Source organism: Semicossyphus pulcher, unplaced genomic scaffold (assembly GCF_022749685.1).
Source record: "Semicossyphus pulcher isolate SPU_LCO1_2020_fin unplaced genomic scaffold, fSemPul1.0.p SCAF_5, whole genome shotgun sequence".
NCBI lineage: Eukaryota > Metazoa > Chordata > Actinopteri > Labriformes > Labridae > Semicossyphus > Semicossyphus pulcher.
Genome location: NW_027211726.1, coordinates 2,392,649 through 2,515,270, shown reverse-complemented (window position 1 = coordinate 2,515,270; position 122,622 = coordinate 2,392,649). Strand labels below are relative to the sequence as shown.

The following is a 122,622-nucleotide window of genomic DNA, read 5'->3' as shown; positions in this document are numbered from 1 at the left end:
CGTGTGCATCTTCGTGTAAAAGATTAGGAACAGAGTCCTCTGCTACCTCCACGAGAATGTCTTCGGTGTTTTGCATGAACTGATATAGCTCCATGATCAGACTCTTTATCTCCAGATCAGATGCTTTTTAATATGCTGGAAGGTCCTCATGTTATGTGCTAATGAAGAGGCGTTCAGTGGCGACACAAGATTTGGAAACTGGAGTTGCTATTTTGGTTTTGGGCTTCGAACTGATGTTTTCTTTCCAAGGTCCTTCTGTATCTCTGTTTGCACCATCTTTTTCTTCTCTCTTCACTCCTTCCTCTCACAGACTCTTGACTCGGATCCAGCCGTCTGTGTAATTAGTTTTTTAGCTCGCTGGTTTCCTCAGACTTGAAGCTACAGATGGTTGGGATTTTCCACACGAGACCGTGAAACCCAAAAGCAGTTAGAACTTGGACATGTCAGCTCAGGAGTTCCAGTTATTTCTGGGACTGCCTCTCTTTCTGTTTGTCTTTATGTCTCTCTCTCTAAACTTCTCTCAAACACTCCAGCTGTACTGAAGCTGTTTTTGTAATCATCTCTTCCTCTCGTCCTCTTCTCCGGTGGAGCCTAAACTCACTCCCTTCCTTCTACTTATTGAAGTTCAAACTACAATCATTTTATCGCCAAACCTGTTAATTGTTTTTATGATTAATGTATCAATAGTTTCTATCCATCCATCCATTATCTATACCACCTATCTAACCACCACCTACTAACAGCCCAAAGATGTTTTCATTTGAATTATAAAAACTAGTAAATCTTCACATTTGAGGAGCTAAAACTGGAGATTTTTTGCTGCTGTTGGTTGAAAATTGAACGCTCGAGAGAACATTTCCATTTAGTTTTTTCCTGTAGCTTGACAAATGGACTGAACGTTCAAGGACTAGTCTGAATCCTCGGTGCAACACGAGCTCTAAAAAAATGCTCATAAAAATCAGGACAGGCCAAAAAGCAGTGGTGTCCATGATCTCTTCTTCCTGCTACAACGCTACTTCTCACTGCTCATCATACAGAAGAGAAGCACAAACTGTGACTGGCCTTTAAAAGCCTTAAAAACAATCTCAAGTCATGGCGGGTTTCCGACTTTTAATGTCTAGTTTCCCTTCTTCTCCTTTGCCCCTAAACACACCCAAAGCAGACTTCATCAGCCTTTCTACTACATCCCTTGTCTTCCTTGGCTGCACAGCCGGAGCAGTTCCTCTGAGCGTCCAAACCTGCTGCAGAAGGGTTGAGAAGTTAAAGCCTAGTAGACTTACGCAGGCGCTAAAGGGTACCATGTGCATCTGTAGGAGTTGCCGAGGGGCCGGACAGAGCATCTGTATTTGATGTGTAGGGAAAGATAACGTTGTGGGAGAGGAAGTTTAGCCTTTTATTACACTACCTAAACTTCTTTAAAGAATATTGTTACCTACAAGTTTAAGTTAATAAAACTAATAGTTGACTTTGTTGACAGTAAAAGTTCTCTACACATCGCTGTTGCTTAGAAGGAATATAAACGCACAAAACAAGCCTGTATCCTCTCCGCATCTCTGCAGCTGTTCTAATATCATGTCTAAATTTCATCTCAGTGCTTCTCTACATCAGTTAGGAACTATCAAGTGTCTGTTATAAAGGGAATAGTGAATGAGGGCGCCGCTGGCTGTCACATAACCCTGCTCTCCTTTAATCCTCCCAATTAGCGTCACACGACCGACGTTCTCGACACAAGTCTAAAACAGGTTATTATCCATGCCTAGAAAAAGTTTGAAAGTTGCCAAAACTTTAACGAAATATTGCGATAACGATCGGCCGAGCCGGTTTTAAACACTGCTGTTATTTATCAGACTCTTTAAAAGGGACGGGGACACAAATCCTGCAACATCCTGGAATCAAAAGGGATTAAGAGCTGCAGAAAAATAGGTTTCAGAGCGTCTGGTGACAGAAATGTTTCAGCAATATTTTAATGAGTGTTTGCACTCAGTTTTCATTGGATTAAGTGTAAAAGCCTGGAGGAATCGTTTTGTCTCATTAGTAGGAAGTTGAGGAGCAATATACCCTCTGTGTGTAATAAATTAAGTAATAATAGGATGTAATAATTGTTTTCTGAATACTGTTTGTTGCCATGAACGACTTCTACATGTATGTTTTTCATGTCGTGGGAGCAGATTTTATGTAGTTTTATTTCTCTCCACATTTGAACTCCACGTTTTTCATTCTCTAAAGCAAAAATGAGAAAAGGGACGAAATGTTTGAAAGCGTATGAACAAATGTAATCTCTCTGAACTGTCAGTTTAAGGAATGCTGTGTTGTGCTGCCCTCTAGCGGCAGCTGTCGTGCACTGATACATGTTTGTACTATAAACCAGTGATGTCAGAGGTTTGATTGTACAGTATGCATTTTGAAACATGTGCAATTAAAACAAAGATAATAATAATAAACTTGGGAGTGTTTACCTCTGGCTCCGCAGGTGATTCTACATCCTGAAGCTGTGTTTGTCGTCTCACTCACCGCTGACAGCAGAGGTGCCCTCGGACAAGGGAAAGGACCTCCGGTTGCTCTGAGTGAGGGAGGCGGAGGTTGTTCTGAGCAGATCTAAGGTCAGATTTTGACAGACGTACACACACTCTTCACTGAAGTAGAAGTACAGAGTTATGCGTATAAAACGACCTCTAAAAGTAGAACCAATTTAACTTCTTTGTAAAAAAAATAAAGGAATATAGGTTCTGAAATGTAAACGTGTATAAAAGTAAACATTTCCCTTAGAAGGACATTTATACCGGCTGCTTCTGTGCAACGCTAATGCACCACGTCATGTGTTGAGGACTATTCAAAGTATTGAAGAGATCGAAAAGTGGCCGATTCGATGCCACTTGATGTGACGGTAGTTCAGTGGCATGTGCCGTTACCCGACGCCATGCCACCAGGGCGCCAGCGGCATGTGCCGGTCCCTGGCACTCCCCCCAATACTCTCCGCTTCTGCAGACATACGCTACTCCAAATTCTTGTTGGATGAGGAGTGTGTTGTACTAGTGCTGCCACTGGGGAGCGCTGTTTTCATTCTATATTTAGTCCAGTCAAGGAGAAGAAGTCAGTGAGCAACAAACACGAAGTAAGTGATCATTTTTATTATTATTATTATTATTATTATTATTATTATTATTATTGTAATGCTGCAGTCGATGTTAAATTGGCCAGAGTACTGTGACCCACACGTGTCCATCTGACCTTGATCCACGTCAAAAGTTGTTGATCACAAATATCATTACACTGCCTGTCTTGCTCTTTTACACTTCATTTTCTCATGCTACTATTTATAGAGGGAATACAAGTCAAAACATACTCTCAAAATTATAGTCGATATCAACGGCTTTACACCACAATCGGATGCAGAGCTGTGGTCTTATACACACCTGCTACTGCACACAAGATCAGGTAAAACCACTTGGTGTAACAATAACGACAACAATAACTTCATTGATCCCCAGAGGGAAATATGGTAAAATAGGTCTGATCGTAGACTGTAAGAAAACACAACTCATCCTTGGTCATCAGATGCACATCGTATGCTACGATTTTATTATTTAGCCAAAACAGCTGTTGTACATAGAAAATAGGAGACAGTTAGTATTCAGGAAATGAACATTAAACAAAAGGTCCAGAATAATCACGAGGCGGAGGGAGAAAACAAGTCGGCATAGTAAATAAAAGAACAGGTTGCCTTTACTTAAATAGAGAGGTGTGATACCTTCTGGGTAATGAAGTTAAATGCTTCAATGAAGTGTAATCAGACCTGTTAATGGATAAAGTGATATCACATTAAAAGTTTTTCAGCAAGAGTTTAAATATGACTGAAATCAGACAGAAAGGTTTCTGTCCTCGTAGATGTAAATGTTGTGATGTGTTCGAGGCTGGTGGGAAATTTCATCGTCTGAAAATTTTACATTCATGTGCCGTTTTGATGATTAAGTTGAACAAAGAAAACTGAATCAGTGTATCAGCTTAAAATGACATAAAAGTCCCATAATCACTTATTTCCTGATAGAATTAGACGTGAATGTCACTATTTTAAAATGTGTCCATCATGCAGATAATTTATCCTCACTTATCATTACAACATGGGCATCACTAATTAGGAATCAATATATATTGTCAAAGAATATTTAACTGTATTTTTGACATGATCAGGAGCTACATTTTACATCTCTGGTCTTTTAATAAAGGTCCTACACAGGTCCAACAAAAAGCTAACTTGTCAGTGATTTCCTTGTGTCTGATTTAAATTTTCCAACGGGCCGCATGCATTAGAGGAAAAAATCTAAAGACGCCGTTACACTTTTCAGAAGTCCAATCTGAATGCTTAAGAGCATCGTGTGCACATTTTTTTGCTCCTCCGGGCATTAATACTGCTCTTCCTTTTGGTCTCAAATGATTCATCTTAATCCCTTCTGCCAACCGGGGCAAGTCAAGGCAGGTTATTGATTTTTGCTGACGCCAAATCCCTGTGGGGCTCTCGGGTTTCATTACTTTTCCCACAGCTGATCCAGGGCAAATATGATTACAACAGAAGGACTAAAAGCAGTAAGACAGTCCTGGATGGCTCTCTTTTGGTACCTGGACATTTCAGTCTATTATTAAGATATAAATCTGTTACAGGAAGGAAGTTGGCAAGAGGATTTGACTAGCTGATTGCTAGCTAAATATAATAACATGATTTAAGACCTTTATAAAACATTCCAAGTCATGTACTTTGTTCCTATGCACCATCTTATAAGTCAGCAAGATCATTTATGTCTGATTCAGTGTGTTTGTGTTTCAAAATACTTCCTGTGATTGAAATGTCCAAGTTTAACACCCAGGACCATGATACTGTATGAACGCCACCAGAATCATAACTACTTTAATTCCTCAACATCTAGAACGGAAAACATTTAAGAATTAAAATCAAGTGTCTTTAAAGTCTAGCTTTTAATTTGCATGAGAAAGTAGTTGCATCAAGGGACATGTTTCACTCGCACCGGTAATATCTACCTGTGAAATTTAAATTCTGACACAGCATCAGAATTACAACACCTTAGCGAAGTTCAATACAACAAACAGAAGAAATCCAGGGCGTTATTTAGCATATACTGTAGAAAATTTGGCAACTTGTCTTAAATAAAAGGCAAAATATGAAAAGGAAGGGACACACAGACATCTGCTGTTACTCACAGCTCAGAGACAAAACGGCCTCCACACACACTGAGGACTGGACAAGGGATTTTTATCTAACTTCTACTAATGACCATATATTAGCACATTTTCCGTTGCTAATGTGTTTCCTAATAATCACTTGTCTAACCCTCAGTGTGTGTTTTAGCGTCACTCAGATCTTGAAAACACAGTTATTGAGTCCTCACAGGCTCGAACATTCAGCTTCATACGCTTTTTATCACGTCAGCCACACGATTGTGTTCGTTGACCCGCACCGGAGAACGAAAAGGTACAAAACAGACAGGCTTCAGTCATCATACAGGGTGTCAAACTGCTGTCACACAAAATATGAAACATTAATAAAACAGATTAGATGACGAGCAGCATCTACAATGCATTCTGGTCCATTAGAGGCGGACCGAGCAAAAAAGTAGTTCCAGTAGAAAAAAGCGGACTATTAAATATTTCGTTCAACTAAAAAAAGACATGCATATTCAAATATGTTTAACATGTTTTAAATGCTCAACAGGACAGTTCGGGGGTTAAGAAGTGTGTAAAGTAACATATAAAATGGCTTAAAACACTTAAATGAATAAATACATAAATAATGCGACTCACAATGACACTCCATTAACAGTAAGTAGCAACAGGGGAGTTAAGTCTATTTTAGCTTGTTACGCTAATTTACCGCTATCACAAGTTCGATTTTTAGCTCATTATTCATTAGCTCGGGGTACTTGACATTCAGCAATTACAAGCTATTACATGTTTACATATTTGTCGCAATTGTACATTTATATCAGTGCACAGCAGGGTATACTTAGTTCTGTTGTAACTGTTTGTTTAACAGCAGCTAATGGAGGATTTTCAGTCAGGTCACAAATCTAAAATCTGGCAGCCAAATGGAGGTAACGTCAAACAAACCACGAAGTCTTACAAATGTTTTTTTATGCTTTAGGGATAACTTCTGCTAACTAGTATCATAATCCGACGAATGAATGATGAAAAATATAGATATTAGCTAATAATTAACTAGCTTAAAAATAAGTAGTCCTTTTGTCTACTTAGTGGGGACTTGTCTTCCAAAAAGCTAGCTTAAATAACTTCTAACAGGTCTTCAGTAACATTCTTTAAACTCGAGTCTGATAAATTATATTTATAAAATTTCTAAATTTCTAGCTTGTACTTAAAGCTGTACATTAGCTAGTTTCCAAATGATGAATAAGACTATTTAGCTAACAATAAGCTTGTTAACAAAAACATTTGTATATTTCTTTTTATGCTCCGATGCTAGCTTCTCTTTAACCTGTACATTAGCTAGTTTTCCAATCATGATATTTAGCTAAACATTGACAAGCCAACCAAACATGAATTCTCAAAAATGTACATTTCTTTGTCTACATGGAGACTTGACTTTTCAAAAGCTAGCTGAAATATCTTGTTGTATAGGGTCCGTAAAGCTGTTTAGTATCATTCTTAAACCATCTTAAAGGTGTTTTTCTGCTTCAGTGCTAGCTGCTCCTTAATCTGTTTATTAGCCGAATTGTGATATTTATTTGAAAACATCGAACTTGAAAATTAGATTAGATTAAATTAATAGATTAAATTTTGGCTCTTAAAAAGCTAGCTTATATATCTGTAGAACTTTTCAGTAGCATTAGCAAACTGAAAAGTCTTACATTTGACTTTGCTCTTGCACTCTTATGCTAACTTTCCCCTCAAGCTAGCTAAAATATCTTGCAATAAAGGTCTCAGAAAATGTCATAAAATACACTCTTGACAAACTGAAAAATCTGATATGTTAGATTCTGTTTTTGCTACAAAGCTAGCTTCTACTTAAACGTATACATTAGCTAGCATCCAAATTAGGAATTAAACCATATTGAAATTTAGCCGACAATTAGCTAACTAACAAAAATATATCCCATACTTTGAATTCTGAATGTTCTTTGAATTCTGTTGAGATAACCAAATTTTAACCACAAAGAATGTAATCCACTATAATCATGCTACAGAGCTAAAGACCTCCATCATGGCTGCCAGATTTAGTGTTAAACCACCTGAAAGACCCTCTAATAACTGGACAGTCGGTGTTTGATGGCTAGTTAGCACAGAGAGGTTAGGACTTAAGCAAGCTGGACTCAAGCCCAGTTTATATACTAGTTATCATTTGCAAAAATGTTACACTTTATAATGAGACGTCTGGGTCTTTTTCAGTTCTGTATTGGGACAGTGAACAAACAGTCTCTGGGTTTTTTATTTCTGTGAGTCTAATACTGACAAGAATTCTCATTATTGATTACGTTGCCATTTATTTTCTCAGTTGTGAGGTTTAGAAAATCAAAGGTTGCTCGTTTAGTTCACCAAACAGCCCGAAACACAAAGATATTTAGGAACCAGAGAATACTTAACAAACATTAAAGTCAAAGAGTTTTGGTAACTGTATCACACTGTCCCAATACTGAAGCTTTGACTCGTCCACAACCGTTTTACATGTGTGCTAGTACACTGGCTTTACGACAACAGATCAACACATTAACCCACATTACTTCAATTACTTTTGCTAAGAAGTAACACAGAACCTCTATTAGCACCACGGACTTGAAAGTGTATGCTAACACACTGTATAGTTGCTACGAAGTTGGTAGGTTAGCAACATGTTAAACTTTGAACACTCAGACTTGATCTATAGAGTCGTAGGCATTTGCTTTTCCTGTTCGGCTACTGTTTACACTGTAAATATCAAGTGCTTGGATATCATGGGTTTTAATATCTTTATAAATCTAATTTAAAAGCCAAATGATGTTTGTGCTGGGGCAAAATTTAAAATCATGCAGGTCAGTCTACTGTATGCTGTCTTAACAACTGTAACAACCAAACTCATTTTAGTGTTGAATAGTTGCACACCATTCTTCAATATGCTACCCTACATATACAAATACTCTTTCAGTTTGCGTAGAAGCTCCATTGAACACTCTATCTACTTTAATACAGAAAAATCATTTCAGTTTAATATTTAAGTTAAATTCAGCTTTCAACAGCTTTTGGCACCTTAAATGGAAATGGGGGACCACAGGGGGTGTAAAAGGAGCGTGTGACGAACAAAACATACAAACACATCAAAATATGTACATACAAATAATGATCTGATCCTTTGAAAATACTCCCAACAATCCTTCCAGCTCTTTTTATCTTTTTCCAGAATTTCTACGACCAACTCATTCCCAAAACTACACACAAACGTTTACTTAATGTTTCATTTAAGTATTTTCTGCTACAAGAATGACCACAACTTTCCCATGTTTGACGAGGACAGTCTTTTACATCTTTTCTCTTTATATACTGAAGTTGCCCAGGGGAAATTATTTTGGATCAGCAGCAGTGACCCCACTAGCGACCTCAACGGGAACTTAACTGGATTTAGTTAATTGCAATACCAATGGTTTGAAAAAGAAACCTGCAGCCTCTTGCAAGTTGTAAAGGGAGAAGTGCTTCAGCTACCTTCCAAAGCAAGAAAATGTGGCTCTGTTGGGAAATTCTTGGCCTCAAGATTTTGTAGCAGTTTAACTGCAACATGTCATTGGACCAAACCACAACTGGTAAGATTCTGACCGTCGTTCAACAAGAGACTTCTAACTTTACCCACATAGGTTTGATGGATTCCCTTGGTTACTACCAGGATTACAAACTATATACTTATAGGCTGCGTTACCCAAAACGCTGTGATCTACACCATTCTCCATGTCCAGCTTTGTTCGTCCCTGACATTTCAGAAATTTTTCTCAAAACCACTAAGGAATCTCTTATTTTACAAATTTATCTTTGGCCAAAAGGTGCGGAAGTCGTTAAACTTTTCAAAAGCTAAATTTGGCATTTATGTAGTGAACTCACGGCACCCTACACCTGCATCGAATATCCCTTCTAAGTTTTGTTGGGTGATTTCTAAACTGATCCTTGTTCAGAGTCTCTGGGCAACCTCCTTTTATCCATTACGTCCATTTAATGTCATCGCTCCCATTAGCGTTTATTCAGTTATACCCATTTTGCGTCCCTTCAAGGGCAGGGATGCAAAATGGCTCAAGTCAAACGCTTCCACTTTCAGTGAATAATTGGTGCTGATCGGTCATTCGTCGTCGCCTTCTTGAGCCTGACGCCTCGTCGGATAGCCACCAGAAAGTCCTCCACCTCGCTGTATTCTGTCTCCTCCAGGAGCTCCGGGAGATACCCACGGTCCCATTCTACTCGACCACTTGGTTGTGGTGGTGGCGTGGGAGGATCCGACCCCTCGGCCATGTCCTGGGTCTGCCATGGGCCGGACTTTGGAGACCCACTGCTGCCCGGGGAAAAAGGGGTGGTCGGGGGGCTGAGAGGGGTTCGCGCTGCGTTTCCATCCTCCGATGCTGACCTACTAGGGAAACCAGGATGTTCAGGCACAGTTGGGGTCTTTACTGGGATCATCGGGGGCTTGATGGGGATTGGGCCCAAGCTAAGGCCCCCAGAGGGCCGTCGCAGGTTGGGTTTGGAGGACGGTGTCCGTCGGATGGTGGCGACTCCTGGGGTGACAACAGCAGAGGGGTGAGAGGGCAGCCCAGCGGTGGAGGCGGGGCGTTTGGATTGGAACATGCGGCGGTAGGACTGACTGATGTCGCTGTTTCTGGGGATGGTGGAGGATTTATCAAAGTCTGATGAGTGCTGCTGCTCGCCATCCTGATCCACTCCCACAGAGTAGTAGTCGCAGTCTGATACTGTGGGGAACAAAAACTACTTTATCACAGTATTCATCAGCACATCAACACATCTGTGTAGGCCTGGAAATGCTCCAGTAGAATTTTTGTGACTTGATACGACAAGACCTGATCTAACGCTGCCTCGACTGTTTAGACACAGTAACACAAACCAGCTAACAAGTTGAGGTGGGGGTGGACCAGCACCTCCTGTCTATTGCAACGTATAATAACTGTGTGTGCACCTTGTGAGGGGATGGTGTCCTCTGAGCAGCAGGGCGTGTTGGTCTGGCTGCTGTAGCCGCTGGAGCCCTGCAGGGAGTCTCTGCTGGAGCCGTGGATGTCCAACCGGAGGCCTCGGGCCAACACTCTGGCCAACTCCTCATGGGCCTCCCTGTCCTCCTGCGATACATGCACATGTTTCGACATCAGTTTGTTTTTTATTTACTGATGACCAAAGCCCTGTCCAATCAGAAAGGCTTCCAGTTGGTCTGTCTGAGCTTAAATTAAATCACATTTTACAAAAACACCATCTGACCCTGTGTGATGTCACATTGTGGCTTCCTTTAACCCCGTGTGGTTCCTCTCCGGGTGTGGAGACATCAGCGCCCTGGTGGCTGCTGGGATCTGTAGTCTCTCTCCTGTCCTTGCTTCTCTTCAGGGTGTTGACCATTCCCTGTTCGTATGGACCGGGTTTGGCCCAGTCCTACAGACAGACATGAGTTAGTACTCAGTTACACGTCACTTAAAATTGAATCACTTTGTAAAATTCTGAAGCTAACAGTCTGACGAGGGAATTAGATGAAAAGAAATAGCCGACTGAGAAAATGTATCTGTGTAGTTTTCCTTCAAAGTCAGTAAAGACAGAAAGAAGAAAGACACGACAAGAACAAGATGAAAGGACATAAACAAGGCAACATAAAAGAAAGGAAGAAGAGTGGAAGATGAAAGAAGGATCAAAAGGAGCGAAGGAGGAGGACATCAGGGAGAATGAGGATCAAACCTTCCAGGTTGGGACTCTGGATGACGGTATTCCGAGCCCCGAGGGGCTGAGAGGCACAAACTCTCCTGATTGGCCGGAGCCTGAACGACACCACGGCCAGGTGGGAGACACAGACGAGTAGGAGGGCGAGGAGATGGGAGAGGTGGTGGAGGAGGAGGAGGAGTAGGTGAAGTATGGAGGGTGGAGGTGGCTGTCCTGGGCCTGCAGTACCACTCCGTGCAGACAGAGGGCAGCCTGATGGTCGAAACCATTCGACAACTGAAGGTGAGTGGATAATGGAGAGGCAGAAAACAAAACAAAACTTAAAGATGGCCGCCATGATATGAAAACATAATGCAGAAGAGGGAAGATGGAGGTGCTTCATGTAGCAGCAGGAGCACAGGGGAACTTTTAGTTCAATAAAAACTTTTCTGAAAAATGAAACACTGGTGATTAAATGCTCCATGTGGCACCTTCAAATATAAAACAATAACACCGAGTGAAAAACCTTTCAGATGTGTGTGTGTGTGCGTGTGTTTCCGCGTGTAGCTGTTCACCTGTTGCAGCCCAGAGTGGGGCTCGTTGTGTGAGGGTGAGGAGGAAGAGGAGGAAGAGGAAGACTCCTCAGTGACACACTCAGAAGGTAAAGGAGACACACACGACTGCAGCAGAGCCATGCAGAGCACACAGTTACACCAATAAGAGTGAGAACGTTTCAGGAAGAAGAGCAGAAAAACAAAGAGACAGAAAGAAGCAGAAGAAGCGTGACACAGGTTAGTAATAAAAACAGAATTGTGGAGTAAATAAGAGCAGCACAGTGTTGGAAAAGCAGCGAGTGTAAGCGTTACAGAGGCTACAAACGACAGAAGAAGCAGCTGTTGCATCACAAAGAAGAAGAAGAAGAAGCGATAAACGAAGCAGAAGCAGACTGAGAAGAAAAGATGAGTCTTTATGTATTTTGTGCCGTAACACCAACTCCATCTGTTGCTCCTAACGGTTGGGTTTTTATATTTAGACTTTAACAGCAGAAAAACACATTTGGAATATGATGTCTTCATTTCACTTCCATGATCCTCACACACCCTGAATATCCTTACTCCATCTTTAATCATGTTCTGGAGTGTGTTTGCCCAAATATCCTGAAAACAGTGAAAATCACTGGAATGAAGACCTGGTTTGTTACGTTGGTGTCACACGCTCCCAAAAACTATTTCAGTCTGATGTCTGTGTAACGTTTGTCCGCTCAGACTTTAAGGACAGGTCGAGTTCAAATCACATGAGCGGCTTTTAAATCTTTAGACACCTCAGAAGTGTTCGAACTCTCGAATGTCTTCCTGTATGAATGACATAGTTTGGTTTAGTTAACATAAGCAAACTAAACTTTCAGCCTGAGGAGACGCGGCTCGCAGAATCAGTGACATCCTTTAAATCTCTTCTTTGACTCGCTTTTATGTGATGTCGTCTTCTTAATGGCTTTTATCTTTTTAAAAATCTTATTCCACTTTATTTTTTCTTTTTCTTCTTTTTATTGCTTCTATTGCTTTCAAGTCTTTTATTGTTTTATAGCCCTTGCTGGTTTTTATTTATTTATTTATTTAGTTTCTTTTACAGCTTTTATTTATCTTTTTGCTTCATTTCCTCTCTTTTATCTTGTTTAGTTATTTTATTTCTATTTATTGTTCGGACTTCTTCTTGGTCTCGAGCCTGGCCCTGTTCTGCGGGTTCTCCTGTTGTTGGGTTCTGTGCTTCGCTTGTTCTTGTGATTTGCTTGTTTCCTGCTTTGCTTTGCTTCGTTGTCAAAACACTTTGTAAACTATTGTTTTTAAAGGTGCTATATGAAAAAATAAATAAATCAATAAAGATATTATTATTAATAAATATATTATTTAAAAAAAAAGCAAACCTAAGCTTGACTTTTAAACAACATCCTAATTCTCTTGCAACAGATAATCCCCTTTATTATTCATTGATTTAATCCTTTTCAATGGGAAACCTTTCTATTGATTTAGGTAAGAGCAACACTTAGCTGATTGGCAGTAAATGAATCAGCAAAGTATCTTAATAATTGATTGTTTCTTCATTCTGAGGCAAAAATACAAAATATTTTTCTGGTTCAATTTGAAGATTTTCTACTTTTCTTTGTTTTATATAATCCCCGCCATAACCTGTGTTTCTCTCCACTCTGCCCTTGAACCAAATTTAGGAAACCCTGTGGGTAATAAGCAAGTATGTGGCCTGTCTGCATGAGACCCCGTGGCCTTGAGGGTGACTCAGCACAGACACCAACACACACGTATATACTGCAGCTTCAGCTAATGAGCGCACAGCAGCACACAGCCGCCTGCAGGGTTTTACGCCCTCACTGGTGGAAGAAGAGTGGACCAGAATATAATGAGTGTGTTGACATTCTGATACCTGTATTTGACTTATTTTAAAGTTGGTCGCTCGTCTCCGTCGGCCAATAACTAAAAAAATATTCAACCACAGGTGTGCCAGTGTTTTGCCTCCTTTCAGTCTGTGCACGTGCTCCTTACCTGCGAGGTTTCCGGAGGCATAGGTGAGGGAGATTTGGACTGGAAGGCGTCCTGGGAGATGAAGCCGGAGTCGTGGGAGGAGACGGAGGAGAGGCGGGCCGGCGTCTGCTGCGGGAGCACCGAGGAGGAGGAGGAGGAGGAGGCACGGTACCGGAAATGGGAGGTGGGGGAGTGGCAGTGTGAGCCGCTGGAGCGAGAGTCGCTGCTGTTCACGCTGTTCAGGCTGCTGTGGGACGGAGACGGAAAAATCTCATCCTGTGGTCTAACATGTCACTCACTGTCAACCTTTGATTTATTATAATTACAAATTTAGTTCACTTCTCCCAGAGTGCAACAATCCTCCATCTCTAAAGAACCGAACACTGATCAGAAATGTCTATTAAACTAATCAGAAAGGAGTAATTCAGGGATTTTTCATGTGCAATTCCACCTCTGGACCACAGGGGGGCAGCAGAGTACAGACAGGATCACCATATCGCCTTGTTTTGGAGGTTTGTGAACCAACCTGCACATGCTTGACTTCCTGGATACGGTGGTGCTCGGAGACGAAGGCGGAGTCTGGTAGGACCAGGTGCAGTCGGAGCCCTTCAGGTCTACAATCACCTGGAGAGAGACAGAGGGAGGAGACTTCAGGGGTCAGGACAAAGTGATGTGACCAGTTTAGTGAAATCCCGGCTGATTGATTGGGATATGGATGTTCCCTGCAATTTATGTGCACTACGCAAATTCTCTGTGTACATGACGTAACTACACCAGAAAACGGACGGAGAGGGGAAGAAGTGACGGTGTACCTGCTCGCTGGAGGCCGGCAGCTTGTGCGGGTCCATCGTTAAAGTCTTCAGGTCGTCTGTCAGAGTCTGAAGGTGAGTGATCTCCCCCAGCATGGACATCTCCTCCTCCTGACACACAAACACAACAGATCTAAGCGACTACAGAGCTACGTCACTACAGCTACAACCAGTGGAGATTTAACAAGGTAGCACAGAAGTTCAGTGTTTGGATGTTCAGGCGTGACTGACCACGACCGGCCTCAGCATGGAGACGAAGCAGCAGAAGCGACTCCTCTCCTCCACCAGCGCCTTCCTCACCGCCTGCTTCTCCGTCTCCTCCAGCAGCAGGTATTTGTCGCTGACTTCCTGCATGGCGCTGTCCAGCTGGGGCTGCAGGTCCCCGCGGCCTGCACACACACACACACACACACACACACACAAATACACACATATGATTACAATAGAGAAAATGTTCTGCAACTCATCATAGAACATCTGCAGATTATTTTCTTCTGTACATTATCATCATTTTGTCCAAATAAAATTCTGAAACACATGAAAATTGTTCATCAAGATTTCCTACAACTGACGGAGACGTTTCCTAAAACTCAGAGATATTCACATTAAAAACATGTTCGGCAATAAAAATAAGCAAATCCTCACATTTCAATAAGCTAAAAAACAGTTTGGGTTTTTTTCCTTAAAAGAATTACAGAATTTTATTGTTCAGTCCTTAAATTTGCTTAAAGTTTTCTGCCGATCACCAACAGGAATTATCGACTAAATTTTAGCCCAACTAAGAAAAAATTCCCTCATTTCCAAGCCAATATTTTACAATGCAATGTTTCAAAAACCAAAAAGGTTGCAGGCTTTAGAGCAGGTGTTATTTCTTGTCTTGCTTCCAGTCCGTATGCTAAGCTAGGCTAACCCTGTCCTGTCTTATTCTCTAACAGTTTATTCGTAGCCTGCGTAGGAGCTCAGGTCGAACTGAAATGAGACACTACAGATGATTTCCTGTCTATGTCACAACGCGCAGCTCCTGTCGCCTAGCAACAGGTAGCTAGTCGGCTAGCAAACATCACATAACTTAACCTCTTTCTTTAAAAGTAATTTGAAATTTCAAGGCCCCTTTCGTTTAACATTTGTATCGCAGCTTTTCGACTGAGTTGAAACTTTTGCGTTTAAAGTGTTTTCATCGGCCGTTAAAGAGTCCGCCATCTTGTTCGAATTGCAATGAATCTTGGGAAGGATGCAACCGATGCATCCTTCCTGGCTCGGGAAAAGTAAGGACGTATTTGTCAGCCGCATCTGAAGGAGCCTAAGAAATGGGACAGCCTTCGGCGCCGCTGTGACGCAATCGGCCTTCAAATCCGTCATTTGAAGGCGATAAAAGTCTCTTAAAAATCACGTTTTTATTGCCCGTCAATGAACATACTTATAAAGGTGAATAAAAGGAGAACAAAAAAGAGTTAAGAAGTCCTGGTTAAAGTGCAAAGAGACACAAAAGGATCAGAAAGCAGTCTTTAAAGAGGCCAAAGAAAGTTCATGAGAGCCGGTCTGACACTCTGAGATGTTTCATATCTCCTCCGCTGACAGGGACGTCATCTTAAAAAGCTTAACGTGTAATTATGAAGAAATATAATCGAGCATACGCAGATCGTCATGATTCAGATGTCAGAGCTCCAGATAGAGAGAAAAAGAGGCGGCAGACGTGTAGCTGCAGGCAGACCACAGACTGATTATTAGCTGTGAAACTGAATCTGCACTAAACAGAGCTTCGGTCAGAGCGGGAACAGCCCGTTCTGATCGCTGCAAAACAATAGTCAGAGCCTCCCACAAGCCATTAAAACCCACATTAAAGAGTTACAAGAGTTCTCTCTCCAGAACCAGAGATCCGTCCCGCCTGGAAACGAACAGCCAGCCACATTATTAGTGCGGTTATTAATCATCAAGACGTTTCATTACAAAATACTCTGTTGAAATTACAGCGAGGATTAAAGGGGATTATGTTTTATTTTTGACGGATCAAATATTTTAATTCCATTTCTCATGGAAAGATTGATGCGTGATGTTGCATGAGTATCACATTATTTTTCTCTCTGGGCTTCCGTACGTTTGATTCACAATCATTTCTTTATCGTTCCCAAGACTTTCCCCACTTTAAGACGATCATTTGGTAATCTCATCGTCTGCGCTTCAGCACAGACATAAACATGCAATTAGAGTTCTTTATTACTCCAGTGAGATCCAAAGTCGGGTTCTGCGGTCGGGCTGACGGACGGGGGAGAACTCTCACTCTCTTTCTAGTTGAACTTTTCCAGCCCGAAGCTTCGCCGATAAAGAGAGGAGAGAGACGGCTCAGGGGTTCTTCAAGAGACGGGAATGTCGTTTCTGGTTTTTAAAAGTATTCGAGTAACAGGTTGCCAAATCCGTCTCACGTTCCCCGTGTTTGTGTTTTTCTTTTTCCCTTTATCTCTCCATCTCCCACTTCCTTCTTCCTCTGTGTCCAACTGTAGATCCAGTTCATTTCTCCGTGCTTCTCTCTTTCATTTCCTCTTCAGAGTCCTCTTTCTCTCCTGCGCTCAGTCAGTATGTTTACAGGCACAAAGGAAACCAGACCCATTTACATGCACAGTAATAGCACCGTGACATCCATGTAAACCTGAGCTGTTTGACTTGTTTGAACTAAAGCTGTGCCGACATCTGGTGTCTTTATTCATCTTTAATGTTCTGTTACGTCACATTTATCTTAAAAAACGATTGAATTTGGGGTTTTTTTCAGATAAAGTCAAAAAATTGTCTCCCTTTACAAAAAAACAGAACCAAACTCGTGTGCAACTCGACTGTAAACAGGAAGTAAGAAATGAAAAAAAAAAGGGAAATCTGGATGTGCAGATGGCCGGGAAGATGCAGCCAATATTGTCTCGCTGTGCAGCCTGAAAGTCTTTTAGTGGCAACAGAATGTACTCCTGCAATCACATTAAACAAGCTACAATTTAAGTCAACAATATTAAGAACAAAACAAGCTCAGTACAGCCTTCATTTGTGAATAATCGGATCATATCGCTGCAAGAGATTCATCCAGCCATTTCTTTCTGCTTATCTGGGGCCGGGTCGCAGCTCAGCAGGCCAGGTGGGATCTATAATCCTCTGGGTCCGCCCCGGGGTCTCCTTCCAGTTGGACGTGCCCAGAAAACCCCCACAGGGAGGCGCCCCGGAGGCATCCTGATCAGATGCCCGAATCACCACAACTGGCTCCTTTCGATGTGAAGGAGAAGCAGCTCTACTCCGAGTTCCTGTCAGAAGTCTGAGCTCCTTCCCCTGTCTCTAAGGCTGAGCCCAGACACCCTGCAGAGGAAACTCCTTGTATCCGCCATCTCATTCTTTAGGTCACTACCCAAAGCTCATGACCACAGGTGAGGGCTGGTACGTAGATCGACTGGTAAACAGAGCTTTCGCCGTACGAGTCAGCTCCTTCACCAGGACGGTCCGGTACAGCGCCCTCAATTGTGCTGATGCTGCATCAACTTGTCGGTCAATCTCATGACCCATTTTACCCTCACTCGTGAACAAGACCCCGAGACACTTGACCTCCTTCATTCCTCCTTTATTGCAAGACAGTGAACCAAACTTTCTGACACGCCAGATATCCCTCAACTCGTCTGAGGGCCAGACCGTTGATCATTCAGGTTGTCAAATAGCAACCGAGCCGGTGTTCAAATCCAGTTTGGTCCAGGTGCAGTGCCTCCCTGGCATCAGAGAGGCTACTTATTATCGGCTTTATGGCTTCAACTAATGATTATTTTAATTATCGATTAAACTGACAACTACCTTCCATTAGAGACATATACAACTCCCTCCGTTAGTAGCTTCTCTCTCCATCGTTTATACATTCAGAGTGATACAAAGGGAACCCTTGGATAGAAGTCAATTCCTTCATCTTTCTTCCATCTCTCTCCCCCGTGATATTCATTTTAACCCAGCAGATGTTTCCCTTCCCATCTCTCTTCCTCTCTCTCTCATTTCATTCCAACGGTAGCTCTTCCTCTTCCTATTTTCCTCTTCTGAATTCTCTCTCTTCTTCCCTCGTGATAGTCGCACCACTGCAGAGGGAGTTTTCTCTCCCGTTCAGTAATAACAGGGCTGGAAGTGCTCGACCACATCTGAGGTTCCTCTGGGGTCAATCCCGGGTCCTGTTTATTTAGTCTCAAAGGCTCAATGCAAAGCTGGAAGCCATCGAGTCCTTTGTCGGCAGGAACAACAAGCTCCTGTTTGCAGTCATAATAAGGCTCGTTTTAGAACAATGAATCAGACTGGAACTTCTTGTTCTAAAAGCAGACAGCTTGTTTTGGTGTTTTCTTGTGCTTCTTTGCAGCTCAGTGGGCGGAGCAAAGCACTGACTCATACTAACCCTTCATCTGCTTTCCAGGCTGTCTGACACACTGAATGTGACTGATTTCAGGTTTGTTCTGTCCTACCGTCTGTCGGGAAGACGGCAAGTCTAGTTGAATTTTGTCCACTGAATCTCTGCACATTTTAAGTTAAGTCGTTGCACACAAGGCAATGAAGCAGAAACTTTACAAACCAATCCTCCAAAGATTCTCCAGGGTTTTTGATTTTTTATATTTGCTGAGGTTTTCTGCTCCCAAAACAAGCGGGTCCGTAGAATAAAACCAATAAAAACACAGTTCGTGTCTCTCCAAGACAAACTCCTTGTATGCCTTCCATCCATCCATTATATATTCCACTTATTGGGGTCAGAATTGCGGGGGGCTGGAGCCTATCCCAGCTGTCATTGGCCGAGAGGCGGGGCTACAACTGGACTGATCGCCAGTCAATCACAGGGCTGACACATAGAGACAGACAAAAGCACATGCACACCCACGGGCAATTTAAGAGTCACCAATGAACCTAACAAGCATGTCTTTGGACTGTGGGAGGAAGCCAGAGTACCCGGAGGGAACCCGAGCATGCACGGGGAGAACATGCAGACTCCACACTGAAAGGCCCACTACGTCTGAACCGGGATTCGAACCAGGAACCTTCTAGCTGTGAGGCGAAGGCGCTAACTACAGCACCACCGACTAGGCCATAAACACTGATTCTGATAATGGTTGGTTGATACAGGCCTCCTATTCCTTAACATATTAGGCTGTCGTGTTAAACTTAAATTATTGGTTGATTAACTCGTTAGTTACCTGATGGACAGAAATGAGGTAACAGTTTTTATTATTTATAGAGCAACATTTATAATGTGGGGAACATGAATGTGTGTATCCTGTTTTAAGGCAATCCATCCAATAATTGTGGAGCCATTTCACTTAGATAATACAAGTGTAAACCTCATGGTGGCGCTAGAGGAAAAGTCAGAGGAACACCAAAGTCTGGTTGATTAACCCTCTGGGGACCATGAATGGGTGCACCAATTTTTATGCCAATCCATCCAATAGTTGTTGAGATATTTCAAGCGGTGGACCAAGCAACTGACTCTCAAATCCCCTTCCCTTAACAGAGGAAAAAGAATTCCCTCTAGGCCCTCTAGTGGACGAACTATGCAACAACACTGTTTCTAAATGACCGCACGTATTTCTGACATTTGCTGTGACTCATCGGTTTAATTACACAACACTGATTTTAAAGATAGCAACAGCTGCGTAATTTATTTGTCCTGCTGTTTTATTCCAAATCGCTGAGTGGTGCGTCAGTTTCCCTGCTGTGTTTTACTGTGGTTTGATCGTGTCACATAGTTCCATGTTGAAGCTTCACATGAAAAGCCGGGAGAGTCTGCTCTTTGAAAGTTCTCGTTTAGTGTCTCTCTGGTCTTTGTTGTGTTCATGTGAGTCACTCAAACATCTAAACGACGTGGGAACAAATTTCAGAGGGCTGGATGTGGTTTGGAAAAAGCAGATGTGTGATAAAGAACTGAAGGTGTCAGAGAAACAAAATGTTTACTGTTTAACATAGAGAATGGTCGCAGAAGTTTGTGTCCTGTTTAAACATCTACCATCTGCGTACTTTCACTTGTTACAAAATAAAACCAAATGGGACAAAAAATTGGAGGAATTATAACAAAGATCATTTAAGTGTAAAACAATAAACAATAAACAACATTTTTCAGGGTGTGTTTGATAACTCACCAAATACATCGGCTGGACGGAGCAGAGCATGATGGGACGTCACAGGAATGGAAGGAGGCAAATAGTTGGAAGAGGAAAAAATTACGATATTAACATTTTAATCTTCGCGTCTCTTCATACAGTCTTCATTATGTTGCATCACTTTAATACCACTTCATTATCCCATAAAAACCACTAATCATTTAATTATAAGCAGCTTTCCAACTCTTTCAAGGCAGAGTCTGTAATTACAAATGTCGATGCCTTTTCAAGAATTTCTTTATTATGTTGTTACGTAACCATGGCTGCGATGACACCACGGTAACTGTTGGTAATGTAAGTGACAGAAAGAGATGTGAAACCTTTCTTTGCTTTCTTCTGCAGCTTCAGAGTGTCTGAAGATCTCTTCTTGATCTCCTGACGGGCCTTCTTGTACTCTGCAGGGAAACATAGACCCACAACACACTTTAGGTTAGATTTCTGAACAGTTTACACACAGATAAAAAGAATGAAGCCAATACAGAACAACACGTACTCACCAACCCACACAGAAATATGACACGTGTACCTGCATGCCTACACTCACATACAAAGTCAAAACACAGCAACAAAACTGATCTTGATCCATCGACTTAGGCTACATTAGCTTTTGATACTATTCTATATTCACTGTCTCTCCATGTGATTTAAATGTATTTACATTATTAGCAGTGCTGGAGGTAACACATTACAAAGTAATCTGTTACGTAACACGTTAGTTCTGCGAGTCAAGAAAAGTAGTTATCTTACAGCATTTACTTCATAGAAAAAATACTGCCTGATATGCCTCTGCCCAGTTCACATAACAAAGAGCTGTAATAGTTATTTTGCGTCTGTCGTTCCTGCAGAGTTACAGATTATGGGCCGTAAACGAGGCTCTGCTCTTAGTTACTTTTTCATAAAAAGTAATCTGTTACTGTTTCTGTTTTTCTCCTCCTTGGCAGGAGGCTGCGTACCAGCAGAAGGTAAACACAGCTGTGTCAGTGCGCATGTGTAGCTAGCTAACTCAGCTAGCGAGCTGTCAGAGAGGACAGCGTTTACTTTGTGGAAATATTCACATGATTCTGAATGTTTGTGTGAAAGGGACGAGAACAACATGACGGTGAGATGTAAGCTGTGTCTGGAGGAGAAGTGCTCGTCAGCTGTGAAGAGCTCGACTTCAAATGTGAAGAAGCATCTGCAGCTAAACACAGCTCCACAACACTGGTGGGACTGAGAGCCTGTGTTGTATTGTTGTCATGGAGACAGCTGTGCCAAAAACTGTATGCCTCTGCCCAGTTCACTGTAAGACTGTTAGCATAATAAAGAGCTGTAAAGGTTATACTGCGTCTGTCATTCCTGTTATTAGGCTGCAGAGTTACAGATTATGGGCCGTAAATGAGGCGATGCAACGACGGTAGAGTCGATACATTCAAAGGTAGACGTACAGCAGGCTACACGCCGTCCTGACGATATGACACATGTGGAACGAGTCGCAAAGAGGGGTTCATTTTTGGTACAAAAAAGTGATCTAACGTGTTACTTTTCTCAGGAGGTAACGCAGTAACGTAACAAGGTACCTTTAAAAGTAGCGTCAGTAGTAAGAACATAACTGCAGCAACACTGAAGGCTAAGCTAAAGCTAATTTACCCACTTATTGAAAGGACTCCATTTTTATGCTCAAACCTCCAAGTAATCAGTTTATTAAGTGTATTAAAACACATAGTGTGGCTAAATCCTTATGCAGAGAGAAAAAACTGACACCTGACAAACTAATCCTGGTAAACGCTAAGTAGCCTAGCTTAACAGGGCAGCGGTAAAGGCTGTTTCTGCTGACTCTGGCTGTAGTGGATGATTCCATGTGGTTAAACTATCTGTAACACCTTCATATAATTAAATTAATCATTTAATCAATTGTGAATTCATTAAACTAACTAATGGCTTCAAAGAGACAAAAACGCTGAAGAAGAAACAAGGCCCTTTAAAATTGCAGAACCATTAAATGCAGTATCCTCGAATATTATTTATCTACAAAAAAACCCCATTATTTTCACAGTTTTCGTCCTCAGAAGGCTGTGTGTGTGTGTGTGTGTGTGTGTGTGTGTGTGTGTCTATCTCCATGTGTTGTCTTTGCTTCAGTGTGACTGTAAACCTTTGGCGTGGTCTTTGTCCAGCGTGTTGGCTACTCTCTTCCACTCCTCCATCTGCTCCTGGAGAGGGTTGATCAGACAGTCCAGGAACACCCTGCAAACACACAAACACACACTGTTACAGCTGTCTGTCTCTGGTACAGAAACAAAGTCACTCTCAGACACATTTCAGGGTTAAGACTCTGTGGAGCGCCTCAGGGAAGTGTGTGGTGAGCTTTGAGCTTTGAGCTTAAGCGTGTTGTGTTAACACATTTTTGTTGATGCAAACCGTCTGAAAAGTCATAATTTTGGGGCAAGCACATAAACGTTTGTGCGTTTGTGTTACATGGAGCTTAGCAGCCCCATTTTCATTCCCAACGTTCATATTTGTTGGGCTCGTTGTGGGAAAAAAGACGAGGATGTGTCTTTGGATCTGAAAAGTGAAACCAGTGTGCCTTAAATCCACGGGAAGATGCTCCTCCTCGTCTCCTGATTTATTCCCTCAGTAAACATTTTCCGAATGAGTTTATGGTCTCAATCTCTGGTTTCAAGTCTTCTTCAATACAGCATGATGTTCATTTAGTCACTGATGCTCCATTTAGTGTAAGATAGATGATAAAGCAGGGGATGCTTTAGGGCGTGGCTACATTGTGATTGACAAGTTGCTACCACGTCGACCTGTCAACCAGGGTAGATGCATAGAAATGAGTTTCCTCTTGTCCAAATATGGTCACTTCTGGCTCCAAAAAACAAGATGGCGACGACTAACATGCCAAACTGGAGGCCGTGGCTCCGTCCATTTCTTCATACACTCTATGTATCAGGCGGATTCTGAGTATTAGGACGAGGGAAACGGATATCTTGAGGGCAAACAGAGGGATTATATATCCCATTTATCCTGTGATTCCCAAAGGAGGAGCTGGAGGACATGAATGGGATGAGGGGACACATTAAACAAATGGATGTTTTTATGTGTAGATGCATCATATAACCAGGCTGACGCCTGTGTGTTTACATCGTCCATATGTACTCTGTTTACTGACTCAGCTGGAGGTCTCATCTTCTCATTTCAGGCTGAATGACTCTCTCCCCCCATACTGGGAGAGGTAATGGACTCATGCAGGGAAAGGAGATGAGGAGGAGGTGGAAGGAGTTGGGTAAGGAGTCTAGAAGGTGAAGGAGGAAGAGAGAGGAGGAGGAGGACAGGGTGAAGTTAAAGGAGGCTAAAAGGATGCTGGATGGAGAGCATGAAGAAGATTTTCAGGAGGAAACAAACGAGGCCGAATGGAAACAAATACATTAATAATAAAGTGGATTTTTAGCCACAATAATGTGATGATATGGAGCAAGATGGAGGAAGAGGAGGAGCAGGTTTACATGTAGAGCTGGGAGGAGATGCAACACCTGTTCAACACACACACACACACACACACACACACACACACACACACACACACACGCAGATCTACTCACATGGAGAACTGGCGGAGTTTGGCCTCGATGCTGCGGTGCCTCATGCACATCCTGGTGAGGGCCGAGCCGATGTCTCTGGTCCCTCCTGAAACAGACACAGAGAGGACAAGCTGTCAGTGAGATGGTCAAACTGAGGCTGCAGAAAACAGGCGTCGTTCAGAAACACTGAAAAACCTCAAAACTTAATTGATAAAACTCAAAAACGTCTCTTTAGATTTCTTAACTTCGATTAAAATCCATCAAACAAACTCAAATTCACTAATTAGGGTCAAAATTAAACAAGTAAAAACTTTAACATCAGCCAACCTGCAACTCCAACCAGCATTCTGTCATGTCTTTGTTAAACAAGTCCTTGAAGAACTTTCCATAAACGTCAAAACGAAACCGACAAGATTGGACCTGCCAACGTTTTTACTTCCCAATGAATCACATTTATGCGTCACATGTTCTGCTCTTGTTGTAATACAATTGTTGATTGATTATCAGTTTAAATGATCTGTAAACCAGGTAAAGAAACCACAAAAACAAACAAACAATGAGCTGTCTGATGACATGAGAGGGTAACAGAGGGAAAAACCACAGTAATCATCAGAACATCAGCCTGTCTGAGGGCCTGTGTCCACCAGCAGTGTCTCCGCGCTGGCAGCTCCTATGTTGTCCTCAGCGCAGAAACGCCCTCGGCGTCATCTCTTTTTTTACTCTCGGTGTTCTCAGTGGAAAATAGTTATTTTTTCTTCCAACTTTTGGAACATCGCCACCCTCATCAATATCGCCTCTCCATCACCGACCTAGGGCCGGGCGATATGGCCAAGATATAGGATATTGCATATATTGATAATGATATATATCAATATATCTATTTATATATTGTGTGAATTAAACACTTGACAAATAAAAAGTAGAGTTTCCATTTTCATTTGGGCTGAGTCCTTCTCTGCACGTTAATGTCCATGTTAGTAAACAGTGCCTCCCTCTACAGTTCGCTCCCACGCGCGAGGATTAGAACGTAAAGCGTCGTCAAAATGATGTAAAAATTGCCATAAAGCAGTTCAGCAGCAGTTTTTGTGACATCACGATAGAGACAATATAGAAAAACACATACGATAGACATATATATAATATAATATATATATTGTTTTAACAATATATATATCATATTGCCCAGCCCTACGCCAACCTATCAAAATCAAGAAGAGGCGGGTGTAACGATATCAACTTTGTCAACAATGGCGGAGGAGAAGCTAACCCTCGAGGGTACAGGTTTGTAAAATCTCCTTGAATAAAAGCAAATACTCAGCATACAGAGCGATTTAAAACAGACGTAACGGTCACGACGAAGGGAAGGAGAAGTGCTGCCAGACAACTTTGGTAACCTAGCAACAGTAAGCGCCGGTGAGGAGCACTCTGAAACTGAGGTCGTGGGCGCTGCCAGCCCACAAAAAAAAACGCTGTTAGTGGACACAGACCCTTAGTCACGTTTTTTTTCCCCTTTTTTTTGGTTTGTTTTTATTAGCAATGTGCTTTTATAAATCATGAGACTTTAATACTGTAATTTTTACCAAAGCTTTGGCATGATCAGCTTGGATGGTGTCTTTTTTTCTCCTCAATGATCTAAACAAACAGTGTGAAGTGAAGGTGAGCGTCACTCTCGCTCATTAATAAAGCCACTGTTATAATTATTCTGTCTACTGCAAAAAAGGTATGAAAATCCCAGAGATTAAAATATATATCTGCTTGAGAACAACAGCAAACTGAAATGCTGTATATCAATATCAAATCATGGATTTTTATTTTACAGCAAAAAAAGGAGCGACAATCTTTAACTTGATGTCAAAATATTTCAACTTGCTGCTAAAGTATTGATTCATGTTTTAAGATCTGTATTGTTACGTGCTCAACAAATACACGTAAATGCAGTTCTTAAATCTCAAGCTTCTGCAGACAATGCACAAGACAAATACGTAAAAACAATCCCTGAAATAAACGAGGAACCTGAGCTGGAAGAGGTTTCAGAGGCACTACAGAGGCCGACGTGTGAAGCCAAAAAGCCTCTGACTGGATGAACTCCAGAACTTTCCACTGAAGGAAAGAAGACCAGAGAATCAAACCAACATGAAAGTAAGAGGTCAGAGGTCGTCTCCAGAACAGCCGCTTTGTTGCTGACGGTGTCCCTTGCTCAAGGACACTCCAGCAGAGCGGAGACAAGCCTGTTTGAGAGCCGATTGTCGGTGCAGCAGAAGCTCCACAGGCACCTGAAGGGGCCAGATGGTCTTCCTCTCTCTCCCCCAGACAGAACACTCCCTCCTGGGGAAAGTTCAGCAGACCTCAGCCTGTCAGCCTGGAGATCCAACAACACGCCGACACACTCACACATGCTAACGATTGAAGATAAACACTTTGCATTTTTAAAGACATTTAACAGTTTGTTCTACATTTTGGATGTTTTATGCGACAGGTCCTCTTAAGGTGTATTATGCCAATGGTCCCCACATGGACAGTATACGGGCATGTGTGTGTGTGTCTGGGGTGGGGTAGTGAGCACTGCATTGCACCACTGACACCTCAGTCTCTCCTCTGCTCTTCCCTCTCTCTTCACATCTCCTCCTCCGTTCCTCCTCTCACACATTCTCCTCTCTTCAGTCCCTGCACACTTTAGAGTCGCCCTCCCTCGGCACTAAATGACTGTAATTTAAGAATGATTTAATATGATAATAACACGCCTGTGGCCCGGATGGATTGTTTACAGGCTTGTTGATGAAGGACTTAATTAGCAGCTGCAGAGATTTTTAAATCTTTCGAACCATTTCTGTGAGAGAACAAACACTTTCTGTGACAGAGAGACAAGAAGAAACACTGAGGGGGCGATAACATCTCCTCCATTACATTTCACTTACACAGACCTCTTATGGATCTCTGTTACTCGACTACATGTACGTGACAGGAACACCGTAGTTACAATTTACTTTTCAGATTTAGATTTTATGATTTTAAGATGTGAAACTGAAAAAATAAAACACATTATTCAAGAAAAAGTAGCATCCAAACTTTCACGCTTGAATCTAAAATGGCGTGATCTATTATTAGACAGAAAGTCCTTAAAGATACAACCTCGAAGAGTTCAATTTTTGTGCTCTTGAGCGCCTCCCACTGGCGATAATCAGTAAGTATGAGAGCACTCTTTCCAATTTAACCAGACGTGTTCGGCTGGTTTGCTTTGTTATGGTTGTAACTTTGTCGCTTTCCTTTTCAGACCGTTTGCTTCACCTGAGCGTCGAGTTTGTTTCTTTTTGTTGTTTCACATGTAGAAGCTTGCATGCATTGTTTTGTGAAATATAACTGCAGGCTGTGAAATTATTTGTCACATTATGTTGCGAGCTCAAAATCTTGTGTCTCAACTCGGGCAAAAGTCTCTTGATTTTATTCCAACACTGAAAATATTCTGCAACATTAAAGCAGCTGATATGTAGTTTGGTGTAAGCACAGCATCTCAGCAAGACTGGACGTTACTTTGCATCCATCACAGAGCCAGCTACACTCCATGACGTTCCTCTGACTTCCAGCTCTTGTAAGGCCACGTGAAACTGTTCGGTCGTGTGAAGTTGTTTGATTTCTCCCGGCAGATTCAAAGCGCCGTCTTTGCTTTCACTGGCGTCACACAGAGCAAAAGGTCCAAACTTTCTAAAGCTAAATACACATTATATTGTCAGATATTTCTTCAGGTTTTGGTGAAGACATTTGGAGGCTTTTTCGGAGACGTTTTCTGGAGCTCAGTCATCAGTACGCACTTCATCAAAACCTCTTCTCACTCCAAACACTCATCTCTTTACACCTTCACACATCTCTCTCTCCCTCTTCACACACCATCCTCTCCTCTCTCTCTTTTCCCCACCATGTTGAACACAGCCGATCCGCCTCTCTCCTACTTTTGCTTCACTCCCTCTCTGCTCCTCTTCCTAGCCTCTTCTCACCTCCAGACGAACCCGTTACCTCCTCTCTTCTCACCCCGTCTCCCTCTATCTGCTGCGCTCCCCAGAGGAACAACGTGTTACACTTCTGTGTCCGTCCAGACTTCCCATCAGCCAGCAGGGCAATGTAAAATGAATCATTTCAAGAGGCGCCGCAGAGCTTTGGTGCCCTGGTGTTGTTCAGAATAGATATGTTTCTGCTTGTAGCTGAAAAAGATGCTCTCAAGAGATATGCTGGAAGTTTTAAAGCAGACGTTCAAACAAGCTGGATTTCTATTCCAAAGACCGAAGACGAGCAAAATGCATGAAAAAGATGCCTTTCATTTTGCTACTGTAGCTTTGAAGAGCTCAATTAATTTCCCAGACCTGCATCATTCAAACACTTTGGCCCCATTGTTGCCTGGACACGTCCTTCACATGACCCTGTGCTACCACAGCAGCACAGAGAGTGTGAGCAGGATCCTATTTCTCTTATATTTCGGAGGTCAGTGTCGATGGTATTAAGTGTTACAACTCACATTTACTCCAAGAGTTTCAGTTAAAAATAGTTTTATGAGAACATTTCAGAGCGATCGAATGGGACAGCAGATAAATCACTTTGTTTCAGTGGTGGCCGCGGCTACATTCAGTGTCAGGAAGAAATGAAGCAGTTTATACTTTCTCTATTATTTCCATGTCCTCGAAACTTTAACTGACGTGAAAAGAGGAACTGCCGTCCCAACCACAATAAGAAACTAAGCTTCCTCCTGATCCCGCCTGATGACGGCACGAATGGACGCTGCCTCCACCTCCTCTTATTGTAAATAAGTGAAGCCTAAACCTCCCCGGAGCGGGCGCTGCCATCTTGCTCATCTGTATCCAGAGTGGAGCCGCAGTTTTGATGTCCCGCCCCTTCCTCTACGCAAAACACACCTTTACCTTGTGTCCTTGCTGTGTTAGTCAGTCTGCAGCAGAACTGCTTCTGAAAGTTTGATGTTCGAGCGCTGCTCGGACGGAGACGGGCAGAATTTGTAGCTGAGATGACGAGGAGTCGGAGTTACCAGCGGAGCAAAAGGGGGCGGAGATTAGCGTGTCGACACGGGTTTTGTGTTCCCATCGATGCCGATCGGAGCCATGGCAATAATTACCCTCTACTGCAGAGTCATTGGACCTGAGTCTGAATGCCGATTGTAACCTTTCCCACTCAGCAAAAAAGCCGGGTGTTAGCAGGTGTTTTTGGAGCAGTGGGAAAGCAGCTTTCGTCACGTCTCCTCTCGCCGTTCCTCCTCTTCTCTGCGACTCGGGGACAGAACGCTGCAGGAGCCCCATTTGTCCACAGAGCTGTCAATCATGGACATAAATCAGCATGATAAGAACTTTAATGACAGAAACGATGTTTGAGAAAAAAGTATTTTGATTTTATAGTTTGACGAGGGTGTGCACTACAACAGAAACACTTTTAGATCTTAAACAGTCCAGACGAGCTTCATTTAAAGATTACGATACAGATGTTATTATGCTCTGAGTGCATGCTGTGACTCCACTTGAGCTTTAAACTGAGGGAAGACGCAGAGAAGAACAAAGGGGAGATCAAAATTGCTGAGTTAAGTGTAATGGTGATGTGCTGTGATTCATCATGAGTGTATTATTCCTCCTCTGCCGCCAACAAGCTGCCTGAACACGTCTCAGAGGCTGTGTGAGCTGCTAACACGGAACGTGCAACAACAGGAGCACACTGCTTTATTATGATCACTGTGCAATGTAATATAATGTTCACTGGAACCAGGAAACGTTTAAAACATGCGCCGTCTTTAAAATAGGTTGTTGTTTTATGATCAGACGAGCTGAGTTCCTGCAGGGTCACGGTCAGTCAATCAGTTCCTGGTCAATTCAGCCGATTGACCCGCCTGTGGACTCCTCACGCTGGCTTTTGTGTGCATGTGTGTGTGTGTTTGTAATGACTGGCATTGAGACCCAGTTGACCCAATTCAGTGGGACAGAGCGGCGTCTCTGTCTGACCTGCAGCCGGTCCTCTGTGATCGGGCTGCAGCTGCAGACTGAACGGCCTCAAGGCTCCACAGCCGCTCATCTGCATGAGAGACAAACACGGCCCGCTTAAAGCTCACAGGAAGTCCTGACGATCGCGACACCGTGCAGGAAGTAACAAGTCAGAGACGAGACAGGAGAGGGGGTTAGAAAGACATTAAACTAAAGCCTGTTAATATTGGAGACTTCTGAAGATTAGAAAGAGTTGAGATATTAAAAGCTGGAACATAAAGATCTGTTTTTATCGAACATTAAGTTAAAATATGTGAAAGATTTCACAGGTTTTCAAAGTGTTGTTAAATTAAAAGGGACGCTTTGCTATATTTATGCAAATGTGACCATTGGAGTGATTATTGACGAGCCGTTTCAGGGGCGCGGTGTTTCGGTTTAACAAGTGACTTGTTTTCGTCCTGTTTTAGTGCAAGCAGTGTGCAAAACACGACGACATGACAGCTCCCTAAAAGTGAAGCCAAACCCTCTCTTTCGCCCCCTGCTGACTGGCTGCAGTGTAGCTCATAAAGCCCGCCTCCTCCATGTTAACAGATGGGACATGAGTCAAACTATCAAATCAGAATACACGTCAAATACATTTTTCTCAAACATGGTTCCTGTCATTATAGTTAGTTCTTATCATGCTGATTTATGTCCACGTGTTCATTTTTCTGACAAGTTTATTTTTAATTATTTATTTGATGCTGTCAAAATGATGATTGACAGCTCTGTTGACCAATACGGCTCCTGCAGCCAGTCTGTTCCGGATTAGCAGAGTGGAGGACGAACGGCGAGAGGAAACATAACAAAAACAATCACTTGAAGTTTCCATACCTGTGAACTTTAACCTCAGACCAACACAGAGAAGCTGTTCTGCTGTTAAACACGCCAGAGTGCGGGATCCTTGCTGTTTTTTCGGTAAGTTTAATGCGTGTTTTGGTTAGCGGAAGTGGCTAACGGCGCAGCTCTGGCTCCATATGACGTCATCATCGCTAGATGGCAGCGCCTATCACAGGGGCTATTTTGGCGTCACTTTCGTACAATGGGAGCAGATGGAGACGCGTCGTCCATCTCTATATACAGTCATTGATTTGCACAAACAACACTTCAAAGACGTAACAGATAAGTGTATTTTGAGCTTGTAATGAAAAACACAAAGGGGCTTTCACGAGGACAGCTACGCTGCCTGAACGCATCTCTCCTCTACTCTCTTGTAACTTGTGTCAGGAAGTGCGCGCTGAGTGAGCGGTCGAGGAAGTTAGAGAGAGAGAGCGGCAGAGTGGCGGTTAGTGCGAGCGGAGCAGAGAGAAAGGTTGGGAGTGAAGGTGTCAGTCCTGCAGTAGGCTTGAGTTTAACATCGAGGCTTCATTCAAATGTTCAATAAAAAGTTTCTCAAAATCTCAGCCTGTAATATTTATCAAAACCTTTAAGTCAGAAGCAACAAAAGTCTAAACGTAACCTTCATCCAGAACCCGCTCTGTTTCCTGGCCCATTTTTCCAGCACGATAACCTCGCTGTCTGCGGGGCGGATCTCTCAGCTCTGGTGGCGCTACAGCGAACAGTAGTGACCTGGAATCTGAGCCTGGAATTCAAGCCCGTCTCACTCCATCCGACTGGGATGTGAACTCAGCCGTCTCATCCCCGCAGGAGCTGCAGCACTGGGGGAACTGGGCTGAGGAACCGGAGCAGCTGAAGACACACTCGCACACACTGCCGCCCAGCAGGACAGGCTGTTAATCACCGTCCTGTAGCATGAGGCGATATTTCTTGCGTTGCTGCTGCAGGGAGGTTAGCTATTTTTGAGAAGTGGAGCATGAGGGAAGGAGAAGGAGGCACAGAGGAGGAAGGGATGAAGTCATAATAATAAAGAAGCAGAAGAAGACTTTTGCTTTTGTTTTGTCTCCATTTTTGCTGTTCAGTGGTCACTTTAAGGAAAATTCCAGCACATCTGATGCCCTATTTTTACATGGTTTAGTGTGTAGCTTCAAACTCTTTGAACTTGTCCTGCAGATTGCCTGAGCCGGCAGCCAGAACACGGCTGTAATGGCTGCAATATAATCCTTTGGGGCAATTACATGCGTGCAAAGTGCGTCCACTAAAAGTTCCACCGACAGGCTCAGAGTGTTTTTCTAAGTGTGTGACATCACAGAAAGGATCCATCAGAGATAGACCTTTTTGTGACTGTTTTAAGCCACAAACAGACGTTACATCGCTCTCTTAAAGCCACCAGACTCCATCGACAAACGAAGGATTTTTCACCACAGACTGCATAAAAAGTTGGACGACATGACAGCCCCCCAAAAGTGAAGCCAAAGCATCTCCATCGCCCCCTGCCCTCCCTCGTACCTGAAAACAAAGCAGCAGAGGACCCACAAAAAGAATGGGGAAAAAACATGTCAAAGATCCTCAAAAACATAAACTTAGGGAACACTCTGCTGCAGTCTGATTGGCTGAGCAGCTTTAGAAGTAACCAATCAGCTAATGGTCGATGTTAAAACAGCTGCAGAGTGTTGCCTGGTGATTGCATCAGTCAGCATCTCTCTCTCTCTCTCTCTGTGTGTGTGTGTGTGCATACAGCCAAGGTCACTTTACCACTTCGACACATCTCTCATGTCAACAAGCCGCAGAAGTGTCGCCGCACCGCCGCTGTCAATCTCTTTAATGCACGGGCACGAAATACCAAGTTAGAGCTGATTAGCAGCACGTTGGAAAGGTCACATGAAGCTCAGCTGGGTGCGAGGAGAGTCGGCGGAGCGTGAGAACATCAACGCTCACTTACATCTCACGCTGGAAACACAGAGACAACTTTCTAACTGCATCTGTGAGAGCCTGAGAGCACCCGTCTCTTCAAACCACATTCAAATCCAGATCAAATCTTTACTCGTGACCTCCTGCTGCTCACGTCGTCGCAAATCAAAACAACCTCCATTTAACAAAGTTTGAGCTGTTTTAACAGGAGTTTAACACCTTCAGAGAGAGTTCAGGAGGAGCGCCACGTTTTCTTATAACATAAACACAAACAGACTTGTGGGCGGCAGCTGTGTTACTTTAACGTTATGTCGTCAAACATGTTTAATGGTGTTCAAATGTTTAATCAGCGCGATCGGCGCGGTGATGGGAACTTTTAAACGAAAGCTCACGTCTCCTACTACACGTCCGCTCCGTGAACGGTACATTTATGTAGCCACAGCGTTAACCAGCACCGGGACTATGCCGCTGATAACACTCACTTAAAAGCCACGTAACGCAGCTCAGTGTCAGTGCGCTGTGTGCTCAGGTGAAGAGCTGCACTCACGTGATGTCAGACGGACTTCTCCTGCAGATTAGACATTGGAAACAAGAAACTGGCGAGTTTTCATTTTGCACCGAGCATCAATAAAGAAGCAGCTTGACGTTTCACTATATCGTGCAGCCCTAATATTTAGAATATGACATATTACTGTGGATCTTATTCCTTATGGTTTTTAAGTCTTTAATGCCTTTGTCTGCCATTTCTTGCCAAATAAAAGCTCTTTGAAATGCCGGCCTAAGCTGCTGCAAAAATCATAAAAGAAAGACAATTAGGAGGAAATATCGCACCTCTACACGACATCATGTAAGGATTTAAAAGTGGCACAATATATCGTAAAATGCGATTTATCAGGATCTTGCAGGAACAAAAAAAGCAGTTCCACGTCCTGCCCATGCTTTTAACATAAAAGGACGATATAACTGACCTCTTCTCGTCTCTGTGAACCAAACCTACCGCTGGCCTGTGGTGACAGGAGAATGATTGAGCTGCATTCAGCATCTTGATTGAGTTAAAAAAGAAATAAAGTTTACATTTCAGCATTTCTGAAACTCGACCAGAAGCCTGAGAGGTCGGCAGCATCAGCAGCGATCTTTAATCCCTCTCACATCGCACATTAAAGGGTCACTCCTCCAACTTTTAGCTTTAGAAATATTCTAACACTTGTTGGTATTCCTCCTTAAGTGGGTCACAGAGCGTGTGTGTGTGTGTGTGCGTGTGTGTGTGTGTGTGTGTGTGTGTGTGTCTGCAGTGGGAGGAGTAAACAGAATTCCTGGCAGCTCCTCTCAGGTTGACCGGGTCGTACGGTCCTGGAATACCACACACCGACCCGGGGAGGGCCGCAGTCCAGGGATGCCAGGCGGTGCAGGCTTAGGATGCCTTCTGTGTGTGTGTGTGTGTGTGTGTGTGTGTGTGTGTGAGGGAGGGGGGTTTACAGTAGAGTCTTAAGATTCTTTAAATATGCGTCCCAGGAATATCTCCCCTCTCTGATTACGGAGTTAGACTGAGGCGTCAGTTCGCTGCTGTTGGGATTTCACGTCTGACAGACAAACGCCTCTGACAGGACGCACCAGCGAGCAGGAACCTGTTTAAATCTATATGAAGTTAAATTTCATGAACAAAAGTTTGGTGTCCCAGTTTCTCAGGTGACTTCGATCGTTGACACTGAAAGAGATAAAGCAGAACATCAGGGGAGGCTCGTGCACATGCTGTCCACATATCTGGTGTCCTGCTGGGAGCAGAGGGGTCTCATGGACAGTGATAACTGTCAGTCATCAGCAGTGAGACAGCTGCAGGTCTGTCAGCTGCTTCGACCTCCGCTGCTGCAGGAACGCAGAGCGGGGCTGCAACCACTATCTTTATAGTCGACTCGTCATCGATTATTGGAGCGATTAATCGACTAATCGGATAATGAATCGCACAGTGACTTGAGGCTGAAATGATCCCAGACTTTACAAGCTTCAGGACGCGATGGTGTCGCATCGACTGCTGACATTTTGCTACGTTTTGTTCGCCTGTCACTTCCCGCTCACTGTTTTGCAGGAACAACTCTCAGCAGAGATAGTGAGGACGTGAGATGGCTCACTCCTCAGCAACTCCGGAAAACGATGTCCTGTCCACGCGCAGCATGAAAAACACGTGATGACATCGGCAATTCAATTAGTTGGCAACTAACTTTGTCATCGGTTAATCGTTGCACCACTAACACAGACAAGGAAACAAAGACACTCAGAGAAACAAAGATTTTATGTTTTTCTTTTGAGTGGATTTTAAACATTTTCCTTCGTGTAATCCTCAACAAGAGGAACGAAGAGGGATCTGACTTGTTGTGTCAATAGCTTCATAATCACATCACCCAAACGTCCTCAGCCTGAACAGGTGGAGGAATCTAATCTACAACTCATTTCCTCAAAGAATAAAAAGGTTGATTAGCCAGATTAGATCAAGGAAAATGTCTTCAAGTCACTTCAGCCAGTCGTCAGAACATGTCAGATGTTTAACTGACGACTAAACAAACCAGAGGAAAGATCAGAGGCTCAAAAGAACCTGCACCTGTTGTAGCTGTAACCTCCACACTGCTGCACTCGTACACAGCAGTACTGCTCGTCTCGCTCTCTCCCCCGTGATTCCTTGAACTTTCACACGCACGGCGGCAGATTTATCTTCCTCTGAGGAGCTCAGGAGGAAAATCTGCTCCGATATTCATAGAGTGAGACGACAGCTCGCATATTCCTCCGCCTCTGACAGCTGGGAAAACACGGCCGACGAGCGAGCGGCTCAGAGGACACGGACGCAGAGACACCTCCAGCAGCCAGGCCGTTCACACACTGTACTCTTACTCCCTCACACACACACACACACACACACACACACACACACACACACACACTTGGTGAACACTGACCACACACACAGGACGAGTGCAAACACGTTTGGATCTACAGAGAAACACAAGTGTGGCAACAAGATCCGGCTGATATCAGACGCTCTTTAATCTCAACACTTTCAAACAACGACACACTTTATCATCTGCAGCCTGACGGGTTCCAGCAAACACACACACACACAGACACACACACACAGACACACACACACACACACACACACACACACACACACACACACACTTTGAACTGACCGTATAACAAAGCAAAGGGAGCGTTTGGTTCGTTTGACCTGAGCTGCTGAAACCAGAGCTCCTATTTCACCGCTAATCTGGAGTCTGAACACGTTGGCAGGCTGACTGTGTGTGTGTGTGTGTGTGTGTGTGTGTGTTTGAGTTCAGAGAGGTGTAGCTGCATGCTAAAAGCTTGATTCACTTGAGAGATCGACCTCACCTGTACAGGTGCTGATGCTGCTTATATTGCTGTGAGAGACGTTAAGTTAGAAAAGAGTAAAAACCGACACATCAGTTTGCACCTGAACTAAACGAAGGTTTAATTACTTTTCTTTAAGCTTGTGCTTTTTGTCTTAGCAGTGACACCAGCAGTGATCACCGTATTTCTCTTTTCCTTTTGTCGGACAGAAACAGAAACTCCCAGAAGATCTGTTTCTGTCGCTGCGTACCTGCGAAAGGTAAACATAGCTGTGTCTGTGCGCATGTGTAGCTAGCTAACTCAGCTAGCGAGCTGTCAGAGAGGACAGCGTTTACTTTGTGGAAATCTATCCATTATCTACACCGCTTATCCTGCTCAGGTTCGTGCGGGGGATGTAGCCCATCCCAGCTGTCACTGGGCGAGAGGCGGGGTTACACCTGGACTGATCACCTGTCAATCACAGGGCCCTTTCCCACCTAAATTTAGCACGCTGACGCAGGTTTTTCAGACCTGGGAAGACTTGCTTACAGATGCAGTTCGTCTCTGTTCCCATTGCCAGTGAAGTATCCTCCTGTCGGTCTCTCTTCTGCTGCGTCACCGTCTGATGTCACAAACACGCCGCAGACAGGGTTAGTAACCAGTGAAGATGTTACGGTGGTTAGGTCGTTATTGTATCTATCACTCATTCAGTCTGTTTATCAAACTCGGCGGCAACAAATTTGGACCGATGTTCGAGCGCTGCTCGGACGCAGATGGGCGGAGTTTGTATTTTTGAGATGACAAGGAGTCGCAGAAGTTACCGACGGAGCAAAAGGGGCGGAGATTAGCGTGTGTTCCCATCGATGCCGATCAGAGCCGAGGCGATAATTACCCGGGTCTGAATGCCGACTGTAACGTTTCCCACTTAGCAAAAAAGCTGAGTGTTAGCAGGTTTTTGACCAGTGGGAAAGCTGCTTTAGAGACAGACGACCTCTCACGCTCACATTCACACCTACGGGCAGTTTAGAGTGTTTAGAGTGTAGAGAGTCAGTCACAACTTCAAACTACTTCAGGTGTCACAGATTAAAAGTCCAACTGTTTTTATCAGCAGCAGCGGAGAAACTAAACATGTTGACAGTAAACAGAAGCTACTAGAGCAGAAAATACAACTTCAGTGTGCAGAGAAGAAGAAGAGGTTTAAACAGAGATAACAACAGTGTGTGTGTGAGAGGAGGCGAAGTGTCTCTTTGCAGTTTTAACTCGTCTCCACACACACACGTGCTTGTGCTCGTCTGCTTTGTAATGCGCTGTAATCTATTCAAAAGAGTTTAACACACACACACACACACACACACACACACACACACACACAGTCCGCCCGTCTCTCCTCTTCTTCAGCAGTAAAAGTTCAACGAGCAGCTGTGAAACTAACTGCAGATTTCCTCTTTATTGACGCCTTTAAAGACGGCTGAAACAACATGTAACACACACGCACAGTTTTGGTCTGAAGCTGCACGTCATGTCACTGAGCTGGACTCAACAGTGTGGGAGGTCTGTGCTGACAGTACTGTTACAGCTAGTGTACCCAGGTGTGTGTGTGTGCGTGCGTGTTATCTAGGCATGTTGGGGCAGCTCTGTCTCGTCTGTGATTGGCTGTTGCTGTTAACCCAGACGCACTTTGATCCTCCCATCGCTCCCTGGAGATGGGAGACACACACCACCTCACACACACGCCTTTGCTTGCATGCCAGAGTGTAAGACGTTAATACTCGAACACGACTGACATCCACGGCTCGCTGAAAATGTTCAAATACAAAAAGAAACAATAGACTGTATAAATGACGGACGTGTGCGCAGCCAATGTTTCTCGACTGTTCGCCTCGAGTGGTTGGTTTTTCTGTCACATCACTTTCTCCGTTGTCTTTTCATCCGATGTAAACATAAAGAAGAGAGCAGGTAAAAAGGGTTAACGTGTCAGTTCAACACGACAGATCGAGCAGGAGGATTGGGCGGAGTACAGCAGGTACACAGAGTTCATCTCTGCAGCGTGACGGTGTTCAGCTGAATTATTTAACAGCTGTTCAACCTTTACAAACGGCCCTGACCTCCTGCTGCTCGCTGCCACCAACAACACAACCACAAACGCTCTCAGGAGGGACGGACGCTCGAGTCTCCTGCGGCTGGGTTTGAACTTCATCACTTCATGTGTGAAATATCAGAGAGTTTGTCTTTGCTGTTTCTTTTATTCCTTCTCAACTTAAAGAAGACTAAAGAGCGGTGGCTTTCTGGCTGATAAAACAGAACTCTACAGCCAGCAGCTGAAGGGAACCAGGTCCGTCTCCGTCCACAGAGACCAGCACACAGCCCGAGTCCGGGCCTGCACGCGGCCCCAGCCAGGGCCTGCACACAGCCTGGGCCCAGGCCTGCGGAGGGAGCGCTGAATTATTCCCTCCCATGCTCCCTCAGCCGGGTGGGGCCTCGTCACTAATTAGCAGCAGTTTGTGCAGGAGATGAAAAGAACACACAGCCTCACCCGCTGGGTGCTCCTGGTTAATAATTCAAACACACCCTCTGGCCGACTCACACACAGCGTACAGCAGGTAAATCCCAGTATGGGAAGAATATGGACCCCAATAAATAAAACATCATCTGAATTCAGTGTTCTGGTAGCTATACAGGATTATCATATTGAATTATTTCACTGTTGTGCTCTCCAGGTTAACATAGTAAAGGTGTCCTTGTGTCTTGTTTCATTCTGACGGTTGTATTTTGTTCCGTTCTGCCAAATTCAAACTCGTTGGACTCTTTTACAGCACGTTTATTTCATTTGCAGCGCGTTTCTGTTGTTGCATTTGCTTTGGACTCATGCATATGTTGTTGAATTTGCAGCCTGTTTATTCTGATAGAAACTAATTGAATGACTTCTCCTTCATATAAAATACTTATCGTACTTCATGTGAACAAAACGTCAAAGAAATGAACCTCTGATTGTCTTTTTGGACGGAGGATCCCCGAATCTGTCGAACCTCTGTACCAACATTCCTGCTAACAGTTAACCATTGTCAGATGGATGGAAATATAAGGTGTTTAAGCTCTGCTCCAAACCTTACATGTTTTTTACCTGACAGTAATGAAAAAAAGCCCCAGCTGTGCACGAGCAGGTGCAACACAGGTGGACGATCCTGTTACGTACAGTAAGTCTACATGGCTGTTTGCATTCACTACATGTGCTCTGAGACTCTGTGCGGTAATGTGCGTGTTACACATTCCCTGTGACGTCACAGCAGGCAGCTGCTGCTGTTGCCGTGGTGATGCCATCCCATAATGAGGCCCTTCACAGTGCTGCTGCTGCTGGGGCTCAGTTCAGCCCTGCTCTCTCATAAAACAGCTGACGTGACGACCCAGAGACTCAGGTATCAAACCGACCTGTGATCAGTGTCTTCAGATTGAAGTCCTGTTTGATTAACTCCCCCGACTCCACAAATAAAACATGAGCGAGGTGACGTGTGAATGTCTGTGTGCCGTTAATTATTGATCCTGACAGGTGTCCTTTCACCTTTGATCACCTTCTACTTATGAACATTTAAATAGAACTAAAAAGAACATTTGCAGGTCGCAGACACATCAACAGTGTGCTGCGACCTCTGACCCCTGAAGTCTTCATCATATTCTACTTCTGTTGACTGAAAAATAAACAATACTTTTACTAGATAAGGATTCAGAGTGGAGCTCAGAGGAAACGTGAGCCTCAGGCCCCGCCCCCTCCTCCTTGATGACACATCGTCGCGACCCAAACTTCACTCGGATGTATTTCATGAAAAACGTTTGGGCCTGAGGCGGAAAAAAACAGCGGAAAACGTTTGAAAGAAAAGAGCAGCAACTGACAGCGAAGCTCCGGTTTCCTACAGGACCCTGAAGTAACAGAGCATAGAGCAGCTGTGACAGGAGTAAGCAAGGGGGGAAGAAAGAAAGAAGAAAGAACAGAAGACAGAAAGAAAGAGAGGGGAAAAATAAAGAAATAAAGAGAGAAAGAAAGATAAAGAAGGAAGGAGAGAAAGATAGAAAGAACGAAAAAGAGAGAGAAAAGGAAAGAAAGAAATGAATGGAGAGAAAAGAGAGAAAGAAAGAAAGAGAGAGAAAGATAGAAAGAACGAGAGGAAGACAGAAAGAAAGAAATGAAGAGAAAAAAGACAGATAAAGAAGGAAGGAGAGAAAGAAAGAAAGAGAGAGAGAAAGAAAGATAAAGGAGGAAGGAGAGAAAGATAGAAAAAAGAAAACGAGAGAAAAGAAAGAAAGAAAGAAAGAAAGAAATGAGAAAAAAGAGATAAAGAAGGAAGGAGAGAAAGAAAGAAAGAGAGAGAGAGAAAGAAAGGGGGAAAAAGAAAGAAAGATAAAGAGCGAAAGACAAAAAATACAGAATGAAAAAAGGAAAGAGAGAGAGAGAGAAAGATAAAGAAGGAAGGAGAGAAAGATAGAAAGAACGAGAGGAAGACAAAGAAAGAGAGAGAGGAAGAAAGAAAGAAAGAAAGAAATGAAGAGAAAAAAGACAGATAAAGAAGGAAGGAGAGAAAGAAAGAAAGAGAGAGAGAAAGAAAGATAAAGGAGGAAGGAGAGAAAGATAGAAAAAAGAAAACGAGAGAAAAGAAAGAAAGAAAGAAAGAAAGAAATGAGAAAAAAGAGATAAAGAAGGAAGGAGAGAAAGAAAGAAAGAGAGAGAGAGAAAGAAAGGGGGAAAAAGAAAGAAAGATAAAGAGCGAAAGACAAAAAATACAGAATGAAAAAAGGAAAGAGAGAGAGAGAGAAAGATAAAGAAGGAAGGAGAGAAAGATAGAAAGAACGAGAGGAAGACAAAGAAAGAGAGAGAGGAAGAAAGAAAGAAAGAAAGAAATGAAGAGAAAAAAGACAGATAAAGAAGGAAGGAGAGAAAGAAAGAAAGACAGGGAGAAAAAAGAAAGAAAGACAAAGACAGTCAGAAAAAAGAAACTACAGAAGGAAAAACAAACTGAAAGCTTCTCTTCACTCCTCAAAGAAACGTGACGTACCTCATCCCAATGAATGAGCAGGAACTCAAACATGATTACTGTGCTGCTCATTCATCTTGACTGATACTAACTTTTGGAACACTTTAAGTTGAAATAACTGATCACAGTTATTGATCACAGTTACATTAACTCACTGAGTCTAAGAAGTGCACTAGCTGGCGGCTGCAGTGGCGATCATGACGGAGCATGTCCATTGAAAAAATAGAAAAACCAAATGTAATAAGGTGTGTCTTAGTGAGTGTTAACACCTGACATTGATTCGAGGACTCTAAGGTGATCGGTTTGCTCAGCTGAAATGAGTCGGCACAGGAGAGTTTTAAATGAAGATAAACTACTGAACTAAGTTCATCTCACTTCATTGATAAGTTCAAAACACTCAGAAACAAGGAAAAAAAAGACCCAAAGAGTAGAAGAAAAACAAAGAGACAGACTGAAAGAATGTTCACTCCCCCTCATATTTACATCCAATATTTATCTGCAGCTGCTGCATGTTTAGGAGGAGCTTTATCTCCCAGAATCCCTTGCTGGAGCCACGATGGAGGTCAGCAGCAGAATCAGATCTGACCAAGTTTTTCCACCAGTTTAGGAGACATAACGTCTTAATATCCTCCAACACAGGCGGACTAAACAAGAGGGTGAGAGGGACACAAACAGGAAGTAGTTTGTGTCTGACCTTCATGAACATCCTCAAAGCGCAGGTATGTTTGTGGACACTGCAGATATGACATCACTCACCTGACACTGAGATGACATCACTAAATGACGAGCTGCCAAAGGAGGCCATCTGTGAGCTGCTGAGGAGTCAACCCCACCAACACACACACACACACACACACACACACTGCGGATACTGACTGCAGCAGCATCTCCCTGTGGATGCTTCACATGTCTTAAATCCCAAACACACGTAAACAAACAAGCAGGACGAGCTCCATGTGCACCTCACAACTCCCTCACCTACACGTGCAAACAGGTAACAATGTTTTAATACACACTACTAAAAGTTAGGTGTCACTTTTACAACGTTTAAAGAAGTTCTGGTTGACACACGTTAGAGTCCGCTGTTGCAGTGATAAAAACTGGTGTGTTTGCAGAGAGCCGAACATCTTCAGCGGACCAGCGGGAGGTTTCATCCTGCAGCTCCCCATCAGCTCCACATGCTGCAGATCCTCTCTCTCAGTTTCACCTCCTCAACGTTTAAACCCTGAAAACAACATCTGGACTTTAAAGCCTTTTGTGGCTCACGAGCTGCTGCCGTTTTTACAGCCAGCAGTTAGGCTGTGGATGTGATACGAGGCTCTGATAGCACATGACTCAACTGGGAACATTAAGAGTCCGTCTCAGTTTACAGTGGATACAGACTCTGAGCAGAGGCAGGAGCTACAAGCTCATCTGGATGTCCTACAAGTTTTCCAGGACTTTTCAAGGTTTTACAAAGAACAAACATTCACAGGACTATGGCTGAAACTACCAACTGTTTCTGTCTTTTACACACACAAACGATGCTGCTGGAGTTGCTATTTTGATTATTCCTTAGGAGAAATATCCGTTACAGCTTCTCTGAAACATGCTCACATTGACGGCCAAACATATTGACAACATTAACATCTCCTCCTGTAGTAAAAGTCACAGGCATGGAGAGTACAGTAGGGCTCGCCGTCTCTCCGTGTCGGCTCATACGGTTGTTTTCGCTGTATGTTCATTATTTTCGGATGTAAATGAGATCGCTTTCTGTTAAGACCAACACACCAACCTTTAAAACAAAGACCACAAACTACCCCTGGATATGCGCGCTGCCGACATGGTGAGGACAGCAGACGAGCAGCGGAGGAGCAGCCCCGCCTCCTCCCCAATCAATCAATCTCACCGCTCATCTAACTATAGGCTTAAGTTGTGGGGGCCGTCAGGAGCCATGTGCATCAGCGTTGTCAACACCTGGAGGGTAGGTGGCAATGCTGCTTAGGTTGTGGTGACCACTAAGGGTCATGTGGTCAAGTATTGGGATGAGGGCACAGGTGGGGTTTCATGAAGTATCTTGTGTTTAATTCAAATTCAAATCCAGAAGTTAGAAAACGTTTCTTTAGAACAGAAGCCAACAAATGTCACACAATGTTTGTTTCAATTCTTGAGGAACTCAGGATTGTAATGCAAAAATGATCAATCCCTCAAATTATGAATCATATTGAAATCATGAAAAAGGACAAAGTAATCGCACTATGATTTCTAACTCTTCTTGCACAGCCTGAATCTACTCATGGACAAAATGTCCCCAAAACATTGATAGAAATCATCAGTCAAATCTCATGTTACAGTCAAATCGACCGCCATCTTTTTGCTGCAGAATGTACACAAAGCAACACAAGGAAAACAGACCAAGCCTTGTGTTAGAATTTAAACACATGTAAATGTAATGGAAATAAATATGTGAGATGGGAAAAGGGGGCAGAGAAGCGCAAAGCAGAGCGCTGAATCTTTAGATTTTCTTCTACATTTCTCTTCTTCTCTGTCGAAAAGGGAAAAGACAGGAGCCGGCAAACAACAAATTAAAAGTCAAATCAATGAAAGAAAATCAGAAAAACGTTGAAAGCATCAAACAAAACTACGAGTCAGAATATTCTGTTTTGCGTGCAGCTACATTTACATCATGAAAAAGCCGTTTCTTGCGTTATTGTGTCAGCTGACCCTCAAGACTCTGAATTTTCCTAGCAGCACCTGAAGGCATCATCAGAGAAATCATTTTCAAAATGGTACGGTCTGTGATGCTCTCCTCCTCTCCTCACCCTCTTATCTCCTCTCTCCTCCTCCTCCTCAGTCCGACCCAGTTACCAGGTGTTGACATATTGACGCGACCCCTGCCAAAGTGGCGGCGCTCACCGGCCCTTTAAGGACCAAATCCTTCATGGAAGCAGGTTGCTATAGTAACCATGGACCAATACACAGGCACACACAATTACAGGTAGAGAGAGGAGGACGCCTGCTGTGTCTGATCTCCATAGTGTTTGTGTCTGTGTGTTATGATAGGATGATCCTCCACTGTAGAGACATGTTTGCGTCCTCTCCAGCCGTCAGCGCTCACCCTCATTAACGTGCACGCTTCCTCTAAACACTGGTTTGGCTTTCCAAAGACGGAGAGAGCTTTGTGACAAGATAACTCCAGAGAAACAAAAGACCTCGCAGGTATTCAGACAGGTAAGGTGCCTGAGCCCTCACCGTCAGCAACGGCTGGTTGTTTGACAACAAAGACAACAACTCCCATGATCCTCAGCTTCCTCAAAACATCATTAAACAGTATCTTATATGTTCCGTTTAAAAAGGCAGGTGTTTGCTTGTAGAGGTGAATCGATCAATCAGTTTTTATTTGTATAGCGCCGAATCATGACGAGCGTTATCTCAGGACACTTTACATGACGAGCAGGTCCAGACACAAAGGGTGAGACTAAAGGAGGTTTTCTGTGACTTAAACATCTATTCTGACTTCAAAGACGGATAAAAAACTAAAAATACTTCTAATTATTTATAATTCGAACCATAACAATCCATCCATCCACCGCGTCCTGGAAAGGCCAGTTCAGATCAATGATTCACAACGAGACTGGATGCACCTGCCCAAAGAATGCCGACATAAACTGGGCCGTTCACATCAAAGCAACGCAACGCAACGCACACCGACACAGCTGACCGTCTCCATAGCAATGACGCATACCCCACTACTTCTGCATTAAGACTACAATGTTAGTTAATAGTATATATTGTTAGTATTAGGCCCAAGTTACATGAATTAACTAGCTGGATTTCTGTTATCGTTATAAATCAGTGATAGTGACGTGCTCACAGCGTTAGTTGTAACATCGATTAATAAACGTTGAAGACAGAGCGTTTGGAAGAGAGGATCTGGAGCCGTCCTTGGCTGCTGCAGCTCCAGAGACAGGGTGCCTACGCCACTTTATGCTGTGTCCTGATTGGAGATTTGACACGTCAAAACTTTTCTCAACTCCACGTAATGGCTTCAGACGCTCTGTAACTAACCATTTCACACGGCAGCAGTTTTGTTGTGTTGTGAATCATCGATCTGAAGTGGGCTTTAGGGGTCGCGGGGCGGTGGAGCCATTCAGCTCACCATTATAAGAAGTCTCAGATAAATGACTCAGTAATCATTGTAGAGCCTAAATCTAAACAAGACTCATTTTTATCTAAAGAAGGAGGAGCAAGTCAAAGCAACAAAATCAACGTCCACATGCGTATTTCCATTTGGATGCTAGGATCCATTTATTCAGCATTGTCTTTGAGTTACACCAAACAAGGTTGACCTTAATCAGCCCACAATATATAACTTAAAGTGACAATCCAGGTGCACGCAGACACGGCGACAGAGCATGCTTTATTCGCTCACCTGCTCGATCACCTGGAGCCTTGGCTTTATGCACAATAAGCAAGGCTCCACCCAGTGTGCCGCGTCTCATCTATGCTACAAAGTGTCTCATGCGAGAATAAAATAAACTCAAAGTAAAAAACATATTTTGGCTCCAACAGCAATAATTACTCAGGTGAAAAGGAGGCAAATAAACTGGGAATAAAAACGTTTCAGGAGCAGCAAATGAAACCAATCAAACCTGCATGCAGGCTTTTCACAGTAAAAGCCTCACCTGCCTTCCATTTGTTGGCATTCTTTTGATGTGATACATCCACAAGAGGTGTTGTGTTTCTGTCATAGTAGCTTAGCAATGATAGTGGAAGGTGGAGGAAACTGAGAAACTGTATGCACGAGTGTTTGGCATCACTCTGTCGGAAATGTACATCGTGCTGAATTTATCAAGACGACAGGTGAACATGGAGGAAACAGGGCGGCTCTTCCGGGTGCGTAAAGGACCTGAGGATTATTTTTCAGCTTAGATAAAATAAAGATAAAGATAAAGGATGCACATTTTCTTGCTCAGGCTGAATCCTGCAGTGATTTCCATCTTGTTGCCATGAGCACCAGCAGCAGCCGGCTGGACATGACAGCCAAAAGCGTCCCTCCCCCCTCCATCCCTCCATCCATCTTTTTCCATCCTCTCTCCGGTTCCCCATCACCATCTGCCCCCCTATCTTCCTCCTCTACTGCTCCTCCTCCTCCTCTCATATTTACCATCCGTTTCTCTCCTGCACGTCATCGTCTCTTTCTAACTCCTTCTAATCTGCCATTTTATCTGTTTGGGCCTAAATTTTTAAACTCTTTCCTCCACCACCAACACCACTTCTACCTGTGCCTCACGTCTCTCCCCTCCTCCTTCATCCCTCTAGTCATAAAATGCACTGGGATGATATTGAGCAGACTGCGTACACGGGGAGGAATGACCTCTTCCATTCAATAATTCAACACACGTGTGAGAGCTGACAGGCCGTCCACAGCTCCACCAGGATCAAAGGCACATGGAGACAATGTGCTTTATTTCTGTGTGTAATGTTTGTTATGATCTGAAATGTTCAGGTGTTCAAGTTGACTTTATTTAGGAACAGTAGCTGCCTTTTAAGGACTTCCACTCACAACCTGTTGTCCCAGGTGTCTGCGAGTCCTTTTCCGAAACCCGATGACGTGAAACTCGGCAGTATTTTCAAAATAAAAGCAGAGATTCGATGATGTCAAAATGAGGAAGCAGAAACAGATTTGTTCTTCTTTCTCTCTCTTATTACATCAGATCTTATCACAATGCCTCAAGGGTCTCGATCACAGCGCTCGACCCCACCTTTGACCTGCCTCCTGATTGATGAGCGAGCCTGACACACACACATTATTGAGCTGTTTGCACTTTCAATACTATAACAAAAGGATCGATCAGCGATCATGATACTTTTTCAACCCGATATCAATATTTACAGTGACGTTTAAAGTAATAATCTCAAAGATGTTCATGTAAATAAATGTCTGTTCAGTCTGTATCTGTCACTGAATGAGGTAACACACTGGTGACTGAGCTGATGGCCCCCTGATGAAAGCCTTTGCATTTGCAGTATATAGTATTATTACAGACTGGGTGTCTGTGGCGACATTCACGGAAGAAAATCTCAAGCGACGCCCAGTTAGTGACGCGTTCTCCATCAGCCAGCAGTGGTTGGTCTGCCAGAGAGGGTAGGCGGAGCTAAGCGGCTGCTTTTCCGCTCTCTGCAAGTGTTGCGAGTAAACAGTAATCTACTATGGCTGAACAAACAAAGAAAAGATGGATGACTACAGATACAACTTCAACAAGAAGTGAAAATCCAAAGAAGAAGAAACAAACTCGACGCTCAGATGAAGCAAACAGTCTGAAAAGGAAAGCGACCGTCAGCCAGGAAAATCAAGAGTTACAACCGGAGCCGACCGTGGACGTCACACATGCAGCACTGTCTGGTTACCTGGGAAGTGTGCGCCCGCAATTACTGATTATCACCATAGGTGGCGCCAAAGAGAACGAAACTGAGATTATAACTTTAATGAGACGTGAAAGCGTCTTCACAAGCGTCTTCATGTGTCGTCCTGTGAATGAGAGCAGCCCGCTGCGTCGTTGCTGTGTAAGAGCTGCAGGTGTGACGGAGGGCCGAGCAGACACACTCAGTCGACTGCGGCCTATTAAAACTAAACCCTGTCCCTTCCTGCAGGTTTCTCTGCTTCACTGCTTTATTTACATTAACGGCGCTCGCTCTCTCCACTTCCTGTCTGTGTCGCTCGACCACAGCTGCTCTCTCTCTTTTGCTTGTGGCAGCTTTAGGTTGAAAATCTGACTGGAGATCTGTTTGTTTTTAAAGCTTCAGGACCTTTTGGTGCTATCAACATAAAAATAACAGATTTTACCGTTTTAGACTCGTGGTATCGCAAAGTATTACAGTATCAAATGTTTTGACAACCTTACATCAAGGTAGAAATGATGTTTGTCGACACAAAGTAACAGGGAAGCAATAAGACCCTCCTACAGCACAGCTAACACTAACACAGAGCATGAGACAGAGCTGAAGGAGCTCAGAGAGGAGGAAGTCGGGCTGTTGAGGTGTGGCTCCGCAGACCTCTAATTGTCCCAACAGAGGCTGAAACAAAACCAATAATTCTACACACAACGCTCCAGGTGGGACAACAGCAATAGACACGCACACACACACACACACACACAGAGAAAGACAAACACACAGAGAAAGACAATAACAGAGTTGCTGTGACCCAGAGCCCGAGACTCGTCCCTGCGTTGACTGATTGTTTCCTCGGCCAAAGTTGTCATTGTGACAACGAGCTGCTTCGACAGGAGGCTGGCCTACATTGCACTGTGTACTCACTCACACACACACACACACACACACACACACACACACACACACACACACACACACACACACACACACACACACACACACACACACACACACACACACACACACAGTGAGAGAGACTGTCCTGCAGCAGCAACATGATGCCACAACCACCCCGAGCTGCCGCCAAGCCTTCCTGCTTCATCCAATCAATCCAGGAAGGGACCTCTATTGATGTTGCATTCAAGTGATGGAGGAGACGGCCACCTCTGATCATTAGTCAATAATGGAAAAGTACAAATCAATCGAGAAACGTGCAAACTGCCGTTTAATGATAACAACACGGAACAGTGAGAGCTGCTGCTCGAGGGTAAAGGAAACACTCGCTCGTTGTTCTGAGGCTTCACAAGCACAGCTCTGTGTTTGGATTAGCATCACTTCCTGTGGGCGTGGCCATCAGAGCTGACACAGCACCGCGTTTGCCAAATTATTTTTGTCTAACATGACATGTTCACACCTGCAGGAGTGAAACTGTGTCAGCCAGTAAACCAGCTTATTGATGTTAATATAGCACAAACAGATGAACAGGCGCTCCTCCTCCGGGGGACGGATGTGGGAATGATCTGAACACACAGTCGCTTCTCGAGCTGCTAACTGGAGAAGGATCCGTTTATCGTTGAACACTGGCTAAACCTCCACCGACACTCCCATCGGCTATTTCCGTCAGATTCAGAGATTGTGAACAATAACTAAACATTCCTGTGCTAAGGCTACAAGGTAAGGTATAACTACACAACCACAGGCGACACCAGTCTGGTCCAAGGGCTTCACATATTCATTCTGCTACATCAGACATTTTAATCTTCAGCATGTCAACCACGAACGAGAGGCTTCGGAAACGTTGCATCCACACTCGCACAGACACACATGCTTCAGCCTTACCTCTGCTGTTCGTCGCCAGGTCGGCCACCTTCTGAAAGGCATCCAGGAACGCTGCAACCGCCACAACCGTCGTCCTGGAAGACACAACAGAGGAATCAGGATGACTATTGAGTGTTTAAAACCTGTTTCTATACTTTCACACTCCTGAGTATTTCTAGGAAATCTCAAGACGGTCTGCCCCTGAGATTTTCCAGGGCTGTCGGGGAATGTTCCTGACTATCACCTGCTGCCTTCACACATCGACTTCTTGCGGATATTTTACTCGGAGGCTGCAGCGTGAAAAATTCAACCATTTGCGTTCACACATGCAGCCCACCTGGACGATGTCGGGAAGTTTCAGGAGTGGAAAGAAGAGCGCAGGTTTAAACGTGCAAAAACATTGCATTATGGCGAGGAAGAGGAGGGAGGATGCAGTCAGAGTGTTTGTAATCAGCTCCGACCTCTGGTGACCTCTGGCCCAGTGCAGAGTCTCTGGAGGCCGCTGCTGATCCATCTCACTGATAATGACTTTATGGTGGCATCATTAATCTCTGCCAGCCCCACAAGGTTAATTGAGTTGTGCACGTGTGTGTGTGTGTGTGTGTGTGTGTGTGTGTGTGTGTGTGTGTTGGTGTTTAATAAAGGTGTGAGTGTATATTTGTGTGTTTATGTGCAGAAAGTGAAGAAGAATCGTCCATGATGAATTAATGTTTAAGTGTATGTTTGCAGTTTGCATCTGGATGTGTCTCTACATGTTGCTGTGTGTGCATGACCTTCACTTTGGTGTGTGTGTGTGTGTGTGTGTGTGTGTGTGTGTGTGTGTGTGTGTGTGTGTGTGTGTGTGTGTGTGTGTGTGTGTGTGTGTGTGTGTGCGCGTGTGTGTGTGTGCGTGCGTGCGTGCGTGCATGCGCATGTGCGTGTAGACCCAGTGAACCAGAGTACCAGGGACGGGGCGACAGCGCAGGAGAAGTGAAGCTGACATTTAAACACCTAATGAAGCAGACTGATTGGATTTCCATGAGCTCAGGTGACACAGACCCTCAACATGTGTGCTCCACGCGTGCACACGTTTCCCTTTCAATGTTTTGTCCATCACGGCGGCCAGCAGCACAGCAAGTGGTACAGACATCAAAACGTGTCGGTTTTAACATGCTCTGCGGAGGGACCTGAATGCAGCATCTGAAACATCACCTGCAGGATCCTAAAGGATGGTTTTTAACACTACAATGAATAGTTTTATTAATCTTACTAGTTCCCCCTTGGTGCTAACACAAGCACATATGTCTGCTATGAGAGAGCTCTATTAATGAGTGCTCTCAGAATCGTGGTGAGCAGGATTTATTCAGGAAGGTAAATCTTGTGGAGGTAAACTGGACAGGCTTTTGACCGAGGAAACATTTTGTTGTCTTCAAATCAAAGCATGCCAGGAAGATTTTGCAACTCCAACTGAAGCTTCGGACGGGTAATCAAGTCATCAAACTAGGGCTGCAGGATTATGGACAAAATCTGACGTGGTGCTGGAGGACGGGGAGCAGCTCGTTCTTCCTCTCGGCCTTCACACATTCATCATGCTGCACTTTGTAACTCTGTAGTCGCGTTGCTTTGCGGCGCAGACGCAGGTTTCATGACCTCTCTGCTGATTATTGTTTCTTCTTCACGTCACTTAAACCTGAAACACCTCCAAACGAGCGCTGACGAGCCGTTTCAGGGGACCAGCTCTTCGTCTTCTGTTCAGACGTTCGACTTTAGTTTCTCCGACCGTCTCTGTTGTTACTCTTCCTCTCTAAACTGTCGCTGCGAGGTCGGCGCTCATCACATGACATGCCAGCTCCCCCAGAAGTGAAGCCCAAACCTCTCCATCGCCCCCTGGGGGAGGGGCTGTTAGTTTAGGGAGCGCTTGATTTGATACGCAGCAGAGTTGCACCGTCAGTCATGTTTATTTAATGTTATTTAATTTGTGTCACTAGCAGCCAAAGCAACAACGCATCAACCCCATGGAAATGGTTGCTACACTTTGATGATGGTCAGGATAAATAAAGCGTTTTTCAGACTGCTGATCAGATTTGTTTCTCAAATCAGAGAAATGATCCGTTATCTTTCCTTCCAAACAACTGCACAATCCAGACTTTCACAATTGATCTGGACCAAATCTGAATGTACCAAAAGCTGAATGGGCAGCTCAATATGTCGGTTGTGTTGTTTTGTTATTACTGAGGATATAGCGGACGCAGCAGCCTTTTACTAAAACAGTATTTACATGTCTCACAAACACCTGTTTTCGGTCTTTGCAGCAGGTGTAGTTATAGCCTGTTCCTGTGCTTTTACGTGTGTGTGTGTGTGTGTGTGTGTGTGTGTGTGTGTGTGTGTGTGTGTGTGTGTGTGTTACCTGAGCTGTGACTGCAGCTTGCTGGCCTTGCTGACGAAGTCGTCCCAGACAGGATAACTGCCCTGAAGAGAAAGAGAGACAACAATAATATCAGGGTACATCCTCCTGAAGCCTTTTATATCACAGCCACAGCTCGACTCACACTCAGAGCTGCTGTCAAAAGACAAATATGGAACAATAATCTTTGTACTGTAAAAGCCTCATAAAACTATACGGTCAGATCTGGCAAATACCCTTTAATAGTACCAGCGTGTCTCTGGGAGTTTGGAGCTTCACATGTTAAACATATTAGAAACAAACACATCACTGAAACTACGTTAAGCCTCATCTTCACCTCATGCTCGGCTCGTGGCTCGGCTCGCTAGTATGTTTCTCAGTTTTGTTTCCCGTTGCAGAAAGTCTCCCCTGAATGTAGCTGTGACTCTGAGCTGACTGTCAGAGCTTTGCTGGAGCTGCGTGAAGCTGCCTTGACGTCTTCATCTGTGCAACACCAACATGAAACTGGGAACCAAACACAAGGATTTCTCCACTTTGTCTGTTGTTGTTTTGCAGCAACATTGCGGTCACTGTTGATCGTTGCTGTTTTAAAATGGGGGCTTTGTGCAGGATGTGCAGCGCCGTGCAAGTGATGATCCTCTCTGACCAATCGGCGCTCTGCTGGGTTTTTAACCAGACGATATTGGATTTTTTGCCGATATCCGATATCCCGATATTTTCCAACCCTTTATGCCGATTGCCGTTTTCGATACCGATAAATTAGGCGCATGTTTTTTTCACCTAACTGCAGAGAACATCAAGTCTCCCTGTAGTGGAATTGATATCACACCTGCTCTTATTGTAGTGGCCAAAACCTGCCATACCGCAGACATCTTGTTCACGCTTGACGGAAGAGGCGTTGTACTTGTTTACTGCAGCTTCTACGGAGACATCAGTGATCGCCGACGGACTCTTTTTATCGTGTGTGCGTCCATGAATATGTGAGTTAGTTTTGCTTTGATGTTTACGTTACTCTCTGTTAGCGTCGGCTTTGGCCGCGAGCGTATTTTCGGCGTGTTTAATGTTGTTAAAGATCCTGGAAACTCGGCTTCAAACAGTAAAAATGCATATATGATATCAGAGTTGAGTGTGTCACAAAGCATCCACAAAAATCTGAGTGAAAATAAACGTTAAGAACCACTGGAAAATCTTATCAGCTCATTTGGCCATTTAGACCCTTTCTCAGGACTGTGTAAAACTAATTTCTAAAACGTTTTAGATGCTTCTTAGTATTTATATAAGACCTGAAATTACATAGTTAGAAGGATTTTGTGGATTTGGGTTTCAGGAGGCTTTAAGCCGGTAAAAGTGAGAGAATGTGAGCTAACTGTTAGCTTGTGAAGAGTTGTGAAAGTTGGTTAACTTCTCTTCATTGGCTCGAGTTTCTGCGCCGAGTTAATGTCGTAGCATTTAGTCCAACTTTTTTAGGGAATCATCGAGCATTTGGGCAGAATTAAAGCGTTTTATCTGCGGAAAATATCGACAGAAAAATGCGGTTATGTCATATTTAAGCCATAATCTGCAGATACCAATAACGTGCTGATAATATCCCTGATCATGTCTGTATGTCTCATGTCTCTTTCATACATGATTAGGATATTGAGTCTGTTTTACAAAGTGAATCAGCTCACTGATGGAAACCTGACTGAGGTACAAACCCAAAAAAGCTGAGCTGTACCGTTCTGAGGAAAAGAGCCATAAGACGATCAATGATCATCATGCCCTTTAAAACAATTCAACAGTACTTCTTCACTAAACAGCTCCTCCAACAGGCTCCCAGTTTCATTTAAATCATACTGAAAATGTGTAGAAAAAACTACAGAACATCTAAACTTCGCCGATGTACAGATTCCAGAGCTGAACCAGATTCAGCACAGACAACGAGGAGACGGATCAATACAGCAGATCCATACACCCCGCCCACCCCAGGCTAGAGGAAGCCAAACAAGCGCCCCCAGGCATGCAAATAGAGTTTGAGCGTCCAGCGACCGGCTTTACCATGACACACGTACAGAGAGGATTCAGACGCTGCAGTGCGGTGCTGCAGCAGGGAAACACACAGACAAGAGAAACTGGGGTACGCTTCTCATGTCAGCAGGAGTCCCCTGATGTTTTTGGGGATGGGTGGGGCTTTTCTGCTGCAGAGAAACATCTGAGGCGCGCGCACTCAAAGGGATTCTCTGGTGAAGACTCCACAACACGGAAGACGCCCAGAATTTAAATAGACTGTAGAAATCTGCATTAATGTCTTACTAATGCCCACATTTGTACAGACTTATTCTCAGATCGTACAGGGATGCATCACAGTTTAAAATACTGCAGTTTAGAAACAGTTTGAAATAAACACCATAGAAATATATCAGCATCTTCATTCCTCCTCAAGCATCTCTAACAGACCAGTGTCTAACGCTCCAAGTCACTTCAATCTTTATTTTCTGGTGTTACGGCTTCAATATTCAAGAGAGTCCATAACACAGACAAATATGAGTTTATCTTCTGCTGCAGTTTCCGAATAAAATCCTGAGACATGCTCCTGTCATCTGGTGTAAGCTGGTCCGAAAACTTAGTCTGAGCTTTCTTAAAGTGATTCGGATTTTTGGACTCTAAGTTGTACGAAATATTTACTAGTAGTGTCGTGGATGCAAAGCTGTTAGCTCACTCCCCGAGTCCCGTGGTCGGAGTTCTGTCCGGTTCCGAACGTAGAGTAAGTAGTTCCAGTGAGACGGCAGGGTCATGACACCAAAAAGTTTGACCCTACAAAAACAACATGCAGACAATCCATCCATTTCAGCACAACATCACCGTCCTACGATTTCATATACTGCGCCGTTCTTTTGTCGCCGAGGAAGATACATGTCTACATGGTGTGAGTTTGTGATTTTCCTGGCTGTAGTAATAAAAATCATTCATCATTTTCCTGACACGGATCGTGCCCTTAGAGGTCCTGTTGGATCCGTTGTTAAAGGTAAATCTTCCTCATCACTTTCATAGTCCGGTGTTTGCTTCAAGGATGATGCGAATCAGTCAGAATCAACGTGACACAGCTAAGTCAGCACACCTGAGAAACCGGCCTGCCGCAGGCGTAGTGATACTGGATTTGTCAAGAGAGAAAATTGTGCCAAAAGAACGGCGCAGTATATGAAATCGTAGGACGGTGATGTTGTGTTGAAATGGATGGATTGTCTGCGCGTTGTTTGAAGGGTAAAACGTTTTGGTGTCATGACCCTGCCGTCTCACCGGAACGACTTACTCTAGTTTCAGAACCGGACAGGACTCCGACCACGGGACTCGCTGAGTGAGCGAACAGCTTTGCATCCACGACACTACTAGCAAGTATTTCATACAACGTAGTGTCCAAAACTTTTAACTGTCCCTTTAAGCCAGTCTTGTTTTTAATCCTGACGTTTGTTAGCTGCCTTGTAGCTGGAAATGCTAACAATGCTATCAACAGGGCCACAGATTGTTATTGAGCGTCTCGATGCTGTTTTTAACCAGACAGCTGCTTTATTCCAACATTCAAAGCCACCAGAGTTCATGAACACTAGTTTTACCTTGCAGAACAACACGTGGTTCAACAAATACACAACATTAGATTATTGTGTTATGATAATCAATAAATACGGCCTCCTCTCCTGCTCTGCTCTCTGTGGGCGTCGCCATGTGTCAGCGTCACCATCAATCCTGTGTAACGGTGCAGCACAGCTGAGCGGAGCGGGGCGGGGTGTGTTCGGCAGCCCCGTTCAGTTTGTGAGTGTGATGCTCAGCGTCATCGCCTGGCTACCGTTGCTACGGTAACGCTGCAGCAGAGGGGGCTTCAGACGGAGAAGGATTTGTGGGGAGGGGAGGGTCACACGTGCATGCACCCTCACACAAACACACACAGGATCTGTTCTGTGGCACACATTTGCTTTCATTGTGTCTCTTTCATATTCAACACACATTTTCTCTCTTTCTTCACGCTCACACCGTTTCACCTTCCTGCTCCTTATTACCCATTCATCATTTCCTCGACATTACACTGTACATATACACCCACATCTCATTACATCCTCTCTCTCTCTCTCTCGTTCTCTCTCTCTCTGACACACACACACCGACTCGAGGGCAGGGCCGCTGCATCAATCAGTCACTGAGGACATAAATTGTCACCGTGGCAACGACCGGAGGCAGCAGCAGCAGCAGCAGGCTGGCGGTCCTTCAGGAATCGTCTGCTCTGTTTGTTCTGACTGCAGGAGCTGTAAAGCAGGAAATCTCTGTTTGTTTCTTCCTTACACCTGATCCTGTGAGATTATCACATAAATCTGAGTCCTTTATCTGCAGTATAACTGTTGTTTTCTGTGGTGGAAGAGCAAATAAAAAAGGAACGACAGCAACATCCACCTTCTGTGATAAGGTCCCCAGGTGGATGCAAACCGGGGATGCTGCGCCTACATGGACAGCGTCGTTATTATGTGTGTAAGAAAATGTGGATGCACGTTAGTGAGGATACTTTGTGGATTCTCAAACAAAGTATTAACATTTAAATCAATAATTTATTCATATTTAAAGGTTCTGTGTAAAAATGCAGACCTGATTTTGGTATCAGAAGGGTTCTGGTAGCAGTATTGGCCAATCACGTATCGGTGTTATTGTCGATAAAAAAATCAATCACAAAATTAGTTGGCAACAAATGTAATTGTTAATAATTAGTCGGTTACGTCATCACCCGTGATTTTCGGACATGACATCGTTTTCCGGAGTTGCTGAGGGGTGAGACATCTCACCTCCTCACTATCTCTGCTGAGAGTTGCTCATGCAAAACAGCAACTGGGAAGCGACAGGTAAACAAAATGTAGCAAAACGACGGCGACCGACGCGACACCATCGCGTCCTAAAGCTGGTAAAGTCTGAGTCAGGTAGAATAGACCTGGCTCATCACGGGAGCCCGTCGGTGATGAGCGAGCATTTGAAGAGACGACACGCTGGACTTATTATTTTTCATATCCGCACTTTGTTTGTCGTTGGTTTAAAACAGACAGAAACTTGTTGTTGGTCTTTTAATTTATGTTTTGTATCAGTGAAACCAAATCAAAATAATTTGTTAGTTGCAGCCATATTTGGTGTATGCAGGAAAAACAGGCGGAACACAATCTGCCATTATGACATCCCCGCTACCATCGGCGGTCATGTGAGGACGGTTTAGCTTCTTAATCTCTATAAACAGACATCTGCAGCGAGTTGAGCTAACTGCTCTTACACGTCGTATCTCCACCCTCAGGTTGCTCGTCGGACTGTAAACAATGCAGCGCATGGAAAAGGAATACCTTCTGCTTGCTCCACAGAAAGCCCTGAAGAGTTGGCCATCGCTCCCAGAGGACATATCAAAGTCAGATGGGTCCTGAGATCGATTCAAAGTTTACATGATGAGATTTGACGGCAGTGCGGCGCTTCATATTATTGTGTTAGAATAACGATGGAAGGACGATACGTTAAATAAACCTGAACACCAGAGCAGGAGAACACTGATGTCAGTGAGAGAAACAACGCCTATAAACACACACACACACACACACACACACACACACACACACACACACACAAAAACAACAAGTGACCCATTTGGCCGACGCAGCAGCAGCAGCTCCGTCCGTGAGGTTTCCATGAGGATCTGATACTGAGGCCCAAATAAAGAGACTGGGATTATTTTAGCTCAGAGGTGATTAGACCAACGACTCTGCTCAAGATAAACGGTGATTAGCATTCAGCAAACACTCTCAAAGGCATTACGCTAACACACACACACACACACACACACACACACACACAGAGTCACAGCAAAGCAATGAACTCAGGTTGTTTTGGCCGGGGATAAAATAGCTCATAAAGCCCGCCTCCTCCATGTTAACAGATGGGACATGAGTCAAACTATAAAATCAAAATACACGTCAAATACATTTTTCTCAAACATGGTTTCTGTCATCATAGTTAGTTCTTATCCTGCTGATTTATGTCCAAGTTTTCTCACAACTTTACTTTTAGTTATTTGATGCTGTAAAAAGGGGGTGTGGTTTCATGATTGACAGCTCTGTGGACAAATGGGGCTCCTGCAGCGTACTGTTCCCGAGTAGCAGAGTAGAGGAGGAACGGCGAGAGGAGACGTAACTAACACTAACACTACAGTCCAGTTTTAAATATTGTAAAGACGCTAATCTCTATTTACAGATTCTACATTGTAGTTCTGTTTGAATTACGTTTGTAGCCCAAGTAATATTGACCAATCACGTATCAGCAGGAAAAACAGTCCGTGAGGAGAGCAAAAGCAGGCGGAGCATAATCTGCCGTAACGACATCCCGGCTCCATCAGCGTCACGAGCTTTAGCTTCTTATTAATCTCTATAAACAGACGTCTGCATGCTAACAGCTAACAGCTAACAATCTGTTCGAGATCTGAAATTTTACTTGAGATGAATTCTCTTGACGCTGTGTCACGGAAGCCGTTCAGTGTTCAGATTTCCCGAATTCCTCGAATGCATCAGATCGATCGGACCTCGGTTCAACAAACGAGCATTTTAAAAGTTTTGCTGTCTTGACAGGAAGTCGTTTATCGCTTACCGCCCGGCACGTTCACCGGTGTCCCCGGATCGTCTCAGACTATAGCCGACGGGATCTGAGACTGTAAAGACGCTAATGTTGTCATGTTCCTGATCTTCAGCAGCAGCAGCAAACCTTCAGTTCAGTTTGTGTTCAACAAGAAGAAACACTATAAAGAATAAAAGCGGCTGTGAAGCTCAGAATAAAGCTGCTCCCAGTGTAAGAGGATCAGACAGTTTCTCCTCCAGGGATACACATGCAGATCGGTTCCACTTAAACGGATCAGTAATGCGTCTTCAATTTAACCAGCGGCACAAAGATGTGTGCGTGATGAGCGGCACGCAGCCAGACACACTCACATCCACGCGGTACATGACACAATAAAAGACCGGAGCTGGTGTCGAATGTCAGAACGCGGCAAACTGTTGGTTTTTTGACTTTTCATGGGATTTGCTGACAATAAGAAATATACAGACTGGGATGAAAGGATGAGACTAAAGGAGAGCCACCTGAAGAAGGGACAGAAGAAGGAGAGGAGGGTGAGGAAGGAGGAGCAGGAAGAGGGTGTGGCAGATTCCCCAGCCCTCTCTTTGTGAACAACTCCACCTGTTAGAAACCACCTGTCTGTTATTACGTCCCCATGGAAACAGGTGTGTGTGTGTGTGTCTACATGGTGCCCCTCCCCCTACACACTCTGCAGGCAAACCCCCAACCTGAACCACTCACCATAACCTGCACATAAAACAGACAAAGCCCCTTGGTTACAACAATGAAGCCCTTAAACCTGCACGCTGTCTAATGTCCAGCAGGGGGCGACTCCACCTACTGCAAAACACGTCCTATTTCTCTCCTGATTTATTCCCTCAGTAAACATGTTCCTAATGAGTTTATGGTCTCAATCTCTGGTTTCAAGTCTTCTTCAGCACAGCATGATGTTCATTTAGTCACTGATGCTCCCATTTAGAGTCACACAGACCAGAAAGCAGGGGAGGGTTTAGGGCGGGGCTACCTGGGTTTCCCAAAGCCAAAGATGACGTGTTTTGATATTCGATTAACTCCAATAGAAGAGGACAAGTACATAAAAATATTCCCATTAAAGGAGCTGGAAACAGAGTGGCTCTTAAATGTTCACTTTAGTCTCAAACCAGACAAAGAAAAGCAGAAAAATCTCACTTTCTGAAGCTGTGATGAGGTCGTCTCTGTCGGCTCTGCTGCACATTGTGGCAGCAGTATTTTGTATTGCACATAAATAGTCGGGCAGCACAATTAAACCACAATTTTCAATGTCGTTGCTGTATGAGCATGGGCAATAACGACGTTGCAAAAGACCAGCTGGCGGCAATAAATACAAAAAACTATGTATGTTCACTCGACTTGCATCAACATCAGCATGCTAACAGATGAAGCCCCAGCTAGCCATCCACATGTTGGTGTGTCTTCAGTGGCAACCAGGGCCGACCACAAAGTTGGGGGGCGGAGGTGTTTAAGCTTTCTGGGGCCCAGATGCTTGGTGGCGCCCTGGGGGAAAGCAATAACCTTGTTCATCGTAAATATGAGCAATGAAACAGAAACACTCGCCGTTATTTATAACGCCAAATCTACCATTTGATTTATTGTGGCTTTAGTGAAATGTTTCCTGAACGCCCTCTCCCGGAAAAGAAACAAGCCTTTTGCCAGAAAGTGAAAGAGAAGAAAGCTTTTCACCCGAGCAACAACGTGCTGAGCAACTGTTTCCTGTCAGCTCAGAAAGCTGCTCCGAGTCAGGGTGAGAGACGGAGGCCTCACTCATACGGCGGGTCACTGTTTGTATCTATTTTTAGAATTGGGACTCAGGTAAGACAAACAACAATAACAAAAGACGTCACATCTGTTGACATTCGTTTTCATCATTATTATCATATACTAATTCATCTGATGCAAAGTGATCCTCAGACAGCTTCCATGCCTCTTACTCCGGTAGAGTTGGCGCTATGCACCTAAGAAGTAATGGTGGCAACGCGCCATTAAACCAAAAGAAGAAGGAGACATTCATTTTCTGTAAAAACGGGACTTTGGATGTGCATAAACTTTTGAGCAAGTAAGCGACATCTCCATCAGAGACGGCAAAAAACAGACAAGAGCGGCAAAGGCATTCGTCTCTGCCTTATTGGCAACACTTCGGTATGAGCCTTCTCGTTTTGGACAGAGGCATCTCCCCAAACAGCTGCCATTTCGCCGTCTCTCCACTGCTGCGTGCCGTTCTCCTCCACGGGCCGGTTTGAGTGTTTAAATACAAGCCGCACGCAGGTCGCATGTTTTGGATCCAATTTAGTACCACAAGTAGCCCAGTTCTGAATTTAAAAACATGTGATATCGATTTTAAAAAATCTGATCTGTGTGGAGCTGGGACAATTAGCTGCAGTATGGATGCAGCCAAAATGTAGCCAGGAAGCTAACGTTACAGCTAACTTGACTGAGCAGGAGGTAGCTAGCGCCAGTGAAGGCACCACTGCTACCACATTGAGAAGGACGATGAAGTGGATCATTTCAATGAGAGCAAAGACATTAAACCCTGTGTAATTTAAAGCCACCGTGAACTTAGTGAATAATAATGATGCCTCTGCCTGTCGCCTTAGCAAGTCCCTCTCAGTGTAGATGTCTGTGCTCATACAGGAGAGTGCGTGTCGAGATAGCATTCGCATGCATTGATATGAAGATGAGTTCAGGGCTCGGTCACTGGACCTTTTCAGGGGCCCAGTCATGCATGTGGGCGGGCCTGGTGGCGGCTGCAAGGTTTGCTAACAAGATGGCTGAGGAAGGAGAGAAGAGCGAGGAAGTTGATGATGAGCTTGAAAAGAAGAGCACTTCTGCTACTTGAAGTATTTTGCATTCAGGAGAGAAGGTCGTGTGTGCAACATGCAGAACAACACAAAGACAAGGGACTGAAGCGTATAACATGCACACTGACATTTGTTTTTAGCATGCATATCATCAGAGCAATGTTTTAGTATACAGCAAGTTCTGAGGTAACCGTGCAGGCCGATTACAAAGTGCTTTTTGATTGATGATTGATTTAAAGCTTTTGTTCTGCTCCAGCCAAACATGTCATGTCTTCTACAACACAAACAAAGCATTCCTCTCTGTTACAGGTGCACCTGCATCACAAATCCTCTCATCCTCGCTCACTAACATCCCTCTGTGATTAAAAACCCTGTTAATGTGAGGAGTGAGGCACAGCGTGAGGCTCAGGGAGGACATGACTCTGACCATCCTGCACCTTTGTGTTTATCTCCTGTGATTTACCTGCACTCATCCTTCATCCACATGTCAGCAGCCTGTAGCTGTGCAGAGGGACGAAGCTGCTTTAACATGCTGTGGTCATTTAGGGGGGAAAGCTGCAGGCGGTCAGATGCAGAAAATGAAGGCAGCAGAGCCTGAACACACCCACTTTACTCCCCCTCCCTCCCCCCTGGATAATTAGCGAATTAATGATCTCCATTAAACGGACAGGGAGAATAAAATGTCTGCTTTCCCTTGTTGATGCAACAGGATGCACAGAGGAGTCTGTTCCTCAGGATATCTCATGAGTGTGACATTGATTTCAATCACAGATCAGATGGAATAATAGCGCCGCTTCATGTTACCTTCATGTCTCCGATGACAGTCTGGAAAAGCCCCCCCAGCGCGCTGCACTCCCTCTCCATCACTGTCTCCATCTTCAGCGGTGTGAACGGAAATTACAGACACTCACTCGGAGCTTTTGTAGTCCATAAATGACGCGGCAGGAAACAAATCAATTAAAGGCAAAAATCGTCTCGGCGTGGACAGAAACGCTCAGACTCGCGCGGCAGGGTTTCCCCGGCTGAAGGAGAGCAGGACGCGGGCAGAAGCAGCAGCAGAGCCGGCGGTTAGTTTCCTCTCGGAGCTGATAAATCCCATGTCCGCAGGAGGAGACGCATGTTGGGGCAGAGAGCAGCAGTGACAGCAGGAAACAGCACGACGCTGCCGGAGAGACTCAACTTTACACCGCGAACTGCTCCGCTGGCTCTGCTGAGAAGGCAGCCGGGAGCGCGCCGGAGGAGACGTGGACGCGCCTCCGCCTGGCCCCGCCCTCAGCTCAGGAAGCTTTTTGTTAATGGAAAGAAGCAGGGAATGACACTAAGCGAGTATTAGTGAAATAAAATGTCATTATGGGCCCTCACATAGCATGAATCTATAAGTTAAGTCTGACAAACAATTAAAAAAAAAACATACGTATCAACCCATTCAATCAAAAGGACTTTTGTCAAATGTATTGAAATGAATAGATTAATATAAAAATTAAATTAAATAATAGTTACATTAGGAATGTCACAAAATAAAAGCAGTACGAATGATTAATCCATCCAAATCAAAAATACTACTTGTCAAATGTCTGTAAATAAAATGTTAAAAATAAAAGAATAATAATTTATAAAAAAGTAAAAAAGTTGTTCAAAATAAATGAAAGGAAGGAAGCAAACCAGGGATTTCCGACAAGAAACCCAATATTATCAAATGAATAAAAGAAAACTACAATAACCCTATACATGTGTAAACTGTACCATGTAAGGACCAAATTTATAATGTAACATGAATACAATAACATAAATGAAAAAATACATAAATACACAAGCGATTTATTTAAAAAAACAAACACGAAACAAGTATTAAAAAATAGAAAAGAAAAAAAGTAATGCTATCTAAAAGGTATCTGACCACATGTAGGACTACATCGCCCCCTGGTGAGAACTCTACTGAACTGTTTGTAAAGATAAAAGAGTTGAGGACAAATCAGGAGACGTGGACGATACACGAGACTACTTTTACTTTAAAAAAAGCAGTGACAGAGCTACGAGAGGAACAAAAACTGCATTACGAGTAAAGTCTGACACATACTCTACATTCTTAATACTGATGCATTCTGTGTTGTATTTTGAAGCTGGTGAAGCTGAATTTTTTATACAGCTTTAATCGGGTTGTTCAGAACCTATAGAGGTCAGACAGAGAGTCACAAGAGAAATCCTCATTCGTATTCGAAAGTTGTTAGGAGACATTTCAAGACTTACTTACTCCTCTTCATCCCCTGTGGGCTCACACCAGTGCACTCGGCCCCTGGCAGCATGTTGGGCCTCTCCCCATGACAGGTGTCAAAGTTCCGTGCCAGGTGGATTTGGGCCTTCCGGGTTTTCTTTTGCCTGGTGGTGTCCATCTTAAGGCAACTCTCGGGATGCGCTCCTGCTCCATGCTCAGCGCAGGGCCGAGCCATCTCAGACGTCTGTGTGTGATTTCCTTGGTGATGCTCCAGCCTACCTGTTTTCTTGTACAGTTGTTCGTTGGAGATTTTGTTTGGCCTAAAGATCTGGCTGGATATTCGTCTGAGGCATCCGTTGTGAAAAACTTCCACTCTCCTCATATCAGTTTTGACCACTCGCCAACTCAAATTCAAATAGCTTTATTGGCATGAACAAAAACATGTTGTTGCCAAAGCGGTTTACAGAAGATTCATGGATTCATATTAACATACATATTAGATACAGAAACTCGCCAACTCTCTGAACTATAAGGCAGAACAGATTTGACATTGTTGTTATACAAGAGCGGCTTTGACATTTCAAGAAGAAATGTCCAAATGTACACACATTTTTTTTTGGGGATCACAAGACGGAAAGGCTTTGTTTAATCTCTAATATTGCAACATATATTTAATATTTAATTAAATGTGTATTTGTGTAAGTTCAAGGTCTAAACAAGTCTTTAAAAAGAACGACATTTCCCTCTGAAAAGTGTTGGTGTAGAAGCATTTAGTGGAGAGTAATGGAAATACTCTCAACAATGCACAAACTTTAGAGCTGAACACGAGCACGCATGCCGAATACTCGTCGTGTTTTGAATTTCAGTGCAGCACATGTAGATGTGTGTGCCGTCTACATTCACAGAGACCCTACAAACTAATGAAAAAAGACTCTTTTTGCAAGAAGTGTGCAAGCTGTCAACGTAATCCTCAACTGATTAAGTGGGAAGTCTGATATCAGATCTGACTATGGACTGATAGTAAAAAAATCTGTTCTATAATTAGCCCATCACCTTCTGAGTTTACTGTGAATTTCATTGACTCACAGCACGCAGGTTGGAGGACACCTAGTGGTAAAACAAGTCAGTGACGCTTCAGTTGTGTGCTGAAGGAAACATTGCGTCTTTGGGTAATCTTTATTGGGACTTCATCAAAAGCAATGGTCTATTTAATTTTTTATGATGTTTATTTTATTTTGAAATGTGTGAGTAAATGAGCATCAGAGCAAACAAGAGACATTTAGAGGTCAAACTTAATTAAATTAATCATCTTACTGAAACTACACTCATCGGTACGGTCAAACCCAAAGAAGCTCTCTTTGCCTATTGATTTGTTTAAATTGAATGTTGACGCATTTCTCTCCACAGCAGGTCTCTCTTTCTGCAGCATATTACTCCTTCCACTGGCCAGAGTGCCCGGAGCTTTGCAGTTTTTGCATCACATTAAAGACACAAGGAGCTCTTAAAATTGAGTCCCACTGCAATTGGTGAACGAGAGTGTGCAAGAGAGTTTGCACCACAGCAGCTGAGAGGGACAACCTGCAGACTTTGGCCCCTAAACTGAAGCTTTGAGGCCGGACTGAAGACGAACGGTTTGCTGGAAGAAGATCTGGGATCAGATGGTGAAGCTGGCAGAGCTTGAAAAAAAAACCAAAGCGGTGTCATTTTAACCACAGACTCACTGCTTAATGACAGGGGGCAACAACACACACACACACACTGATGCACAAAAAAACAGCTCTGTGTCATTATCTTCCCCAAAAAGGAGAAGTCTAAACTAATAACAGCAATCAGAGAGAAGGGGGAGAGGGGGAAGTGAAGTGGGAGGGGAGAGAAAAGACGAGGAGCTGTAGACTTGTGATTCTCAGCATGTTAAACCGAAGGTCCTTTATGAGTCTCATGAGGATTGACTCCGCTTTACCTGCGTCATGCTTTTTATCCATTAGCAGTTTCTTCATTCTCTGTAAAGTATCAGCGGTTCAAACTCAGCACAAAAGTCTTTAGGCTCATAAAAAGCTCCTGATCGGGAGGCTGCTGATGCTGCCAAACTAAATCTGCTCTGACCACTGTTGGGATTGTGGCTGTTTGAGCCGATTTATTTAATGAGCCACAGAAGAATTCAAAAGCCCAACCCTGTCAATGTTGGTACCAACTCGAAGGCTTACACTAAACAGGAGAAACCATTAGAAAAATTCTCATTTGTAAACAGAAAGCATTTGAGCTGAATCTTTGCCACTGGCAGAGTTTCAGCAGACTCAGTCTTGACTCTTGATGCCCGTCCTCAGTAATTTTCCTGAGATCAACCACCTGCTTGGCAAACTGCCTCCAGTTTTATTCCCCAAATTGACTAATTTTTCTGCTGCAGCTGCAGAAATTGCTTTTAAGTTATTGCTTGCACATTAAACTTTATGACAAGAGATGAAGTACAATACAGCAGATTTAATGTTGTACGTCAGCCCCTTATCAAAGGACTCGTTTGATCCCATTTTCTGCTTATACCAAGTACTGTGAGTCACTTTACTTTATTCTTGTCCTTAGGAAAAAACTAGAGTAATCGTAACATTAGGTTTGAACTGAGTATGTCCAAATACTAATTACTTTAAATTTTGAAATGATATTTCACAGACTGAGGTAATAGTTCAAAGTACTTTATTGAAATTCAGAAAATTGCCAGAACAGACAGCTTCGAGAAGAGGTCAGGAACCTGAAAACAGAAACACCATTTAGCAATTGTTGAAAAATAAGACCATAACCTTATTGAAATGCCTTGTTGACAATTTAAAGACAACAAAATCCTTACACTCAGTTTATAGACAAAGTGTCTACATTAAGGGTTGACCTTGAAAATAGTTCCAACATTTTACCTTTCATGTAAGACATGCCTAAGGTTGACGATGTCTATTCAACACAGGTACCAGGGGCCTCTTCCACCTTGGATGGTCCAGGGATGCCATTGGAATTGGTCTGGAACTTCTTGGAGAACCATCTTCTGGGGAAAAAGCCAAATCCCACATGCCAGCTTTGCTTTGGTAAGCGGGCTGCTGGGGCTTGGACGGGTAGGCGGGCTGCTGGGGCTTGGACGGGTAAGCGGGCTGCTGGGGCTTGGACGGGTAGGCGGGCTGCTGGGGCTTGGACGGGTAAGCGGGCTGCTGGGGCTTGGACGGGTAGGCCGGCTGCTGGGGCTTGGACGGGTAGGCGGGCTGCTGGGGCTTGGACGGGTAGGCGGGCTGCTGGGGCTTGGACGGGTAAGCGGGCTGCTGGGGCTTGGACGGGTAGGCCGGCTGCTGGGGCTTGGACGGGTAGGCGGGCTGCTGGGGCTTGGACGGGTAAGCGGGCTGCTGGGGCTTGGACGGGTAGACGGGCTGCTGGGGCTTGGAAGGGTAGGCGGGCTGCTGGGGCTGGGACGGGTAGGCGGGCTGCTGGGGCTTGGACGGGTAGGCGGGCTGCTGGGGCTTGGAAGGGTAGGCGGGCTGCTGGGGCTGGGACGGGTAGGCCGGCTGCTGGGGCTTGGACGGGTAAGCCGGCTGCTGGGGCTTGGAAGGGTAAGCCGGCTGCTGGGGCTGGGACAGGTGGGCCGGCTGCTGGGGCTTGGACGGGTAGGCCGGCTGCTGGGGCTTGGACGGGTAGGCCGGCTGCTGGGGTTTGGACGGGTAGGCCGGCTGCTGGGGCTTGGACGGGTAGGCGGGCTGCTGGGGCTTGGAAGGGTAGGCGGGCTGCTGGGGCTTGGACGGGTAGGCTTGGGGTTCAGATTGACCAGAATACATCTCAATTCCATAACTTGAAGCGATAGTTGGCTCAAACCTATTTTCATTCTGTGGTAAAGCAAAATTCCACATGCCTTCTTTGGTCTGGTGGACATTTGCATTGGAGTTAGTTTGATAATGAGGCTGCTGCTGGTTTTGTCTGGGTTTTTGCTGAATTAGTGGATGAGGCCTGTAAGTAGAAACACTTCCCTCTGGACTGTAACCATCTACTTGCCTACCATAAGATTCACTGTGAGGTGCAGCAGCAGGCTTCAGGTTCTGAGATGAACCTCTGTCAGCGTAACTGGGTCCATAACTCAGAGCAGTTTCATGTGGTGCAGAACTCTCAAAACTGGAAGACACAGGTTTGTAGCCTCTCTGGAAATCCTCAGGCAGTTGAAAGTAAGGTTTAATGCCACTGGAGCTGCTGCTTCTGTAGCTAGTGCTAAGTGCTAGTGAGAAAAAACATTTTTAAATGTCAGTAAGTTACTTAACGAAACCGAAGAAAATGTAGTTTGTGTAGCATGAATGCTTACCATTTGCATTCCATCCAAAGGCCAACAGTGAGAGCAAGACCACCCTGAAGAACAGACGATAACATTAGCAAAACAACCAGGTTAGAAGAAAAGCTTACACTGAAGAAATGAATCCTACCTCACACCAAATCCAGGAGACATTTTGTTCTGAGAATACTGAAGCCAAACAGCGTGAACAACTTGTGCTGCTAACAGGCAAACAACAAAATCAGAAACCACTGTTCCAGCTTCATGAATTCTGCAAACACACTGGTCTTTTTACGTGGTACCTGAGTCAACCAATCACGTCTAATTGGAATCAGGTTGGAGGTTCCAGCTGCCGCCTCTCTGGCAACCTGAGCAGGTGTTTGCAATTTAGCTAATTGGGTACATTTCTCCTCTTTTGCAGCAGTTTTTAGCTCTGCCTCAGGTCAGCTGATTTAAATAACAAAATGATTTCCTCACCTTCCTTTTGTGGTCTGTCTCCATCCATGCGAGTTTGTGTGTATGTTTGAACAGAAATATAACGACGTTCATATTTACTGTATTTGTTGCAAGAAGAAAGTAGTTCCATACTGGGTTATGGATGTCAACTTAAAAGTGCGAAGTATTAATAGAGAAGAGCTGTACATTTCATATCCGTAGTATAATATATAATAAAGACACAGCAGCAGTGTGTCCTTTATATTTTGTGCTTTTTCACTGATAATCAAACGTGTGATGGGACTTTTTACTAAACAGTGACTTTTACATTTGCTTTAAAACAAATAAGACTTTAAAGATTTGTGTGTTTAAGCCCATTAAAAACCATATTTCTCTCATGATTTTCTTACTGATATAAGCAGTCCAGCACGCTGTGGCTCCTACTATGTTGTTTTGCAATTAATCAAACACAATTAAAGTTGAAACAACATTTTATTACCATCATACACAGGTTTACAATGATGTCATCATGCAAACATTGTTTTATTCTTTGTCGCATTATAAAGATGCAATCATGAGAGCACAAACTGGATATCTCTCTAAGTTATATACAATCATGCTGGGAATAAAATCCACTTTTAAGACACATTAATTGGACTGATAGAAACCTGATTACTGAAATATATATAAAATAATGGAAAAGTGGTGTACTCAGATTAACAAGCATAACACATGTCAATATATCAGCATTTAAACACCAACTGTGAGCCATTAAATGAGGACATATATCCAGAATTTAATATAAAGATGGAATGAGCCAGGCGGGAGGAAAAGTAAAGTGGAAATTTACATTGAAAGGAGATGTTTAAAGACGAATAAAAAGATGGAAGAGAGGAGGTTAAAAGTGACAGAGGAAGAAGAGACACTCCTGTGAGGGTCTGTTAGCTGTGTTTGAGGCCGAGGCAGAGAGCCAGCTCGTTCTTCTGGATCTTTCCGTCTCCGTTGATGTCACAGTGACGCATCAGGGCGCTCCTGAACTTGTCCAGGTCTGTGCCGATGATGCTGGGCTGCAGGGGAAGGGTCGGGTGTAAAGATCAACCACCTGCTTGGCAAACTGCCTCCAGTTTTATTCCCCAAATTGACTAATTTTTCTGCTGCAGCTGCAGAAATTGCTTTTAAGTTATTGCTTGCACATTAAACTTTATGACAAGTGATGAAGCACAATACAGCAGATTTAATGTTGTACGTCAGCCCCTTATCAAAGGACTCGTTTGATCCCATTTTCTGCTTATACCAAGTACTGCGAGTCACTTTACATTATTCTTGTCCTTAGGAAAAAACTAGAGTAATCGTAACATTAGGTTTGAACTGAGTATGTCCAAATACTAATTACTTTAAATTTTGAAATGATATTTCACAGACTGAGGTAATAGTTCAAAGTACTTTATTGAAATTCAGAAAATTGCCAGAACAGACAGCTTCGAGAAGAGGTCAGGAACCTGAAAACAGAAACACCATTTAGCAATTGTTGAAAAATAAAAGACCATAACCTTATTGAAATGCCTTGTTGACAATTTAAAGACAACAAAATCCTTACACTCAGTTTATAGACAAAGTGTCTACATTAAGGGTTGACCTTGAAAATAGTTCCAACATTTTACCTTTCATGTAAGACATGCCTAAGGTTGACGATGTCTATTCAACACAGGTACCAGGGGCCTCTTCCACCTTGGATGGTCCAGGGATGCCATTGGAATTGGTCTGGAACTTCTTGGAGAACCATCTTCTGGGGAAAAAGCCAAATCCCACATGCCAGCTTTGCTTTGGTAAGCGGGCTGCTGGGGCTTGGACGGGTAAGCGGGCTGCTGGGGCTTGGACGGGTAGGCCGGCTGCTGGGGCTTGGACGGGTAGGCCGGCTGCTGGGGCTTGGACGGGTAGGCCGGCTGCTGGGGCTTGGACGGGTAGGCCGGCTGCTGGGGCTTGGACGGGTAAGCGGGCTGCTGGGGCTTGGACGGGTAGGCCGGCTGCTGGGGCTTGGACGGGTAGGCCGGCTGCTGGGGCTTGGACGGGTAGGCCGGCTGCTGGGGCTTGGACGGGTAGGCCGGCTGCTGGGGCTTGGACGGGTAGGCCGGCTGCTGGGGCGTGGACGGGTAAGCCGGCTGCTGGGGCTTGGACGGGTAGGCCGGCTGCTGGGGCTTGGACGGGTAGGCCGGCTGCTGGGGCTTGGACGGGTAAGCGGGCTGCTGGGGCTGGGACGGGTAAGCGGGCTGCTGGGGCTGGGACGGGTAAGCGGGCTGCTGGGGCTGGGACGGGTAGGCCGGCTGCTGGGGCTTGGAAGGGTAGGCCGGCTGCTGGGGTTTGGACGGGTAGGCCGGCTGCTGGGGTTTGGACGGGTAGGCCGGCTGCTGGGGTTTGGACGGGTAGGCGGGCTGCTGGGGCTTGGAAGGGTAGGCGGGCTGCTGGGGCTTGGACGGGTAGGCGTGCTGCTGGGGCTTGGACGGGTAGGCGTGCTGCTGGGGCTTGGACGGGTAGGCCGGCTGCTGGGGCTTGGACGGGTAGGCGGGCTGCTGGGGTTTGGACGGGTAGGCCGGCTGCTGGGGTTTGGACGGGTAGGCGGGCTGCTGGGGTTTGGACGGGTAGGCCGGCTGCTGGGGCTTGGACGGGTAGGCGGGCTGCTGGGGCTTGGAAGGGTAGGCGGGCTGCTGGGGCTTGGACGGGTAGGCGGGCTGCTGGGGCTTGGAAGGGTAGGCGGGCTGCTGGGGCTTGGACGGGTAAGCGGGCTGCTGGGGCTTGGACGGGTAGGCGGGCTGCTGGGGCTTGGAAGGGTAGGCGGGCTGCTGGGGCTTGGACGGGTAGGCGGGCTGCTGGGGCTTGGACGGGTAGGCCGGCTGCTGGGGCTTGGAAGGGTAGGCCGGCTGCTGGGGCTTGGACGGGTAGGCGGGCTGCTGGGGCTTGGAAGGGTAGGCGGGCTGCTGGGGCTTGGACGGGTAGGCTTGGGGTTCAGATTGACCAGAATACATCTCAATTCCATAACTTGAAGCGATAGTTGGCTCAAACCTATTTTCATTCTGTGGTAAAGCAAAATTCCACATGCCTTCTTTGGTCTGGTGGACATTTGCATTGGAGTTAGTTTGATAATGAGGCTGCTGCTGGTTTTGTCTGGGTTTTTGCTGAATCAGTGGATGAGGCCTGTAAGTAGAAACACTTCCCTCTGGACTGTAACCATCTACTTGCCTACCATAAGATTCACTGTGAGGTGCAGCAGCAGGCTTCAGGTTCTGAGATGAACCTCTGTCAGCGTAACTGGGTCCATAACTCAGAGCAGTTTCATGTGGTGCAGAACTCTCAAAACTGGAAGACACAGGTTTGTAGCCTCTCTGGAAATCCTCAGGCAGTTGAAAGTAAGGTTTAATGCCACTGGAGCTGCTGCTTCTGTAGCTAGTGCTAAGTGCTAGTGAGAAAAAACATTTTTAAATGTCAGTAAGTTACTTAACGAAACCGAAGAAAATGTAGTTTGTGTAGCATGAATGCTTACCATTTGCATTCCATCCAAAGGCCAACAGTGAGAGCAAGACCACCCTGAAGAACAGACGATAACATTAGCAAAACAACCAGGTTAGAAGAAAAGCTTACACTGAAGAAATGAATCCTACCTCGCACCAAATCCAGGAGACATTTTGTTCTGAAAATACTGAAGCCAAACAGCGTGAACAACTTGTGCTGCTAACAGGCAAACAACAAAATCAGAAACCACTGTTCCAGCTTCATGAATGCTGCAAACACACTGGTCTTTTTAAGTGGTACCTGAGTCAACCAATCACGTCTAATTGGAATCAGGTTGGAGGTTCCAGCTGCCGCCTCTCTGGCAACCTGAGCAGGTGTTTGCAATTTAGCTAATTGGGTACATTTCTCCTCTTTTGCAGCAGTTTTTAGCTCTGCCTCAGGTCAGCTGATTTAAATAACAATGATCTTCTCACCTTCCTTTTGTGGTCTGTCTCCATCCATGCGAGTTTGTGTGTATGTTTGAACAGAAATATAACGACGTTCATATTTACTGTATTTGTTGCAATAAGAAAGTAGTTCCATACTGGGTTATGGATGTCAACTTAAAAGTGCGAAGTATTAATAGAGAAGAGCTGTACATTTCATATCCGTAGTATAATATATAATAAAGACACAGCAGCAGTGTGTCCTTTATATTTTGTGCTTTTTCACTGATAATCAAACGTGTGATGGGACTTTTTACTAAACAGTGACTTTTACATTTGCTTTAAAACAAATAAGACTTTAAAGATTTGTGTGTTTAAGCCCATTAAAAACCATATTTCTCTTATGATTTTCTCACTGATATAAGCAGTCCAGCACGCTGTGGCTCCTACTATGTTGTTTTGCAATTAATCAAACACAATTAAAGTTGAAACAACATTTTATTACCATCATACACAGGTTTACAATGATGTCATCATGCAAACATTGTTTTATTCTTTGTCACATTATAAAGATGCAATCATGAGAGCACAAACTGGATATCTCTCTAAGTTATATACAATCATGCTGGGAATAAAATCCACTTTTAAGACACATTAATTGGACTGATAGAAACCCGATTACTGAAATATATATAAAATAATGGAAAAGTGGTGTACTCAGATTAACAAGCATAACACATGTCAATATATCAGCATTTAAACACCAACTGTGAGCCATTAAATGAGGACATATATCCAGAATTTAATATAAAGATGGAATGAGCCAGGCGGGAGGAAAAGTAAAGTGGAAATTTACATTGAAAGGAGATGTTTAAAGACGAATAAAAAGATGGAAGAGAGGAGGTTAAAAGTGACGGAGGAAGAAGAGACACTCCTGTGAGGGTCTGTTAGCTGTGTTTGAGGCCGAGGCAGAGAGCCAGCTCGTTCTTCTGGATCTTTCCGTCTCCGTTGATGTCACAGTGACGCATCAGGGCGCTCCTGAACTTGTCCAGGTCTGTGCCGATGATGCTGGGCTGCAGGGGAAGGGTCGGGTGTAAAGAGTTAACAGAGAGGTCAGAGGTCAGTGTAATGATAAGCCAAAACGACAAACTCTTGGTTCTCTTTTTAGCCTTTTAATATCACTAATGTTCCTACTTTTTTTAATGTGACGCTGATATCTAACAGCTCTGTTAATCAGGTGAAGTACATAACACTAGTGGCATCATGATGGGAAAAAAGTTTTACCTTCACCAGCTCCATCATGTCCTTGACAAATCCATCCACCTCAGGGCCCTCCAGCTCACCAGTCTTACTCTACACACAAACACAGAAAGAAGATAATCTTTGTGGTATTTTATAAATGTATGTTTGCATGAGCGGGACTATCAAACTTACAACGTCATAGTGAGCGAATATCTTCTCAAAGTCTCTCTTCCTGTCCTCTTGACTGCAGGCCTGACGACAAATATAGCAGTTAAAATAATGCAACTGTAAGAATGTGGCTCTAAATCTTTACACAAGACATTAGGATGGTTTAATTGACATGTAACTGTAAATGAGGGTTTATATCTGTTCTAGACAAGCAGACAAACAACTCTATAAACTCTTTTAACTCACGTCCATCTTGAACTTGAGTAAGAAGTTCTCTTTCAGGGCCAAGATTCTTCAGACAACAAGAAAAACATTTTATTCATTGTGGTTTTTAATCAAACATGTCACAAGAGAAGTCACAGTGATTATAATGAGATCGGAGCTTCACAGAATCAGGTATTCTTCAAAAATTCTGGTCACATGATCAACAGTACCTGGCCAGGTCATTCAAGTCCAGTCGGCCATCTTTATTTTTGTCAAACATCTTCATCTACAAGAGGAAGAACAGCAGAATTACCGGTGAACAACAAGAAAGTGTAACGGAGTATGTGACCTGTTTTTTTTTTACCATGGCGACAGCGTACTCCTCGAGTTTGTCAGGGGTGACAGACTTCCTGTGTTGGACAAAGAGGTCCTGAAGGAAGCCCTGAAGGGACAAAAAGACACGACATGGAGACCCAACCGAAAAGCTCAAACGTCGCTGGTGGTGCTGCATTCACGTGGTATCAGAATAATTGGAAAAAGTAGTTCCAAAATGGAATTAAAGTAGTTTATTTAATTTAACCTTTAATTTATTTGATGCTTAAAACATTACCACTTACTGAAGTCTTACTCTGAGGAAATTATAAAACCTGCAAACACTTTTGTGAACTCAAAGTTTGAGTAAAGAGCAGGAGAAGCCCAAAGTCCAGATGCTTAACCACAAAGAGAGTAAGAATAGTTCAGCTACAGCGCAGGTCTAAACTCAACATTACCTTGAGCTCATTGGCCGAGATGTAGCCGCTGCTGTCTGTGTCGTAGTTTCTCCAGATCTACTCAAACAAGACAGGAATGAAAACACTGAAAAATAAATATGACATTGAAGATTGAGACTGGCCACTGCACTGTTCATTACTGTATATCATAAACATAGTAAGGGATTTCTACTTTTCTTTTACCTTAACATGTCATGTTTGTGCTGAAGGGTGTGTTTGAAGACAAACAGTTTGGAACAGTTTGCCTATAAGATCATTATATTTGTGTTGTACAAGTAAAAGTTTAGGCCTGGTGGAGGCCCTAGAGGTCAGGTAAGGTCATGTAAGGTCGGAGGGTCACCAAAAACGTTAGTAATCTTTCTCTGGAGACAAAAATTTAAAGCGAATTTTAGGAGAATCAAACCGACTAAATTACCATTTGTCTTTGCAAATGCACGAAGTTTATAATTAATAAGCAAACTGGTGATCAAAATGGAAAGGGAGGTGAGTGCTAACCCTTCAATTTATTGTGTTTTATATTCCTTGAAAGTCCACTGAGGTCCTCAGTTAACCTTTGACCCTCACCCTCATGAACTCCACGCTGTTGTCCAGTGGCTTCTCTCTGCGGAACAGGAGCAGGAAGTTCTCCTCCTCTGGCAGCATCATGGTGGCCAGCTGTAAAGTCATTATAGCATCCACTTATCGGAGACGTCATCATCATTTAAAAAATCTTTTTTAATACATTTTATTTGCGTTCAATTTGTCATCAACTCTGTAAAATGGAACTACGGAGTTTTAAAGTCTTGTACATAATAAATACGATGAACTATAACCTGAATGTTTAATTACAAAATAAAACCTGAGCAGTCAGAATAAACCGAAGAGCTCGGAGGAGGAGGTGATTGTACCTCTTGGATCTGCAGACGTCCGTCAGCTGTGGAGTCGTGTGAAGACATGAATCTTTGTCTCAGTCGCCTGATTTTGTCCTCAGTTATCTCCTCCCTCTGAAAACAACACACACTTCAGCTGACAATTTTATTTAACCATCATTTTCAATGGATGTGTTACTGTGTTTCGATATTCACTACTTTGGTGCACACTTGAAATATTCATTTAAAGCAACTCATTTTGACATTTTCTGACTCTGCTGCCCCCAGGTGGCAGCAGCATTAAATCACTTTAGAGAGACGTTGAAAGATTCACTGATCACATAAAAACTTCATAATTTTTATCACTGAGTGTGTTAGACGGCAATAAGATCAAATTCAGCCACATGTTTTTATCCCTTTACCTTCATCCCAGATTTTCCCAGCATGCTTTGAAAGAAGGTGTCCAGCTGATTTTCTTCGATGTAGCCGTTATCTAAACACAACGAGGCAAATGTCAGTTTCAAGAAGTCACAGGTTTGGATTCACAGACGACCTCTAATCTAATAAATCAGGAGTTTGACATTTTAACTATATTCTTCAAATTAACAAAATGTTCCTCTTCTGATTTTTTTATTTTACATGTCACTTATACTGAATGTTCGACCTTAGTCCTGACGTCTTGACTTTATTCTCCAAAACGCAAAAAAAAATCCTCCTTCTTTTTTACTTTTTATTAAACCTTCACTTTTTTGACAATTTGACAAAAAAAAATATGCAAAAAACAGTAAATAAAACAAACGTCCTGTTTTTCCCCCCGAACCTTGCGTACAGAAAATTTTACAATTTTTTGAAATTTTGAAAAAAAAATTTTTTTCAGACATGGGGCCGTCATACTCTTCTGTAGGTGTCATTTGTCGTGTACTGTAAAATCCTGCATTTTAATGGATGATATAACAGCTTACTACTGATAATATGACTTATATTCACGTTGCTATATCCTCTCTGAATTCATCGTTTTTAATCTGTGGCGTATTAATAGCGTTATTAAATCTAAATATTTACTCTTTTTTATATTAGTCTAACTCCTCATTGCACTCACCACACTAGCATAGAGTTATTAACACTCTGGTTTTCTTACCATCTGCATCAAAATGTTGCCAGATCTGTAAGAAACCTGCAGCGTCCAGACTCTCGAAGGCGCTGTCCATGGTGCTGAAGTACAGTCCAGAGGTCGAGCTGGGGACAACGAAGCAGGAAGGAAACAACAAAGGGAAACACTTCTGCCAGCGATGAATGGTTTAGTCTCAGCAGCAGAGATGATCTGTTACCCACTGAAATAAAACTTCCAGCTTCAGGCGTCTCCTGAATCCACAACAATGAGGCTAAACGATTCAACAGCTGGTTTATGAGGGAGGGCAGGAGGAGGAGAGAGAGTGTGAGTGAGGAGGAGAGAGAGAGTCTGAACAGTAAACAGGATTTATTGGTATAAACATACAAATACAGAAATATCTGACAGGCTCCACTTATCAACAATAAAACAAATATTTTAACTGAATTTTAAAAAACTGATTTCGTTTTTTTAAAAATAATAAAAATATTTCCCAATAAAATCAGAACCACCACCTTTTATCTTTAAAGGAAGTCTTTGCAGCTTTTTTCAAGCTCATAAAATAATATTCAGCTGATATAATAAACCCCATTTATTTTATAAACAGATCCGCAGGGACGTTAGTACATATTTACATATTTACAATCGTACTTAATACATCGGTAAGTGCAGCAGTCCGTCAGTGTGTCATACGCTGTGTGTAATGCTGAGGAGACAGCAGCAGTGTGAAGCTGAGTTACAGGTTACGTGTGAACATTTTAAATCTCACAGTGGATATTTGGATTTGTGATGGCAGAAAATAAAAGTGTTAAAAAGTCCAAATGTTACCGTGCGAGCAAAACGACATTGGTTTACTTTAACCCACCGTGGGTGGAGCCTGACTTTGACTCCGCCCACTGAGGTTTCTGCCATGTTCACTTCATGTCAACTGGATCAACATACTCACTCCCAACTAGTCCAATGCATCAGCTTGGTTGTACTGATTGATAGTAAACAGGAAGAAGAGGAAAAGCTCAACTCAACAAGCTGATGATGTTTGAGTTAAGATTTACAGTGTAAGAAATGTAACGTTCAGTAGATTTTAAACTACAACCTTTGATTAATCGTGAAAGTTTATTCTGTATTTCTGAAACAGTAGTTTGACAAAATAATCTGAACTCAAAGCCAACTAACTTTTCAACCACGTCTTCACCTGCAGATGGAGTCAGGTCAGTTGTCATCACTTCAGGTGGTTCTATCTGTGTTTACCACAGACTGTATAAAAAGATGGCCGACATGACAGCTCCCTGAAAGTGAAGCCAAACCCTCTCTATCGCCCCCTGCTGACTGGCTGCAGTATAGCTCATAAAGCCCGCCTCCTCCATGTTAACAGATGGGACATGAGTCAAACTATAAAATCAAAATACATTTTTCTCCAACATGGTTTCTGTCATAATAGTTAGTTCTTATCATGCTGATTTATGTCCAAGTGTTCATTTTTTCTCACAAGTTTACTTTTAATTAGTTATTTGAGGCTATAAAAAGGGGGCGTGGCCTCATGATTGACAGCTCTGTTGACAAATGGGGCTCCTGCAGCGTTCTGTTCCCGAGTAGCAGAGTAGAGGAGGAACGGCGAGAGGAGACGTAACTAACACTAACACTACAGTCATTGAACTTTCCAGAAGCGTGAATATCTGCTTCAGACCGACACAAGAAGCTGCTGGGGGTTTTTTTGGTTAGCGATCTCTACTGCGCAGCTCTGGCTCAACATGACGTCACCAGCACAACATGGCAGCGCCTGTCACGGGGGGTATTTTCACTTTTGTACAATGGGAGTAGATGTAGACACGTCGTCCATCTTTATATACAGTCATTACTCGGTATATGAACTGAGCAAACTGCATCTGCTCATAAAGACTTTCAGGTGTAGTTAAAACCTGCAGAAAAAGCTCAAAGGCAACAAGACACAAAGAATGTGCCAAACCCTGCAAAACCCTGACTGGCCATATCAACGTCATAATATTTGCATTATCTTTAACAACATTAAATGTATGGCTTATTATAATAGACATTATATTTCTTCTTTTGCACACAGCTAATCAGAATGCGTTCTTAAGGTAACATGTTTCTCCCATCATCTTGTACTGTTTAAAGCTTCAGCAGTTAAAAGGCAGTTTGTGGTGAATATATATTATTGTAACTTTGGAAGGTGAAAGCATGAACTCACTTTGGTTTTAAACACTTTTCTTGCTCCTTTAAAGAGTTGAACGTTTCTCTGCAAACAGCTGCACTTAAATCGTGGCATCCTCAAATGTGTGGACCTTTTACTGTTTAAAGAGTGAATGCTTACAGGATAAAAAGCATGTTTTATGGTTGTTAATGTTTCCACAGGCTCACTGACTTCCCGGCTTTAGTTTACCTGCAGAGCAGATTGACAGTAAGAAGCATCTGCTTCAGTGTGGACCTTCTTAGAAAGTCTGAATAACTGAGCTGAACACAGATTGTCTCTGCAGCAGATAAAAACCATCTGCTCTCTTTTTAAGGTCTCGTTAAAGCTGTTCACAGGGACGGACAAAGAGGTGTTTCGCCGTCGGACAGATCCGACTGATCCAAGGTCAGGAAACTCCTGAACGCTTCTCTGGTGTTTACTGGACAGTCGGTCGGAGTGTAAACATCTGTTTGGTCTTAGACTGACGGCGTTTCGTCAGACTCGTCCTCGGATTTATCGTCAGACTTGAGATCAGCGGTCGGAGATGTTGTTTCCTCCTCAGCTGGACTGAGATCTGTGTCGGCCAGAGATGGAGGCCTCACTGAAAGAGAGAGAGAGAGAGAGAGAGAGAGAGACAGAGAGAGAATGAGGGAAACACCAAACCAATCAGATGTTTATTTGTCTGGGACATTAAAGGGTAACGCCGCTCATTTTAAAGCCTGAGATCAAGATAATTCAAGTCGATGTTCTCATGCTTGTCGAGTGTTAGATGAGTTTCTTTCTTTGACTCTGACACATGAAGCACTATACACTTGTTTAAAGGCATTTGACACAGTGACAAATATACACAGAAGGATGAAAATCAAAGCAACTTTCCAGACAAGGTTCAAACAGTTCAATCGATCCTGTCAGCAAGAGGAGAATGACCTGTTGCCTTTAAACTTCATGAACAGGAATCACATAAACACAGGAAGTAAACAGAGCAGACATTCTGACAGTAAGGATATTTATTAGACTGTGATTATACAAACCGTAGGCGGGGAGAGACTTGGTTCGCTCTCGGTCGTCCTCCCTCTCAGCAGGAGGACTGGCTGACCTCTTCAGAGAGGACCACTGTCTTTCACCAATGTTCGATTCACCTGCAGGATCTGGGGGCTCGAACGCATCACCATCCACCAGAGACTCAACTGCAGGCACAGAAGAAATCGATATGAGAGTTTTACAGACTTCTTCCTTCTATTTCAGCAGCAATTAAATACTAAACTTCTTATTTCGATGCACTCTTAAGCTTAATTTTTTTTTAATCTTAGTTTGTGCATGTTTCCTTTTTGCAGATGATGTTGTCCTGTTGGCTTCATCAAGCTAGGACGTCCAGGAGGCAGTGGGGCGGTTTGCAGCCGAGTGTGAAGCTGTTGGGATGAGGTTTGGGTTGTGACCGAAAGAATGAGATCGCAGATACAAGAGGCCGAAATGAGTTCCCTCTGCAGGGCGTCTGGGCTCAGCCTTAGAGAGAGGGTCAGGAGCTCGGACATCCTCAGGGAGCTCGGAGTAGAGGTGCTACCTCTTTGCATTGAAAGGAATCTGGTTAGGACGCCTCCTGGGCACCTCCCTGTGGAGGTTTTCCGGGCATGTCCAACTGGGAGGCGGGATTATATATCCCACCTGTCCTGGGAACGCCTCAGAATCCCCCAGGAGGAGCTGGAAAACGTTGCTAGGGAGAGGGACGCCTGGGTCACCTTGCTTAGCGACCCGAACACTGATAAGAGCAAGAAAATGGATGGACGGACGTCCCTCTTTTTTTATTCTTGTGTTATGTGAATGCTTATTTAATCAATTTTAGAGAACAAAATAATGAAGTAGGATTATACTCTAAATGAAGCTCTCTGTTCAGTCACTGAAAAGAAGATTTAACAGTCTGCTGACGGGGTCCACTTTCTCAGAGTTTGTCAGCGTCTAATTAACTCCTCTAAAAATGTGTAAGTGACCTTTTCTCTGCGTCTCCTCGATTTTAAAAACACGTCTTTCTGCACGACGACGGCAGACAACGTGGCTTTTTGATTACACAGAGGAAACTCTGCTTTAAGGAAAAATACCGAGTTCATGTGAGAGTTAATTACACAGGTCGAGTGTTAAACTACAAAATCACACACACACTGACACTTGGACACGTCAAGTACAGGCTACAGGACCTTTGCCTCAGATGTACTCTGTGTGTGTGTGCGCAGTGTGTGGAGGCGTCAAAATATGGCCTTGGAAGCGCTCATTAAACCAGTTGTCACCTGTTAAATTAAGTGTTATATTTTCAGCAATGCTCCGAATCACACAGTCCAATGAGTCACGCAACATTCAAGATTAATGCAAGATTAAAAAGGAAGGAAACATCTGTGAAACCAAAGCCAGCATTACCGTCTTCTCTCATCCTCTCACTGCTTCTAGATTCTCTGCAGATGCATCTTTCCACTATTGTTTTGGGGACTCTAATTGTACATAAAACATGTTAAATAATTTCAATGCTAAGCTAAATGTGGCTACAGTGGAGCTTTAAAACAAGAAATAATCAGCATGAGTGTTTATCATTATTAGAAACATTAAAGATGACGGACAGAGAGCCTGTTTCTTGTTCTGCGTTCCTACATCGAGACGAGAATCAGTCAGCTGTGATTGGCTGCTGCAGCCAAGATAAAGAGGACTGTAGGATTTGTCGACCTCCAACAAAGTCAAACTGAGAAAGTCGTGGATATACTATTTGAAACGAGGCCACCAGGACAAATAAAACTGCGACTTATTTCCAGAAAATAGCACCGATTTTAAACTGTATTTACTATTTCTGCCTTAAACGGATTAAACAGAGATACCCACCGTCCAGTGGAGTCAGGGGTCCTGCAGGGTTGCTGCTGATGCTCTCTCTCTCCTGCTCTGACGGCGCCCTCTTGAGCCGAGGAGCAGGAAGTGGACCTTTGGGAGACGGGCTGTTTGCTGGAGACTCAGACGAGTCCTCTGAGAAACATCAATGAACAGACAAACAGATATTCAGGAATGAAAGTACTCATGTCTGTCTGATGCTTCACAGTTGATAGCAAAGATCTGAGGGATACTACCGATGACGGTGCTGCTCGGTGTGGGACTGGTTGGACTGGCAGGTCTCAGGGGCCCTGATGTCCGGGGCCCCAGTGGAGGTTTGAGGGCCTGGGGTGGGGGCGGTTTGGGGGTAATGCTTGGTGGCTTTGACCTGGGAGCCGGCTCTGGTTTGAGCTCATCAGCGTCCTCCGTGAGGTTGACGTCTGACTTGGCTACAGGTAAATGACAGAGACAGTTTAAGATGATGCGCGCCATCACGCTCTTATTTTGAAAGACAAGATACTCATGATGTAACATTCAAAGTCTGCAGGTCACATGATATCAAAGAAGCTCACCTTCGTCACCGTCTGCTTTGTCCTGCAAGCAGAGCGACTCAGACTGAAAACAGAGACACATTTAGTTTAATGAAGGAAGTGTCACTAAACTAATACTTGTATTCAGGACAAGACACTGGCTTGACATGTTTAATGCCATCATGAATGTTGACCCGCTCACCTTCTTTGCAGCCATTCTCTCCTGTCTGGCCTTCATCTCAGCCATCAGGTCCATTCCCATCACAGGAACCCCAATATGGCGGGGAATGTGGGGGTTCTCCATATTCTCCTTCTTCTCCTGGTTCTCGTTCTCCGCATTCTCCTCTTTCTCTTCCTCGGCAGGTTCAGCCGCATTTAAAGAAGCCTCCATCTCGGAATCCTGCTGGTCCGAGGATGGAGCCCTGTGGAGCTCCTGACGAGGCTCCACCACTGTGCCAGGAGAGGGGGATGTCGGCGACGTCTCCTCACTCACCGTGGTAATAGAGGAAGAAGGTGGAGTAGAGGTGGGGGATGTGGGGTGAGGTGGAGTGATGGAGGTGGCTCCGTGGCTCTTCTCTGAGCGGGATGTCCGGGTTTTAAGGAGGTTAAAGAAACCGCTTTTCCGGGATTCCCGCTTCTTGTCTGCTCCTTCCTGAGGGCCGGAGGTCAGACCTCTCACACTGGGAAGTCTACGGAAGATTTACAGAACAGAGAATTTATTTTATTTGGCCTTTAAAGCCAAATTTAAACGTTTTTCTATTGTGCTAAAACATCTGGTTACATTTTATGCTGATGACACGCAACTGCACTTAAACTGTTTTTGGTTTATTGTACAGAGTTGTGACATCAAAGGATGGTAGAAAACTGATACTGAACTGTAAAGAAATGTGTTGTTTCGCAGCATGAGTCTTACTTGAAGCTGAGTTTAGTGACTTTCTTGGAGAAGAAGTCATCCAGGCCCTCGTCCAACTTTCCCATGATGCTGTTCTGCTCTGCCTCCTGCGGCGCCGAGCTGCCGGTGGCGGCCTTTCGCTAAAAGAACAACAGCAGGAGTGAAGACCCAACACGGAGGCAGAGCCAGCATTTTCAGACTATATAACATTTTAGGCACTGCAGCAGAAAAGGCTGCACCATCTTTATCCTTAAATTTCAAAGTCTTTCAAAAGTCTTGGGGTCAAAGGTCACAGATGCAGAAAATAATTGGAAAAACCCAAAATTTGCCTTCTGATCCATTACCAATCAACACCAAGAGCAAGATGACCAGTACTGATGCAGATATTATTCACATTATTATAGGTCTATACTGTCAATATAAAAAAACAAAGGATGAATCTGTGTGGACCAAAAGGATCAGTATCACTGATAATGTGGGGATGACTCCCTGATTGGGACCTACATGTGGTCGGCTCGGTTTTGTCCTCTTCTTGGGTTTGGGCCGGAGTTTGGTGCGGTGCTCCAGCGTCTTGTGCTCGACAGGCGGCAGCTCGCCCAAACAGACGGTTGAGGTATCCACTGGAGTAGGGGGCGGCGGGAGGTCTCCATAGTACGATGACATTCTTTCTGTTGGCTTTGAAGATGCAGGAGGAGGAGGAGGAGGGGGGTCCTCCACATGGATGGGAACCTCCTCCAGAGCTTTGTCCAGGTCAAACTCCATCTCTGCTGGGCGAACACAGGGCAAAGCCAGGTGGGTGAGTTGACAGGAAATAATATTTAGTACAGGCAGTGACTGGCTGGAGACGTACCAACACAAAGTAAACTTCTCACTCGTTTGCAATCAAGGACAGAACCTTAAAGTTCGGAGGAACTCAAACTCCATGCAAATTTTATTTCCTGGATTTTACTCTTCAATGCTTCCCCAGTTGCGTCTGTACACACCAATGGCAGCCATTCACAGCATTTTCCCCTCCAGCGTGGGAGACGCCACCGCTGCCCTCTTTCTCCTCTGTTATTCAGCCACAGAACCTCAAGCCATCCGGCTCTCGAGTCATGGCAAGTTTGAAGGTATTGCACGGCACGGCCTAGCTCACAAGCTATCTCTTTATGCAGACGATCTTCTTTTATACATTTCCAATCCTCTTTCTTCTCTTCCCACAGTACTATGTTTTTGTAAATCAATTGTCAAAAAAAGGATCGTGTCTTTATTTGAACAGTAGTTTGTAACACATGGATATTTTCTATGTGACTCACCAAACGCCACAGAGACGGGCCGCAGCATCCTGACCAGAATGCTCTTCCTCTTGGATTTCGGAGTCATCTAAAGAACAGAAAACAGGATTTCATCCCACATTTTTGAGGCGTACAAACTCTGGAAGGCAGAAGGAGACGTGTTGGTTTTACCGCTAACTATTCAATGTATTGTTCTGCTAATTCAACACGTGCTTGAATCTGCAAAGCTGCAGAGAAACTGATGATTGAACATTTTTTAAATGGCACAAAAAGTTGGACAAATGTTTCAGTGCATGTTCCTCTCCTGTGCACGTCTCATAAAACAGATGCCCAGTGTTTTCAAATACCACTTTACCTCCATGTATTCAGACTTTTCCTAAACCTTTCTGCACATGCTTATATGCAGCGGCTGGTGTGAAAGTGTTTTAAGTCTTCTAACCGTGCAGATGTCCTCCAGCCCGTGCTTCTTATCCCGGCTGTGGCTTTGCTTCTCCTGTTTGTGGTTCTCTGGCTGCAGAACCTCCTCATCCAGGACCTCCGCCTCCATCTGAGGCTCCTGACGCAGCAGCGGCTGAGCCTTCCTGGACAGGTGATCGGTCTGAAGACAAAAGAAGAACAGAGGGAGGGATGAGCTGATAGGAAAACAGACGAAAAGAAAGACAGAAAGGCGGAGAGGACACTGACCAGGGTGTGTTGTGATCTGGACAGAGACTCCAGGATCTCGTCCACGATGCGATCAGAGAGGAATGACGCCATGCTCAGCTTCACTTCACTAAAAAAACAGAGCAAACGTAAGTAAAAGCTAGAAAAGATCAGAAAATCCTATTTAGCATCAAAATCCCCGTCTGACCCAGATTACACGCGACAACACTGTCAGAAAAACAGGTCCAAGAATGATTCAGTTGTTCGATCATGTGGTGCTTCCCTCAGACACATTCGGACTTTACTGTTTGGATCCATCTGTGAGACAGTCATCAGAGAGTTCCTGTCCTTACCTCAACATCTTAAGACCAGTTACAGACCTCTGGTGTATAAGAACCCACGCTAAATCTGCCAAAGTTCCTACTAGATTTTTTACATTTCCTTCGTGTATGTGAATCGTGTACAGGTCAGTCTTTCAGCTTGTCTTGTATCTTCCTCTTCAGCTCTCTTGCCTACAGTTAGTCTGTGCAATAACAATCAGCAGAGTGTAGCACCAAAGAAAACCAGTTTGTCATGGAAGCACGATATCTGCAGAAATCACATTAGTTTCAGCAACTCTGCAAAATACTAGAATTGCGTTTCTGGGACTACCAGTCATGGACTTCTTTTCTGATAGCGGTAACATACAGACAAGACCTGACAGAAGACACACGCAGCAGATCACACCTGATCTTGTTGATGATGTCCACCCCGGACTGCTCCAGCAGCGTGGTGGTGATGAAGCTGCGAGGGACGGTCATCCTCCCCCCTCCGGCCTTCAGCAGCTCCTGCCGCAGGCTGCTCCTCTTCATCACGTGAGGACACAGGCCCTCGGCGGCGTCCACCATGGACACCAGCATCGTCTGCGGAGGATGACGTTCAGGTTAAATCACGTTCTATTTAGAAAATCGATAAGTTTAACAAATGTTCGTGCTGTACCTGCAGCTGCTCATCCATCACCCGGGCCACCTCTCCAGCCATCGACTCCAGTTTGTCCTGAATGGCTCCCACACACGCTCCCCTGGACCCCCCGCTCTTCAGGTGGTACAGGTTGGGGAGCAGCTGGAGGGAGGAGAGCGGGACAGAGGGAGAAAGAGGAAGACAGGCTTAATGACATCAGCATGCTTTTGACTGGAGCGTCCTGCGTGCCGGGCAGGTGAGTCACGTCTTCTTACCGTCTTGGAGTTTCGTGCATCTTTCATCAGGTTCTCGGCCACCTTCATGTCCTCCTGCACCGAGTTGGTCTCTGTGAACCGCAGAGAGTTCAGGTGGTCCTGAACCTTCACACACATCATGTCCATCATCTGCAGCACAGAGGGGTCAGAGGTCAGTCAATGAACAGGCGTAACAGTTGTAATAGTGGTTGTCCTGCAGGGGGAGCTCTACACACATGCATCTCAAAAAGTGACAGGGAAGAAGCATGGGAAAAAACAAGCACCTTCAAACACAATTATTCATTATTAAATATTTAATGTAGAGCAGGGAGCTAAAGTGTTGATGCAGGTGTGTTTTTTTACAGTTTCAGAGGAAATAACTGCAGTTTACTTTTTCTCAAAGGGTTCTAAAGGGATAATTAATCCTCAGTCTTTCTCACTACATCTTCTTACCCTCAGGTGTGCATGAACAGAGCCTCTTTTTACCAAAGATCTGCAGATCCATGGTGTGTGTGTGTGTGTGTTGCATGCCTGTTGTGTGGTGGTGGTGACGATTCCCTGCTGCAGCCTGTACGCCTGCTCCTGCAGGTATTTTCGCGTCTCATGGTTCCTCAGCAGGTACTGCTCCATCTGCATCGAAACATATCATTAAATCCTGACAATAACTTTCAGAATGATGATATCTGCTAACTTTTTATACTTTTAACAGAATACAGTGGAGAAAAATCAGCCTGACGACCTTCAGTAAGGCGTCCTCCGTCTTCTCTGGGCTCGCCTTCAGAGCCTGAGCAGCGTCCATGATGGGGACAGGCATGAAGCGAATGGTGTAGTTCCTGAATATCGTATTAACACAGTTTATTACTGCTATAAAAGGGCACAGCATGCACCGTCTTTGTTAGGTAAGACATGCAACAGACTGCTTTATACTTACTTCTCCAGAGCAGCAGCGACGTCCTGCAGACCCTGAGGGCTGATGTTGTTTCTGTCCCACACTATCGTCCTGCAGATAAACACACACGCAAAGGAGGAGATTAATAAACACAAAAACAGTCGATCAGTTGACGTACCTTTCTCGTATCGTAATCTATGAGAAACTTTAAAGGGTCTCTTTTTTTAAAACCCAGAAGCGGCTGTTGCATCACTTTTTTAAGCCACCAGACTCCATTGACAAAAGCAGTCATTTTACCTCGCATAAGATGTAAGTTGCTGGGCTACCGCTGCCTCGATCGGTCAGTTTGTTGGCATTGTTTTGTGACTTTAGTGTGTTAAAGTGTTAGCTCAGATCCAACACCGCTAAATTACACAAACCAGTCGAGGCGGCGGCAGACCAGAATCTCCCGGGTTCTGCAAAGTAAACTTACTGCTTTGGTCAATGGAGTCTGGTGGATTGGAGAAAGCAATGCAGCTATTGTTGTGTTCCTGCCCTCATCTTAAATATCTGACTGCTTTATCCAGAGGGCTCAATCGTTTTCCACACATTCTTCTTCTCTTGTTTGAGATCCAAACGGACATACCTCTTGGAGTCACCTTACAGCAGCTCACAGACTTTAATTTAACGATGTGTTCGAGATGATCCTGTTTCCTTCCTCACCTGAGCTTGGTGTTGATCTGCAGGGCTTTGGCCAGCATCTTGGCCCCCATGTCTCCCATAGAATTCCCACTGATGTCCAGCTTGGTCAGAGACGTGTTGCTGCCCAGAGCATTGAGGACGATGGAGAGGTCGGCCTTCAGCTTGGAATCAGCCAGGGACAGAGAGGTCAGCGGCTGCAGGGGAAGAGATTTTAAGGCAGGTTGTTTGTTTTGATCCTTTTATCTTCAGCTTCAAATTAAATGCTTCAATATGTTGATGTTGGAAAGTTTCACTCACTGAATCCTCTTCCTGAATCATGTGGACCAAGTTGTCCAGGACCGGAGCAACATTTCTGGTGGAAAATGATGTAACAATTAAAACCAATGTACGGAGTCATTCGACTACACGACACCGAACACCGGCATTATTAGGACACATTTTTTCACCCACTTGGACTTGATGTTGTTGAAGTTCTTGCCCAGTGAAAGGTGCCGGATGGAGCGGTTCTTGGCCAGCCAGACCAGCAGCGTGATCAGATCCATGTCCAGACCTGAGCACAGCAGCACACACACATGAACACGACTCCATCAAAGTCTCTACAGCTGCACCATAAATGTTCTGAATCTGAAACGTCCTCACCGTTGTCAGAGATGTCCAGGCTGGTGATGTTGGGAATCTCAGCGATGCAGCCCTCCAGGATCTGCGAGCCTCCTGAACGCAGCTGAGAGAAAAAGGGATGTTTGGATCGTCTGCACGTTTACTAAATGCTTCTTCATTTTCCATCTATGTCAGTTTAAACACACTGCTATGCTGTTTAAGCACAGTGTGTGGGAGTGTGTGTCAGTTTTACCTCACAGCAGCTGAGATCCAGAGACACGTCGCTGAGGCTTGGGTTGCAACCGAGTCCCAACAACAATCCTCTGCAGGGAGAACGTTCAGAGAGTCAGTTTGAAAACAGAAGGAAGTGTTTGCTGGAAGCTTGATATTTGTTCTGTTTAGATACTAAAGGAAGATTCTGTTTTAGACTGCAGGATACAGAAACCCTGAGATGCAAGTGAGAGTCTGATCTAATTTGTTTCTCTTCTGTCCTTACGGCTCAACAAGAGGTGAAAAAACAATGTTTTCCCAGAGTCAGCTGTTGGTTTTCTTATTTTCTGAAGGATGAAAAAGACAATTAAAAAGTTTTGCCAGATGGGAATAAAAACGTTTCATCATGTGTGAAAATAAAAAGGTCAAAAAGGAAAAGTTTTAGCAGGTCATTTTTCTTTCTGTCATTTTTTTCTTGGTGTGTGTCGTTGTAATACCAACTGTCGCCACAAGAGGCTGAAGCTAAAAAGGTCTCACTGAGTTACAATTTCTCCATGGTATAAATACATTTATGGCCAACAGAAAGACGTGACAGTAAGGCTTTATAACCTGCTAACAAACTATATACAGTATATAGTTACTGTGTATTTAAAGCATGTTAAAAGATGTTGCGGAAAAGCTTTGATCTCCACTGTAAAACTACATTTCAACTGTTTCTTTCACCTTTTCTGAAGTCCCGAACACAGAAGACAAACACGTAAGATCAGACTTAAAAAGCAGACGCTCCTCTCAGAGCTCCGATAACAGGAAGTGAACTTGTGTCAGTGCTGAGCTTCTCGGTAAAATCAGGTCTCAGGGTAAACGTTCTTACTTCAGAGCCTCCAGAGGCAGCCGGGTTCCCGACAGGCTGACCGAGCTCAGAGCCTGAGCGCTGCTGAAGAACTGCTTAAAGGTCGGAGGGATTTCTTTACACTTCCTGTGTGAACGTGAAGAGAGCGGGAAGACATTCAGACTCACACTCAGTTATCTTATACATTCTAAGTATATACACTTCTTTGTGTTGTGGTGCGAAGTAACCTGCCTTTGCAATTCAGAACACAGATATCGTAATAATTAGATACACTGAAACTTACAGTCAAATGTCAGGTATAATGTATACTGTATTATATGTGTATTAAGTTATGTTCATGAGGCGTGTGCTGTAAGAAGGACGGGTGTTTGATCTGTGACCTGTGAGAGAAGACGCTCTTTGACATGTTGAGGACGGAGAGATGCTTCACAGATCCTCTGAGCAGCGACGCACACACCTGAGACACACAAAGCTCGAGTTTAGCAAAAGAGGCTGAAAGTGCACAAAACTAAAACTCAATACTCAGAACTTTGACAACGTGTCGACCACTACTGTAAGGAAGAGCTACAGGAAGTCAGCTTCCTGGACACAGACTGACGTTGTGTCATCCTTGGGAAATGTTCGATTTGATCTTATTGAGCCTAATTTCACGTGTGTGTGTGTCTGCACGGCTTTACCGGCTCCAGCGAGCAGTCACTGTTGGACAGATCCAGAGTCTCCAGGACGTTTGAGTGACTCAGGAAGCTGTGCAGGTTCTGTGCAGGACAACAAACATTCACATTAACACAGACTGAACTGCAGCTTGAGCGCAGCTATTTTCATGTCTTCTGAGAAGCTTGAAAAGAAGAAGCACCGGCAGGTCGTCTCCTCTCAGCGAGTTCCCTGACAAGTCGAGGTGAGTGAGGGCGGAGGCGACGGCCGGGTTGTTACAGAGAGCCTGACACAGGCTGTTCACACCTTCAGATCAATAAACACACAGCTTTAAAAAACAAATCAGGACAATGTTGACGCATAAATACATCTTTGTATTTCTGCATGTTCACCTTTAGGAGACATGGAGGTCCTGGAGAGGTTCAGGTGCTTTAGACCCATGGGCAGTTTGGCGAGTTGAGCGCTCAGAGCAGAAACACCTGCAGAGAGCAACACAAAAACACGTCCTCAGTTATTAATGCTGAGGAGCTGAGGGACTGGGACATGGCCACCAGGGGGCGCATGACTGCACCTGAAAACTCTTAGCAAGTGGAGGGGAAACAACAAAAATATAAACAGCCTTTATTTAAATAATCAAGATTATCTCATTTGTTCTGTTACGACTTTTAAGCACTCACAGATTATCCATATTCAAACCTGTCAGCACAGTAAAAACAGCGTGCAGAATGTGTGTGTGTGTGTGTGTGTGTGTGTGTGTGTGTGTGTGTGTGTGGGCACGCGTTGTAACCTTTGTCCTCCAGTGAGTTGTTGCTCAGATTGAGTGTGTGTAGCGTGGAGGCGGGGTTGTGTGACAGAGCACTGGCCAGCTTCTGAGCGAAGTCACTGCAAAGAGAAACAACAGGTCTGTTTGTGATGTCGTCACACCTGATAACATCACACTCGCCTCTCAGCAAACACAACCAACAAGCACACAAACCCACGTCTGACATCCTAAAGGGACTCTGCACTCTAAACTCATCATGAAGCCTTGAATTGACCTCTGACCTTTTCAGTCCCGCGTTGTCCAGCACCAGCTCTTCCAGCCGGCTGGATCGAGCCAACACTCTGAGGATCTGATCGCACACATCTGTCGACTGGAAGGAGAAACACAAACCTTTAACTAACTTTGTTATGCATTGAAACGTTTTGTGTTTCAGTGATTGGAGGTGGTTTATCTTCCCTTCCCACCTGCCCGAATCAGACGGTTTTAACGGAGATATTTTATGTTTTTAAAGATAATCAACTGCAGGTGTGTGAGGGTTACCAGTTTGTAGTCTTTGGTGGACAGTTTAGTGAACCACTGGTTGTACTCCAGAGCTGCAATGATCGCCACCAGATCTCTGCAGGAAGAACAAACAAACAAAAGTCTCCAGATAGATGCAGCAGCCGGCCATGATATGCTCGGAGATTCAAATATTCAACTTCATTCATGTAGATTTTTTCAGACACTCGAGACAAGGTTTAAAAAAATTATTTAAAAACAATATATCACAGAACAAAACTGAAGAAATGCCTGCAATGTAATCTTTCAGGGGAAACCCTTTCAAAGTAAAAGTTTTTCCACTGACAGGCTCAGACTGTAAGTGTCTGACAGCATCACAGCGAGGATCCCTGCAGAGACAGACCGTTCTGTTACAGAGTGAGAATCTTATTTGAGACCAGAAACAGCCGCTTCTTCACTCTCTTCAGAGCCACCAGACTCCATTGAAAAAAACAGTAATTTTACCTTGCAGAACCTGGTAGTTGATCTATTGCTGCGCTAATCAGTGAGTGTTTTGTGAGTTCAGCAAATATTGTGTTGGATCTGAAATAACCACAAAAACACCAGAGTCACACAAACAATCTAATCAACTGAGTCAGTGGTAATAAAGCAGCTCCCGTGTTCTGCAACGTAAAACTGATGTTTTTGTCAATGGAGTCTGGTTGCAATATAACTACATACAATGCACACAAGGTTCCCACTAGTTTACAGTATATACCTGTTCTCCAGGTGAACAAAGTCCTGCAGGTTGAGCTCCCTGGTGTCCTGGGTGAGATAGATGGTGTCCACATCCTGGGGATGACAACAGGTGAGACGGTAGAGAGAAGAGAGAGAAGGAACAGCATCATGATGGTGTGTTCAGGTACAAAACAAAGGTAAAGTCGACAGCAGCAGGAAAACAAAGAATCTGACTCAAAACAGCAACAGGAGGAGACAAGATTAAAAGAAGAAACAAGAAAAACATAAAAAAATAAGTCACATGAGGAAGCAACTAAAGCCGAAACAATAAGATTCACATAAGAGAAAAAGAAAATAAACATAACTTGAGCAGATAAAGATGTTTAAGCTGATTAAGGCAAGGGAAAAGCACCTGAAGGCATCACATGAGAAAACAAGTTATATACATAAATAAAAATAGTTGTTAAATAAAAAAGCAGAGAATAAAAAAGGAGGATGAAGATCAAAGTTCACACCGACCCATTGGACTTCCTCTCTGTACGGCACACCCAGGTAATCACACACGCACCAGTACTGATGTGAAAACCCGCCTGCGAAGAGTCAAGACAACACCTGTCAGCACTTTCATCACTCTCTGTATTTATATATGTCACATGATGAGGCTGAGTTACCGCAGGGCCCCAGATCTGCTGACCCCTGCTCATCCCAGACGGCCTGAAGAGCCGCCGTCCTCTCCGGAGGCTTCAGACTCAGCTTCTTCATCACCTTTCTTCCTTACAGAGAGGAGGAGGAGACGAAGGAGAAGAGGGTGAAGGTTGTGAAATGTTATTTGTCTAGCTGTAAATTCTGTCTCTCTTCTCTGAGCGCCCCTTCCTGTCTCCCTCCAGCTCCTGAGTGGTACCTACACAGGTGATCCGGCGGGGCAGATCCGGTGCAGACAGCAGCCGATGTGAGCGATCACCTCGTCCACTTCCTCCACCGAGCCCAGCCGGAGGCTCCATGGCCCGCGCTCGTACTCTAACACCAACTGCAGGGGGCGCCACACACAAAGGAACACGGTGTCAGTGACTCAGGTGATAAATGCGTCCATGGCTCCTGATTTTAGTTTCATTTTTACCTTCAGACACTGAAACGCTGCTTTAAGACGACTGTGGAGATGTAGTGTGGGTACTTGTGGTCGTTGTTTTGGTTATACTTTAATGTTGATCACAATTACATGTATTGTCTTTTTGTTTGGGGTTGTTTTTTTGTCATTACCAACATTATCACTGTATTTTTTGCTCCTTTAATAACCTGATTATCTTTTTTAGTTTGACTGTTTTTAACGTGCACCATGAAGAAGAAACAAGGTTACATTTTATTTTCCCACATTTTGTTTGAGTTTGTATTAACAAAGAAAATGCTTTTAATATTTAACTTTTAAATAACATAAAGTACAAATGTATCTAATAAATCAGCTTCTCTATCGCTCCTTATTCTCCCTGACACGCAGGCGGTGTGTTTGTGTAACTTCAAAGCTGTCGTCAGGCGTGATCAGGAGTCATAAACATAATGTACATTATTGCAACAGTTGTTTGTGCAATGCTGCTGTTTGCGTGTGTGTGTGTGTGTGTGTGTGTGTGTGTGTGTGTGTGCGTGCGTGCGCGTGTGCACCTGAGTGGGCTTGTTGCTGCTGACTCCCTGGATATCCAGGTAGCTGAAGGAGTGTTCGACCTGAAACGAGAGAGAGGAGACGGATTATGAAACCGTTAATTTTCTGTGTGAACATTTATTTATTTACTGAGGCAGGTTGAGTTTTGGGGAAATACACAAATAGCCGGTTTTGTCTTTGTGTTTATGCCTGAAGAAACTACAAATACAAAGTTATGTGTCCCAAAGGAAACTTCTCTGGAAAATCAGCCTCGTTCTGAGAACCGGAGGATTTTCCCAGGAAACACAGTCTGACACAGACAGCGTGTGTGTGTGTGTGTGTGTGTGTGTGTGTGCGTGTGTGTGTGTGTTCAAGCAGATAGATTCAGGTGATTTACAAACACTCTTTCACCAGCCGAACAACCAAAAGACTTTTTAAGGGATTTCAGTGTTGTTGTTACAAAGTCAGAATAAATCACTGGAGCTGAGACGTCATCTCCATCGTTTGCTGTCATTAAACCCTGTCAGAGCCGTCTTAAGTCTTTGTCTCGTCTCGACTCGATCGTTTTGACTCAGTGAAGTTCAATGACTTGAATATTGACATGCACGTTTTCTACAGCATCGAACATAAGGCAGCAAAGCAGGTAGATTATACACATGTAGGGTAGAGGTCTTGACGGGTGGCACCAGTGACCTGGCCGAGCGAGTGCTCCAGCTGCTTTTGCTCAGGAGGTGAAGGGTCAGATCACAGGTCAGCCTCGGTCACATTAGGTAGGACAAAAAGCTTTTTTTTAACAGCTAATTAATGTGTTAATCAGCTGTGAAGGAAGTGCTGATTGGGTTTCGCCCGGTTTGGGTCGGGTCCGGCATGTCTCGGTTCTGCATGGGTCCCAGCTTTCAAATATTAGACGCATCCCTTTCAATTCCGGGTCGCACATTTCTGGGTCTCTTTGGGTTCAGGACCCATGAAAACCTTTAATGTAGGGGACTCCCAGAAGGGCTGCTGTCAATCAATCAATTCATTTATACCTAAATAGCACCAAATGATCTCAGCAGGTCCAGACTGAACTCTTGTGTCCTCACTGAAAGTGACGGCACAAAAGTTTGAAGGTGGCAGAAAAGATGATTCTGTTTCTGCTTCGTTGTGTCTTCTTGAATAAAGGTCATAAAGTTCAACTAGCATCTTTCTCTTTTTATGCAGCGGCTGCGTGGGCGCAGACACGACAAGATGGCAGCGTTATTTTCATCTGAGGTGAAACTTACAAAAGCAACGTTCAAGTTCAAAACACTTCAACCATCATCTGACGACGATATATGCTCCAGGAGCAACATGTCAAGACTTCCAGCGCAGACTTCCTTCTCCGTGCGCTGCATCGTTTACAGTCCAGTCAGCAGCTCGAGCAGCGACCGTGTGTTCAGATCAAAGTGAAGTGAAATTCTCCCTCCAGATACGTCTGCTAAATAAACTCCTGGTTCGTCCCATCCCCCCGGAGCAGCGCCCGTTCATCTGTCTGTGCTGAGTCTCAGTCTCACTGTAAACAGGAAGTTACACAGAGGCTGCACTCTGGCTTACTGCAGCGGGATGAAGCCCAAACAGAAACAGATTCTCTTGTGATCGACTTTAATTAACGGCTCTCCAGTTTGATAACAACATCATGATGCAGATTAGGAACAAGTCAACATGAAGCTTTGTCAGGTCTACTTTAAAATAAGACGTTCGTTGGACGGAGGGCGGAGCCATCATTTATGATGCATTCAGGGAAGTTGGGAAATCTAAACGCTGAACTTTCATGCATGTATCTGTTTATAGAGATAAATAAATCGTAGTCAGATGATCACTGATGGGAGTCTGGATGTCTTTACGTGACTGCTGAAAACCACATGGACTACAAACAAACTACAAATGGAAACAACAAATGTCTAACCAAAGTCCTGTGTGTACGTTTTCATGTAGAATCTGTAAATAGAGATTAGTGTACGGCAGAAGAAAGCACACAGCGCGTGTACTTCATGGCAGTCTATGACAGGAAGAAGCTCTGTACACCAGCTAAGGTAAGAAACCTCTCAGGCTGACTGAGCTGACTCTTCAAGCTCTGACTTGTTCTGGAGTTTTTCAGAAGAGATCAGAGCTCAGGACTGTGTCATAACGACAAAACCTTTCAGTCAAATGAATCACAAACAGGTATATACAGACATGAAGCTGGACATTGTTACTGTAAGAAGAACCTGAAGAAAGCCAGAGGAAAGGAAACATCACCGAGGCACGAGGAATGCTTCAAACAGTCTGCAGAGCAAATGTCTGGAGCAGAGTCACGATCTCGCACACAGTTCCCCTCGAGTCCACAGGGAGAGGGAAATAAAGCAAAAATAAAACTCTTAAATCGCTGCCAAGAGGGAGAGCGGAGGGGAGGAAAAACAAAGGCAGGGAGAGAGAGGAGGGGAGAGAAAGCAACAGGGGCAGTTATTAAAAAGAAAGTGAAATTAGACCAAATGTGGGGCAGAAATCAGAAAGAAACTTCTGGATCTTTGAGAAAGAGAGAATTAAAGGCAGGAAGTTTAAAAGAAAGAGAAAATTAATAAGAAATGTAGGAGAGATTTAAAGAAACAGAGAGAGAGGGCGAGGGGCACACAGAGAGAGAGAGTGCCCCCTCCCCTCCTCTCCTTGCCAGCTGTTAAATTCCTCCATTGTCTTTTTTTCTCCCTCTGCTGCCTCTCTCTGCCGGGACGCCGAGGAACAAACCACCCTCTGTTTCACTCTCTCTCTCTCACACACACTCACACACACACACACACACACACACACACACTCACACACACACACACACACACACACACACACAGTTAGAACAACCACTGGCCCACTCTGGAACAACAGATCAGGGGTCAGCTGGCAGATTTGATTCTCGGGTTATCCGAGTTTCCTCTAAGGTTTTGAGCTCTAATCTAATACATCATTGTACATGTTTTATATAGAGTCAGACGCCTGCAGGGTGCTGACAGGAAGAGAAGAAACTCGACGCAGAGTCGAACATTTTCTCTGTTAAATGATCACTCCTATAAAGCAGAGATATTAGCCTCAATAGCATAAAGAGCTAACAATTGAATGCAGGTACAAAATTACATTGCATTACAGTAAGGGTATAAAACACACCTGCAGTTGCCACTTATGACCATAGGGGCACCAAAGAGCATGAAGCTGAGATCTGAAATCGCTGCTCTAAGCTTCATTTTGAATAATAAATTACATTTACTGATCTTTTTCAGGCTTCTCAGACTTCCTGTCAACCCCAGGGTCCGACACCCAGAGCCTGGTCTCAGCACACATCACACTTTTCTACTTATTTATAAGTTGTCTGGTCTGATTCACACACTCAGGAAGAGGCCGAGAAAAACCTAAAAAGCTGGAGGGACACCAGAGAGACATAAAAATAGAGGCTGAGAAAAAGGAAACAGAGTCATTTCAAGAGCTGTGTTTAAACATGGCTTCACTTCTCTTTTTATACCAATCTGATGACCCGTCATTTCCACAGCAGTTTATGGAAACCAAAACTGGGAAGTTCATGCATTCGGTCTTTTCCTGACTTATAATCTGATGTGTTTTAATTAGTTTACCTTACTTTTCGATAACTTCAAAAACTAAAGGACACTTCCGGAACGGTCTTGCATAAATGCAAAAGCTACTTCACATCCCCTGAAAGTGTTTAAACTCTTTCATAAGTTTAAGAACAAAGTCTATCAGGATACTTTAAATAAAATCTAGTCTTTACTTTGTTTCTGTTTTAAGCTTGTTTTTCTCTCCGTCTGTGTCTCCCGCACTCCAGGTTGAACTCTCCTTCCTCTCTCTGTTTTTCTTTCCCACAGGCTGTTTTCTCACAGCTGCATTGTGGGTATCGGATATCTCCATATGGAGGAGAAGGAGAGAGAGAGAGAGAAGGGGGGGATGCTACCAGACAGACATATAGAGAACTCAGAGGAAGAAGTAGATGATTAATACAGACACAGCACTAATGCGGCTTCTTAACTTGCGACATGAGGATTAAAAGCATTCTGAGACGTTAAGACAAATTCAACAGAGAGGAGCTCTAAAGGCTCTAAAGTAGGTTCCAATAAAGATTTACTTCTAAGCATGTCTGGGTCATTAAAGTTGTAGCTACAAAGCAAACAAGTAAAGAGGATAAACTTCTCAGAGTCAGAACGTCAGCTCCAGACAGCGATAAAACTCTCCTGCTAACACGGCTAGCATCACATCAACAGCAGAACTTAAAGTACAAAGTTAGCTGAATATCAGTGGTTAAATATATTGTTTGTTTCCTGTTAACAGAGCCAACACTGTGTACAGATTTGTACGTGTTATATATATTATCTTTTCACAACTCTACAGCAGTGCTTGTGGCTCTGTGAGGCTGTACTCAGGCTGCTAATGCTAATGCTAATGCTAAGAGGGATTCTACACATGCAGATGTTTAGCAGGTATAAAGCTGACCATGTTTACTGTCTTGTTTTGGTGTTTTAGCATCCTTACATTTACTTTTTAAACACAAAAAACAAAAGCCTACAAGCATTGAGAATGTCCCGACGTCCTGGGGTTTCAGCAGAGATTGTCTAACCAAACTCCATTCAAAAAACAAGCAATTTAAGTGTTTGCGTGTCTCATCGTGCTGACAAATGCATGGATTCAGACTTTTGCAAATCTGCATCCTTATGCAGTTATTTCGGCATCCTTTCAACTCGTTTATGGCAAGAAAATCGCTGATAAATTGTGTTATTTTGACGATATTGCTGTAAGAAGCCAGACGGCTGCCAACATGTGACTTGCTAGATAAAGCGTAACTGCCACTCAGCGGAGCCAGATGGACAAGCGCTCCACATCCTGGCTTTTAGTCTGAACTCGTATTTAAAGTATTTCTCTCAAACCCACAGATTTAAACCTCAGGATGAAACTAGAAGAAAAGTCAGCAGATCACCAAAGTCAGTAGGATTCATCTTCTGGGAACCATGAATGCCTCCACCAAATTTGGGGCCAATCAATGAGGCAGATGGTGAGAAATTTCACAGATCAAAGTGGTGGACCAACTGAGGAATTGACAGACCCGGAGTTCTATCCCTAAACTCTGGCTGCAACAGCTTTCTCACCTGATTCTACCTGCGAGTGTGTCTGACAGAGTTTAACTTTCAGGAATGTGCCGGGACTTGTTGTGGCATCAGTCAGTGTCGAATAAAAACAAGACAGAAAAGAGAAAAACTTCACTCTGGAGGAGCAAGCAGCAGCATGTCGGTAAAGACCAAATAAGAAGCTCTCCTTCCCGGAGAGGAGATAGGGGGGAGGAGGAGGAGGGGGAAACGGAATGATAAGGAAGGAGGAGCAGGGGAAGACTGAAGATGAGGAACAGATGTAGAGAGGAGAGAGAGTAAAGGAAGATACGGTGTGAAGAAGAAAATTAGCATTTTAAAAAAGCGACAATAAGAATACTTAAAGTGCATTTGGAAAAAAACAAAAGAAAACACCTTTTATAGCTTTAAACACACACATGTACTGACCTTTGAAGGGACCCGTGCCGTCAGCAGATAGGCTCGATGTGATGCCAAGGCCTGAGGACAGAGAGACAGACACATGTGAGACAGGGAGACAGATGGGCAGAGGAAACTTCTCAATAAATTGCTGTGGAGCTGAGATGCTTGGAAACGTCTGGAGTCCCGACTTGTGCTGGCCAGGGTTGGGCGAGATCTACCAAGATGATATATGACGATGAACTCCAATGGACGGTGACGTTGTTATGTTGAAGGAAGTGGCGTCAGCAGTGCACTTTTGGTTTTATTTAACAAAGCCTTTTATAGCCTGTAAAAGTTTGCAACTAATTTTGCAAATGAGCACAAAAATATCTGTGATGGAAGCAGAAAACAACGATAGAAAAACGGAGGACAACGTGAGGCAAGGCAGTGTGACCTCAGTCTGACAGCTGCCATTGTTAATGGCGTTGGCAATCGTCCCCATCCTTATGCTTGCCTTACACCAACTGGCTTTGTCGAGCGATTTCACCGTCTCAGACGATTTTCTAACGTTGGAATAAAGTCCTAATAAATTTACTAGAGTTGAGTCGCTCTTCTGTCATCTCCAGGCTGTCTGGAGTGATTGCTTTCTTCATCTTGGCTCAGGCACAAACCTGCTTTGAGCTAAATGCTAATGTAGCCATGCTAAAACATTCACATTTACAGTCTTAACATGCTGATGTTTAGCACTATTGTTTACAATGTTCACTGCCTTGGTTTGGTGTGTTTTTTGGGGTAAATTCAGAAGATCTTGGCGTTCCGTTAAAATCTAAAATGTTTAATGTTATCTTTTTAGTCTTGGCTCACACAGTAAAGTTCAGTGACATGAAGCAGCAAATCAGGTGAATAGTAAACATGGAGGGGACACCGGGGAGGCCTGCTGTCAGCGGGTCCTCAATGAATGTGACGCCATAGTTGGACACTTGCTGCTGTTAGCACACAGTGTTAGCATGGTGTGGTTAGCTCCAGTGACTGGGTAAAAGCTTGAAGTAGGGAAGAAAGAAAACACCTTGCTAGCAGCCTGCTAGCTCGTAATGCTAACACAGCTAAGGTTAGAGCATCAATCACAGCATAACACAGAAAACAAACCTCTGCACACACAAGAGCTCCACTGATCGTTCTACTTCTTGTAAATGTCCACCTGGAGCATGATGGGAAATAATCTCAACTGGAATCTAGTCTTCTCGATGTTCCAATAAATAAAATGTATTATGGACATTTTTTAGTTCTTTTAGTTTTTAAAAAACGTAAAGTTTGAACAAGGAAGAAGAAAATGCCGCGCTAGCTGCCTGCTAGCTTGAAATGCTAACTGAGCAAAGGTCACGACCTCGATCACAGCAGATAAAACAAACACACAAGGGGTGTGTGATTCCTCCAAAATGTTTAGCTGTTGCAAATGTGTTGTATATTGTTGTGTAGATCTCTGTGGCATGTTTGGTACAACATTAAAAACTGCATCTTTACTTGAGACTGAAAGTTGGTGCTGTCAGGAAGTCTCACATACAAAATAAAATACAATCGCTTCAGTGTCAGAGGGTTTGGACTCTGCAGACTGGGATGAAACTATATATTATCTTTCACCATGTGTTGAACTTCTGCGCTGGCAGAGAGAGAGTGCACATCATGGCCGCCTGCTCAGACAACACAGGGGCCAAATTACCAACTTATTTTCATCCCAAGAGTGCAGGACGTTTGCTGAGTTATAGTTTAAATTTTCTGCACATTCGATGGTCCTCGACAGGACATTTTCACTGTAAGGAGATTTTAAAAAGAGGAGGAGAGAGAGTGAGTGAAAGGGAGAGGATATTAAAGATCTGACAGTCTGTAAAACCTGTTTTCAGTTTAAGATGTCTGGAAACCTCCTGGATCAGGTGTTCTGCAGATGTGACTGCAGGTTGATCGTGTGAGTGAGCAGGTGAAGTGAGGAGTCCACACAGGCTAACTAGCGAATAGAAAACAGATGAGAAACAGGGAGAAATCTGGGTCCTGTTCCACATAGATATTTACACTGATCTGTAGCGTCAGGCTGCGAGGAACGTTCTTTTGCATCTATTTCAGAGGCTGCTGTAGACAAACGAGTGAAGGATCTGATGTATCAGTTAAGCTGGAGATTAACTTGATTTTAACCGCACGTTTGCGTGCACATGATAGCTGCCCCACATTCCCTGCGTCTGTTTGGAGCGTCGGATGTGCGCATCCTCAAACATTAATGCTACACGGTCACAAGCTGCAGTCTGCACATGAGCAGTAGGGGCAGTGTAGAGGCAGAGAGGGTGTGACAGGGTCGACACAGCAGCAGGGACAACAATGGCAGAAAGTTCTGAAGACAAGCTGATAGACCAAGTCCTCAATGATCCACATCTGTGCGATGTGTCTTTAAGACAAACATGCCTGTCAAACAGCCGCAGACAGATAAGTTCTGTTTTAGAAGTCGACGTGGAAACCTGCAAAACTAAATGGGAACAAGTCCGGGAGCGTTACGTCCGAGCACGGAGGAACATGTTGGAGAGACGGAGCGGGGACGGAGCAGACGGTGTGTTCTGTCCACCGTCGCTTCTCTAAGAATGAACATCACAGTAACCTCCTCGAGTGTCACTATGTCTGTTGTTTACATCCCGCACATACGGTAGTTGCATACGGCCTGAGCTCTTTGCTGCGCCCTCTAGAGGTATCCTCCAGTAACACACATAATGCATAGACAAGTACGTGAACAGTTCAGGTCATGATGCAGCCGGTTGTGTACGCAAACGCAAGGTCAAAAGGGAAGTATGTCTCTCCATCCTTACTCTTCCCACGTTTCAAACGCTATCCACTGTCCGATCTGATTAAGGCAAAGGGCTGCAGCCCTGAAGCTAACAAAGTGTCAGTATCTCCTCTGTATCTTCACGTGTTCATCTCCAGCTTTGTAATACATTTGTTACCACTTTGATAATAGTGCCTGGCAATTGATGACAGAAAGGCCACATCATGATGCCTACTATTAGGGTATTATTTCTAAACGTTAAAGATGAGTTCTCAGCAAACAGACTCGTTCCTCTCCTGCAGCTTTTGTTCCTCTGACGGACTCGCTGCTTCAGGAAACAATCTGCTTATTTTAAACTTTCATCTGCCCGACACATTTCTACGAAGCATTACGAGTGTTTTGCCTCATTTCAAGAAATTATAGCATGTTTGTAATCTGCTGGTCTGCAGCTGTGGAATGTGGTACGTGTGTGTGTGTGTGTGTGTGTGTGTAAGTGGGCTGCTTGAGTCATGTCCTGACAGGAGTTGCAGTCACATTCTGCACAGCCGTGGTATGCGGTCAAAGGGAAAGAAATGTGGAACTTCTTTGAACTGCCCGGGTTTAATCAGGTTGATGTGATCCTGGAGAGTAAAAATCAGAGGTTCAAGTCCAAACAGCGATAAGTCTTTTTGAAGTTTAATTCACACACTCGCACAGAAAGTGCTGAGGTGAGCTCAAATACCTGCAGCTACATGAAAGCGGAAACCTTGGCACAGAGACACACACCTCTTTCTTCACTGTGTGCACATGCAGTAATCCAGTGTCACAGCAGAGACACACAATCAAACATTCAAGGATGCCTAAAACTTTTAATCTTTTAACAGGAAGTCTCTTGGCAGGTCCCTGAAGAGTCAGGTGATCAGCCCACACTCACACGTCATCAGCTGATTTATTACAGCAAGTGTTGATTCACAAACAAAAGGACACTGAGTAGATTTTTACTCAGCTCAGGGTCGAGTCGTCAAGTCCACGCTCATTTTGTCCTCGTAGTCTCTGCAGCTTTGGTATAGTACACTGAGCAATGACAAGCAACAGCATGGCCGGAGGTAACCTCCACAGACCACCAACAAAGTTTTAACACAAAGCTAAATTGCTTCTCTCCATTAAAGCCGATAAAAACACTGTTTAAAGTGGTTTAAAGTTAATATGCAGTGTCTCTGTGACGCTCCTCGGGGGCTGCGAAGCCGGCTCATGCTAACGTTAGCGTAGTTTGTTTCTCTGATAACTTGAGATCCAGAAGTTTGATTTTTTAAATCCTTTGTGGGTTAAATTATACAGTTAAAGAAGACAGTGACATGTTGACACATTAAAAAGAGTTGGCTGGAAAAGTCTGACGTCCATCTTACAGGTTAAACATGAGACTTATTTAGACTTACATAAGAGATTGTATTGGCACCGATCTTTAAATAAAGGTCGAGGAAGCTTTGAAGTGATCCGCCTAATCTGATCTGGACTGACGACCAGATTCCAGTCCTGGAAAACATCTGTCCACTAACTAAGCATCCATCCATTATCTATACCGCTTATCCTGTTCAGGGTCTCAGGGGGGCTGGAGCCTATCCCAGCTGTCATTGGGCGAGAGGCGGGGTTACACCTGGACTGACGCTCACGCTCACACTCACAGCTACGGGCGATTTAGAGTCCCGAGTGATCCTAATGAGCATGTCTTTGGACTGTGGGAGGAAGACGGAGTACCCGGAGGGAACCCGAGCATGCATAGGGAGAACATGCAAACTCCACACAGAAAGGCCCACTTCATCTGAACAGGGACTCGAACCAGGAACCTTCTAGCTGTGAAGCGACAACGCTAACCACTGCACCACTGCTATTTCAATGGTCTGAACAAGAAACAAACTCATCCAACAAGTGGGAAAAATTTTAAAAGGTGAGCTGTTGCAACATGAAATGATCAACTCTCTAAACAAATAAATACAAATGCTACACCCCTCAACCGTCCATGAGCGTGCCAGAGCCCTCAGCGAGGCTCCAAACCCTCAAGAAGAAAATGCTGATACTGTTACAGCTGTGGAGGAAAAGAAGGAAGCGTTGGTCTGACACACAGACACACAGACCATCACATCATGACTCACAGCAGACTCCTCTCAGACGGAGCAACTGCAGCCGCAGTCACTCAAAATATTTCACAACCACATGCAGCCTTTTCTGCAGGCCGTCCAAAAACTCCTCACAGGAGAAGTGGAATGATAAAACTTCTTCAGTCCACTAGACTCTGAGTCAGTGGTGGAGTCAGAGGAGGTCAGGCGTTGGTTAAAGATGGAGGCATCATTATGTCTTTTCAGTTTTACAGTAGTTTACGTCCAGTCGCTGAGGGGCCGACGGATTAACAGAGGTTCACATTTTTTTCTTCTAGGATATAATTCATCTTTGGTAAATCAGAATTCTGCAGCTGGCCCAAAGACATTCTCAGAAGTCTTAAAGATCTGTGTAAGATATCATTTTCATGGCATTCATGTGTGCAGAGCCGACAGGAAGTCTTGGCTCAGGCAGGGAAGAAGATGATTGTCCGTGCTCTAAGGCCTCCAGAAAAACCACAAGCTCGAGGCCGGCCCAACAAAAGCTCCGTGTCAAACTGCAGGATCCTTGTTTGTCTCAGTGAGACTAAACATCGCTGTTGGCCGCTCACATACATGCAAGGTTAAATACAATAACAGAGTAGCCTTGTGCTAATTCTGCTAATCATGAAGCTGACAAACAACTTGTGAAATCATTCCAATGGAATATGTCGGGCAATGTAACACTGTCTGCTGTTTACATGCACAGATGCTTTTAATAGCAGCAGGTGTGTGACATGTGCATCATGCATCTGTCTTCCTGAAAGACCGTCTTTCAGCACGAACCCATTTAACCCGTTACCTCTGAGGCAGGTGTAGCACTGTAGTCGTCGTCATTGTGCTCCAAAGCAAACACAAGTAAACATCCACACAAGTACATCAGACGGAGGGCGCTCACAGACAGAACGCAGCCAGGAATTATCCGATGATTCATTTATTTTAATGTTTTTAAAGAAAGTTTTATGGGGTTTTTTTCAGTAGCTTCCATGTCATGTGACCCAGTGTCCTCAAATCAGTGTCACGTGTTAACACGCACTTGGACAAATAAGACACACCTCATTAGATTTTCCTCTGCTTGGTGTTAGTGAAGGCATAAACTGAAACCCATAAATAAATCATTGGAAATTTCAACTGGTTTTATTTCAACGGAGGTGTTTATGTCGAGAACTGTTATTCTGTTTAGGCTTTTAAACCAGTTATAATCCAAATATTAGGCTTAATGTAAACTGAGGTTGTTCTCTAAAGCCGCTTCACACTGGTCAAAAAACCTGCTAACACACGGCTTTTTTGCTTCGAGGTAAAGGTAACAATCGGCATTCAGTGACTCCTACAATAAATAACGACCTAACCACCGTAACATCCTCACTGCTTACTAACCCGGTCTCCGGCGCGTTTGCGACGTCAGACGGTGACTCAGCAGAAAAGAGGCCGACAGGAGGATACTTCACTGGCAATGGGAAAAGAGACCATCATAGATGCAGAAAAGTCACCGCTCTAGCATTCCCAATTAAGAAAGGTGGCCTTGTGGGTAACGTATGCGTGTGATGTAGTCTGGCCAGTTTGTTATGAGAAGACTGTCTCACGTGTGTGAGTTAAAAGAAGGAGGAGGATGTATCACGCACACAGTGAAGCTCATGTTTCCAGGCGTTGTTCAGTAGCAGTAGTCAGGAGGACGTGTCCAGAGAAGCTCAAGTTCATGTACAGCAGCTGTAAAAAGTACTGTGTGTTAAGTTCACTGCACTGAGAGAATAAAGTGTCTGTGTTAAACAACATTGACACCACTTCTCATTACCAATTTCCAGCAATTAGTTAGTTAGCTTGTTAGCAGCTATAAGCTAGGCTAAAGCTAACTGAATCAGTCTAAAGCTGAGGTCGCTCGACTCCTGTTCGGAGGATCGAATCAGCACAGGGAAAGTGTTTTATGGAATTAAAATAAATAAACAAAATGTTTTCTTGCGTGCTTTTGTGTAATTTATTCCTCAGAGGCTCATTATAATTATATATTAATATAGCACAGTGTTAGCAATGTTATTTTTAACTTTCTTTCTCAGCCCTGAAATTCAAACCGTTTTCTGAAGCCCCAAAATATTTCCTTCGATTATTAACATTAATATCGGGAGGACTAGTTCATTCATTTCTTTAACAACTGCTGGTCAAGAAAATCTTCACTCAGTAGAAGCCATGTTACAAAGTAGCCTCGTGCTAATTCTGCTAATCATGCTAGCATTAAGCTAGTGATGACTTTGCTCTGCTCTGTAGTGCCTCAGCTTTTGATAAACCTTCACTTCCTGGTTCATCTCTTATCTTCTCACCTGTACCTGTAGCAACATGTCAGCACCAACGCAGCCTCTTAGATTTGTTTTCCCCTCAAGGAGCACTAAAGTTTTTAATTCAGGTTATACACCAGCAAACAGCAAACTTTGTGTTGAAGCTGGCAGCCGGTGTGTGATTCTGAGGGATTCCTCTGAACAAGACTAGTTTCAGTTCTGTGCTTCATTCACACAGTATTTAATCCCAGACTTTTATTCAAACATTAAAAGACTGAAAACAAATAAAAAGCTTGAATCTGCATACTCAACACGTCTCACTCACCAGCACTCTGTTCTCCACCTTGTCACCTTTGACCTCCAGCTGGATTTTGCGCCTCAGGGTCAGCTTCACCCTCCGGCCCACCGCCTCCCGCACACTCTCTGAAACAGACGGGAGGATACACGACACCTGACGATTAACATCAGCTGGATGGATCGAATAACAACACATTACACAATGACTACAGCAGTTTCAAAAGGGGGATCAGGCTGTCTGAGGTGCTCGCCACTCCTCTCATGCTAACCAAAGGGTTAATTAAAGTACTAACGATGTGATGCGGTGTTTCTTGGTGTCAGGAACGGGGTCATGTGATCTGTATTCACAAACTACTTCTGCAGCATTCAGTTTCATATGTGGAATCAATTCTTCTTTCTTGTACTTGTAACGTTCTTGGAGCTCACTGGAGGTCACCGTGGGTTACTGTACTCCTCCCTTGTTCATCAGAATGGTATTAATGCTAATCAACATTAATTGATGTCTATAATCAAATTAAGAACAAGAACAAACTTAAACACTGAGATGAGACAGAAATGGGAGATTAAGACCAATTTAGGAAAACGTGTTTTTTAAAGAAAACCAGATTTAAGAACTTTATTATACAGTAACGCCCAGTGTAAGGTTAAACAATGTACAGTTTAGAAGTCTTTACTTTCATCAGGTCACATACTTGGGGGCTAAACTGCACGCTACAACCTAAAGAGGCTCAGTCCTCGAAGCGACGGCCCCTGCCCTTCCCCACTCTCTCTTCCCCTGCTTCTGACTCTATCCACTATCTGCTCTCAATAAAGGCATGAAAATTCAAAAAGGTTTCGGTTCTGTGTTTTGTTAAACTACCTCATCGCCATTGACCAGACTTCTTCTGCACCCTTCTTCTGCTTCTTCTCCCACAATCACTACTCCAGCGACGAGAGGCGGCCCCTTAACATTACATGTAAATGTGGATCGTAATAAGCTGTTGCTTGGACGCCTACACAAGTATTTTTGGCACAGATTGCCATCCTCGTCTGGAACTGCTCCTAAATTTAATGGGTTCTTCCTTTGCTCATGTGACACCGTTCCACAAAGTTTCAAGACAATCAAACCTGTTGTTATTCCATAATCCTGCTTACACTAAGACATTGTACAGTTTGCTCCGTCAGCGGTCTAACCCTTCAGAAGACAGCGGAGGTACCGCTCTGCTGTCATTCCTGGACGCTGTCCTCTTGGATATATTGGTGCTGCTCTGTTGACGTCAGGTAAGGTGCGATGATACGTTGTACGTTATGTTAGTCACATAACTGACCTGCCGAGTAACGTCAAACATGGTACATTTCTTATGCCAAATAAAGTACTTTACTTGGTATTCCTTTAAACCCCAAATATGCTCTTTTTCCTTCCCGAACCATGTCGTTTTAGGACCTGAGATAACCGAACTGCACCGCTTTGCAATGTTAACTGTTGCCAATTATTGTGGCCTGACCAAAAGGCCGTAAAATGTGAAACGTTGGTGAAGCAAAGGATGTAATTGTGCTAACTTATCAGCTGTAGTTTGAGGGTCTTACTGGACGATGCATGAGAACGATGGTTGCTCAGTGCTGTGACATACGAAACTGCAAACATCTTACTGGCCCTTATATTGTCGAGGAGATCCTTTAATTTCAGCCTTAAATATGAGGACAGAAGCTACCTGCTTTCATTTGGCTCAGTGTTTCCCTGAGCAAAAGGTCTGGTGGAGGTTTGCTGAACCTCGGCTTCTTTTGACAGCGCTGGGAAAATCCAGGGACAGACGGAGAAGAGGGAGGAGGGTGAAGAAGTTAAGTAACAGCGATGAGAAAGAGAGAAGGAGAGGGAGAGGAGGAAACAAGAAGGCGTTAAAATAAAGGAGGTAAAGTGAGGGTAACAGAGTTGTGCATGGCGCAGAGAGAGCACTGATGAGTGTGAGAGCTCCGGCCCGCCTTCATGACATCATGGCGTCCTCCTCCTCTCACTGTGCAGACACATGATGAGGTCATGAGGACGATGAAAACATTACAGCACAGAGCAGCAGCGTGCAGGCTGATCAGAAACACATGGGCTTCTCCCTCCGTCCAGCTCACTCACAGACTCACAGAGTTTCCAGCCGACTCATTACTTCACAACAACAACCTGCGACATGTGGCTCAAACACTTTCCCTGCTATGACCGAGTGAAATATTCAAAGTCTGATATGTTTATTGGTTTGAGCTTTAGTGGTTGGATTTCACACAGGCGTTAATCTGAGCTGTTAGTTTCACCCAAAGGTCAGATTAAAAGGCACACACCACTTTCTCTTTCCTTTTTAACTTGTTGCACACAAAGGACGCTCCTGAATCCTCTTCATTTGAGTTCCTAAATGTGGCTGATGAGCAGCGTCAGGTCACTCCGGAGCCGGCAACAAAAAGCCCCATTCATCAGCCGGTCCAGTGAGACACAGCGTGAGACGGGCTGCAGGCACCGTAACCGAGAGCACGGGGTGGTGAGTCAGTTTAACCCCCAGCACTTTGATTTCTAACGAGAGGCCGCTGAGATTAAAACTTCTTTATGGCCACGAGAGCAGCATAAACATACAGCAAAAACTGTACATGCAACTGAGAGAGCCGCATCTGATTAGCAGGGGTGTGTCCACAATCTTTGGACTCGGGGGGGAGAGAACAGTTGTTCTTCCTGTAGGTTTTTTATTTAGGAGATAAACAGTAGGGCTGCACGATTACGGCCAAAATGATCATCACGATTATTTATAAGTTTAAGGGACAACACATTTACACTTTCACATTTAAACAAACGGAGCACTTTTTCATTCCATTTTTTGCTGCATTCAGGCTCATGCACAAATTCTGCATCAGACTAAGACTTAAAATCAGGTTCTTTACCTGAATTTGGTGCATCATGGGTAATTTCAGTGAGTCTTTTGGAGTTGGGTGGATAGGGTGTCGTGTATGGAGTCAATTAAAGTTCAAAAAGATTTAGAGCTTGTAAAATAATCAAGATTCAAGTATCTAAATTTGTGAATTCGTAAACATTTTTTTTGACCGTTTCTTGACGCCTCAGCTCGCCACCCAATCAGTTCGCCTCCACGTTGTCCACTGACCATCCAATCAGAAGAAGCTAAACTGTCCAATCAGGGCACAACTGACTCCAGTGAGCTCGTTCGTGGTGACCATGGTCACAGCGGATTCTGGATGTCTGACGTGACGCTGTACGAGGACGGGGAGCAGCTCGTTCTTCCTCTCGGCCTTCACACACTCATCATGCTGCACTTTGTGTTGCTTTGCGGCGCAGACGCAGGTTTCATGACCTCTCTGCTGATTATTGTTTCTTCTTAACATCACTTTCCCTAAACCTGAAACACCTCCAAACAGTGAAGGTGACGGAGTGCAGATCAAGTATTAGGAGGACTTTCATTGAATCTTTGCTTTTATCTTTTCAAAGGTGAAAGGTGCTTATGGAATACGGCTCACTGCAGGCACGAGTATGAGTGACACTGTTGGTATGATGCTTATGGCGACGTGGGTCGCTCAATAGCAATTTTTTGTGCAATGAAATGTCAGAAACATGACCTGGCTTCGGTTCACCACCTCACCATCTGCATCTCCAAAATGTACATACACATGGGTCACAGTTTGCTCACCGGTGCACACAGTTTGTGTTTATAGATTTTATAGATACAACTTTTGCGTCACTTTCAGGCCCCGTTTTATGCGTACGCAACGTTTAAAAATGAGAGCCCAAAATGAGAGAAAACAACTGAAATTAACTTATCACGGGAAAACACAAAAGTGCATGTCCTTTTAAGGCTTCCATAGTTATTCCACTAGGCACTGTCTCTTTGCCTTTAATGCTTACACACGTTATATCTTATATTTCACTTATAATAGTGCTGTAACTTTTCTGCTGTAATTCTTGAGCTGGCACCAGAGTTTCCCTCTGGATTTATAAAGTTCTCTCTTGTCTTAAAAACGACTCAAAAATGTGACATTGACTCTGAGATCTCAGAAGACGTATCAGTGCCATTGTTGCATCTGAAGTCCACAGCTGAGGCTGCTTTCTCCAGCAGTGATTTACGGGTTTTTCTCTCTCTTTCTGTTTGACACTCAGTCATCCAGTCAGTCTGTGTTGATAATATCTCACGATCCAAAGGAATTTCACAGGACACGCCCCATTTCCCAAAGCTTTCCCTCTCCCCCACTTCAGATAAGGAAGTGGCAGAGCAGGAACTCTCAGGTAGCCAACCAGGCCCTCAGGGCATGAAAACTACTTTGTACTGAAATACAGCGACAACAATAGATACAAATATGATTTACAGTCAAAGATAAAGGACACGTCTGTGGTATGCTCTCAGGATGGTGTGTGTGGTATTTTATAGTTAACGCACATGGATGGTTCACACACTGCAGTGAACTTTTTCACCTCCTGTGATCTCTCAAGACAATTTTCTCTCTTCCTAACAGAAACTTGTTTGTATTTTAACCTCAAGTTTGTCTCTATATTTGCAATATTCCATCAACTTTATGTCTGTAAATTAAAGTTTATTGAATGAATTGTATTCATTAAGTGGCTCGTTGTTAAATAAGGGGTTTGTGATAACTTAATCAGGCTTTACATGTGATATGATACGGGATACATCCTAACGTGAGATTTTATCGAGTTTCTTGGCGATTTCTTAACTTCGAGACGCCAATTTTACCTGACATTTCATACAAAAGTGTAGGTATACTTTAACTTGTTAACTTAACAACTTTGTTTGAGGAAAACAATAGTTCTTCCTCTTCTTCGTTAAAAGGTAACAGTCAACCAACTAACGTTTTCTTACCGAGGAGTTCGTTGGGAATATCCGCTTTTTCCTCCGACATTTCTTCCGCCGAGGTAAACACAGAAGTCGAGTCCGGCGGTGAGGACAGCAGACGCGGGTAAAACCAGACAAGAAAAGCGGCTGGAGGGCGGAGGTTCAACCGGAGGAACGAGGACGGAGCACGGTGAAGGTGTAGTCCCGTTTTCTCCTGTGAGTGTGGGTCACCTGTCGACACCCTGCGTACCTAACTGTTACTGTCTGCATCCATTCCTAACTACATGTCTGTGCGCACACACTCACACACACCAAACACACACACACACACACACACACAGACGCCGTATCTAACCTTACGTCTGCATTAGACTTGTTGGAAATAACAGGAAGGGGTTAAACTCTGATTAAAGGTGGTTTCAAAATAAGACTAGGAGCTAAAAGTGAAGAGAGTCGGTGTGTGTGTATGTCAACAAATCACGCAAGCGCATTTCTTCACTCACGCACACTTCAGTAGTTCCTCCTCCCTCAAAGAAACAGAAAAGATTTTTTTCTTGCTGCTTAAAGTGGAAGAATTGTGACACCTGGTGGTCATTTGCATGTATAGCAACCTACGTGCATTCTACACCTCACCTGAATCAGCTTTATTTGTAGCATAGACAAACAAGAGATAAGTTCAAAGTATTACACACACTTCACACAAGAGCATTTTTCATGATAGAAATACGCCTTAAATTAAAGACAAGAGACACAAACAACGATAGACCAAACGAAGAAGAGAACACAACGTTTACATACAAAAAGGTGAAAATAGGAAGAGCGATATCCACATGTGGAAGGAAGGAAGAGACAGGTAATGAAAGAGGGAAATCCATGGGAATACTACACGGATGAGTCAGAGACACGGACCCGTCACCGGCAGGTCGCTGGAGTGTGAGCGCGCGCGTGCTGCACGGAGAAGCACAAGAGCGTTTGCGCGCCGTGTCCAACGGGCTCGTTCACGGAGCTGTGGAACTACATCGGGAAGTGTCTGAGATGCGGGGTGTGTGGACACATCAGGTTGTGTAGACGGAGTGCTCGGCGGAGAGCGACTGCCATATCTTACAACACGACAGGTGTTTACATACAGGTGAGAGTATTGGTACACTGTACTGTATATGCATGGTTGTGGTACAATATGAGAGCACTGTCTTAGACACGTTACATATAACAACATGTTAAACACAGCTCTCGATCCTCCATCCTCTTCGCCAGGGCGTGTTCATTTAGCCGCAGTGGTTCTCATGACGCCGTGCCGCCCAGGGGGGGCGCGCCCCACAGTTTGAGAATCACTGACTTTGCTAATAAACAACAAATACACAAACCGAAACAAAGAGCAATGACTCTTACCAGATGTCATTCGCGTGACAGCTTAGACCATAAATAGAGCAGCCCCTCCTCCTCCTGACAGAGAGCTGCAGTTGAAACAGAGGACATCATACTCACGATGGTAGGTGAGGAGAGAGTGCAGCGGGAGCTCTCATGACTGAGGGAAACTCACATGTTGACAAAGCTTAAGACGTGTTGCTACGTGTAGTTTATTTGACCAAGTGGTCCTTGGCTCGAGTCTGGCTGTTGTGTTCTGCTCTGTGAAAGTACAGACAGAAGTGAGCCGGTGTGAGTGGTCGTCTCTTTCTGAGAGTATTCTTTGGCTACCTGCTGAGGCTACTGTATAGACTGCTTGCAATAATAAGAATCATTATTACAGTATGTTTTAAGTGTGCTCAGTCTGAGCTGTGTTTCAGTATTGAAGGTTATGATGCAGTGTGTTTGATTTCCTGGTGGCTCATCTTATTTGTCGTTTCTTATTTACCTCAGAACATACGCGTCTTTCTCATCGTGCTGCTGCTGGTGTCCGGAGTTCAGACTCCGCTCCTGACTTCTAAAGACTCGGAACTGGCAGTGCCTCCTCGTGGGGACCTACCTGTGCCCTCGCTGCACCTCTGCGCAGAAGGGAGTGTGCAGAGGGATTACAAAAAGATGTGCCCCGATTGTCCCGGACAAGAAGTGCTGGCAGAGGTAAGCTGCTGTTCCTGTTTCAGCTTTAGACTCCACGTCCACAATAGTTCTAGAAAAAAAGAAAAGGTGAGTGTACATGTATGTTTCCTATTCGCCAAGGACTGGACATTAACAATCAGCGTTGTGGTTGCCATCGCTTCCAGTGATCAGTAGTGATCCGAGTTGTTTCAATAAAAGTTTACCAAAACACTTCAAGTGCATTATGTCAAATCCTAGTTGTAAAAACAGCACAAAGTAGGCTTCCCAATCAATACAAATGTACAAGTATACAAGTATAGTATAAAAGAGTATAAAAGAAGATAACAACATGCCAGTAACTACAAGACGCTGGGAGCTGCTGCTACAGGCTGCAACTAGCAAAGCACCATGACAGAGTGCATGTTTTCAGTGTGGTGTAGTTTCGGGCAGGAGACACCCAGCAAAAACACGTGATACATCTGGCCGACCTTTAAAAAAATGTTGTTTTGGTTTTCCTTCTCAGCTTCTAACTGATCATCTTATTTTTCTTTTCACTGCAGATGGAAGTTCAAAGAAATCCACCGACAGGCTCAGATTGTTCTTCTAAGTGACTAACAGCATCACAGAAAGGATCCCGACAGAGACAGACCTTTTTGTTACAGAGGAAAAAGCTTGTAACAGCTGTGACATCACTCTCCTCACACAACACGGTTGTTGCGTATTGACTGCTACCTCATGTAGTTCTTTACCAGGCTACTATTGTGTGTGAACCGATCAAGCAGCAGCAGAACAACAACTCCCAGGCTCTGTTGTTGATGATGTCTGGTGGCCTGCTGCTTTTCAAACCTGAATGAACAAGGGAATTAATCTGGGCAATTTTGTTTCAGGAAAGTCTGGAATACACCACGTTTACGAGGCGGCCATTTTCCCCTGATGTCACGCTCCGGGTGGGAAATTTCTGTTATCAGGCTCCACCGCTGTGTTCGAGGTTGTTGGGAATCTGACTACTGTTTTTATATCTTCTCTTTTAATTAATCAGCAACTAAAAAAACAATGGATAGTGACAATCTGGACAGACATAGGGCCATATTCAAGTCAACACAAGATAATACCTAATTATAGCATTTAGCCACTTCCTAGCTAACATTACTATTAGCTTGGAATTCTTTCCTTTTCTATAAAATACCGTTTGCACCAGCTACTTTCCAGCTAACAATTTTATTAGCAAGGAACTTGTGAGTTTGAAAAACGGCCCAAAGTCCATCTGGATTTTCACCGTTTGTCTTTTGAGTGTCTGATCAGTGTGGAAGCCATGACACGCGACAGGACGCAGCAGTAGGAGATTATAACGGCATCTGAGCCTCCCAGCCAGAAGAGGAAGATGATGGCGAATGCTGTCACTGGCCGTACTATTTCAGAGCCTCTGATTGGCTGCGTTGAAGTAGCTCTTAAACGTATTCCTGTCTGCACTAAAGACACTTTATTGTCATAAGGGCTTAAATAACTTGACATAACGGGTTGTACTTTTTTATTTTCATACTTTTCTATCTTTAATGTTGTGGTATTGCTCCATTATGTCTTCATATATCTGTTCAGATATTGGATCTGGAAAAACTTGAACTGAAACTTTTATTAATAAAACTTTTGAATTGCAAGAATGAAGAACTCCGAGAGCATTTTTCTTCCTTCCACAGAGGTGTTTGTTTACCTGCGTCAGCGGAGGAGGGAGAAGATCAATGGTCCGTTTGAATTAAAGGTTGTATCCTATTCTATCACTAGATGGCGACAAATAGCTATCTGTGTTACTGTGGAACCAGTGAGTAGATCAGCTGCTGGTTTGAGGGACCTTCCTGGATTGGTATTACACATTATGGTTATGTATCTACGGAAGCCCTAAGCAGACATGCATCCATACATTTTATTCACTCGGTTTTCCCTTGATAACAAGTCATTTCTGGTTGTTTGCTTGAGATCTGGACTTATTTATCTCATCATCTCGAGATAACTGATTTCCCGCGATAACAAGTTAATTTCAGTTGTTTTCTGGAGATCTCGACACATTTTTCTTGATATCTCGGGAAAAGAAAGCTGGTTTTCTCGTGATAAAGGAAAATGTATGGATGTATGTCTGCTCAGGGCTTTCGTACTTACTCACTTCTGCCTCCATACATTTTATTTGCTTGGTTTTCCTGTGATAACAAGTTAATTTCAGTTGTTTTCTCGATCTTAACCTACTGACATTCAAATGCTATAAAAGTATCACTGCCTTGTGTTTAAAATCAGTGTAACAGGATGTAACAAGATATCTGTCAAAGTGTCTCTGTTAGCCTTGGAAGCCTTCAGATGAATTTATTAATGTGATTGTCATCAATTAAACAACAGAGATGAAAATGAGGATGATGAAAGTTTAACCGATAGAAAAATTGTCATCTAGAGTGGTGGATTACGGAAGCCCTGAGCGGACATGCATCCATGCATTTTGTTCACTCTGCTTTCCCAAGGTAACGACTCATTTCCAGTTGCTTGAGATCTCGACTTATTTATCTCGAGATGACAAAGCTGCACCACCGTAACGTCAGATGATCATAACTCATATCCTCAGAGCTGCAAAAGCACCAAACAAACATAGAATCAGGCTTACCTGACCTCATCAGTGTGGGCGAAGGCAGCATGTCCTGCTCTGTAACATCACAGTGAGCAGCCTGTTGTTCTGTTTTCTAGATCGACAGAAAATTATCTCGTAACGACAAGAAAACCAGCTTTGTTATCTAACGAGATAAATAAGTCCAGATCCCGAGAAAACAACCGGAAATGACTTGTTATTAAGGGAAAACAGAGTAAATAAAATGTATAGATGCATGTCCGCTTAGGGCTTCCGTAGTGAATAAGTAAACAATAAAATTAAATATTTTTAAGTTTGTTAAAAAATAACGGTTCTGCTTCCAGACCCTATCTGTCTCTTTAATGTTCTAAATGCCTTTTCAGCCTGTTTTTAAATGTTACAATGCTCTACTTGTCCACAAGATGGAGCTAGAGTGCCTGAGATAAATCCTGCTGCTCAGGATCCTCTGATTGTGAGACATGTGAGCGTCATCCTCTATGACAGCTTTTTTATTTGACTTAAAAAACGCAGAGTGTCCTGGTTCACTGAAAATGGGCACTAGAAAGTCTTACTGAACATTTCTGAATGTCAATAATTAGAGAAATTCATGTGCTTTATGGAGATGATCTGTCCAAGGTCCTGAAACCCCCCCCGCTGACCTCTGCAGCTGTCCGTCTGTTCCATGAGGTCATGTCTGCGTCGGGAATACTCAGAGGATATTTCCCCTCACAGATCATTTGGCTCGGTTAGAAGCCAGAAAAAGGCTTGTATAGATGCCTCCCCTTAATATTAAGAAAATATTTTTTTTTAAATGTCCTAATAGATCAAAAGTTTGAGAGTAAGCAGCATAAATAAAACATTACTTACGACTTCCTGCTTCCAGGGAGCTACCTCAAACCTGCGGCCCGCCAGTCCTGTATATTTCTCAGTGTTACCAATGTCCTTGCTTCTCGTGGCTCCTTGTGTTTTTTGACCAGCCGTTTTTTTCCTGTGGATTATTTGTGACCTGTTTTGTTGGACCTCTTTGTTGGATTTATTTTACCGGGACTCTATAAGTAAGCTTTCGTTTGCTGCCTTTTTTGTTTAATTCAATATCAAGTCTGCACCTGGATCCTTTACCTTTTTGTTTTACCATAAACTTGACAAGGAGTTTCTCGGTGCACCTAGGCGAATATTTGTCAGTTGCGGCCCCACTTACTTGTGGGGTCCCTCAAGGCTCCATTTGGGCCCTATCCTCTTTTCATTGTATATGCTGCCCCTGGCGTCCATTTTTAGGAAACACAATCTTCCTTTTCATTGTTTTGCTGATGATGTACAAATATACTTGCCTATAAAAACAAAGATTCTGTGCAGCCTTAACGACATAAAGACTTGGAATGTTTTAAACTTCCTCAGTCCCAACGAAAATAAGACTGCAGCCATTTTGTTCGGACGACTTTGATGCTATTCTTGGCCCCTTCTTAAAATCGTCCTTTTCTTAAGAATCTTTCAAACTTGGTTAACAAATTAGTTCTGTTGACAAAACCAGCTTTTTCCAGCTCAGACTCTTAGCCAAGGTAAAGGCCGATCTCTCTCCCAAAGACGAGAGAGAGTTATTCATGCTTTTATTACCTCTCGGCTAGACTACCGCAAATTCTTTGTACGGGGGCTTAGACCAGTCGTCCCTCCCTCGGTTGCTGTTAGTGCAAAGTGCAGCCACTCGTCTGTTAGCTGGAAAAAGAAAGCGCGAGCACGTAACACCTGTACTGGCCTCCCTCCACTGGCTTCATGTCCGTTATAGAATTGATTTTAAGATTTTATTGCTTGTTTTTAAGGTTTTAAATGAGCTGGCGCCACCTTAACTAGCAGAACTCCTGCATCTGCACACTCCAGTTAGAGCACTAAGGTCGACAAACCAGATGCTCCTGGATGTTCCCAGGTCCAGACTAAAAAACTGTGGCGACTGAGAATTTGCGGTGGCAGCCCCTTGTCTCTGGAACAGCTTACCTGTTCATGTAAAAACTGCTCAGACCCTAGAAACCTTTGAGTCACAGCTGTAGACACACCTCTTTTTGTTGGCTTTGAACTCAAGTTGAGTCTGACACCTTGTTCTTCTTTTATTCTTACCTGTTGTTAAAATAATCAATCTTGTCTTTGATGGTCTGGTTTGCTTTTGTAGCTCATATAAAGTAATCAGAATTAATTTCAGTCTCCTGTTCAGGGTCGCGGGGGCCTGGAGCCAATCCCAGCTGTCGTTGGGCAAGAGGCGGGGTCACACCTGGACAGATTTCCAGTCAAGCACATGCTCACATCCACACCTACGGACAATTTCAGAGCCACCAATGAACCTAACGAGCTTGTGTTTGGACTGTGGGAAGAAGCCGGATTACCCGGAGGGAACCCACGCATGCACAGGGAGAACATGCAGACTCCACACAGAACGTCCCGCTTTGTCCGGTCCAGGACACAAACTAGGAACCCGCCAACTGTGAGGCAACAGTGCTAACCACTGCACCATGTGGAGCCACGCAAAACGCATATATTTTACGTAAAGTACGTTTAGTAACTTCAGAAGAAGTCAACATTGACGGCTGGTTCCCTTTGGGAGTTGAACCCTGCTGTCCTGGATGAGAGTCTGATGGTTGTCTGAGGAGGAAGTTGGACAGACGCTGCTGTGGTGATTCATGCTGTGCAGGTCTGGCTTGGCTTGACTGACCGTAGCAAGGAGCACAGTGACAGTCCACTCATCTGGCTCCTCATGGCAGCATAAAACAAAAAATAATGACTAACTTGGGAAGTTTTCAAAGCTGTGATAATATTTTTTATTTATTCCATATCTAAATTCCAACTTGTAGTGGTGAGTGATACATGAGACAGCTTCAGCTTTAGACAAACTCATTGACTCACGCAGTGCGTAAACCAGAGAGAAAGAATATAAAAACATCTTTGGTTGATCCATCAAATGTGTCAGAAAGGAACGGGGCAAAAGTGACGGCAGGGGAATCCCTGGTACTCAGAGATGAGCAGATGACTCAGAGCTGGATACAGATGGTGGGAAAATGTGCTCTATGGAGGCGTGTCATGTTCAGCGCCAAAATAGAAGGAGAGAGAGACCCAGTTTTGAATCCACCATGAGCTCTACTTAGCAACACTTGGCAACAGTGACAAGGAACGTCTTTTGTTCTCTACCTTCTGTACGTACTGCAGCTGCTCAAAATCAGACCCCTTCTAACTTGTTTAGTAATGTGTGGTTGGATCTAATGAGAGGACCAGGGACTTGTGCTGCATTCACATAGTGTCACACCCGGGCCATCGAGGAGGTGTTACCTACCTGCCGTTTACCTGAATCCATCTGAATGCAATCATATAGCAGCCCCCCCAAGGATGTGTCCTCAGCCCCTGCTGACATTTCTGTAGAAAGATGACTGCATGCATGTCAGACCCCACCAACATCATCAAGTCTTCTGCATTCAGTTCCCCCGTCCAGTCTGACTCGTCCTACAGAACAAACCAGAAACTAAAACCTTGTGATGTTGGGTTGTCACATGGGCTGTTAATTTTCATCAGTCATATGAGTCTGTGGAGCAGATGTAATGAAGTATTTCTGTCTGGGAATATGTGATTAAATCACAAAAACATATTTCACAAACACATCTCTCTCCCCAACCCTCCTGACTGCTGCTGTCTGTCTGCAACCTCCGAACTTCACTTGTCAAACTGTTGGAATCCATAACTGCTGTACTCTGTAAACCTGATGACTTCATTATACAAGAAAGACCAAACTGCCAGCTCAAAGCCTCTGCTTCAAGCCTACAGGGGTATAATTTCCTCCTTTAACCAAACCTCAATTTAACTCAAGTCAAGGCCGCCGCAGTTTAAATCCATCTATTTGTCTCCCACAGAATGATGGTGTAGCTGGAGCCAAAAGGGGAGATGGGTATATTTAAATGCTGAAAATAGTGGAAGGAATACGAAAATGAAACAGCAGCAAAAGAAGGCCGACATTAAGGTCGCACTGCAAATACAGGAAGAACTTCTCTCCGTTTCCCGGCAGACGTGTGATTATCTGTACAGCCTTCTCATTCCAGCAGGTGTTGGTGAGTGTTCTCCAGACACTCTGTATTCCCTCCAGGCGTTTCTGATCTACAGGACAGCTGCGGGGTCATCACGACTTTTGGGACAGGAATAACGGCCAGAGAAAAATGTAAAACTGTGTCATGATTAGCGTTTGAATTCTTGCGTAACCTACAAAGTATTACTAGAAGAATCACAGCGATCTTTCACTCATTGCCCGATACTTGTGTTCAGTTTGACGAGTTTCTGAGTCACAGTGTAAACAGCATTTATCCATTCATCTCGGGGCCCTGCAGAGGGAGGTGCAGTCAAACTAGTTCATCCTGCTAAACTGTGACCTGAGACACCTGCTGCTGACACTTCAGTCTAACGGAGGAGGTTCAGTTATCACGAGTCACCAGCTTTCAGGACAAAAAGAGAGGCAGCTTTTTTCACAATAGGATCAACAAAAGCAGGGGTCGACAATGAGCACAATTTTCCACTGGCACTCCGGCCATTGAAACCACTGGCCCTGAAATTATTTGTTATTTCGGTATTATTTTAACGTCAAATTTTGTTTCTCTGTAAGGGTTCTTATTAATGAATATGTGTTCAATTGTGGAATTACTCTAAACTCATAAAAATAGACTAAAATAATCATATGGGTATAAAGAGGCTTCTTTTACCACTCTTGGTTCAGCGACTCTGACACCTGCATGACTAAGTAGTAATAGAAAGATTGAGTATGTTCCCTACCGTTACAGACGCTGTTCAAATGTATGTTTAATCAGCGTGATCAGCCTGTGAGAGTAACTTTTTGAAACGAAATCTTACCGTCTCCTACTTCCTGTAGCCGTCTGTTTATGTAGCCACAGCGCTAACGTGCACCGGGACGAGGTGCCGCTGATAACGGGAATACACACACTTATTGCCGCCTCACGTAACTGCAGTTTGATAAACTTACGTACAAAGTTATTCGTCCCGTTCATCAGAACTGTGGATCTCGGGAGGGCTACTGTGTTGTCTACATTGTGGGCTTGTGGATCCTACTGGCACACCGGGCCAGTTAAATAGTTAATCTACTGGCCCGGGGGTTACAAACATACCGTCGGGCCACCGGGCCAGTGCTTATGTGGAGCCCTGATAAAGAAGATGTTTTTGTGTGTATAAAGCCGGACTGCTAATGTAACTCTGGGGTTTGCACCGAACTAGTTAGTTAGAGACACACGGAGAACACGGACCTGCCAACACCAATGGACGAGTCTTCTGTTATGCAAATCTGTAGGCGCAAACAAACAATGCCCAGTTTATGACTGAATATATCTTCATCCTGTAAGAGCTGAATTGGGTCAATGTTATTGGGTAGCTCAGTCTGTAGGGACCTGGCTTGGGAACCGGAGGGTGACCAGGTCAAGTCCCGGTACAGACCAAGCATGGGACTGGAAGCTGTCCAGGTGTCCTTGAGCAAGGCACTCGCCATGTAGCCCCTTCACTCTTACATCTCTCCATAAATGCAAGTCCATTAGTTCCTGTTTGTGCATGTGTGTGTTTGGGGCCTTTGTTTGTAGCATGTTCCTCATAATAACTCTTCAGGGATTCATAAAGATAAACCAAGTTTTATTAAAATCAGGCGAGTGTTTTTCTCTAATCTTGCAGAATAAATAACCGCCTTCGAAGAGGAAACAAACAATCACTGTGGAATAATACAGATATCCTGCTAAACAACAAACAACTATCTCAGGCTATAAACATCGAGATGATGGGGGATGTCCCAGAGTGAGAACCACAAGAATCGCGAGTGATTAAATGGGAGAGGGGAAAAACTAAATAATAGGAAGCTAAGGACAAACAAACTCCCTTTACAAAATAAAGCTTTGATAAAAGCAAACTAAACCATGGCGTCAAGAAACGTTCAGGGTGACCAGGGAAACACCTCTGAACCCGAGCACAATGCCTTAAAGGAGAACACAAAAGGCATCGGTAGGAAAGGCCGACGCAGCACCAACAAAATACTTGAGAAAACTAAAAATGGTCTGCAAACTACACAGAGAGTGAAATCACTGAAGAGAACCTCTCTCTACCTCTGACAGTGAGATAATGAGTCAGCACAGAGCTCGCGAACCACATGATGTTTGACAGCTTCCTACATCTGGTCTTAATCCAGGGCAATTAGACACACACACACACACACACACACACCTGACCCTGCACTGAGCTGATTGCCTCACCAACAATATGTCTTTCCAACTCTTCTTACTCATAACTCGTCAAATGCAGCAGCTCGGTCAGTGGCTCAGGTAAGTAAGAATAAACAAGCAACGTCGGGTTGGACTTTCAAAATAAAGGCAGCTTAAAAAGATTTTGCATTTATGAGTTTTTGATGCAAACAAATACAAACACACTGTTAGCATGAAACGATGGCAGCTTGGAAAGGTTTAGACGCTAAAACATCTCTGTTAAAACCTTTAAAACATCAATACGGTTTGTTTGTTGCACCAGAGCTTTGGTTGTAACCTTTGACAGACTTCAGGTGAGACTTTACACCTCAGAGAGCGACCTTAAGTGAACCTGTTGAATAAAGTCGTTAATGTTTTTGTTTGGATGTTGTGAAATGTGACATAACTCCTCCAGCAGGTGATTCTGGTGATCATGACTAGGCAGTCTCAGTATTTGATAAACAGCGCGAGTCATATGTCAGTCATGGCAGAGCTATGTGACATTTGAACAGTTGTGGCTGTGATTCCCCTGTGCAGGCTCAGAGGAGCGCCCATCAAGCAGTCAACTGTAAGTTTCTATTTGATGTTGTAAAGCAAGCAGCCTTGTTAACCGGATCTTTATAAGCCAGTATGACTGCTTTTAACTTTGGGGTTATTTCACAAAGGCTCGAATGTGAACTTGCTTTGAATCTGTTTGCATATCAGGATACG

General features: G+C 44.0%; 4 protein-coding genes and 1 long non-coding RNA gene across 5 annotated transcripts; 1 reads left to right on the top strand and 4 right to left on the bottom strand.

Moving 5' to 3' along the window:
* Window positions 1-9,115: 9,115 nt before the first annotated feature.
* On the bottom strand, window positions 9,116-62,009 carry LOC138608495 (protein MTSS 1-like). Its single transcript, XM_069681093.1, has 16 exons — window positions 61,834-62,009; window positions 51,605-51,666; window positions 49,240-49,313; window positions 23,940-24,024; window positions 22,490-22,581; window positions 20,682-20,756; window positions 20,341-20,352; window positions 14,453-14,610; window positions 14,225-14,332; window positions 13,939-14,036; window positions 13,434-13,659; window positions 11,457-11,534; window positions 10,921-11,178; window positions 10,456-10,623; window positions 10,163-10,319; window positions 9,116-9,938 (listed from the first exon to the last, which is right to left on the bottom strand). Exons 1-16 carry the CDS (start codon window positions 61,903-61,905, stop codon window positions 9,292-9,294), a joined length of 2,370 nt encoding a protein of 789 aa, XP_069537194.1. The 5' UTR covers window positions 61,906-62,009; the 3' UTR covers window positions 9,116-9,291.
* A 4,173-nt stretch (window positions 62,010-66,182) lies between these two features.
* LOC138608601 (uncharacterized) lies at window positions 66,183-67,044 on the bottom strand. Its single transcript, XM_069681192.1, has 2 exons — window positions 66,767-67,044; window positions 66,183-66,723 (listed from the first exon to the last, which is right to left on the bottom strand). Exons 1-2 carry the CDS (start codon window positions 67,042-67,044, stop codon window positions 66,183-66,185), a joined length of 819 nt encoding a protein of 272 aa, XP_069537293.1.
* Window positions 67,045-72,402: 5,358 nt separating this feature from the next.
* On the bottom strand, window positions 72,403-76,345 carry LOC138609069 (secretagogin-like). The gene is made up of 11 exons (XM_069681686.1): window positions 76,261-76,345; window positions 75,545-75,615; window positions 75,162-75,257; window positions 74,839-74,928; window positions 74,275-74,331; window positions 73,869-73,946; window positions 73,735-73,790; window positions 73,547-73,592; window positions 73,325-73,384; window positions 73,175-73,243; window positions 72,403-72,963 (listed from the first exon to the last, which is right to left on the bottom strand). Exons 1-11 carry the CDS (start codon window positions 76,328-76,330, stop codon window positions 72,838-72,840), a joined length of 819 nt encoding a protein of 272 aa, XP_069537787.1. The 5' UTR covers window positions 76,331-76,345; the 3' UTR covers window positions 72,403-72,837.
* A 33-nt stretch (window positions 76,346-76,378) lies between these two features.
* On the bottom strand, window positions 76,379-111,139 carry LOC138608916 (F-actin-uncapping protein LRRC16A). Its single transcript, XM_069681502.1, has 38 exons — window positions 111,073-111,139; window positions 106,269-106,366; window positions 98,814-98,864; window positions 93,300-93,359; window positions 92,552-92,673; window positions 92,318-92,415; window positions 92,166-92,236; window positions 91,687-91,760; window positions 90,972-91,047; window positions 90,713-90,801; window positions 90,456-90,550; window positions 90,061-90,147; window positions 89,871-89,974; window positions 89,695-89,772; window positions 89,398-89,474; window positions 89,039-89,143; window positions 88,211-88,280; window positions 88,000-88,081; window positions 87,811-87,910; window positions 87,658-87,712; window positions 87,382-87,554; window positions 86,722-86,790; window positions 86,530-86,623; window positions 86,322-86,420; window positions 85,812-85,940; window positions 85,576-85,698; window positions 85,324-85,499; window positions 84,640-84,727; window positions 84,395-84,553; window positions 83,977-84,043; window positions 83,186-83,448; window positions 82,703-82,821; window positions 81,992-82,478; window positions 81,832-81,874; window positions 81,517-81,708; window positions 81,278-81,415; window positions 79,450-79,605; window positions 76,379-79,019 (listed from the first exon to the last, which is right to left on the bottom strand). Exons 1-38 carry the CDS (start codon window positions 111,110-111,112, stop codon window positions 78,895-78,897), a joined length of 4,332 nt encoding a protein of 1,443 aa, XP_069537603.1. The 5' UTR covers window positions 111,113-111,139; the 3' UTR covers window positions 76,379-78,894.
* A 945-nt stretch (window positions 111,140-112,084) lies between these two features.
* Window positions 112,085-114,719, top strand: LOC138609353 (uncharacterized). The gene is made up of 3 exons (XR_011309474.1): window positions 112,085-112,174; window positions 112,903-113,103; window positions 113,622-114,719. It is a non-coding gene; the product is annotated as an uncharacterized lncRNA (long non-coding RNA).
* Window positions 114,720-122,622: the final 7,903 nt, after the last annotated feature.

Coding starts and splice junctions, on each gene's coding strand:
- LOC138608916 (XM_069681502.1), bottom strand. CDS start 111,112: ATGTCGGAGGAAAAAGCGGATATTCCCAACGAACTCCTCG. Junction 89,773..89,870: donor TGAGAGGAGACGACCTGCCG/GTGCTTCTTCTT, acceptor TGTCCTGCACAG/AACCTGCACAGCTTCCTGAG. Junction 81,709..81,831: donor CAAAGCAGACGGTGACGAAG/GTGAGCTTCTTT, acceptor ATTTACCTGTAG/CCAAGTCAGACGTCAACCTC.
- LOC138608601 (XM_069681192.1), bottom strand. CDS start 67,044: ATGTATTCTGGTCAATCTGAACCCCAAGCCTACCCGTCCAAGCCCCAG. Junction 66,724..66,766: donor CCCCAGCAGCCGGCCTACCC/GTCCCAGCCCCA, acceptor AAGCCCCAGCAG/CCCGCCTACCCGTCCAAGCC.
- LOC138609069 (XM_069681686.1), bottom strand. CDS start 76,330: ATGGACAGCGCCTTCGAGAGTCTGGACGCTGCAGGTTTCTTACAGATC. Junction 74,332..74,838: donor ACAGCGTGGAGTTCATGAGG/GTGAGGGTCAAA, acceptor TTGTTTGAGTAG/ATCTGGAGAAACTACGACAC. Junction 73,947..74,274: donor TCTCGGCCAATGAGCTCAAG/GTAATGTTGAGT, acceptor TTGTCCCTTCAG/GGCTTCCTTCAGGACCTCTT.
- LOC138608495 (XM_069681093.1), bottom strand. CDS start 61,905: ATGGAGACAGTGATGGAGAGGGAGTGCAGCGCGCTGGGGGGGCTTTTC. Junction 14,333..14,452: donor CCATGCTGAGGCCGGTCGTG/GTCAGTCACGCC, acceptor TTTGTGTGTCAG/GAGGAGGAGATGTCCATGCT. Junction 9,939..10,162: donor GGACACCATCCCCTCACAAG/GTGCACACACAG, acceptor TGTTCCCCACAG/TATCAGACTGCGACTACTAC.